The following is a 130213-nucleotide window of genomic DNA, read 5'->3' on the forward strand; positions in this document are numbered from 1 at the left end:
GTCATCGACGGGGTTCGAACCTACGCCGTCATGTAAAGGCACAACACATTTCCACCACTGTGGTAAAGGGTCACTTGCATTTCGTTTATCATATTGATTAAAGACTTTTTTTTTTCTATTAGCACCCCACATAATGTTGAACACATCCCACATTCAAATTTAATATTAAATAACTCATGCACACTACTATGCAATTACAATTTCGACCTTATTAGGTTTGAAAAAATAAAAAAAATCTAATAAATCCCAATTCACTTTTAACGTATTATTTATCTACTTTTTTCTCTTCCCAACAAATAAATGCAAGCGAAATATTGAAACTGCTGGCTTAGAACTTGAATGGAGTACAAAGAAATTAACCATACTTCTTTATGTATGTCATCACACGGCATAACCCCAATTTAATGAAATGAGAATGGTAATAAAATGGCTAAACATAACTTCTGTTATGCAATTCAACACCAGTAAATAAAAATGTTTTTTTTTCATACATCTGAAAATGCAAAGAAACTACATCAACATTCAGCCACATTTTGCCATTCTGGGCAAAGTCCTAGTGCCATTTACATTACAAGAGACCTATGATTGTTCTCCTTTCCCTTGCTGTTTTTACTCTTCGAATTCTTGTCATTAAACCTTAGCTTATTTACCTCCTCTGCCACCTTCGACACAGTTTGAGCAGCCTCATCTTCCTCTGATCTTGATTGTGACTGAGTATTAGAAGATGTGAAGAATGTCGGGTGTCGGTAGAAAATATAAGATGTATGTTGAGATGTGGGGTGGGAGAGTATTATGAGGAAGTATGTGGGATGCATCAAGATAATTTTCAATTGAAAAAGTAAATGTATGGTGTATTATAAATGTGGGGTTTATTTAACAATATGTGGGATGTAAATATAATAAGCCTTGATTAAGTAACTGGCCGGAATAGCCACATTAAACAGTGATATCTTCTACCGAAGTGTAGTTAGGTGGCGGATTGCCGGCAACAAATGTGGTGGCAATGATCAAGTGCAGAAACAAGGAAAGGTACAGATGAGAGATGAAAATTGTTTCGTCATGGTAAATTCTATAAAGGTGTTTATTGGTTGCTTGGATTGTATGCATGAATACACGTAGCTCTTGTTTATAGATATGTCGTGTGTTTGTTTGTGTCTCTCATTGCAAGTTCTTGAGATTTAAGTTTATCAGACTTTTCAAGTCGAGTTTTGGCTGCTTCTGCTCCAAAAAGGAAAGATTCTCGGATCAACATTCTTTCTTGCGTAGGCAGTGGGCTTGACGAATTATCAATTAAGTCTTTGGCATGCATGCAATTCAATTGGTATTCGAAAGTGATTTTTGTACATTATTTTTTACTTTTGCACACTTTCTCTTACTTATAGCCATTAATTTTTCTTTTGATTTGTCTAAACGAATGACTAGAAAAAAAAAAGAGTGTAAGAAAGAAAAAAGGTGTGCATAAGTCATTTCGTCAAATCTTTGTGCATGTACTTTTAATCAGTGTTTAAAATATCGATATGCAAATTTATAGAAATATCGATATTGGTCGCCTTCAACGGAAATTTGCAATTGGTAGGTATATTAACTCATTCAAATTTAGAGAAAAATTTCTCCCGAAAAAAAAAAGGTTCTAAATCTGCAATAGGTTTTGGCAAAATTTTTGTAGTAAATTGGTAAATATCATTGATATTCATTGATTTTCTTATATCTCGTCGATATAGGATGAAGTTTGCATTTCATCGCCCTTTCCATATCGATCCTTGATTTTTCAAATATTTTTCGATGACAATATCAACAATTTCGTAAATATTTTAAACATTGACTTCAATATAAGAAAACAAATTGAGCAAGTTCTCATTTTCTAAGTGTTGGCGTCCTTATGTAACGGGGTGTGTTTTAAATGACGTAAAGTTTCATGTAGAAACTCAGTGAATCACATACAGCATATAATGCGTGGAAAAATAACATACCATATATAGTTAGTGGTTTCATTTTGAGTTGACATCTCCACTCCAAAATTTAACGGTGATACCTTCGACAAGAGGCGCGTGGGCACAGTGGCGGAAGCCACATAGAGGCCAGTGATGCCCCAGGCCTACCCTGAAAATTTAGCGTGTGTACATACTTCATGCAAGATTTTACAAGCTACTGGGATTTTGCAACTCCAAATGGCTGGGTTTCGAGACTTCTTGGCGTTCCAGCATTTTTTTTTACATTTTTTTAAACTGAGAAAAAAAAAAGTTCTTATAATTTGCCTTATTTTTTACCATATTAAAACTAAGCGTTATTTTTTAACATATAAAAACCATACTCTCTTTTTTGGCTAGTCGATATAAAAAAAGGGCTATCCAGTCTAGGACAAAGTCTAATTTTAAGTCGTAGTTTTAAATTTTTGTACAGCTCTAATGTGTTAATTTTTTTTAATCAAAGCTAGTAAACAAGTTTTGTTTTTATGATATATTCATTTCAATACTAGGTTTTTCATACAAAATTTTAAGCTCCACTATTCTTGTTTGATTAAAATTTTTCATGCCAAAACAAAAAACAAAACCTTTAATTTTTCTCCCACTAATTATAGTTCAAAGGCTAATCTTTCTATGGCTTAAAGGCCTTTCCTGATCTAGTTTTCTGACTCTGCCACTGCGTAGGTATGCGGTGAATCGCCGGCCACAAATATGGGGACGATGATCATGTGGAGAAACAAGGGAAAGACGAGTGATGATAATTGGTTTCATCTGCATGGTAATACTGTTTGTTGCTTGGGTTTATTTTTGAGTTATGGTGTAATACACTTACACTTGTTTATAGTGATAGATATGTGTATGGTTGTGCCTTGTGCGTACCTTATGATCATCAAAGACTTTAAAGTCATATAGTTTTTGGCCCATAATTTGACATCACGGTCTTTTGGATTGATCACGGAGATAACGCGGTAACAGAAGTTGCCTGTTTCAACTGCCTATTGCATCGTTTGTTCAAAGTCTTGCGTAGAAATGATAGAAGACTTGCGCTAAAGAATCACTAGGAGCAGAGCAGTTTCCATACTTTTTCCTCCATCACTCACTCCATGTATCTTCTTCGTATATGTAGTGGTTCTCCTGAGGGACCTCGTCAATTCAGAGGATGTGGTTGGAGAAATAATACCGATCGAAGACTTGACTACTTTTGTTCTTGATGAAGAGACAGACTTAAGTTATTTGAGCAGGCAGGTGGCCCCTTTAGATATTTTGCTTCATCTTCTTCACATTTACATGTCTGCAGCTTCTTCATTTTTCACATGCTGCCTGGTGAAAATTTACTTAACTAGGAATTTTTGTAGAAAGTCCGAACTAATCTCATCGGATGCGGACTATTTAGTACCGAGTACAGTGATTAAGAATGCAATTGGAACACGATTCTCTTGATTTAGTTTGTGTTCAATTGGATTTAAATACAATTGATATGAAATTTGATGCAAAATATTTACTAATATCCTATTCAAATTCTATTGCTTTCTGGCCACACTGCTCCCATTTCGTTGAAGATGTTGCTTGCGTCATCTTCCAATTGGATCATTGATCTCAGAGAAGATTGTCGCAGAATATATACATTAGACGGATTCATTGCTAGCAAAACCTTGCCCAGTACTAATGCCACCGTCATTTAAGAAGGTAACCTCGTTGTCACCATTACTTCCAATGCTCTTTCGATGATGCTGCAATGCAAGCTCAAAAATTGCTTTTGAATATGCAAGCTGCTTGGGTTCTTGTTTTTCTTTGTATGAACCTGTGTGAACATGAGATCTTGAGTTTGAAAAAAAAAAATATTTATATTCTTTTGTTTTGTTTTTTTTTTCTGTTATTACGCGTCAAATTTCCTACTGGTAGTAATAATTTGATTCGATGCATTTGAGTCGGCAGTGTGGACTTGCGGGATATTTGAACTCATTGACTTGCGTTCTTGCAAGACACCCGTCAATTATGAGATCACCGCCCAAAATTAATGCGGCCTTTCTATGGCCCCAGTTATTAAATGATATATGTTTATAAATTTAACTTTATTTTTATAAATTTAATATGTGTCAAAAATTAATTAAAACCCTAAAGAGGCTACATCCATATTAGATGCAGAAGATTTGATCTAATAATTTATTCCTGTTAGATTTATTTAATGTTTTATTAAATAAATAATAATCCACCCAATTGAGAAGATGTATTATACTAATCTTTTTAGTAATATCTTTATGTGTGTTTGGTTTAGAGGAGTTTGCAGGGATGGAGTTTTTTATGAGTGTTTGGTTGAGGTTTTTTAAGAGATGTGCATATGGTGAGGGTCCAAGATTACTCGAACATTAAATGGCGGGTTTTCGATGTTGGCTGGAGAAGGGCGGTTGGAATTTGGGTGGCCGCTGGAGTGGGTGGTCAGAAATTTGGCCGCTAATATTAGCTATTCTTCTTAGGCCATATCCAACCAAAGGTCCAGAGGGTCAGAGGGCTAAAAATAGTCCTAAAACCGTCTCCAACCGAGGGTTAGGCTAGAGGGCTCGGGAATCTGAGAGGGCCCCACCGAATTTCAAAGGGCCAAAGGGTCGAAAGCGGTGGCTGGCTATTTTTCTTTTTTTTTAGTTTTCCTAATGCTGTCAATTATAACCGACATCATTAAAGAAGATTTTTTAATACTGTCGGTTATAACCGACAGTAATAGGCATTTTTTTAAATTTTATTTACTATTAGTGTTGGTTATAACCGACACAAATAGTTTGAATTTTTTTTTAATATAACGGCTAGCTGACTCAGCTAGCCGTTGGGTTTTTTTTTTTAATTTAAACATTTCTTTTCTTCTATAAATATGATGAAGTTCTTTCAATTCTTCACTTCATTTTCAATATTTCCTTCTTCAATATTTTTCAATATTTCCTTCAATATATTTCTCAATATTTCCTTCAATATATTTTCCAATATTTCCTTCATCTATAATATTTGTTTCAATTTTTCAATAATTTCCTTCAATATTTTTTCAATAATTTCCTTCATTTTTTTCCTATAACTTATATTTCACAAAATTTGTTTCATTTTTTTTTTAAATTCCATTTTTTTCATATAACTTCTATTTCACAAAATTTGTTTCATATTTTTTTTAAATTCCATTTTTTTCTATAACTTCTATTTCACAAAATTTGTTTCATTTTTTTTTTTAAATTCTATTTTTTTTTCCTATAACTTCCTAAGCCATTATACAACATTAAATTAAATTAAGTAACATGAAACAACATTAAATTAAGTTGTAGTTTTTAAATAATAAATTATGTTTGGCCCTATGGCCTTTTGGCCCTCGGTTGGAGACAGTTTTTTGTGAAATGGCTAAAATGAGCCATCTGGCCCTCGGTTGGAGACGGAGGCAATATGACCATGTACTGTTCATTAAAATATTAATATCTTGGAGAATCTTGGAGGATCAGAGGGCTAAAACGAACCCTCTGACCAACCATCGGTTGGAGATGGCCTTAGCTCCGCCACTCTCTGGAGAATTAAGTTTGAAAGATAGCATAGTTTCGTATGTGCCTTGAAGCATCCTTCATTCCATCTTTTTCTACATAGCCCCTAAACCCAATAGCTGCTATTATCCAACATTTTCTTGCTAAGGCTCTGGTTTATTTTCTGAATATAAGCTAGGTAATTTAGGGGGTAGGGAAGACTTTTGGAACGGCAAGGGTTTCTTGTGTTGTATTCAATTTTTCATGTTTCCATCTATTACGGTGGTTGTTGGTGTGAGCGCTTCCGAATTTGCATCAGTTAGGTACCGTTTGATACATAAGACGGGACGGAACAGAATGGGACGAAGCATTCCTTCCCACGTTTGGTGAGCCTAAAATGGGTGGAACGCGCTGTTCCAAGGAAGAATATTGGGTGAATTTTTGTTTCGCCTCACCCTCCTGGAACGACTCGTTCCACATCCATGAAACACAAAATTATAACATCTTCGTCTCCTTCTTCTTCCTCTTGTTTCCATCCGATGACATCTTTGCTCTCTCTCCATTCCGTCTCATCCTATCCCGTCCCATCCTATCTCGTCCCGTCCTGTCTGCATACCAAACGATATCTAATACCAGATCTAACTGTATGTGGGATTCGTGGAGTCAAATTTTATGACTTATAATCGGTGATCTCGAGACGAATAAATAAAAGTTCATCAACAACGTTACCTATATGACGACATGATGAAAAGAGAATGATTCTTCATCTAACCAAATCTCTCATTTTGGAAATCTACGACAAGTTGTTGGGATTTCGATGGAAAGGAGGCGCTTGTTTACAGCGTGTTACTCGCATAAAAACTCTAAACCAAGATAGTGACGGCACTCGTTAGAGGACAACTGGTGGATGCATTTTGATTTTATCATGATTTTATTGCCATAATAGTGAGCTCCCCCATACAACCATAAGATATTCAATTTATGAAAGCATTGAGATTTGACGCAAAAGATGTCTCAGATATGCATTGGATGAGATCCTTTTCCCAAGGACTTTGCTCACTGCTACTAGTTTAGGTGGTAGTGTCATTGAAGGCAACCTAATTGTCATTTGTGACTATTCCCTTCAATGCAACTCCGATGAAGCTGCAACACAAACTCAAGGGCATTAACAACGTCATTCATTGATGGGTGTTCATTGTAGTCAATGCCTTTTTTTGTGCATACATTTTAGCAACTAATCTAACATTAAATCTCACATTGCTTTTCTCATCAACACCTTCTTTCTTAGCATACACCCATTTCGAACCGATAGTTTTCTTGCCCTTAGGCAATTTAGCTAACTCTTAAGTCTTGTTCTTCAAGAGAGAATTCATCTTATCATCACCCATGGCATTGCACCACTTCTCATTTTCTTCACTCTCAATGGCTTCCTTAAAATTGGATGGAATCTCATCGGTGATAATATGAAGAGCAAAAGCAACGTAGTTACTATGCCGAGCTGGCTAAGTAATATGTCTATTTCCTCTGTTCTTGGCAATAGACTCTTGAGGCGAAACTTGCTATTCGTCTTGAAAAGAGCCTTCAACTTCAACATCTTCAACATCCTCATGGTCTCCCACTTCTTCACTTGTAATGGCTTCGACATCAGCTGAAATATGATTTGAAGTACTAAAGGCAACTTTCTCAAGCTCTACCTTTGGACATCTTTCACATTCTTCTCAAAGTCTCTTCACATACTTTCTTCATCAAATGTCACATCTCTGGGCACCACAACCTCTAACGTTTGGCACCACTTTAAAACCAAGAAAGATAGCCTTTTTTTTTGCTCTAGGATTAAGTTTATTTTCAGTTATATGAAAATAAGCAGGTGAACCAAAAATACGGATATAGTCATAATCTAAGGAGGTTTTTCCAATCCATACCTCCATTGGTATCTTACCCAGAACAACAGCTGAAGGTAATCGGTTGATGATGTGACATGCATAAGTAACTGCTTCTGTCCAAAATGACTTGCTCAAACCCGACTGAGACAACATACATCTAACTTTCTCAAGCAATATTCGATTCAATCTTTCTGTAACTCCTTTTTGCTATGGAGTTCCCCTAACACTGAAATGCCTCACAATTCATTCCTCTTTGCAAACTTTAAAGAAATGGTCAAATGTGTATTCACCACCATTATCCAATCTCAAAATCGTAATCTTCCTCCTAATATGGTTCTCAACTATTTTCTTCCAACCTAAGAAAATACTCAACACCTCACTCATATGCTTCATAGCGTAGACCTAAGACCTTTTAGAATAATCATCAACAAATGTCACGAACCAATGTCTACCACTCAAAGAGGGTGTCTTTGTGGAACCCCAAACATCTGAATGCACATAATCAAGAATGCCATTCGTTTGATGTACTGCACTACCAAACTTCATTCTAGTTTGCTTCCCTAAGACACAATGCTCACAAAAATCAAGCTTACAAGTCATGGCACCTTTTAGAAGACCTTGTTTCACTAGCCTTTATAGATTTTTCTCATCGGCATAGCCTAATCTCATATGTCATAGTCTAGTAGTATCTGAATCAAATGTGACCATATTTTCTAAGACTACCGTTACTTCACCTGTCATAGTGTTTCCTTGCAATAGATACAAATGACCACATCGATGAGCTTTCATCACAATAAGGGTGTCATAAGTAACTTTCAATGTCTACCCATCTAAATAAAACCTGAAGCCCTTGGATTTCTAAAGTACTCGAAAAAAAAGAAGATTTTTTTCTTCAAATTAGTACATACCGAACACCTGTCGACTCTTTAGCCATACCATCATGCAACTTCAAATGAATTGTACCAATCCCTTTTGTTGTACAAGGATTGTCATCTCCCATAAAAACGACACCGCCGTCAAACTCTTTAAATCTTAAAAACCAATCCTTGTGAGGAGTCAAATGATGAATAAAACCCGTATCCAACACCCACTTGGTAGAACAATCAAAAGATGATGAAGCGGATAAAGCAAAATTAGAAAAACCATTCTCAAGCTCAGTAACATTAGCTTCAGAACTCACTTTGCCTTTATCTTTTGTCTTCAACCTAGGGCAATCTTTCTTCCAGTGCCCCTACATTCATCCATTTCCATACTTTTTCTACCTTTAGAATTTCTTCTAGGTCGAGACTCTGATTTTTTCTTACTAGAGAAAAATTTCCTCTCCAACGATCTACCTTTAACAAATAAAGCCTCAAAGATACTATCATGATTCTTATCTCTATGCCTCATTTCATAATTCATCAAGGCATTGGACACATCTTCAAATTTCACAGTTTACCATGCATAATAGTAGTAACAAAATCCTCATAAAATTTCGACAAAGAATTCAACAATATTAAGGTCTTATCTTCATCATTAATATCCTTATTTAAATTCATCAAATCGACAATCAACTTATTAAAAGTATCAAGGTGTCTAATCATTTTTGTACCTTCTTTGTATTGGAAGAGGTAGAGTTTTTTCTTCAAGTGTAGCCGGTTCTCAGCACTCTTCGCTATATACTTATCTTCTAATTTTTGCCACAACGACTTTGTCAACGTCTCCCGCATCACAAAATACTTCTGAGTTTTTGTAAGGCACAACCGAATTGTGGAGCAAGCCCACAAATTCAATTTCTCCCAATCTAATTTCGACATAGTTTCCAGCTTATCTCCTAAAGCTACAAGTAGATTTTGTTGAGCCAACACATCCTTGACCTCACATTGCCACATCCCGAAGTTGTTCCACTTCAAACTTTGCATTTTGCACCGTAGTTCTTGCAAATCTTGAGCTGCTTTCAAAAATATTCTCATTTTGCCTATTTGACATCTTTAGCTACTAGACAGTACCGAAGAGCAACTAGTGCTCTGATACCAATTGTTGTGCTAAGATGACACTAAACCAATTGAAAACCAACTCAAGCTAACCCATAGGGAATATATCAAGTGAAATGCAAGAACAAAAATAGAAAAAACACTAAGATTTAACGAGATTTCTCAACAGTTAGTGTAATTGGAGTATGTTATCAGAGCAGTAAGAGCTCACCAGTAATCCACTATCAATCAAATAGGAGTGTTTACAAAGTGTTGACAATCTCACAACGCAAAACCCAATACACCCAATAGCTCTTACACACCAAATAAACAAATAAAGAAGAAAATAAAGAGAATAATTTCCTTTCTATACAAAGCTCAAACCTAATACACCAACTACAACTTTAATAGAGTGATTGCTAACCAAAGAGATGAGCACTTTGTTTCTTCTCTTCAAAATGAGGTTGCGGCACTCTTTTTTCGCTTCTTTGCTGCTGCTTAAACCAAAGGGCAGCAGCTGCCCTGCCATATTAAAGAACCCTAGCCACCCCGTGGCTTCAAAAGGGCTAGATAAAAGGCCCATTGATGAGCAGGTGAGATAAACTAAAGGCCCAATAGAATTTGGCAACAAATCCAACAAGATGAAGAAAATTGGTTTCGTCATGGTAAATTTTATGAAGGTGTTTATTTGTTGCTTTGGTTGTATGCATGAATACACTTAGCTCTTGTGTATGAGTAGATATGTCATGTGTGGTTGTGTGTGTGTGTCTCTCATTGCAAGTTCTCGAGATTTAAGTTTATCAGACTTTATTGACCAAAAAAAAAAAAGTTTATCAGACTTTTCTCGGATAACCACGATTAAGTCATTGGCATGCATGCAATTCAATTGGGATTCGAAAAATGAATTTTGTACATTCTTTTTCATTTTTGTACACTTTCTCTGACTTATTGCCATTGATTTTTTTTTTATTTGTTTAAATAATGATTAGAAAAAAAATGATTGCGTAAGAAAGAAAAAAAGGTGTGCATAAGTCATTTCCTCAAATCTTTATGCGTGTGTTTTAATCAGTGTTTAAAATATCGATATAGATAAAAATATAGATATGCAATTTTAGGAAATATCTATAAATATATCAATATCGGTAGTCTTCAATGGAAATTTACAATGGGTGGGTAAATCAACTCATTCATCAAAATTAGAAAAAAAATTCTCAAAAATAAAAAATAAAAAATAAATTCAAAAGCTCTAAATTTGCAATAGGTAGTGAATCAGTAAATATCGTCGATATTCATTGATTTTCCTATATCTCGTCGATACAAGGTGAAGTTTACATTTCACCTCTTTCCATATTGATCCTTGATTTTTCAAATATTTTGATGGAAATATCAACAATTTCGTAAATATTTTAAAATGTAGATATTCTGAACACTGACTTCAATATAAGAGAACAAATTGAGCGAGTTCTCCTTTTATAAGTGTTGCCGTCCTTATGTAATGGGATGTGTTTAAAGGACGTCAAGTTTCACGTCGAAACTTAGTGAATCAAATACAACATATAATACGTGGAAAAATAAAATACGATATATGGTGGTTCTCGTAAGGCACCCCGTCAATTCAGAGGATGTGGTTGGAGGATTATACCGATCGAAGACTTGACTACTTTTGTTCTTGATGAAGAGATAGACTTGAGTTATTTGAGCAGGCAGGTGGCCCCTTTAGATATTTTGCTTCATCTTCTTCACATTTACATGTCTGCAGCTTCTTCATTTTTCACATCCTGCTTGGTGAAAAATTTACTTAACTAGGAATTTTTGTACAAAGTCCGAACTAATCATATCGGATGCGGACTATTTAGTACTGAGTACAGTGATTAAGAATGCAATTGGAACATTATTCTCTTGAATTAGTTGGTGTTCATTTGGATTCAACTACAACTGATATGAAATTTGACGCAACATATTTACTAATATCCTATTCAAATTCTATTGCTTTCTGGCTGCACTGCTCCCATTTCATTGAAGATGCTGCTCGCGTCATCTTCCAATCGGATCGTTGATCTCAGAGAAGATTGTTGCAGATATACATTGGACGGATTCATTGCTAGCAAAACCTTGCTCAGTACTAACGCCACCGTCGTTTAAGAAGGTAACCTCATTGTCAGCATTACTTCCAATGCTCTTTCGATGAAGCTGCAATGCAAGCTCAAGCCCCCTCACAACCTCATTCATCGAGGGTCGTTCGATTCCTTTATCATGAATGCAACTCATAGCAATCTCAATGAACTTATTTAAGCTCTCGGGTTCAATCTTACCCTTCAAATTGCGGTCAATGATTTGATCAAGCGTCCCATCTCCATGACAACTCTTTGCCCACTCAGCTAAGTTCTTGCGCCTCGTCTCCACCGTATGCATCAGAGAGGGCCTCCCACACAATACCTCCCACAACACAACACCGAATGAGTACACATCGGACTTCTCAGTCAGCTGCCGTCGTCTGTAGTATTCAGGGTCCAAATATCCGAAACTGCCTTTCACGGCCGTGCTGATGTGGGTCTTGGACATGGTTGTCATGCCCATTTTCGACAATCCAAAATCCGAAACCTTGGCCACCCATTTCTCATCCAACAAGATGTTGGTGCTCTTTACGTCACGGTGGATGATGGTGCTCTTGGCCTCACTGTGAAGGTACTGCAACCCACGAGCCGTGCCAATACAGATCAGAAGCCGCTGCTCCCAGGAAAGAGCTGGCTTGTTAGTGTGGTAGAGATGGCTGGCGAGGGTCCCACGTGGCATGTAATCGTATACCAAGATCATCTCGTATTCATCCGTACAATATCCGATCAGAGACACCAGATGGCGGTGGCGGAGTTGGGAGAGCAGCTCGATTTCTGTCTTGAACTCGTGGACTCCCTGTGATGAGTTAGGTTTCAGGCGTTTGATGGCGACATCGGAGGTCGCCACACCGTCACCGATGCATCCTCTGTACACGGTTCCAAAGCCTCCCACTCCTATAATGAACGTGACATTGAAGTTTTCAGTGGCTGCTTTTATATCTGCAAGTGAAAAGTATGGACACAAATAAAGCGGTACAGGGGGCCCCTGGATCTTTGTTAATTTGGTCGTCCCGTTATTGGCGCTCGAGGACTTGGCTTTCCGTCGTTGCATGAAAATGAAGAATCCGAGGACAGAGATCGTGACAAGTATGCCGGAAACTAGACCGGCAGCGATGCCTAGCACACGAGCAGTTGAGGGGCTTTGTGGCTCCACTGGTTCTGATGGAGGTGGGGAGGGGTTCAGTCCGCCGAGATTGCCATTTGAGTCATTCAGTTTAAAGACTTCAAGCCCATTTAAGGTTGCATAACTGTGTAAGTCATTTAGTGCGATAGAAAGATTTGTTTTGCCATGCATGCTTTCAGGGCCAACCATTGACACAACGTAGTCTCTGTACACTGGAATCCCATATCCACCACTCCATAAGAAGATGTTGGCTCTTTCTTCAGCTGTTTGGTTGGCTATGTAAATTTGAAAGTCTCCAGATCCGTTCCGGTTGCCTCTGTCAGATTGGAACTCACAAAAATGCATCCTAACCAGGTAAGAAAACTTGGAATCTACAGGGAATTCCCAGGTGAGGTTGTACGGCCGTGCACTTGCTTCCGGTCTGCTCCCTGACCGGCCTGTTTGGTAAACTTCCAATGGTGCAGTGTACTCTCGTATTATGGAAAAGTTGAGACTAACCGAAGGGCTTTGTAGTCGACCGCTTAAACGTAAACTTAATGCATCTAAATAATTTTCCTCCTCTGCCACACCATCCCAGTTGCGGTACAATCTGAAGAACAATCCAGTGTCCGAAATTGGGTCTCCACCGATGTTCAAGCGGTAGACCATCTCTAGAGCAGTGTTGTTTTCTATTCGAAGAAACTTCTTTCCTCGAGTACCAACATAAGAAACCCCACTGGGGCTCTGGGATTCGGTGTAGTAGAGATTGCTTGGCATGTCTACAATCTCAATTCCGTTGATAAATGCGTATGCATCTGGGCTTGCCGCTCTGGTTGGAGTAAATGTGATGTTCAAGCTTTGCTCTTGATCGTCAATGTTCAAACAGAACTCTCTGTACAACGTCTCTTCCCCATACACATCTGCGATGGCCGAAGCATTGAAATTGTGGAGAAGGGTAAAGCCACCGGCTTTGACAGAAAAGAGCGCTTGGGAGCGGTTGAAGTCGGGATACGAAGCTGGATAGAAATACAAGCGGATGAACTTTTGGCCTGTGGTATTAAAGGAAAATCTGTAAGTAAATTCAAAGCGAGAAAGACGTGCCCTGGTGTAAGGAACTTGACTGGCGGAGGAGGAGGACGACAAAGGGGCTTCTCTGGTGATGGATGTGTTACCAGCTTGACGTTCTTCTGAATATATTGAGTGCCTATCTCCAGTCCAAGATCGATCGTCAAGAATTTGGGGGCCGGTATGCCCACATGCAATGGCGATCATAGACCCACATTTAATGGTGATCACATCGCCAGGAGGGTAGGCAGGCGGCGAGTCGTCTCCGGCCACAAGTACCGTGAGGATCATGTGTAGAAACATGGATGACAAGTAAGGGATGTTCTTCATGAGAGAGAGGATGACGCTCAAAAATTGCTTAGAATATTGAAGCTGCTGAGGTTCTTGTTTTTCTTTGTATGAAATGAAACTGTGTGAACAACCTGTGTGAACATGAGATTTTGAGTTTAAAAATATAAATATTTTATCTTCATTTTTTTTCTTCTGATATTACGTGTCAAATTTCCTATTGATATACGTCAAGATTTTTGACAAATATGATGGTTGTAATAATTATATTCGATCGCTTTTGAGTCGGCAGTGTGGACTTGCGGGATATTTGAACTCATTGACTTGCCTTCTTGCAAGACACCGGTCAATTACGTGAGTACTCAAAATAAATGTGGCTTGTACGTGGCTCCAATCTTTAATTCGAAAAACTCCCGGTACTATTCATTTTAACGAAAACTCACATTTTTACACTAAAAAGTTAATCTTAGTACTATTCACTTTATCCTTTATTTTGTCCTTATCAATAAACTCAAAATTTTCAAGCCCTTTTCATTAGTTTTCCTTTAATTATAATCAAATTTTGCTTTTTTTTTTTCAAAACGTCACTTACATGTAATCCTAATATATCTCTAATTATAAAAAATAAAAAAATATAAAAAAATAAAATTTCCTACTCTGACATTCTCTATCACTCTCTTCCTCTCTCCTTCAATTTCAAAAACAAAAATAAAAAAATTTCTCACACTTTGTGTGTGCCCATATGCTAGTATTTATAAATTTAACATTTTTAAATTTTATTATCATAAATTTAATATGTGTCAAATAATAATTGGGGCTATAGAGAGGCCACATTCATTTTGGAACAATATTTGACTATTCAAAGATGAACATAAACTTCTACTCAAAATTTCTCAAAATTATTTGTTATCAATTTATAGAATTCGTGTTTATAATCAAAACCGTTCATATTATAAATCACCCTATAAAGATCGATTTTGCCGAAAATCAACTAAAACTAAGGTCACCTCATCAAACTGTTTAAAAACAAATGAACTGTATTGATAAAAGTATTCCGAACTGTCTATATATTTGCTACAATAGATTGACTAAACCGATGATCTTAGTTTTAATTTTTTTTTCCAGAGAAGATCTTTACAGTGTAATTCATGATATGAATGGTTCTGATCATATGCACAAAACTCTATGATTAAAACACTGAGAGTTTTGAATAAGGGTTCCTACTCATCTTTGAGTAGCTAAGTATCCTTTTCATTTTGAGTACAAAAGATTTGATCTCGTCAATTACTCCTATAAAATTTATTTAATATATTTATTAAATAAATAATAATACACCCAATTGAGAAGTTATACTGATCTTTTTTAGTAATATCTTTATGAGTGTCTGGTTTTTATGTTTGGTTTAGAGGAGTTTGGAGGGATGGAGTTTTTTTATGAGTGTTTCGTTGAGTTATTTTTACAGATATGCACATGGTGAGGGTAAAAGATTACTTTGAAAATTGAATGGTGGGTTTTGGATGTTGGCCTGAGAAGGGCGGTTGTGGGTGGTCGGAAATTTGGCCGCTACTATTAGCTATCCTTAGCCCCGCGCCACTGTGTGGGGAATTAAGTTTGAAAGATGGCATAGTTTCATGAGTGCTTCCGAATTTGCATCAGTTACTATCAGATCTGCATCAGTTATTATCAGATCTTACTGTATGGTGGGATTCTCGTGGAGTCAAATTTTATGACTTGCAATAGGTGATCTTGAGACGAACTTATGGAAGTTCATCAACGTCGTTACCCATATGTCGAGATGATGAAAAGAGAATGATTCTTCATCTAACCAAATCTCTCACATTGAAAATTGAGGACAAGTTGTTGTGGATTTCGATGGGAGGGATGCGTGTGTTTACAGTTTGTTACTCGCATAGAAACTTAAAACTAAGACGGTGACGCCACTTGTTAGAGGACAAGTGTTGGATGCACTTTGATTTTATTGCCAACAATAGAGAAATTTTTAGTTGTGACGGGAACACGGATAGTACACCATATGTTTTTATGTAAGTTGTGAGAAATTTTATTTTTTAAGTTATTAACTTTTTAACGCACATATCCCACCATTTATATAGCGACACGTGATGTACCATTCCGTATGACGGTCACACTGAAAAATCTATCGCCACTAATAGTGTCAATACAAAAATATAAACAAAGATTCTATTAAGTATGAACCATAGTGAGCTCAATGATGCCCCCATATACAACCGTAAGATATTCAATTTATGACAGCACAATGCTTGAGATTTTACGCAAAAGATGTCTCAGATATACATTGGATGGGTTCCCTTTCCGAAGAACTTTGCTCACTACTACTAGTTTAGGCGGTAGTGTCATTGAAGAAGGCCACCTGATTGTCATTTGTGACTATTCCTTTCAAGGCAACTCTGATGAAGCTGCAACACAAACTCAAGGGTATTCACAACGTCGTTCATTGACGGCCGTTCAATTCCTTTATCATGTATGCAACTCATAGCAATATCCACGAACACATTCAAGCACTTGACTTCAATCTCACCCTTCAAATTTGGATCAATGATTTGGTCAAGTGCTCCGTCTCCATGACAAGTCCTAGCCCACTCAGCTAAGCTCATTTGCCTTGTCTCCACCGTATGCATTAGAGCGGGTCTCCCACACAAAACCTCAAACAACACAACACCGAATGAGTACACATCTGACTTCACAGTTAGCTGCTGAAGTCGGAAATATTCCGGGTCCAGATACCCGAAACTGCCTTTGACCATCGTACTCATGTGGGTCTTGGATGCGGTAGTCATTCCCATTTTTGACAAGCCGAAATCCGAAACCTTTGCCACCCATTTCTCATCCAACAAGATGTTGGTGCTCTTCACGTCACGGTGGATGATAGTGCCCTTGGTTCCACAGTGAAGGTAGTGCAGACCACGAGCCGCACCAATACAAATCAGAAGTCGTTGCGCCCAGGAAAGAGGTGGGTTGTTAGTGTGGTAGAGATGGCTGGCGAGGGTCCCACGTGCCATGTAATCGTATACCAAGATCATCTCATCTTCATCCGTACAATATCCAATCAGAGACACCAAATGGCGGTGGCGGAGTTGGGAGAGCAGCTCGATTTCTGTCTTGAACTCGTGTGCGCCTTGTGATGATTCGGGTTTCAACCGTTTGATTGCAACGGTTGTGGTCTCGCCATCACTGATGCATCCTTTGTATACGTTTCCAAATCCTCCAACTCCGATAATACACATATCGTTGAAGTTTTTGGTGGCGGATTTGATCTCTTTCAGAGACAGATACAGACATAAATCAGATGGTAAAGTTGACCTGCAGGTCATAGTTGACTTGGTCGTCCTGCAATTGGCGCCCGAGGACTTGGCTTTCCATAGTAGTCGGAAAATCAAGAATCCGAGGATAAAGATCAGGACAAGTATGCCGGCAACTTCACCAGCAACGATTTCAAACACCGTCTTCTTTGACGAATTATTTGGGGAGCTTTGCGACTCCACTGGTTTGGATGGAGCTGGGACATGGTTCGGTCCGCCGAGATTACCATTTGAATCATTCAGTTTGAAGATTTCGAGCCCATTCAATAATATTCCTTTGTTGTACTTGTCCTTCAGTGCGATAGAAAGATTTGTTTTCTTCCCCATGCTTTCAGGGCCAACCATTGACACAACGTAATCTTTGTACACAGGAATCCCACGGCCATGCCCATGGCCTCGATCACAGGTCCAGAAGAAGATGTCTGCTCTTTCTTCAACTGTTTGCTTGTCTATGTAAATTTGAAACTCTTCTCCGGGTTCTTGCCAACTACAAAAATGCAATCTAATAAGGTAAGAAAACTTGGAATCTACAGGGAAGTCCCAGGTGAGGTTGTACCCAATGTTCCAGGTTGGTTCCGATTCCGCGCTAATCGACAGGCCTGTTTGGTAAACTTGTTCTGGCGCCGCATATGCTGGTATTACGGCAAAGTCAGGTTGACTACCGAATTCTTGTAGGTGACTGCTTACACTTCTTAGCGGCTGTAAGTAATTTATCTCCACTTCCAAACCATCCCAGCGGCGGTACATGCCAGTGTCTTGAGTGAATAAGATTTGTGGTCCACCGATGTTTATTCGGTAGAGCGTCTCTAGGGCAGTGTTGTTCTCTATGCGAAACTTGTTTTCTTCGGTGCATACTTTCTTGTTGTGCCTATTGGAGCTTGGGGCAGGAGTGTAGTAAAGATTGCTCGGCATGGATACAATTTCGATTCCGTTGATAAAGGCATACGCATCTGGACTTGCTGCCATGCTTGGAGCAAATGTGATGTTCAGGCTCTTTGTGTCTTCAACGTTCAAACAGAACTCTCTGTACAAAGTGTCAACCCCATTAGCATCTGTGACTGAAGCATTGAAGTCGTGGAGAAGGGTAAAGCCACCGGCTTTGACAGAGAATAGTGCTTTGGAGCGTTCGAAGTTAGGGCCATAAGAAACCGAGCGGAAATACAACCGGACGAACTTTTGGCCGGCAGTTTTGAAGGAAAATCTGTAAGTAAATTCAGAGTGAGAAAGCCGTGCCCAGGTATAAGGCACTTTGATGAAGGAGGAGGTGGACGATGGAGGGGCTTCTCTAACAATGGATTTGCTAGCGGCTTGGGGTTCTTCTAAGGGGGAGTATATCGAGTACATATCTCCAGTCCAATATTTCTTATCTTGCATTAGGGGGCCCGTATAGCCGCATGCAACAGTGATAAAGTCGACTGGAGTGTATACAGGCGGCAAGTCGTCTTGGGCCACGAGCAAGGTAGGGATCATGAGTAGAAACAGTGGTGAGAGGTGAAGACGAGGCGAACACTGTTTTAAGGTTGTATAAACGTGTTTGCTGCTTGTAATAACGTTCTTCATGATATATATATATATATATATATATATAGAGAGAGAGAGAGAGAGAGAGAGAGAGAGAGAGAGAGAGAGATGAAATGGATGAGGGTGAGGGTGAGGGGTTGAACTAATGGCGATGGAGGATGAAGCTCGAAAATTGGTTATAATACGTAAGCTGGTTTGGTTCTTGTCCTGTTTTTCGTTATGAACTGTGTGTGAACATGAGAAATATCCTTGTTTCTCTTTTGTCATAATTAAATTTGAAGAAACTACAAAAAAATAAAAAAAGGTTTGAAGAAACTTCCTGGAAATTAATCTAAATAATTTTCTTATCTTTTATTTAACATTTTTCTTCCTCTGATAACGACGCGGTACCGATAAGTCAAGACTTTTGACAAACATAGTATTATTTCCAATTATTGATTATTTTTAAATGAAATTCCTGCATAAACTTTAGCGTACGGTACTGTTTACTTTAACGAAAACTCATATTTTTACACTAAAAAGTCAATCATGGTACTATTCACTTTACCCTATATTTTATTTTTATTATTAAAACTCAAAGTTTTCAAATCTTTTTTATTATTTTTCCTTAAACTTAATTCAAAGACGAGAAATTATTATTAGCGTTCGGGAACCGAAACAAAACTTGCGATACGATACTAGGACCACTGCTGTAATTTAATATAATATTAATTACCTTGAGTTGGATGGGTTGAAATCTTCTGCACCCAAAAGCCTCTGTGGCTCCCCTGTGGCCTCTCTCAGGATCTCTCCCACCGAACGCCGACCACCACCAAAGCATCCCACAACCATCCCTCTCGGCCTCTTGATTAAGAATCTCGCTGTATGTTTCCAGATCCCCGATACTACAAACCTACTTCACAGAGACCCGCCATATCCGTGACGGCCGCGGCTACCAGTCGGCGTTACGAGAAATCGAAGCCCTCCGCCGCCATTGATGGGGCTTTTCCCAGTATATCCTTTCGCGCTTTAATCTTTGTACAATTACAAAACCACCACTTCGAAGAAGAAGACTTTTGGTGTTGGGAGGATAATGAGGACGGTGGCGATGACCGTCCGATGCTTGGAAGCTATGTGCTATAAATTTGGAATTTGAAAGGAAAGCTGTGGTAGATAGGTTGTACGGGTGAAGATGGCAGGGAAGGGAGGAAGTAGGAGGCGCTATGGTTTCTGTGGGTTGAGTGGTAGAAGAGGGTGAGATTGAGGGCTGATGTGGTATTACCGTGCTCTTCGAAGAAAAAACTGTTTCGGCTGTTTCGTGTTATGAAATAAAGTTGTAGCGTGTTTGGTAAACTTTTTGTAAAATTACTTTTGAAGAAAAAAACAACATTATAGTGTTTGGTAAACTTTTATGTAAAACAGATGTAAAAAAAAATCGATTTTTCAAAGTTGGGTTTTGCAACTTTTTAGTTTTTTTTTTATACTAATTTTTTCAGAATCACCTTAGTATCAAATCAGATAAGAGAGATAAGAGAGCTAGATCGATTTATTTATTTATTTTTAATCTTTTTCTGAGTTAACAGTATTTATTTATTTGTTCGTGGAGGCAACTGTGGCTAGAGAGGGTTTGGCAAATACAATTGGCTTTGTTTTGTTGCATGAGTACAATAATTGTGATTGTTTTGTTGCATGCAAATCGTGAAGTATTTCGATTTGTCTGTTCAAAGTCGTCGTGGAAAAAAACAAAAGTTAACAAAGAAATGAAAGGGACTTGCGTTGATGCATCACTAGAGCAATTTCCATTCTTTTTCCTGCCACTCATATTGGATGTATATCTTCTTCTTATTATTTGCTATCGAGAAAGTGTGATGGTCATACGTCCCGAGCGATGAATAATCAACATGAATCATGATGAAGTTAGTCGCTGAAGTTGACATCTACCTAAAATTATTTGGTTGTTGAAATGAAAAAATAACAATAGATACTGTTTATAAAAAAAAAATTGACTACGATAGAAAATTTTTGAAACTACGGATGGAAAATTTTTCAAACTACGGATAGAAATTTTTTCAAACTATGGTTGCTAAAATCGAAAGACACGAACGACAGGGCTAGAATGAAAAATGTCTAAAAGCATATAATAGAAAATGTGCCCACGTAAATGTATTAGTTGCAACAGGCATAAATAGTTTTCACAAAAAGCAACTAAAAAAAACAACATAGTACATAAAAACCAATGAAGTCAAACTTTGCTTCCTATATATGGATATGCATACATAAGAAACATTCATTTATAGATCGTATTGTGTCATCAATAACATAGTTTCAATTAATTAGCCTACTACATGAAGAAAAACACAGAAAAGAGAAAGTAGAAAAGTAGAAGGCATAATAAGTAGAAAAGTAGAAAGCATAATACCTGAGCATCTGGTAGGAATAGTAAGTTTTTGAAAAAATTGTTAAACCGTCTTACAAATTTAGTTGTTAAACATTATACTATAACTAGGCCTGGCAAACAGGTCGTGTCAGTCGTGTTCGTGTCGTTTTCGTGTAACACCTGTTATCTTAACGGGTCGTGTCGTGTCACACCCATTATCTTAACGGGTCCTTAACAGGTCGTGTCACTTTACCCAACGGGTAAAGTGACCCGACCCATTATGACCCGTTATGACCCGTTAAGAAAAATATTTTTTTTTTCTTAAATTTGCACATACCACACATTGCCACATAAATATTACTTCAAAACATTAAAACACATTTGTCGTTTAAGTACTACATCTACACTCGAAAATAAGAGCCTAATAAAAAAATAATACATAGACTACTAATCTATTACAAATTTTAAATGTGCAAGGATATGCAAAATGAAACAGTTTTTGTTTTCAAGGTTGTGAAATCTTTCTCAAAAGTTTAAACCTCAATTTACAAAATCCTCGATTTACATCGATCATCATGAAATTGCATTGGAACTTTGGCTTGATCTATTGCCTTCAAGAGTTATGTTGATGATGTTTTCAGTAAGGTTTTCCACGTCATAACTATCTTCTGCATAAACTAAGCATAGAAAAACCAAACATTAAAAATCATTCAAATTATGAGAAATTTACCAAAATAATTATGAAAAAAAATAAAACAATAGTACTATACCATACTTTTATTAAGTATAAACATAAGATTTTGTGGTATCCACTAGTGTAAATATTTTAAATTGAAGATCGAATTCAATCATTGTATTCATATAAGGTCAAGGAGTGTAGTTGTAAAAACTCATCAAAATCGGAGTTAAATTAACCGTTAAATCGTGATTTTTCGTTTATAACCGTCGAAAAGTTTTGTCTCGTTACGTGCTCTCTGAATGTTTGTTTTTTGCAATTTTTGGCGTATGCGATCTCGAAATATATGCAAACATGTTTGACGGTTGGATCATTGAAACTAGTTTCGTAGAATGAGTATCCCATCAAAACAATAGATTCACTAATACTTAAGAGTTTATTCATACTTTTATTAAGTATAACATAAGATTTTGTGGTTTCCACTAGTGTAAATATTTTAAATTGAAGATCGAATTCAATCATTGTATTCATATAGGGTCAAGGAGTGTAGTTGTAAAAAATCATCAAAATCGGAGTTAAAATGACAGTTAAATCGTGATTTTTCGTTTATAACCGTCGAAATGTTTTGTCCCGTAACTTGATCTCTGAATGTTTGTTTTTTGCAATTTTTGGCGTATGCAATCTCGAAGTATATATAAACATGTTTGAGGTTGGATCATTGAAACTAGTTTCGTAGAATGAGTATCCCATCAAAACAATAGATTCACTAATACTTAATAGTTTATTCATACTTTTATTAAGTATAGTATAAGATTTTGTGGTATCCACTAGTGTAAATATTTTAAATTGAAGATCGAATTTAATCATTGTATTCATATAAGGTCAAGGAGTGTGGTTGTAAAAAAACATCAAAATCGGAGTTAAAATGACCGTTAAATCGTGATTTTTCGTTTATAACCGTCGAAAAGTTTTGTCCCGTTACTTGATATCTGAATGTTTGTTTTTTGTAATTTTTGATGTATGCGATCTTGAAGTATATACAAACATGTTTGACGGTTGGATCTTTGAAACTAGTTTCGTAGAATGAGTATCACATCAAAACAATAGATTCACTAATACGTAATAGTTTATTCATACTTTTATTAAGTATAATATAAGATTTTGTGGTTTTCACTAGTGTAAATATTTTAAATTGAAGATCGAATTCAATCATTGTATTCATATAAGGTCAAGGAGTGTAGCTGCAAAAAATCATCAAAATCAGAGTTAAAATGACCGTTAAATCGTGATTTTTCTTTTTATAACCGTCGAAAAGTTTTGTCCCGTTAATTGATCTCTGAATGTTTGTTTTTTGTAATTTTTGACGTATGCAATCTCGAAGTATATACAAACATGTTTGACAGTTTGATCTTTGAAACTAGTTTCGTAGAATGAGTATCCCATCAAAACAATAGATTCACTAATACTTAATAGTTTATTCATACTTTTATTAAGTATAACATAAGATTTTGTAGTATCCACTAGTGTAAATATTTTAAATTGAAGATCGAATTCAATCATTGTATTCATATAAGGTCAAGGAGTGTAGTTGTAAAAAATCATCAAAATCAGAGTTAAATTAACCGTTAAATCGTGATGTTTCGATTATAACCGTCGAAAAGTTTTGTCCCGTTACTTGCTCTTTGAATGTTTTTTTTTTTGCAATTTTTGGCGTATGCAATCTCGAAGTATATATAAACATGTTTGACGGTTGGATCATTGAAACTAGTTTCGTAGAATGAGTATCCCATCAAAACAATAGATTCACTAATACTTAATAATTTATTCATACTTTTATTAAGTATAATATAAGATTTTGTGGTATCCACTAGTGTAAATATTTTAAATTGAAGATCGAATTCTATCATTGTATTCATATAAGGTCAAGGAGTGTAGCTGCAAAAAATCATCAAAATCAGAGTTAAAATGACCGTTAAATCGTGATTTTTCTTTTTATAACGGTCGAAAAGTTTTGTCTCGTTAATTGATCTCTGAATGTTTGTTTTTTGTAATTTTTTTGTATGCGATCTCAAAGTATATACAAACATGTTTGACGGTTGGATCTTTGAAACTAGTTTCGTAGAATGAGTATCCCATCAAAACAATAGATTCACTAATACTTAATAGTTTATTCATACTTTTATTAAGTATGACATAAGATTTTGTGGTATCCACTAGTGTAAATATTTTAAATTGAAGATCGAATTCATTACTTGTATTCATATAGGGTCAAGGAGTGTAGTTGTAAAAAATCATCAAAATCGGAGTTAAAATAACCGTTAAATCGTGATTTTTCGTTTATAACCGTTGAAAACTTTTGTCCCATTACTTGATCTCTGAATGTTTGTTTTTTGCAATTTTTGGAGTATGCGATCTCGAAGTATATACAAACATGTTTGACGGTTGGATCATTGAAACTAGTTTTGTAGAATGAGTATTCCATCAAAACAATAGATTCACTAATACTTAAGAGTTTATTCATACTTTTATTAAGTATAACATAAGATTTTGTGGTATTCACTAGTGTAAATATTTTAAATTAAAGATCGAATTGAATCATTGTATTCATATAGGGTAAAGGAGTGTGGTTGTAAAAAATCATCAAAAGCGGAGTTAAAATGACCGTTAAATCGTGATTTTTCGTTTATAACCGTCAAAAAGTTTTGTCCCGTTACTTGCTCTCTGAATGTTTATTTTTTGCAATTTTTGGCGTATGCGATCTCGAAGTATATACAAACATGTTTGACGGTTGGATCGTTGAAATTAGTTTTGTATAATTCGTATCCCATGAAGTTCAATGGTGTGTGTGTGTGTGTATATATATTTATTTATTAAGTAGATTTAAATCTATTTATTTTGTATGTATAATTATTATAGTTTTTAGGGGTATAAAATTTAATATATATATATATATATATAATTATTATAGTTAATATTTTGGGTATAATTATTATAGTATATATAATTATTATAATTATTATAGTTAATTTAATATATATATATATATATAATTATTATAGTTTTTAGGGGTATAAAATTGTTAAATTAATATATATATATATAATTATTATAGTATTTTTTTAGGGTTATAAATTATTAAATTAATATTATGCTTATCGTGTATCGTGTTACCCACGTGTATACCCGAACAAACCCGTTATCTTAACAGGTGCTTATCGGGTTACCCGATAACGACCCGTTTCGTTATCGTGTCGACCCGAACACCTGTTAATTTCGTGTCGTGTCGTGTCGGGTTATCGGGTCGTGTCAGGAATTGCCAGGCCTAACTATAACCCAAGACAAAGATATAGTTTGTTTACAAAATTAGGGAGCTATCATGTCCATTTATGCTTCTATTTATTAATTCTAAGATGTTTTTTTAGTTGTTTTGGATCTGCATTCATTTCTTGGAAGACCACATTAAGAAGAAGCATTTTGTCAATTGATGCCTTATGGAAAATTTTCGATATTTAATCCTTCTTTTGTTTTAGCTCCGTGTTAGCCCATGGCATATTTTGCTTTGCTTTCTACTTATTCGATGTGCCATCAAATTTGAATATCTTTATGCGAAAATAATTCATGGTTGTTGCGGATTATAGCAACACTTTGTTTTGATTTGTAAACAAGCTATATATTTGTCTTGGGTTATAGTACAACGTTTAACGACTAAATTTGTAAGACTACACAACAACAACAACAACAAAGCATTTTCCCACTAAGTGGGGTCGGCTATATGAATCCTAGAACGCCATTGCGCTCGGTTTTGTGTCATGTCCTCCGTTAGATCCAAGTACTCTAAGCCTTTTCTTAGAGTCTCTTCCAAAGTTTTCCTAGGTCTTCCTCTACCCCTTCGGCCCTGAACCTCTGTCCCGTAGTCACATCTTCGAACCGGAGCGTCAGTCGGCCTTCTTTGCACATGTCCAAATCACCGGAACCGATTTTCTCTCATCTTTCCTTCAATTTCGGCTACTCCTACTTTACCTTGGATATCCTCATTCTCAATCTTATCCTTTCTCGTATGCCCACACATCCCACGAAGCATCCTCATCTCCGCTACACCCATTTTGTGTACGTGTTGATGTTTCACCGCCCAACATTTTGTGCCATACAACATCGCTAGCCTTATTGCCGTCCTATAAAATTTTCCCTTGAGCTTCAGTGGCCTACGACGGTCACACAACACGCCGGATGCACTCTTACACTTCATCCATCCAGCTCGTATTCTATGGTTGAGATCTCCATCTAATTCTCCGTTCTCTTGCAAGATAGATCCTAGGTAGCGAAAACGGTCGCTTTTGTGATCTTCGCTAGATTGCTCCGGTCATTAGTATGGATAAGTATATAAATGGATAGAGATAGGAAAGCAAACACAAGATGTACGTGGTTCACCCAGATTGGCTACGTCCACGGAATAGAAGAGTTCTCATTAATTGTGAAGGGTTTACACAAGTACATAGGTTCAAGCTCTGCTTTAGTGAGTACCAGTGAATGATTTAGTACAAATGACATTAGGAAATATTGTAGGAGAATGATCTCGTAATCACGAAACTTCTAAGTATCGGAGTGTGGTATCATCTTGACTTGCCTTATCTGTCTCATAGGTAGATGTGGCAGCTTCTCTGGAAGTACTCTTCCTCCATCCAGGGGTGGTATCTTTAACTGGTGGAGATGCACAAGGTAATGTATCAATTTCACTTGAAGCTTACTTGTAGTTTCAGGCTTGGTCCAGCGCGATACAAACCATGTAGTAGGAGTCCCCCAAGTCGCCGAGCTAGGGGATCTGCTGAAAGAGGTGACAGACAAGGTAAGCAATCAGAGCTCCGGCTGATTGTTCACCTTCTCCCCATCTTGCAGCAGCATGAAGGATAAAGAAAAGAAAAATGAGAAGAGATGATATGGGATACTTTTGCTTTTGAAGAAGTAACTTTCCACAGGCTTATTCTTGAACTGAGCTGGAGGGTTTTCTGGTTTCCTCCAGAGTATAAGGTCGACTGAAGAATTTGAGGGTCAAAACAAGTCCATCAAATCTAGAGTACGTTCGACCCTGCTGATATGGGATACTTTTGCTTTTGACAGAGTAATAGATGTATCGGCACGTGTGCTGTTACGCTTGTCTCCACATGCTTCCTTGTATCCTTCGCACTTGCCCTATCTGTTCCTCAAGCAGATGCGGTATCTTCCCTGGAAACATAAGATGTTGAAGATGAGTACTCGAGAGCAATGCCAGGTAAGTAATCAGGTAAGGGGTTCCACGCAGTCAGTTCCTGGCTGGGAGCTTGATTTCAAGTGCTGACTGATTGCTCTCTTTCTCCTTGTCTTGCAGGTAAAAACAAGGCCAAAGGAAAAGACAGGGAAAAAGCATAATATGGGATACTCTTTCTTTTAACCCTGATGATATGAGATATTCTTGCTCTAGTATAGCTTGTTTGCAGAGGTATTATCGGGGGGAAAGAAAGCTGAATATTTCGAAAGATTTCGTTGGGAGTGCCCTCTCAGATATGAGGAAGGGTTGAGCATTTTTGCAGGTCTGCCTGTCCGTTGGGGATGGAGGTCGACATATATAGGAGTCTCCCTAACAACAAGTAGTAATGCTATTCCTTTACCCTGCTTGGTCATAGCACGGTAGTGGGAGCTGCCAGCTTCACATGTTTTAACTCTGTCAGAGCACTTTGAAAAAGTGGTATGTGGTATCTGGCTCTCGAGATTCGGAGAACGATGCTTCTTCGATTTTTGAGAAAGCAATCATGCTGGGGGTCTGGCTCTCGAGATTCGGGAAGCAGTGTCTCTTCGATTTTTGAGAAAGTAGTCATGTTGGGAGTCTGGCTCTCGAGATTCGGAGGGCGGTGCCTCTTCGATTTTGGAGTAAGCAATCTTGTTGGGAGTGTTTTCTCGGATGTGAGTAAAGGTTGGGCATGTTTGCTAGTCTACCTTGCCACGAAGCACGGAGGTTGACACACAGGGACTTTCCAATTATCCAGCAGTGGTACTGTTCCTTTACCCTTGTGGGTAATAATATGGTAGCTAGACCTTCAAAATTTATGTGTCTAAACTTTGTTAGTGCTGTTTCTTTGCTATTCTTTTACCTTTCTTGGTCAGAGCGATGTAGTGGGAGCTGCAAGCTTCACGTGCTCAACTTTGGCAGAGACTTATTACAAAATAATTCAATTGCAAGCAATTTAATCGAAATTTGCAGAGGAAAAAAAAAACTCAAAATCTTAGTAAAATTAAGAACAAAATTAACTAAACACAGAACCAAAATTAATAGAAATAAATTACTGAAATTAAAACCCAAATTCCAGAAATGAAGAAAAATGGAACCCCAATATGGAAATTGAAGCTTTACCTGTAGATCGACAACAGCAAACGGAATCCAACAACAGGTACCTCAAGAGTGAAAGAGACAGAGCTGAAGATGAGTTAGACAACGACATGCATCTCACCATCGATTCGAGTTCTGGTAAGGAGTGCGACGGAGAGGAGAAGGCGAGGTGTGCGACAATCACTTTGAGACAACACTGAGCCCGCCGTTGCTATCTCGGCAGCATCTTGAACGGGAAGAATACTTCTCACCTCCACCTCCAGCAGAGCTTTCACTCTCGACCTATCACAATCAAATCAAATTCAAGTAAAAAATAAAAAATAAATAAAATGAGGAAAACTTCAGCTTCCAAATTAATTGAAAGGACTATAAAATGAATTGGGGGTCTCTGCTGCAGTGAAAAGTAAGGGTTTTACAATCTTGTGAGGATCGATGTTTAAGGAGACGGTCTGTTTGTCCCCCGGAAAACCACAAATACAATCGAATAAGCTGCCAAAAGAACATTAATAAATGAAAATTACAAAACAAAGAAATAATGAGAAAGCATAATATGCATCTCAAAATCTAATTACTTTTTAGCCCGCTGGCCATTTTTAGTTCTTGAATTTAGACAGTTAAACCATGACTCAGTACATGAATGAAGCAAGAGTGTAAAAGATAAGTGGGATAAGCTAAAACTCATCCTCGAGTCATGCATTAACTTTTAAACACGAAATACAACGAAACAAAAACTTGCACACATGAAGTCCCGCTCCCTTATGTGATAAGAATTAAAAGGCTCTCAAAAGAAAATGACAAACTATAAAAGCACTGTAAAAGTAAAATTGCAAGAAATCTAATACTCGGAGGGCAAGTACAGATAGCAGTTGAATACACTTCCAGATTGGCCCATCAACTAAAAGCTTGATCAAGTCTGGCCATTTTGTGAGAGGCCATGCTTCTGCATTGATGAACGACCCAGTCAGACTACAATTGACAAAACCGATGGCCTCGTTTGAACTTGAAAAACAAAATAAGCAAATACAATTTTGATTTGAGATACGGAAAAAAATGACAGCAACGATGGAAAAGAAGCGACGACCAAGTTTAATAATACAAAAATCATCAACCCTATAGTGAAATTCCGAGAAAATACAAACAGTAAATCCAATGACACTTAATTTGCATGGTTCAAAAGAGGAAAAAATTAGGATTAGAGTTTGACAGTTCTCACCCAAATTTGATCACAATCGAGCACTCTCACCTTCCTGCATTCAGTACAACAAGAATTTAAGAATACAACTGAAAGTAAATAAACTAACCCAATGTCAATGGAAATATAAATTGTAACTCAGGTACCAAGTGGCATTGATCCTGAGAAACGTTTGATGACTTCTATATTTGACATGGGAAAATCTCAACAGCACAGGCTTGTTAACTGAAGTCGTCAACATCGGAACAGTTCTTTCTCTGGAATTGATTTTCACAGAGGAAGAGATGCTTCTTAGAGAAATGTCTAATGTCACAAAGATGGTGACAATCACTCCTGGCAAGTGAAACGCTTGCTTGATCCCTGCTGGATGTAGCTGCCTATTAGAACAAAAGCTACACAGCTACACAATATATGCATAGTTTTTCATTGTTCTAGATTTTTTAAGTTCCTATGTATCTTCTCCTACATCTATGAATTCTAAATAATTGCAAATCATACAACGGTTGAATTCATTATGACTTAACGTTATTTATCAAATTGTAAACATCATAACATGCTCTACCTAAAGGATTATATCAACAAACAGATGGAAGTAAAAAAAAATCACAATATATGTCATGACAGAGAGACGTTTATTTGTAAGGTTACAAAACCTCAAGGTAAATTCACCGTCAATGTCAAGCAACCTCAAGCTAATTCATACGGAGCAGCAAAGATACACAAAACCCTATTCAACAGTTACATTGCTATTTGGACAATTACAAATAAACAGATGCACAAAAACCTATTATGTAGTACCTAAGTCATGACTGAGAGAGAAAACGTAATAATAACACTAATCTGGAAGGCCATCAAAGTTAGAGCAGCGAATTTAAAGTCCTATTTCATAGTGTAATGATGCCATAGATGTACAACTATGAAGTCTATTCCATAAGTCCTATTTTATGTAAACCTGAATCACGGGGGTTTAAATTTCCCAGAAAGAAGTCTCATTTGTTGACTCCAGTTAAGCTCCAAAAATATTAATCCTCCCCTCAGTACTTCAAACCACAGAAAAAGCAATGTCCAGTAATATCTCTCGCAATTTGAGCACTTGCCTAAAATTATATTCGACAATACTTTCAGCTACCTATGAGCCTATGACCCATAATTCTTTTCTCAAACAATACTACATAACATATTCTTCTAATCATGTCCAGTCACATTTAATGGATTACGCTGCATAACACAGTCCGCAGCTCCACAAAACTAGTCAAATTCTTCTACGAATAAGCAATTTGAATAAACTGCACACCTCGTCAATAAATCAAATACACAGCCAAACCAATTATACATATTTCAACCAATTCAATTTCAATCAGGGAAAAACAAATTGCTATGACGTTAATTTGAGTCAGCCTTTTTTTTCCATTTAATTGCAAAACATGATAAACCACTTAGTGGGAAAAGGCTTTGTTGTTGTTGTTGTTGTAATTGCAAAACATGATAAACAATCCTATTGCCCGAAACCCTAGTTTATACAATTAAACTGTCATCACATCCACATACATACAACATTAAGTATGCATACATGCATGCACAGAGAGAGAGACCTGAGGACTCGGTTGTCCCTCTCAACTTCACTAACTTCGGCTAAGAAGTTAAACCAACAATGAATATACAACCATAATCCACAAACAGTATTAGATTTCCCAGAAAACCTGAGCAAATATACGTACCGCATATTGAAAATAATCCAATGGTAAGGCCAAGAGCTGCAGAGAAGGCCAACAGCTTAGGTTCTGCACCCCTTCAAAATCCAAATCAAATTTTAGAACTTTCTTTCTTTCTCAGAAACCGCCAAATAAAAGTACCAATGAAACATGACTTTTTAGGAAAAAAAATTGTTGGACCATTATCATTCAATCAAACAAATATATACCTTTCTTATAAACTCATCGACTGAGAAAGGGAGCAAGCAAGCAGAGGTCGCCGGCAACAGAAAAGTCAGTTTTGATTTGAGTATTTCTGGAAAAATAAAAAAATAAAAAAAAGAGTCAGAAACCCTTAAAATCCCCCAAAACCCTAATTTATAAACTCCCAATCAAACGCAAAAATGATAGAGGAAACCCAAATAAAGGGAAATTCGAGAAATTCAACATACCATAAGACGCTTTCTGACGGCCAAATTCATCGCCGACGGAGGCGGTTGTCGACCGTCACTATACCTCCAACTCGTGCCCGCCATGTTTGAGGCTTTCAACCGTCACTACTTGGTTTGTGGGCTTCACATCGAGAGATATGGGGAGCGGAGAGAAAGGAAGAGCAGAGGAAGATGAAAGATTGTAGGTTTTCACTTTCCGAGTTGGAACAACTCTTCCGTCCAATCGATGTAATCTTCTTCGCACAGGAAGAAGATACCGATCGAAGACTTGACTTGCGTTCTTGATGCTGAGATAGGGACTTGACTTATTTATTTTAGTTTATCTTCCTCACATTTTCATGCCTACTTCATTTTTTCACATGCTACTTGGAAATCAAATTGCTTAACCAGGAATTTAATTTTGTCCGAAATCCAAATTAATCTATCTTTTATGGGCTATCTAGTAAGGTTGTAAAAGACACTATGCATAGTCGGGCGGTGGATTTGGCTCTAGCGCCTAGACGGTCAGACGGAAGTTTAGGAGGATTAGATAAATTTAAGTAAATTTATTATATATCGTATAAATAAGTGTCTATTAATACTTATAAAATATATAATTGTATTGGTATGTTAAATCACAAAATAAAATGACATATAAATAAAAATATTATAACATATTGAAAAATATGGAGAACAAGCATATAAAGAGTGTTTATTCAAGTATTCAACAAATCTCTTATAATTTATTGAATAAAAATAAAACCCAAAATGAAATTTATCGATTTTATGTTTAAGCGAGAGTCGAGACCTAGGCGCTTGCTTAGGCGGGCTAAGGGAGCATCGAGGCGGGCTAGGCAAACACCTAAGGAGGTCTAAGCGCACTTTCTCAATTTTCAAACACATAAGGAATAATTGAGGTGGTGGTCAGCTGCCGAGCGTGGTGCTGAGCGGAAATTTTTAGAAGAATGTATTTAGTATTGAGTTCAGTGATTAAGAATGCAATAGGAAGTGAGTCACTGCATATAAATTTGCATTCAATTGGGTTCAAATATATTTGATTTAAAACTGACAGAGCATATATTACAATCCCATTGATATCATAGCCTTTGCTTGTGGCCAACGCTCATCATCTTCCATTCGGGTCATCGATCTCTGAGAAGATTGTCGCGGATATACACTGAATGGATCCATTTGCAGCACAACGTCGGTCTGTAACCTCATTGTAACCCTCACTACCAATGTTCTTTTGATGAAGCTGCAGTGCAAGTTCAAGTCCCCTCACAACGTCATTCATTGGCGGCCGTTCGATCCCTCTATCACTGATGCAGCTCATGGCAATTTCAACGAATTTGTTCAAACTCTCAATTTCGATCTTACCCCTCATGCTTGGGTCAATGATTTGATCAAGTTCCCCATTGCGATGGCAATTCTTTGCCCACTCAGCCAAGTTCATTTGCCTTGTCTCCGCCGTATGAACCACAGCTGGCCTTGCACATAATACTTCCCACAACACTACGCCGAATGAGTACACGTCAGACTTCTCAGTGAGTCGTTTACATCGGTAGTATTCCGGGTCCAAATACCCAAAACTGCCTTTGACAATGGTACTGATGTGGGTCTTGGAAGCAGTGGTGATTCCAATTTTCGACAGGCCGAAATCTGAAACCTTGGCCACCCATTTCTCATCCAATAAAATGTTTGTGCTCTTCACATCGCGGTGGATGATTGTGCCCTTGGTACCACTGTGAAGGTAGTGCAACCCTCGCGCAGCGCCAATACAAATTTGAAGACGACGTTTCCAGGGGAGAGGTGGGTTGTCGCTGTTGTTGCGGTAGAGATGGTCAGCGAGAGTCCCTCGTGTTATGTAATCGTATACCAAGATCATCTCACCTTCATCAGTACAATATCCAATCAGAGACACCAAATGACGGTGGCGGAATTGTGAGAGCAGCTCGATTTCTGTCTTGAACTCGTGTTCCCCTTGTGATGATTCTGGTTTCAGTCGTTTGATTGCAACGACGGTGGCCTCACCACCACCAATGCATCCTTTATAGACGTTTCCAAAGCCTCCAGCTCCAATAATGAAGGACTCGTTGAAGTTTTGGGTGGCGGCTTTGATCTTTGCGAGTGAAAAGTAAGGACACATATAAGGCGGTAAAGTTGATTTGCGGGTCTTTGTTGACTTGGTAGATGACTTGCCTTTCCTTCGCCGCATGAAGATGAATAATCCGATGGCAGAGATCAGCACAGGTATGCCGGAAACTAGACCAGCAACTAAGCCAAGCAAATGAGGAGACATCTTATTCTTCGACCACCGTGGTGGATCAGGGTTGGGTCCCCCGAGATTTCCATTTGAGTCATTCAGTTTGAAGATTTCAAGCCCATTTAATACTCCTTTGTTGTACTCGTCATACAACGCGATAGAAAGATTTGTTTTCTTCTTCCTACTTCTGGGGCCGATTGACACAACGTAGTCCCTGTATACTGGGTTCGCATATCCGTCACTCCATCCGGGTATATTGGCCCCTTCTTCAGCTATCTGATTGGCTATGTAAATTTGAAATCCATTTGGGAAATTTTTTTTATGACAATTACAGAAGTGCAGCCTAACAAGGTAAGAGAATTTTGAATCTACAGGGAATTCCCAAGTGAGATTAAATGATGTAGGTGAACTTGTCTGGCTGGTAATCAATCCGGGTGTTTCTACGCCCCATAACCGGCTCGTTTGATAAAGTTCTTCTGGCGCAGTGTACTCTGGTATTATGGAAAAGTTGAGTTCAGCATAAGTGTTTTGGTGCGGCCTGCTCCAACTTAAACTGAAAGGCTTTAAGTAAGTGCGGTCATCTTCCGTACCGGGAATGATTGGGCTTCCACCGATGTTTATTCGGTAAACCATCTCTAGAGCTGTGTTGGTTTCTATTTGGAACTTCTTTCTTCCGGTGCCTACGTAACCAACACCACTGGCGCTTTTCGCAGGAGTGTAGTAAGGATTGCTTGGCGTGGATACAATCTCAATTCCATTGATAAACGCATACGCGTCTAGGCTTGCTTCTCTGCTTGGACTAAATGTGATGTTTAGACTCTGTTCTTCGCCAATGTTCAACCAGAACTCTCTGTACAGAAAGTTTCCGTACAGAAACTCTCGGTGCATATACTCTCTCTGTTGATACTCTCTGTTCAGAAACTCTCTGTACATAAAGTCCACCCCATTGGCATCTGCAGTGACTGAAGGGCTGAAGTCCTGGAGAAGGGTAAAGCCACCGGCTTTGACAGAAAAGAGCGCTTGGGAGCGGTCGAAGTTGGGATACGATGTTGGGATGAAATACAAGCAGATGACCTTTTGGCCCGCTGTACTGAAGGAGAATCTGTAAGTAAATCCAGAGTAAGAAAGCCGTGCCATAGTGAAAGGCTCAAAAGGGACTGATGATGTAGCTTTTCTGATGACGGATGCACTAGCTTGCTCTTCATCGAAGGGGGAATATTTTGAGTACACATCTCCAGTCCAATATCGCTTGTCGTGCAACTGGGGTTCGGTGTGGCCACATGCAACGGTGATGGAATCAGTAGGAGTGTAGACAGACGGTGAATCGTCTCCATCCACGGCCACGGGTAGAGTTACCATCATGTGTAGAAACAAGGATGACAGATAAAGAGACGTCAGACAGTATTTGATGCTTGGGACGTTCTTCATTATATATATATATATGCATATATAGCAAGATAAAGAATTTAGGGAGAGGAGATTGAATTAATGTTGATGGAGGAGGATGCCGGAAAGCTGCTTGGTTCTTGGTTCTCTGTTTTCCTCATACTTAACATGAATGGGGTACTTGTTTCTATGTTATCGTTTTTGGTTATTTTGATCTGGTTTGAGGCCTCCAAGTAAGAACAAACTTGATCCGATTTGGGTGGCTACGCACGAAAGGACTGGGATCACCTCCGGATCCCAGCCTGCAGAGCCAGCTGACCACAAGATCTCATCCTTCCATTTTTCTAACTGATAAATACTTAGTTACTGATAAATCTTTTTTTTTTTTTTTTTGGACAAACGGGAGGATAATCTGCACTGAATTTTTCTAACTATAGGGATGGGAGAAAATTTAAACTCGAAAAATAGTGGTTTGAAGATAAACGCTCTATCTACCAAGCAATCTGCCACTTCCTTGACCAATCAATTAGTTATCTTGTTATTGATCACAATCTGTTCTTTTCAATAATATTACAAAAAATGCCACGGTAATCGTAAGTCATGTTTCTAAGTTGTGTCATTTCTCATTTCCTAATTTATAACATATTGTTGATCAACATAAGTGTTTTGTAATTAATATTGTAATCCATAACTTGAACTTCGCTTTATATTGTATGGAATCCACAGATCGTAAAACCATGTATGGGGGTTAATTAGGCCTGGCAAATGGGTCGTGTATGTCGTATTCGTGTTGTTTTCGTGTAACACATGTTATCTTAATGGGTCGTGTCGTGTCACACCTGTTATCTTAACAGGTCCTTAACAGGTCGGGTCAAGTGACCCGACTCGTTATAACCCGTTAAGAAAAATATATTTTTTTCTTAAATTTGCACATACCACACATTGCCACTTAAATATTACTTCAAAATATTAAAACACATTTATCGTTTTAGTACTACATCTACACTTGAAAATAAGATTCTAATAAAAAAACAATCAAACACTACTAGTCTATTACAAAATATTAAATGTGTAAGGATATGCAAAATGAAAGAGTTTTTGTTTTCAAGGTTGTGAAGCCTTTCATTAAGTATAACATAAGATTTTGTGGTATCCACTAGTGTAAATATTTTAAATTGAAGATCGAGTTCATTCATTGTATTCATATAGGGTCAATGAGTGTAGCTATAAAAAAATCATCAAAATCAGAGTTAAATTAACCGTTAAATCATGATTTTGCGTTGACAATTGTCAAAAAGTTTTGTTCTGTTACTTGATCTTTGAATGTTTGCTTTTTGCAATTTTTGGTGTATGCGATCTCGAAGCATATACAAACAAGTTTGACGGTTGGATCGTTGAAATTAGTTTCATAGAATGCGTATCTCATCAAAACGATAGATTCACTAACACAGAGGTTTATTTATCCTTTCATTAAGTATAACATAAAATTTTGTGATATCCACTTGTGTAAATATTTTAAATTGAAGATCGAATTCATTCATTGCATTCATATAGGGTCAATGAGTGTAGCTGTAAAAAATCATCAAAATCAAAGTTAAAATAACCATTAAATCGTGATTTCTTGTTTATAACCGCAGAAAATTTTTGTCCCGTTACTTGATCTCTGAATGTTTGTTTTTAACGATTTTTGGCGTATGCGATCTCGAAGCATATACAAACAATTTTGACGGTTGGATCGTTGAAATTAGTTTCGTAGGATGCGTATCCCATCAAAATGATAGATTCACTAACACTTAGAGTTTGTTTATACTTTCATTAAACATAACATAAGTTTTTTTGGTATCCACTTGTGTAAATATTTTAAATTGAAGATCAAATTCAATCATTGTATTCATATAGGGTCAAGGAGTGTAGCTGTAAAAAAATCATCAAAATCGGAGTTAAAATAACCGTTAAATCGTGATTTTTCATTTATAGCCGTCGAAATGTTTTGTCCCGTTACTTGATCTCTGAATGTTTGTTTTTTACGATTTTTGGCGTATGCGATCTTGAAGCATATACAAACAAGTTTGACGGTTGGATCATTGAAATTAGTTTTGTAGAATACGTATTTCATCAAAATGATATATTCACTAACACTTCACAGTTTATTTATCCTTTTATTAAGTATAACATAAGATTTTGTGGTATCCACTTGTATAAATATTTTAAATTGAAGATTGAATTCACTTATTGTATTCATATAGGGTCAATGAGTGTAACTGTAAAAAATCATCAAAATTGGAGTTAAAATAACCATTAAATTGTGATTTTTCATTTATAATCGTCGAAAAGTTTTGTCTCGTTACTTGATCTCTGAATGTTTGTTGTTTATAATTTTTGGCGTATGCGATCTCGAAGCATATACAAATAATTTTGACGGTTGGATCATTGAAATTAGTTTTGTAGGATGCGTATCCCATCAAAATGATAGATTCACTAACATTTAAGAGTTTATTTATACTTTCATTAAGCATAACATAAGTTTTTATGGTATCGACTTGTGTAAATATTTTAAATTGAAGATCAAATTCAATCATTGTATTCATATAGGGTCAAGGAGTGTAGCTGTAAAAAATCATCAAAATCGGAGTTAAAATAACCGTTAAATCGTGATTTTTCGTTTATAACCGTCGAAAAGTTTTATCTTGTTACTTGATCTCTGAATGTTTGTTTTTTACGATTTTTGGCGTATCCGATCTCGAAGCATATACAAACAAGTTTGACGGTTGGATCATTGAAATTAGTTTTGTAGAATACGTATCTCATCAAAACAATATATTCACTAACACTTGAGAGTTTATTTATCCTTTTATTAAGTATAACATAAGATTTTGTGGTATCCACTTGTATAAATATTTTAAATTGAAGATCGAATTCCTTCATTGTATTCATATAGGGACAAAGAGTATAACCGTCGAAAAGTTTTGTCCTGTTACTTGATCTCTGAATGTTTGTTTTTTGCGATTTTTGGCGTATACGATCTCGAAGCATATACAAACAATTTTGACGGTTGCATCATTGAAATTAGTTTCGTAGGATGCGTATACCATCAAAATGATAGATTCACTAGCACTTAGAGTTTATTTATACTTTCATTAAGCATAACATAAGTTTTTGTGGTATCCATTAGTGTAAATATTTTAAATTGAAGATCAAATTCAATCATTGTATTCATATAGGGTCAAAGAGTGTAGCTGTAAAAAATCATCAAAATCGGAGTTAAAATAACCGTTAAATCGTGATTTTTCGTTTATAACCTTCAAAAAGTTTTGTCCCGCTTCTTGATCTCTGAATGTTTGTTTTTTACGATTTTTGGCGTATGCGATCTCTGAATTATAATTATTATAGTTTTTAGGGGTATAAAATTGTTGAATTAATATATATAATTATTATAGTAATTTTTTAGGGTTATAAAATTATAAAATTAATATTTTGCTTATCGTGTTAACCACATGTATACCCGAACCAACCCGTTATCTTTATAGGTGCTTATCGGGTTACCCGATAACGATCCGATTCGTTATCGTGTCGACCCGAACACCTGTTAATTTCGTGTCATGTCGGGTCTGGTTATCGGGTCGTGTCAGGAATTGCCAGGCCTTGGGGCGTGTCAGAGTCTGTCAACCAAACTGATCCAATCCACACGTAGAATGAGAAACGAATATTTGGCATAGGCTAAACCCTATCTTCCAGATGGCTGACTTTTTAAACAAAATAAAAGCCACATGTCCACACTTGAATCTGTCAACCAAATTGATCAAATCCACACGTAGAATGAGAGGCTGATATGTGGCATAGGGTAAAGCCTATCTTTCAGATGGCTGACCTTTCAAACAAGATCAAAGTCACACGTCCACATGCCCACACTTGAATTTGTTAACCAAACTGATCCAATCCACACGTAGAATAAGAGACTAATATGTGGCATAGGCTAAAGCCTATCTTCAAGATGGCTAACTTTTCAAACAAAATAAAAGCCACACTTCCACACTTGAATCTGTCAACCAAATTGATCAAATCCACACGTAGAATGAGAGGCTGATATGTGGCATAGGCTAAAGCCTATCTTCCAGATGGCTAACTGTTCAAACAAGATTAAAGCCATACCTCCACACCTCCACACTTGAATCTGTTAACCAAATTGATCAAATCCACACGTAGAATGAGATGCTAATCTGTGGCATATGTTAAATCCTATCTTCCAGATGGCTGACTTTTCAAACAAGATCAAAGCCACACGTCTACACTTGAATCTGTCAACCAAACTGATCCAATCCACACGGAACCCAAAGCCAGTGAGCTCCCAAAATGCCTCATGCTAGGTAGAGATGTGAATATACATATGAGGCTTATAGGATCCACACCCCTGGGCGATGTGGGATCTTACACCACACATCCCAAATCAATTTGAATTGTACTGTTTGCTTGGAGATATAATTATGTCCTTTATTTTATCAAACCCATACTTGCATAAGGAGTCAAAATCTCTTATTGATGCATTCCACGTGGCAAGAATCAAAAGGCATATACCATTTGTATTCATGTGATAATCATCCAATCCTACTACATCATCTGATGTCGCGCCTTAATGCACATCCATATTCCATCATATTCCATCATATTTTGGGGGTATAATTATTCGAGTATATTTAATATATATATATATATTATAGTTTTTAGGGGTATAAAATTGTTAAATTAATATATATAATTTTTATATTATTTTTTTAGGGTTATAAAATTATAAAATTAATATTTTGTTTATCGTGTTTCGTGTTACCCACGTGTATACCCGAACCAACCCGTTATCTTAACAGGTGCTTATCGGGTTACCCGATAACGACCCGAATTGTTATCGTGTCGACCCGAACACCTGTTAATTTCGTGTCGTGTCGTATCGGGTTATCGGGTCGTGTCAGGAATTGCCCGACCTAGGGCTAATGCATGTCCTGTGTCGGAAGGTCAAGGAAGCTAATGGCCTAATGCCATGGGAGCCGGCAATTAAAACTTCAGTGAGAAGCGATCATAACTATAACGGTCCTAAGTCCAAAAATTTCTTGTCGAATAAGTTTCAAGTTCCAACACAGTACGAAAGACCTAACGATCTAGACAATCTCAAGCAGTTCCAACCCAAAACCCAATTGTCAAATGAACCTCACACCTTTCTCAAGCTCTGTAGGCTAGTTGGTATCCACATTCCCAAAGGGCCAAATGGACCATATCAAATCAACCCAATCAAAAGCCCAATCAGATTGCAAACAACCCACATCCAAATCAAACACGGGTCAGAAATGACCCAAATTTCAAATCGGGTTAGTCTTCTCTATCTGTCTTCCCCTAAAACCCTAGACTTTTTTTTACTCTGTTGTCACAGAAAACGCAAAGTTTTCAATCTTTGAAAATCGTAAGGAACCATGATGAACGGCGGTCGGCACCAAAACAAATTCGCATGGAAGCCAAACCTCGGCGTCAAAATCAACGAAACCGAGGTCGGAGGCCGGTTCCGGCCGCTGTCGGAGATAACGGGGGTCTGCCAGCGCTGCAAGGAACAGATCGAGTGGAAGCGCCGTTACGGAAAGTACAAGACCCTGACGGAGCCCGCCAAGTGCCAACGTTGTACCAAACGCGCCGTCCGTCAGTCCCACCATAAGCTCTGTGCTGCTTGTGCTAAGGAACAGCGTGTTTGTGCGAAGTGTTGCTGTCGTGTCGAGCAAATTGTCGGAAAAGACCTTGCGGAAGTGGAGTCTGAGCAGAAGCAGCTTCAAGAGGTTTGATTTTTTTAATGTTGTTTTTGTAAAGTTTCCAGTTTTTAACTGGTTATCGATTCGAAAATTGACGGAAATTGATGGGTTTGTTTTGTTTTGTGGAAATTGTAATGCACAGGCGATCAAAAATGCAAGAGAAAGAGATAGGAGGAGTCTGTTGCGTGCGGTATGTTCTCGAATTCGAACACATTTGTTTGTTCTTGTATTGGATTGTGAATCAAAAGTTGCATAATTTCTGATCTCGGATTGTACTGTAACAGATGAATGCTGGAAAATCTACGGGTGTAGCGAAAGCTGCAAGCGAGAAAGGAGACAAAGCGGGGGACATGTTCCCGTCTGCGTCACTCGAAGAATATGCAGAGGCAAGCAGAGATGATGAGGATGACGAAGGTGATGATGGTGAAGGCGAAGAAGATGAGGCACTGGTTTGCAATTAAAAAAGGTACTGAGTAGTATTTCAGTAGCGAACATGTTGGTTTGGCCAGTTGGCCATGATCGTGTAGTGTGTTCATCCTTTGCACGCAAGTTCGAAATCGCTTGCATCTCTTTGTACTATCAGCGACAAATTGGGCAAAGATATCCTCGTTTCTTCAACACCATGAAGAAGGTCTTGAAGAAGTAAACTGATCAACGTCTTTTTTTTTTCGTGTTTCTTTCGTTGTTTTAGCGGTCCACGCATAATTTTGTACAAGTGCTTATGCACAGAAACTTTGAAATTTTGTTTCTTTTTAATTATCAATGAATTAGGTCTTGTTTAATATTATCACAGATCAAGTTGCATTGCTTTTGGGGGTTTCTTGGGTTAAAAGCAACCTGCCAATAAAGTATGCTAGGCACCTGGGGAAGATCGAAAGCTCAATAGAAAAATAAGATAGATCCAACTTCACTCTTCAAGTTAACAACTTCGAGAGTGAATGAATCTTCAAATGGTTGTTATTTCTCCGAGTTGGAAGGAAGAAGAAAGCCAATCTTACGAAATGCAGAGGGAAAGCAGTTTTAAGCTAGTCAGATGCCTTCTTGCGACGATACTATGTGCCATTCTCCTTTTCGGCTTCCATATCTTCAAATGGTTGTTACAGTCTTCATTTTCGGCTTCCATATCTCATATCCGCAATCCTTTTTCTCTTTCAACGCCAGTATCTCCCACGACCAATTTGTTATGCCTCATTCCCTGCACACGGATGTCTCTCATTTGCAGATCCAGCTGGGACTTTTGTTGCAGCAGCTGCATAATGAAAGTTCCGAATCAAAAGTACTTCTGAAATTTTCGGATCAGGTGCTTCGCATCGCCATTTCTTTAGACAAACTTGCTGATAGCATTGAAAAGAAGCATCAACCGGACAAAGATGAAGTAAGCACCGTGGATGAAGATTTCACAAATCCAGAGGAAGGTGAAGGTGAAGCTGAAGAACACGTTCCAGGTGGCACAATCTTCACTTCAGGTGAGATTCGTATTTACATTTCACCAAAACAAAACAGGCAGATTGGGAAGAAAAATTTTCTTGGGGAAGAAGCAATAACTCCATCAATTGGGTTGGCTTGTGCCCGAATGGCAACCAATTTAGACCGGTTTATGAGTTATAAGATCCACGGCACGTGCCCAGATGATTCGGAAATAGCTCAGAAGCTTTTGGTTGATCAACAGTTGAAGTTTAAATGGATCATTGGTTATCGAACGGTTCACATTTAATTTGATTAATATTTTTGTTTTATATTTATAAATTTATTAAATCTAATGGTTGAGATCGAATATGATCAAATCTAACGGTAAAAAAAATTTAATAGCCAAAATTTAAATCCAACGGCTAAATAATTAAAAAACAATTATTTAACTCAAAATTCACCAAAAAACTCTATAAATATCTATGTATTTGTTTAAACATCCACACAAAATTCACTTTTCTCCTACAATTCTTCCAATTTGTCTTAATTGTTACTGTATTAATTATGCTAATTGAGGTATTAATTGTTGTTGTATTAATTGCTTTTGTATGTGTTTTTTTTTTTGTCAAACGATAGATTTTATTATATTAGATGTTAGATTAATCACCGATGGGGTTTGAACCCACTCCGTCTTGCAAAGGCTCAATATCTTCCCACCACTGTAGTAAAGGGCCACTCACTTTTTGTATGTGCTTCATATGTATCGATTTAGTGATTTTTCAATTTTATCGGAATTTAAATATTTTTATGTTAAAATACGAGTTTTTCTCAACTACAACCTAGCTAACTTCTCCATCAACATTTGAAAGAGAAGTACCATAAGACCAATACCTAATTGTTTAGACTACTTCGAAATTTAATTGCGAATAATTTAAGAAACAACAAAACTACGTATGAATTCTCTTGACAAATTATAGCATATATAATAAGATTAATACAATTTATAAGTTCGAGTCCAAGCTTAATATATTAACACTAACGGATTAAAAACGTTGCTCAATCAATCATCACCTTCCATTGGGATCGTTGATCTCAGAGAAGACAGTCCCAGACATTCCTTTAATCGATTCATTAGTAGTAGAATTATGATCACTACTAGTCTTGCTCACCCTGCTCTTCTTCAATTCCGACGACTCGTCCCAGCTAATAAACCCTACATCGCTCCCAGTCACACTCTCAATGTCATCTCCACCGCCCATTTCATCGTTCGAATTTGAATCCCCTCCAACGCTCTGCTGAAGCTGCAGAGCAAACTCAAGCCCCCACACAACATCATTCATTGACGGCCGTTCGATCCCACTGTCATGCATGCAACTCACCGCAATCTCAACGTACTTTTTCAAACATGCATTTCCAATCTTACCCCTCAAGCTTGGATCTATGATCTGATCAAGTTTCCCATTCCGGTGACAAATTTTAGTCCACTCAGCCAAACTCATTTGCTTTTTCTCTGCCGTACGAATCAAAGCTGGCCTCGCACACAGTACTTCACACAACACTACACCAAATGAGTATACATCAGACTTATCCGTCAATTGTTGACGGCGATAATATTCAGGGTCCAAATATCCGAAACTACCCTTCACCACCGTGCTGATATGGGTCTGAGACACGTTCGTGGACCCCATTTTCGAAAGTCCAAAATCCGAAACTTTGGCCACCCATTTCTCATCCAATAAGATATTTGTGCTCTTTACGTCTCGATGAATGATTGTGTACTTCGCACCTGTGTGAAGGTAGTGCAACCCACGCGCCGCCCCGATACAAATCTGTAGCCGTTGATCCCACGGTAGAGGTGGATTATCGGTTTTGTAGAGATGGTCGCGGAGAGTCCCACGCGCCATGTAGTCGTACACCAAGATCATCTCGCCGTCGTCCATACAGTACCCAACGAGCGGCACCAGATGGACGTGGCGGAGCTGGGATAGCATGTCGATCTCCGTCTTGAACTCGTGAGCTCCCTGCGACGACTCCGATTTCAGCCGCTTGATTGCAACAGGGTGCAACCCACCATCCATGTTGACATTTCCTTTGTAGACGTGTCCGAAACCGCCGACGCCAATAATGAAAACACTGTCGAAGTTTTGGGTGGCGGCTTTGATCTCCGCCAGTGAAAAGTAGCGACACAAATCGGACGGTAAAGAAGAGCGGTGAGTCTTGGTTGACTTGGTCGTCGCAGAAGAAAATGGACCCCACTTTGTTCCTTGCCTGGAGCTTGAGTCCTTGACTTTTCTTCCTCTCCGGAAAACCAAAAATCCAAACACAGAGGCCAAAACAAACACACCTGAAACTACACCGGCGATGATCCCAAGCAGAGGAATAGATTTCTTGTCTGAAACTTTGGGGCTCTCCGGCTGAGCTATATTTGGCGGGGGAGGCGGGTCGGGGTTTGGTCCGGCGAGATTCCTATTTGAATCACTGAGCTTGAAGATCTCGAGTCCGTTCAAGATTGCATCGTTGTAATTCGTCAACCGATCTTTTGGGGTGGCTTGCAGTGCAAGAAAGAGATGAACTTTCTTTTTACTTCCGGCGCCTGCAGGCACGAAAACGACGTAGTCTTTGTACACCGGCTTCCCATAACCTTGGCTCCACGTGATTACATCCGCAAACTGCTCCGCCGCCTGATTGGCGATGAAGATTTGAAACAGCCGGTCCCTGGGCAATGTAACAGCACCTTCGAACTCACAAAAATGAAGCCGAATAAAGTAATAAAACGTAGAATCTACCGGAAACCCCCAGGTGAGATTATAGTTCTTGTTTATGGTTTTGTTCCTCCCCATCGACCGAGCGGTTCGGTAAACTTCTTCCGGAGCAGAGTACTCCGGAATTTTCGAAAAGTCGGGCTGAATACTACTGTTTTGCGGCAGAACACTAAAGTTTTTACTCAAATCGTCCAAATAGTTGTACTCCACTTGAATACCATCCCAGTTTCTGTACATTCCAGTGTCCCGATTGAACGAGAGCTGAGATCCGCCGACGTTGATCCGGTAGACCATCTCCATGGCGGTGTTATTTTTGATCGGATACGAGTTTATGCTGCCTACGGAAACAGGCCCATCTGCGCTTTGTGGTGGAGTGTAATAAAGATTGTCGGGCATGGACACGATTTCGATTCCATTGATGAAGGCGTAGGCATCTGGACTTGCTCTGCTCGGAGTGAACGTGATGTTCAAGCTCTGTTCGGATGCAATGTTGAGACAGAACTCCCTGGATACTGTCTCCGACGAGAAAGCGTCGGCGGTGACGGAGGCGTTGAAATCGCGGAGAAGGGTATAGCCGCCGGCTTCGACTGAGAAGAGGGATTTTAATCGGTCGAACTCGGCGGCGTAGGAAGTGGGGTAGAAGTACAAGCGGATGAACTTTTGGCCGCTGGTGAGCGGAAATGTGTACGTAAATTCGGAGCGAGAGAGCCGAGCTGCGGTGTAAGGCACTTGGCTGGAGGAGGAGATCGGGGTTGCTGCTTTGAATACGGATGAGCTGCCAGCTGCTTGGGAGGGGGAGAATTTTGAGTTGATATCGCCACTCCAAGTTCGTCCGTCCTGTTGGTTGACTTGGTCGCCGGAAAAGCCGCACTGTAGGGTGATGTCATCGACCGGTTTGTAGGCAGAAGGTGAGTCTCCGGCGACGTGTAGGGTTATGATTTGCAGAAACAGGGTAAGGAACAGATGAGCAAGATTGGGTTTCATGGTAAGGTGTTTGCTGCATATGGAAACGGGGGAATCTGTTGCTGCTTATTATCATAAGCTTATTAAAATTCCATTTATAATTAAACTTCTAATGACTTCTCCCGGCACTTTATAAAGGATTAAGCTTTAGAAAAACTAATGAAAAGCACTTGAAAATTTTGAGTTTTAACGATAAGGATAAAATAAAGGGTAAAGTGAAAAGTACCAGGATTGATTTTTTAGTGTAAAAACATAATTTTTCGTTAAAGTAAACAGTACCGTAAGTTTTTCCGTACCAGGATAAAATACGGGGGAATCTGTTGCTGCTTATTATCATAAGCTTATTAAAATTCCATTTATAATTAAACTTCTAATGACTTCTCCCGGCACTTTATAAAGGATTAAGCTTTAGAAAAACTAATGAAAAGTGCTTGAAAATTTTGAGTTTTAACGATAAGGATAAAATAAAGGGTAAAGTGAAAAGTACCAGGATTGATTTTTTAGTGTAAAAACATAATTTGTTAATGGTTCATTATGCCACAATTACCCTGAATTTGTTTCATTTAAATCTCTCTCTCATGGATCAAAGACTTTGAATGTGGTCTAAATTCTTAAAGATTCTCAATCAGCAACAGTAACGTTAATAGACTATACGCAAAGGTGGACTTGAAGAGTCAAAGTCTTTGTCACAAGTCTTTATGCATGGTGGGTCGTTTGCTTGTATACTTTTCCAAACAAATAGATGAACTTGTTATATATTCTTACGGATAATGCTTGGTAGAAAAGTCTCACCACTAGCAAGTTGCAAACAACCCGTCAATTGGTATCCAGCTATGAGTTAGTAAACGTCATTTTAACAAGCATGTCTCTTTTCAAATGTGACTTTTGTGGTAAGGTGATGATATTATCCCCACAGATTTTTGTTAACATTGATGCAATTGGGGATTACATGTATCATTGATTTTAAGTGCACATAAACGACTAACATATAAAAGGTTTATGTTGACTTATCGCTAGAAAAGCCACACTAAAGGGTGATGTCATCAACCGGAGTGTAGACAGAGGGTGAGTCTGCGGCCACGTGTAGGGTTATGATTAAACCTCTACTCTGAGTTGTTATGTTAGGAAAATGATCATCGCTTGATCTTTTTTCTATGAATCTTGGGGATTCCGTATCGTGATCGTTCATTGTACATCGTGCGATCAGAAATCATTTCAAAATTAAAATTTTAAAATTAAATATAAATAGTACCTAACGAAAACTGATCGCATGATGTACGATGAACGGTCACGATCACATGATTCCCACCGGATCCTTTTCCGTTATGTTATTGTTTGCATGCACAAATATTGAAAATCTAGGGCAAAACAAAAGTAGTGGGACATGAATTCATGGAGGAGTTCATCGTTGATTCATCAGGATGGAGATAATTTTTACTGTGTTCGGGAATATATGACTGGTATATCTAGTGTTATAACATAATTGGTTAAATTTTTTTTTTCAAGAGTCTAATTAATTGTATTATGACACCTGATATACTAGGTTATGTTCTTGATACTGAAAAATCTATTGGCACGATGACTTCTTAAACCACTAACTAATATAAGATCATGCGTGAAATTTTTTCTGATATCACCTTGTATTAGTGGTTCAGTACGCCACAATTATATTGAATTCGTTTCATTTAAGTCTTTTTTCGAACGAGATCAATCAAAGACTTTAAAAGGAAGGTCATCATCCAGAAAGATGTAGCGCACTCCTAACCAAACAATACCCGCCAGAGATTTAAATGTCAAATAATTGGCTGCATGTCTCTATCATCAAGAGTAAAGTTAATCCATATTATTTATCTATATTATTAAGAGAAGAGGGCTTGTCAACTTTTTGCCCCCCTTTCTTCCAATTTTGCTCTCACTTTTGAACACACAATGTTGACATGAGGAGGGCAAAATAGTAATTTTGTATCTTTTGAACTTTTCCCCTTTTCTTCCAATTTTGCCCTCACTTTTGAATACACAATGTTGATATGAGGAGGGCAAAATAGTAATTTTGTATCTTTTGAACTTTTTCCCCTTTTTTTCCTATTTTGCTCTCACTTTTGATACACAATATCTACATAAGGAGGGCAAAATAGTGATTTTATATCAAAATATTTACATAAGATAAAAAATATGCATTTAATAAGAGAAATTGTCCCTCCTTTTTTTCATACATGTAAGTGAAATCCTGATGTTTTTTTGATAGTTTGAATGAACTAAAACGGTTGTGCTTTAGGAGAATGTGGGAGGTGGTGGGTGGTTTTTCACCTTTTTCCTATTTTGCCCTCACTTTTCATACACACTATTGACAAAAAGGACGGCAAAATAGGAAAACAAAAGAGGGAAAAAAGTTGACAATGAGGCTTCTCTTAATAATAGTATAGAAAACAAAATATGCATTTATTAAGATAAATTGTTCACACACACACTTGTGCTCTCTGCTAGTAGACTTAATACAAAGGGTAGTCGACGAAATATCCAAAATCTTTGCCACAAGTCTTTATGCATAGTGATTTGCTTGTATACTTTTCCAAACAACAAGTAGAGATTGTGTTGTTAACTTGTTATATAGTCTTAAGGAAAATGCTAGGTAGAAACGTCTCACCACTAACAAGTAACAACCAACCCGTCAAATGGTATCGAGGTATGAGTTGGTATACGTCATTTTAACAAGCATGTGTCTTTACAATGTGATTTTTGAGGTAACATGATGATAGCACACACGGATTTTCGTTAGCATTGATGCATTTTGTGATTTACATGTATTATTGATTTTAAGTGCATATAGACGACTGATTCTAAGTGCACATAGACGACTAACATACCCTATTCTTATAAGGTACTTGAACAAATTAATACCTAATATACTCGACCATCCTTATATAATATAGTTTGGCTACAATAATATTAGGGGATATCCTCAATCTGTTGAGGTTTTGCGATTTAGATGTGTTATTGATTTTAAGTGCCTACAGACAACTGATTCTAAGTGCACATAGACAACTGACATATCCTCTTCTTATAAGGTACTTGAACAAATTAATACTTAATATACTCGACCATCCTTATATAATATAGTTTGGCTACAATAATATTAGGGGATATCCTCAATCAGTTGAGGTTTTGAGCTTCTGCCTAGCTAAGTTTATGTTAACATGGTGTATAGTGTATATAACCAAAAAGCACATTGTCTTCATAGAATTTATGTTCATCTATTTTGAAATGGAAGTAAAATAAAGCCAACAAGTTACAAGAAAACCCTTATTTGACTAAAATTTATGATTAAACTTCTACTAGTTAAGATCTATAAAAATTAGTGATAATTATGTGATTAATGAATGGGAGACACAATATATTGGGTGATGCTATCCATACGCACTCCATTTTACTTTTCCTTAGCCGTTAGGTTGAACGAATTGAAAAAATCAAAAGACCAAAACTAACAGAGGTCTAGGCACCACCCTGTATATTATACAACAATATGAACCATTATTTTTTAATGTGTGTTGGTACCATATTATATTGGTCCTCGTTACTTGGGCTTCTAGACATTGAGCCCATGATTTATGTAAAAGGGGAGGAGTCATTAGTCTATAAAAGGGTCTCCTCACCCTCACAATCCAGAGGTCTCATCCTCACCTACAGAAGCCACAAAGCTCACAAACAGAGAAACTCTCTCAAACTCTCTCTTTCTCTGGGGGACTCCCCCTCACACTTGTAATCCATACATACAGAGAAATACAATCAACATCAGTATGGACGTAGCCCAAACATTGGGGTGAACCACGATACATCTTTGTGTTCTTGGGCGTTTGCATGATTCACGGTCGGATTTACGTTGTTACAAGACCTTCCGGTTTTGTGCATCAACAATGTGAAACATTTTAAACCATGAATCTACTCTAAAAAACACATTAGTATAAATAATTAAACGAAAGAAGTGGAAAATAAACTTTCCATATCCATTTTGAGTAGTGTTCTGAGAGACAAATGGCCACAAATATTTTTTGTAATCTGTTGGGAGCTTGAGGTTTCCAAATTCAAATTTCAAGAGGTTGGGTTAGGCTCGCCAGATGACGTCAAGATTAGCTTTCAACGTCGTGATCATGGAGACGGTATCTCATTCGACGGGGCAAGTGGAATTTTGGACCATGATTTTGCTCCCTCGGATGGAAGGCTGCACTTGGATGCAGATGAACGAACTTGATCTGGTTTGAGGCCTCCAAGTAAGAACAAACTTGATCCGGTTTTGGTGGCTACGCACGAAAGGACTGGGATCACCTCCGGATCCCAGCCTGCAGAGCCAGCTGACCACAAGATCTCATCCTTCCATTTTTAATCCTGTAGCCATGAATAATGAAAAATTCTCATGCAAAACAAGGCAAGATGAAAATGGAAGGCTGGGATCTTGTGGTCAGCTGGCTCCGCAAGCTGGGATCCGTAGGTGATCCCAGTCCGTCGTGATAGAAATGGCCCTTCATGAATTTAGTTGTGAAGATAAAAAGCAATAAAATAAAATTGTTGAGTATGTGGTAAATTTGTTTTATAAAAGTACTTTCAACTAAAAAAATAGTGTATGATAAACTTTTGTATAAAATTGCTATAAGCATCTTAAATGACTAAAACTGATCACCATGCTTTAAAAAAAAAAAAAAAAAGGTATTTTTTAGATGATAGACTCTGCTTCTACGTTTCTATGCTTTTCACATTTGATGTTCTAAATTTTTTAATAAGCTTTTCTTTTTTGCTTTTTTAAGCATCACAACTCCAAACCAACCTGTAATCACTCCAGGCATTGGGAATCGGAGGATGTGCACCATAAGTTCGGAAATTTTCCTTGAGCATCTCCGCAGGTATGTTGTCTCCGATTTCTTTGAATAAAAATTCAGGCAACGGGGAGTTGAAGCACACCTTCGAAGCTGTCAAACTCGTTAGGAGTTTTATCGAACAAGGCTTCGAGCTCCGGTCTAATGAATTCGGCTATAAGTTCAGTGCATGTGCCAGGACGTCTGACATCTTCCGGTGTCCAACTCGTAACTTACGACATTGCTGCATAGATAACCCTCGTCATATTGGTTGTTGAATTAGAGTTTATCTCAACCAATTAATGTATTAATGAAGCATTGTAATCGTAGGTAATTTCCATTTACTAACCTAGGTATAAACCAAAGAGAAATACTTAGTTACTGATAAATCTTTTTTTTTTTTTAACAAATGGGAGAATAATCTGCACTGAATTTTTCTAACTATGGGGATGGGAGAAAATTTAAACTAGAAAAATAGTGGGTTGAAGAGAAACGCTCTATCTACCAAGCAATTTGTCACTTGCTTGACCAATCAATTAGTTATCTTGTTATTGATCACAATCTGTTTTTTCAATAATATTACAAAAAATGGCACGGTAATCGTAGGTCATGTTTCTAAGTTGTGTCATTTCTCATTTCCTAATTTATAACATATTGTTGATCAACATAAGTGTTTTGTAATTAATATTGTAATCAATAACTTGAACTTCACTTTATATTGTGTTGATGCACAAAATCAGCGAAGACTTTGGTACAACAGAAAGTGTCAGGTTTTGTGACCTTCGCTTGGTTGCTTCGGTCACTAGTGAGGATAAGTACGTAAATGAATAGAGACAGAGAAGCAAACACAGGATGTACGTGGTTCATCCAGATTGGCTACGTCCACGGAGTAGAGGAGTTCTTATTAGTAGTGAAGGGCTTACACAAGTACAAAGGATCAAGCTCTCAATTTAGTGAGTTCTTGTGAATGATTTAACACAAATGGCATTAGGCAATATTGTGGGGGAATGACCCCTATTTATAGAAAAACTTGTAGCTTTGTCACATTGACATGTGTCATGTTGTGATTGGTTCTTGATGTCGACACGTGCTGCGCTCTGATTGGCTTCTAATCTTGACACGTGTCGAGTAGTGATTGGCCTCCTGGTCGGAGGGGAACTCTTCTGGGTCCTTGACAGTATAGCGTTGGCCGGTGCTCGGTAGTTTCGGGATTGGTCAAGTATGGTACAAACAGTGCTCCCCTAAGTTCCCGAGTGAGGGAAACTCCTCGGTTGGGGACTTGCAAGATCCAATCCCTTGAGTAATCACGAAACTTCTAAGTACCGAAGTGTGGTCTGATCTTCATCTGCCCTTCTCTGGAAGTACCTTTCCTCCATCCGGGAATGGTGTATTTAGCTGATGTTGACGCACAAGGTAATGTATCAATTTCACTTGAAGCTTACTTGTAGTTTCGGGCTTGGTCAAGTGCGATACAAATCCTATAGTAGGAGTCCCCCAAGTCGCCGAGCTAGGAGATCTGCCGAAAGAGGTGACAGACAAGGTAAGCAGTCAAACTTCCAAGTAAGCAACCCAGGAGCAGAGGTTTGACTTCGGCTTCCGGTTGATTGTTCTCATTCTCCTTGTCTCTCATTCAACTGCCAGGATAAGGAGAAGCAAATGGATAAGAGATGATATGAGATACTTTTGCTTTTGAAGAAGTAACTTTCCACAGGCTTATTCTTGAACTGTGCTGGAGGGTTTTCTGGTGCCCTTCAGAGTATAAGGCCGACTCAAAAATTTGAGGGTCAAAACAAGTCCATCAAATCTAGAGTACGTTCGACCTTGATGATATGGGATACTATTGCTGTTGACGGAATAATGAATGTGGTATGGAAAGGTGTCGTGCTGTAGTGATCTGTTTCTGCCCACCGTTGAACCTTCTGCTTCAATCTTTTGCATGGCAGAAGTGGTGTGCAACCTTTGCATTTAAATGGTCCTTCAGAACATTCCTTCATAGTGACTCATTCACGCTTGGCAGCTTCAGTGTAAAGAGCCAATATCTGATCAACTGTCATGAGGTATTTGCCGGTGGAATTCGTGACCTTGACAGCAGTTGAGGATGAGTACTCGAGAGCAATGCTAAGTAAGCGACCAGGCAAAGGCTCCAGGCAGTCAGTTCCAAATTGGAGGTTTGATTTCAGGTTCCGACTGACTGCTCTCTTTCTCCTTGTCCTGCAGGTGTGGACAAGGACAAAGACAAAGACAGGGAGAAAGCATGATATGGGATACTCTTGCTTTCGACCCTGATGATATGAGATACTCTTGTTCTTGGTGTGGCTTATTTGCTGAGGTATTATCGGGGGGAAATAAAGCTGAGTATTTCGAGAGGTTATGTTGAGGGTGCCTTTTCGAATGCGAGAAAGGGTTGAGCATTTTTGCAGGTTTTCCTGTCCGTTGAGGAGGGAGGTCAATGTATATAGGGATTTCCCAATAACAAGTAGTAATGCTATTCCTTTACCCTTCTTGGTCACAGCAATGTAGTGGGAGCTGCCAGCTTCACGTGTTTTAATTTTGTCATAGCACTTTGAAAAAGTGGTATGTGGTATCTGGAAAGCTGATATTACGTGTGAAGATTACAGACAAGCTTTATCTAAGGAAATCTGGCTCTCGAAGTTCTGAGAGTTGTGCCTCTTCGGTTTTCGAACAAGCAATCCCGTCGAGGATCTGACTCTTGAGATTCGGAAAGCGGTGCTACTCCGGTTTTTGAGAAAGTAATTATGTTGGGAGTCTTTTCTCGAATGTGAGTAAAGGTTGGACGTTCTTGCCAACCTGTCTTGCCGCAAAACACGGAGGTCGACACACATAGGGACTTTCCAGTTGTCAAGCAGTGGTGCTATTCCTTTACCCTTATGGGTAATAGTAGGGTAGCTGGAACTTCGAAATTCTCGTGCCTAAACTTTGTCAGAGATCTTTGACAAAGTTATATGTGGTACCCGAGGAGTTGATGGTGCATATGGAGAGCGGTGATTGAACAGTAAGATTCACGTGCTTTCTACTTCACCAGAAATCTTCGACAGATTGCCCGTAATTTCCGCAAAGCTGAGTGTGCATGTGACAGGTGCTGACGAGGCTGAAAAAGCAGGTGCTTCTTCGATTTCTGAGATCAGCCCTCGTGGTCTCTGAGCAGCCCAGCTTTTGAGAAAGCAAACGCCTCTTCGATTTCTGAAGCTCCGTCGAGTGCAGATTTTTATAGAGGCTGGCATTAAGTTCCACAGCACACTTGAATCTTTACCAGTAGAAGCTCATTTCTTGCACTTCTAAGATCTTGATTTGTCTGACCTCTTCCTTCTTCAACACATTTGAAAATGTCTGGACCCTCCGACCGTCGTTTTGACTTGAACCTTGGAGAAGAGACAGCTACGCCTTCTCCAGACAACATATGGCGCCCATCCTTCATATCCCCTACTGGTCCTCTTACCGTTGGGGATTCTGTGATGAAGAATGATATGACCGCTGCAGTGGTGGCCAGGAACCTTCTCACTCCCAAAGATAACAGACTACTTTCCAAACGGTCTGATGAGTTGGCTGTTAAGGACTCTCTGGCTCTTAGTGTTCAGTGTGCAGATTCTGTGTCTAATATGGCCCAACGCCTATTTGCTAGAACCCGCCAAGTTGAATCATTAGCTGCTGAAGTGATGAGTCTCAAACAGGAGATTAGAGGGCTCAAGCATGAGAATAAGCAGTTGCACCGGCTCGCCCATGACTATGCTACAAACATGAAGAGGAAGCTTGACCAGATGAAGGAATCTGATGGTAAGGTTTTACTTGATCATCAGCGGTTTGTGGGTTTGTTCCAAAGGCATTTATTGCCTTCGTCCTCTAGGGTTGTACCTGGTAATGAAGCTTCAAATGATGAACCTCCAATGCCTCCTCCTTCTGGGGTTTTGTCAAGTACTGAGGCTCCGGATAACCACCCTCCGATGCTTTCTCTTTCTGGGGCTCTACCGACTGCTGAGACTTCCCCTAAGCAACCTTTGTGAAGGCTCCCTTTTGTTTGTTTATTTTGACTCATGTATATGTACATATTTGTGGCTTATCGAAAATATTAATAAATAAGCTTTGCTTCATTTCAACATATTGTGTTAAATACACCAGAGCCTTCTTCATAAAGTTCTTTGAATTTTTGCTTTTGTTGAAACCTGTATTGTTGAAGCTTTGTGAGTGAAGCATGTAGTTTGAGGTAGTGTTCCCTTAATTTCCCGAGTGAGGAAAACTTCTCGGTTGGAGACTTGAAAAATCCAAGTCACTGAGTAGTCACGAACTTTTGAGTACCAAGGCGTAGTAGCATATGGTGGGAGTCCCCCAAGTCTCTAGTCGAGGGAGTTGACGAATGAGGTGTCTTGCTAATAGTCCATGTCGTAAGTACCAAAACTTCATTCTTTTGTTTTCTAAGTGGTAGCCCCGGACTTTTTCTTCATATATTTTGTTTATGAAGGTTGCTAGGCCCGAATAAGTGGAATTGCAGAAGGTGTAACGGTTGGTAGCTGTTTTATGGAAAGCCATCTGACTACGATAGTCTTGCACATGATGACTATAGGGAGATACACACACATACTGCTATGATAGAGGGTGTAACCGTTGGTGCATTACAATCATAATGGAAGCATCACAATGATGGAAGCATCACAATGATGAAAGCATCATAATGATGAAAACACCATAATGATGAAACATCATAATGATGTTTCTTTGGTGGAATTGGTTTTCATATATAAGTGAATAAATTTTGGACTTTGAATTATTATTTGATCTATCATAATATGTTTGGGAACATATATAAGTGAATAAATAAGAAGGAAGATTTTGGGCCCTTGTGGGTGTAAAACAAAAAATGTTTAGGTTGTGTGAACAAAATTTGTTTATTTGGAGCAAGGTTTTGTGTTGAAGCTTTGTAGGTGAAGCTTTGGTGTTGAAGCTTTCTAGGTGAAGCTTTGATGGTGAAGCTTTGTAGATGAAGCTTTGTAGATGAAGCTTTCTAGGTGAAGCTTTGATGGTGAAGCTTTGATGGTGAAAGTATGTAGATGAAGCTTTCTAGGTGAAGCTTTTTTAGGTGAAGCTTTGTAGGTGAAGCTTTTTTAAGTGAAGCTTTGGGCCCTTGTGAAGCTTTGGAGGTGAAGCTTTTCGGGTGAAGCTTTTTTGGGTGAAGCTTTGTGGGTGAAGCTTTTGAGGTGAAGCTTTGTGGGTGAAGCTTTGGAGGTGAAGCTTTTCGGGTGAAGCTTTTTTGGGTGAAGCTTTGTGGGTGAAGCTTTTTAGGTGAAGCTTTGTGGGTGAAGCTTTGGAGGTGAAGCTTTGTGGGTGAAGCTTTGGAGGTGAAGCTTTTCGGGTGAAGCTTTTTTGGGTGAAGCTTTGTGGGTGAAGCTTTTTAGGTGAAGCTTTGTGGGTGAAGCTTTGGAGGTGAAGCTTTTCGGGTGAAGCTTTTTGGATGAAGCTGTTTTTTTTTTTTTTTTTTTTTTTTGGCGCTTGACACGGTCTTCATTTGCTTGTTTTGTAGTGACTGTGGAAGACGGATTGCTTTCTGATTGAGAAGGGTTCCGGCATCGCTTTGCACCATCTTCATGTGGGTAATATAGGAACTTCCTTATGTTTTGATCATGCATGTAGTGATAGAATTTGTTTCTTCTTATTGTAGATGTCAGAGCCTAGAAGTTCTAGTGATGAGGGCTCTTCTAGCTTTAGCTCTAAGTCTGAGTCTGCAATGTCGGAGTCTTCAGGGTCTTTGTTAGAGTCCGGTACTAGAGAAACATTGGATGATCTTCCCAACCGTCAAACTTTAGCTATTGCTAGTTCTTCCTCCATGGCGTTGGGTGAGGGGGTTGTTTTTGATGCCATACCCATAGTTCGCTCTGAGTTCACAGCAGACCATCTAAAGAATAACTTGTTAGATAATGAGAAGCAGGTTGAGGTGCTAAGGCAGTCATGTAATATCCCTCGTAGTGTAGGGATACGCTTAGTACATGATGAAGAATGGCCTTCTGAGCCTCCCCAGGGTCATGTTATGTTCTACACCCAGATATTACTGACTTTAGGGGTGAGACTACCTTTACATCCGTGGTTGCAAAAGATGTTATCTTTGATCGGATATGCACCTAGGCAACTCAATCCTGGTTTCTGGGATACTTTGATTGGATTTTATATCATTTGGATGGAGTGTGGGTTGTGTGAGCCTTCCTTCCATCAGTGGCGTTACTGTTACAAGATGCGCCCAGCAAAATCATGCACTGGTTATGCCGAGTGTGCATGTCGGAGTGAGAGAGAGCGTATTGTGTATGGTAAGAAAAAGGCATACTACACATGGAAAAACCGTTGGTGCTTTCTGTATAATGATTGGGAGTATGATAAGGGTGTCACGCCTGAGCGACGTGTGCTTACTCACTTCCAGACTGTAGGTTGTAACGTATCAACCGTTCGTACTATTTGCTATTTGTTGTGGTCTTTTCTTGCTTCTAACACTTTGCTTCATGTAGTGACGCGGGGCACCATCCAACTGTTTGGGCAGGAGCTATCTGACATAGAAAAGGTGTTGAGGGTGCCCAAAGAGGATAGACACTTAAGCAAGCTACGACCCTTATTTCGTCGGTACGGTTTCCAACCCTTAGTTTCCGAGAGCCAGGGACGATCGAGTAAGTTGTATCCTTCATGTAAACTTAGCTCAATTCCTTACTTTATTTGGAAAGTTGTATTTCTTATTTTGATTTTCCTTATGCAGTGGAGAAGGTAAGCAAGAAAACAGGGACTAGCACCCATAAAAGGAAAGCACCAGTGTTAGTTCCTTCGGAAGACATCCTACCGCATAAGAAAATTCATAAGTTCCGAGGGGAACCATCCGTTAGACCTAAGTCCCAAGATGAGGTCCTTAAGGGGCCTGCCTTTAGGAAGACTGGAGTCGAGGCCGTTGATAATGCTGCTGCCGTAGTTGCAGGAGAAGGGAGCCGACTGTTGCCTCATCCTCTTACTATGGAGCACACTGTCCAGGAAAGTGATCCTGGTTCCCGCCATGAGGGGAAAGGCAAGGAAAGAGCTGGCAGTGTCCCGTGGAAGGACTTGAGGGTTGCCACGCGACCAAAGGATTTTGGGGATATCAACAATTGCTTGGCAGGGCGTCGATTCGCCTTCGATGAGCTCGGAGAGCCCTTAGCTAAGGATGAATCGGATTGCGACCGGATGTTGAAGCTGTCTTCATATGCGAGTGTTACTTTGTCATTTCCTTACTTTTTCCTCTTTATTATCATTATTTAGGTAGTGATGATCATCTTGCCATGCAGGTCATGGCCGAGTATCACGACAGACTGCAAGAGGTTGAGCGGTACAAGGCAAAACTGAAGGAGAATAAGCAGCTTGTGGACGAGGCCCGAAGGAATAAGGGACTTTTGACTCAGGCTCTCCAACTGAAGGACGAAACCATGGAGAGCTTGAAAAGGCGAAATGGTGAGAACCTAAGGCTTAAGAAATTGTTTGAGGCAACTAAAAAACAGTTGGAGGTGGCTACCTTGGAAGTATCCAAGGTTAGGGGAGAATTGGATGGTGCCTTAGTTGAGATTTCTGAACTGGAGAAGAGCATTCCAACTGAAAGGGAGGCTGCTGTGCAAGAATACTTAAGTTCTTCGACCTTTCATCTTGCTATTAAACCCTACTGTGCTCAAGAAGCTCGCTTTGAAAAAAGGAAATGGATGGCCGTCCTTGATCGTTATGATGATGGGAGCATTCTTCGAAAATACCACGAAGATATAGATGAGCATCATCGAAAGGGCGAGACATTTGTCCTTGCTGTTGATCCTAGCAGCGAAGATGAGTCTGATAATGAAGGTAGTGCTGATGCACAGACTCAGCATGGTGAAGAGGATCTTGGGGATGCAGAGGATGATGGTAGGACGCGGAATGATACTGCCAGGGGTTCGGCTTCAGATGAGAATGAATAGCAGTGTCTTTACTATCTGCATGTATTCTGGATGTAGTAGTCTGATGTGTGTATAACATGTGCCCATGTTATAAGCTTGAGAGTTTTGGATTTTAGGTGTTTATGAGTGTTTGCACTATTATTAATGCATGTTTGGCTATGTATGAATAGATCTATTGTTTGGATATAAGCCATTGTTTGGTTGTTCCTTTCTTTGTATAGTCTTGTCGACACATACTTAGATTTTGTTTCGTGTTGGATATATCTGCTTTGAGGTTTCAACACTTGAGTGTTCCCTTGCTAGGAATGTAAAAGAGTGAGGGCTGAGTTGGCTAAATTACCTCTTTATTGAATTCATTGCCAAATGGCCTTCATTACATAGGATGCCGAACGGCTATAGCTCAACACTTGTACATCGTGAGTCTATTTGTAGTAGTACTTCAAGTGATCAGCGTTCCATGGATGGCCAAGGGTCTTGCCATCGGAGCTTCTAAGTGTGTAAGAGCCAGGGCGACTGATGCCAATGACTTCATACGGTCCATCCCAGTTTGGACTAAGTGTGCCTTCACTCGGGACTCTGTCGCAGAGTAATCTTTTCTTTAAGACCCAGTCTCCTATTTTGAAAGAACGAAGCTTGACCCTAGAGTCATAATAGTTGGAGATGCGCTGCTTGTAGGCGACATTCCTCAAGTGAGCTTGGTTTCTGTGTTCCTCGACTAAATCCAAGTTGAGGGTGAGTTGTTTGTCATTTTCACTTTGAATGTAGTTCTGGACTCGGAATGTTGCTTGCTCGAGCTCAACAGGGACAACCGCCTCTGTGCCAAAGGCAAGTGAGAATGGAGTTTCTCCTGTTGAAGTCCGATATGAAGTGCGATATGACCAAAGAACTTGGGGTACAAATTCTGGCCAACAGCCTTTAGCTTTGTCCAAGCTGGTTTTCAAAGTGCGCTTGATTATTTTGTTGATGGCTTCAACTTGTCCATTAGACTGGGGATGAGCTGGAGAGGCAAAGCATAAGTTGATGTTGAACTTAGAGCAGAACAACCTGAACTTCTTGTTGTCAAACTGTCGCCCATTGTCAGTGACTATCGCATTGGGAATGCCGAATCTACAAAGGATGTTCTTCCACACAAAGTCTTCTATCTTTGCCTCAGTAATGGTTGCCAAGGGTTCTACTTCGGCCCACTTTGTGAAGTAGTCCACTGCAACGACTGCGTAACAGACTTTGCCCATCCCTGCCGGCATTGGGCCGATCAAATCAAGTCCCCACTGGGCGAAGGGCCAAGGGCTGATCATAGGAGTAAGAGGCTCTGGAGGGGAATGAGGAATAGTTGCATATCGTTGACATTTGTCACATGAGCGGGATACTTTGATGGCATCCTGGTGGAGTGTTGGCCAGTAATATCCTTGGCGAAAAGTCTTGTGTGCTAGGGACCGAGATCCAGCATGATCTCCACAGACTCCCTCATGTATTTCCCGAAGGACGATTTCCGCCTCGGCAGGCGTAAGACACCTTAAGTATGGCAGGCTAAAACCTCGCTTATAGAGTTGATCATTGATGATCAGGTAGCGGGTAGACTTGTATCGAATTTGCTTAGCCTGGACTTTATCATTTGGGAGGGTGCCATGAGCAAGGAAATTATAGATCGGGGTGATCCAACTATCCCCCTGTTGTAAGTTGCATACTTCTGCGGCCATGGTGCTTGGTGTTGCCAACAGTTCGACATGAATTTTTCTTCCAATCTTGTCTTCCACAGCTGAGGCGAGGCGAGCCAGGGCGTCTGCATGACTGTTTGCCGCTCGAGGAACTTGGGTGATTTGGTAGTGGAAGTGCTTGAGCAGAAGTTGTGTTTGCGCAAGATATGCTGCCATGGAGCTGTCCTTAGCATCAAAGTTGTTGGTAACCTGGTTGACCACTAATTGGGAGTCACTGAAAATATCAATTTGTTTAACCCCGAGGTGTTTGGCCAAACGTAATCCTGCCAGAAGGGCTTCATACTCGGCCTCATTGTTTGATGCCTTGAATTTGAAACGAAGAGCATACTCCATTGCTACTTTGTCGGGCTTAGTCAAGACTAGTCCCGCTCCACAGCCCTGTTGGTTGGATGAGCCATCAACATACAGACTCCATGCTGAGGTCGTTGATTCTACCTTCTGAGCTTCCGGGGGTAATGAAGCCACTGCTTCAGGTGTAGAAGCAATGTCAACCGGATATGTGAAGTCGGCAATGAAATCTGCTACTGCTTGACCTTTTTCGGCTGGTTTTGGTTGGTAGGAGATGTCAAACTCACCCAATGCTATCGCCCATTTGATCATTCGCCCAGACGTGTCAGGACTCTGGAGTATCTGTCGAATAGGGTGATTGGTAAGCACGATGATGGCGTGTGCTTGGAAATAAGGGCGAAGTTTCCGAGCAGACATGACCAATGCTAGAGCTAATTTTTCAATGTTGGAGTATCGTGTCTCCGCATCTTGTAGGGCTTTGCTAGCGTAGTAGACAGGTCGCTCAATATTCCCATCCTTTCGAATGAGAACGGAACTTACGGCTGAAGCTGATACCGATAGGTAGATAATGAGAATGTCTCATACCTCGGGCTTGGAGAGTAGAGGGGCTTTACTCATGTACTCCTTGAGGTTTTTGAATGCCTCGGCACATTCATCAGTCCATGTAATGTACTTCCTACTTCCCTTAAGTGCTTTAAAAAAGGGAGCACATTTGTCTGTGGCCTTAGAAATGAACCTGGTTAAGGCTGCCACCTTGCCAGTAAGGCTCTGGATGTCCTTTGAAGTTACCGGTTCCTTCATGTCGAGGATTGCTTTGATCTTCTCGGGATTAGCTTCAATGCCTCGTTGGCTAATCATGAAACCTAAGAATTTGCCAGAGCCTACGCCGAAGGCACATTTGTTGGGGTTTAACCTCATTCGATACCTCTTCAAAATAGTGAAAGTTTCAGATAGGTTGGTGATGTGTTGGTCAGCATGTTTGCTCTTGACTAACATATCATCAACGTAAACTTCCATGCTCTTCCCAATCTGCTCGGCGAACATTGAGTTGACTAGTCTCTGATAAGTCGCTCCTGCATTCTTTAGGCCGAAAGGCATGACTTTATAGCAGTATAGTCCTCTGTCGGTAGTGAAGGCTGTGTGTTCTTGATCCGAAGGGTTCATGAGGATTTGGTTGTATCCTGAGTAAGCATCCATGAAGCTCAGGAGTTCACACCCGGCCGTAGAGTCTATAAGTCTGTCAATAAGAGGAAGAGGGAAGCTATCTTTCGGACACCCTTTGTTTAGGTCGGTGTAGTCAACACACATTCTCCACAAGACCTTTTGAAGCAAAAGACTTTCTTTGGTCGGATTTTTCTTAACAAGGACCACATTTGCTACCCATGTCGGGTAATTGACTTCGCGGACAAAGCCTATGCCTTTGAGTTTTTCAACTTCTGCTTTCATTGCCTCGTATCGTTCAGCGTCATAAGATCTTCGCTTCTGTCTCACCGGCTTGATCTTGGGGTCAATACTCAAACGATGACAGATGACATCGGGAGAGATGCCTGGCATGTCCTCGTATGACCAGGCGAAGACTTCAGTGTTCTCTTTCAAAAAAGATATCAATGCTAACCGAAGGGGTGGTGACAATGTGGTGCCAATCTTCACCATGCGATCTGGATAATCTCTTGAGATAGGTACCTTCTCCAACTCTTCAGCAGGTTGGGCTTGCTGGGTGAAAGAGTCATCTCGAGGATCATCGCGTTGATTGTTGCTATCAGGAAGATCCAAGTTCGCTTCATCTAGGCTGGTCTTTGTGACTTGGTCATGTACAGACAGGGTTTCCTTGGGTCCGGGCAAGTGTTGTCGCTTAACTGAAGTGTTGTAACATGATCGTGCACTAAGCTGATCTCCTCTGATGTAGCCGTTGCCATGGGGGGTTGGAAATTTCATCAACAGCATATGCGTGGATACCATAGCCTTGAGATCATTGATGCCTGTGCGCCCAAAGATGACATTGTATGCCGTTGGGCAGTCAACCACTAGGAAGTTAGTGGTAATGGTAGCCGTGTAAGGGCCTGTACCAATAGTAAAGGGTAAATGTATGCTCCCTAAGGGTTGCACGATATCACCGGAGAAGCTTATCAGATGAGAAATCGAGCGATCGAGCAAGTGTTCAGCTACACTGAGCGCCCTGAAAGCTTCGGCAAACATGATATTGACCGAAGCCCCTGTGTCTACGAGGATTCATCGAACATCAAAGTTGGCTATGTGAGCCTCCACGATCAATGGGTCGTTATGAGGGTAGATGATGCCTCTTTCTTCCTCAGGGTAGAAACATATCGGATCCCAGTTAGGTTTTTGATACTTCCCTCCCCTGATGTCTTCCACGTGAAACACTTGGTGACCAGGCCTCAGACTTCGTTCACTGTTTTTCATGGCCCTATTGGAAGATTCAGATATGGGTGTGTCGCCGCTTATGGAATATATGACATTCACCTGGCGTTGGTTACGGTTATCCCTTTGAGGGTGAAAAAGGAATTGATCAATTTTTCCTTCTCGTGCCAAAGCTTCAATACGATCACGGAGGATGATACATTTCTCGCTATCATGGCCGTTATGCTCATGGTAGCAACAAAACGTGCCCGCGTTATTCGGGGGCGTGTAATCTGGGTGCCTCGGCTTTGGTTTTGGTATCAGGTGAGCTATGCTGGGGTAAATGGCCGCGCATGTGGCATTCAAGGGCGTGTATGTCTCATACCTTGGGGTAGGGGGTATCTTGACGCGGGTTTGACCCACTGCATTGACTGCCTGGGGGCGAGCGTTATTGTGGCGATACCCTTGGTTATCGGGATAGTGTCCCTTACTCTTTTTACTGAAAGGAGAGTGGTGAGGATGGAAATCCTTCCTCTTGCCTTGAAATTGATATGTATGTTGATTCGGTGAAGCATTATGCAAGGCATGGGGAGGTGCCACTGCTGTTTGGGAAGTCGAGGTCTTCTCATTTAGGTGAGTCTGGCTTCCACCTCCCACTTGTTGATAAAGGATGGTTGTAGGGGGTTTCTCCTGATATGTCTTTGCCTCGGCGGAGGCATGGTTATAAGCCTGCGCCATCACCTCAGAGTAAGTCTTCCAAGTATTGGCATTGATCATGTATTTAAAGAAACAATCACGTAGGCCTGCCGTGAAGGCTTTGAGGGCAGTCTTGTCATCTGCCTCGGCACACCGGGAGTATTCATGGCTGAAGCGGCCAGCATACATACGTAATGACTCGTCTGGCTTCTGGCGGATAGTGTACAAGTCATCTGCAGAGTGCAAGCGATCGGTTTGGAAAATGTGTTGGGAAACAAATAGTTTCCTCAATTCCTCAAATGAGTCTACCGTCTCAGGTGTAAGACGACAATACCAATTTAGAGCTCCACCAGAGAGGGTGGAGGGGAAGAGAAGACATCGCTCTTCGTCGGTGTGCATCCGGTATGCCATGGTGGACTCAAAGAGGTTAAGGTGCTCAATCGGGTCCTCTTTTCCAGTATAAAGTTGCAAGCCAAGCTTTTGCTTTGTCTTTGCTTGAAGGGGGGTGTTGAGGATCCTCCTTGTAAGAGGGCCAGGCCTGGGTTGGTTCCAGTCAGGTATTTCAGCCTGACGTTCAGCCTTCAACTTGTTTACTTCCTCAAGAAGTTGTAGGACAAGGGGGTCCTGAGCGGAGTTATGTGTCACTGGAGCTTTCTTTCGTAAATCTCCATCTCCTCTTGGAATTAGGAAGGTTTGATCAAGGGCATGTGATTTTTCCCTGGACTCGCTGTACTGGCTTCCAGGGTATGTCTGTCGGAACACCTTTGAGTCCCCTGTACCCTCATGTCTCTCTGGGACTTGTTGCCCCTTCCCCAAATTGGTGGCCGGCTTGGGCCGTGGCAGGGGACCGAGTCTCTCAGAAATCCTTGGGTCATTAATCTTTGAGCTTATATGGATGGAATTCTCTCGACGTTGCTTCAGGAAATCCCGACAATCGCGAAAGACGGCTTTCGATCCTTCTGCCCCTTCAGTAAAGAGGTGTCTCCCTCCACTTCTCATGGTTCGGGTCGAAGCAACTGGGTTAAGAGAAGCCTCATGTTGATTATCAAGTCGAGGGGTAATCTGTTCCCTATCAGGGATATCTATGTCGAATGCATGTGACCCTCCATGTTGGAGGGCACCCAGTTGATGGTTGACTTCCACGGGGGCAACAAGCTCGCGTGTCTGAGCTTGCCTAGCTTCGTGGAGTGTCTCGAAGAGCTTCTCATATTGCTCCTGGAGGACCTCATTCCTCATTGCTATCTTGTTGTTCTGAGCTTCCAACTCATCGACTTTAGCTTGAAGAAGAACTCGTTTTCCTTCCTTCTTTCGTTGTTTCGCACTATGTGCAAGGGGGGTGTCATTCTGTGTGCTGTGGCTTCCTTCGCTTCCCATGTTGGAGAGGGATGCCTGGTCAAAAGAAAGTGTACGAATGATAGAAACCAGCTTGACACAGCTGAAGAGAGTAGGAATAAGTGTCGTTTCCCACAGACGGCGCCAAATGTTGATGCACAAAATCAGCGAAGACTTTGGTACAACAGAAAGTGTCAGGTTTTGTGACCTTCGCTTGGTTGCTTTGGTCACTAGTGAGGATAAGTACGTAAATGAATAGAGACAGAGAAGCAAACACAGGATGTACGTGGTTCATCCAGATTGGCTACGTCCACGGAGTAGAGGAGTTCTTATTAGTAGTGAAGGGCTTACACAAGTACAAAGGATCAAGCTCTCAATTTAGTGAGTTCTTGTGAATGATTTAACACAAATGGCATTAGGCAATATTGTGGGGGAATGACCCCTATTTATAGAAAAACTTGTAGCTTTGTCACATTGACATGTGTCATGTTGTGATTGGTTCTTGATGTCGACACGTGCTGCGCTCTGATTGGCTTCTAATCTTGACACGTGTCGAGTAGTGATTGGCCTCCTGGTCGGAGGGGAACTCTTCTGGGTCCTTGACAGTATAGCGTTGGCCGGTGCTCGGTAGTTTCGGGATTGGTCAAGTATGGTACAAACATATTGTATGGAATCCGCAGATCGTAAAACCATGTATGGGGGTTAATTAGGTCTAGCAAACGGGTCGTGTCTATCGTATTCGTGTTGTTTTCATGTAACACCTGTATCTTAACGGGTCGTGTCGTGTCACACCTATTATCTTAACAGGTCGGGTCACTTTACCCAACGGGTAAAATGACCCGACTCGTTATGACCCGTTAAGAAAAATATTTTTTTTTCTTAAATTTGCACATACCACACATTGCCATTTAAATATTACTTCAAAACATTAAAACACATTTATCGTTTTAGTACTACATCCACACTTGAAAATAAGATCCTAATAAAAAAACAATCAAACACTACTAGTTTATTACAAAATATTAAATGTGCAAGGATATGCAAAATGAAAGAGTTTTTGTTTTCAAGGTTGTGAAGCCTTTTATTAAGTATAGGGTAAACTGTCGGTTTACCCCCTGAACTTTCACCTCACTTTCGATTTCCCCCCTGAACTTTTCTATTGGAAAATTAAGGACTCAAACTAATTTTTTTAGCCAATTTGCCCCCTACCGTTAGTTTTTCATATATTCCATCCATATTTCCGTTAAGTGAGACCATGTGCATAACATGTGAGGATAGTTAAGTTATTTCACTCTTAAAAATGATTAAAAACTGAAAATAAATAATAATAATAAAATTTCCCTCTATTTTTTCCCGCTAATTTCTATCCTCAATTTTATTTTTACCTCTCATTCCTATGCATGAGAAATAACATATGGTGTTATTGTCTTCATAAGTAGCTAAGTTAATCTTTTTCTTGAAGCATGTACTACCATTTTTATTTTCTCTAACAAATTAATAATTTGACAAATGCTTATGGTGTTATTGTCTCCAAAGCAGTACATTAATATAAGAAACATGTCCATAAAAAAGATTAAGGTTTCTTATATTAATGCACTGCTTTGGAGACAATAGCATCATTAGCATTTGTCAAATTATTAATTTGTTAGAGAAAATAAAAATGGTAGACAATAACACCATATGTCATTTCTCATGCATAAGAATGGGAGGGAAAAATAAAATCGAGGATAGGAATTAGCGGGAAAAAATAGAGGGAAAGTTTTGCTTTTTTTTTTATTTTCAGTTTTTTAATCATTTTTAAGAGTGAAATAACTTAACTACCCTCACATGTTGTGCACATGGTCTCACTTAACGGAAATATGGATGGAATATATGAAAAATTAACGGTAGGGGGCAAATTGGCTAAAAAAAAGTTTGAGTCCTTAATTTTCCAATAGAAAAGTTCAGGGGAGAAATCGAAAGTGAGGTGAAAGTTCAGGGGATAAACCGACAGTTTACTCTTAAGTATAACATAAGATTTTGTGGTATCCACTAGTGTAAATATTTTAAATTAAAGATCGAGTTCATTCATTGTATTCATATAGGGTCAAGGAGTGTCTGTAAAAAAATCATCAAAATCAAAGTTAAATTAACCGTTAAATCATGATTTTGCGTTGACAATCATCAAAAAGTTTTGTCCTATTACTTGATCTTTGAATGTTTGTTTTTTGCAATTTTTGGCGTATGCGATCTCGAAGCATATGCAAACAAGTTTGACGGTTGGATCGTTGAAATTAGTTTCATAGAATGCGTATCTCATCAAAACGATAGATTCACTAACACAGAGTTTTATTTATCATTTCATTAAGTATAACATAAGATTTTGTGATATCCATTTGTGTAAATATTTTAAATTGAAGATCGAATTCATTCATTGCATTCATATAGGGTCAATGAATGTAGCTGTAAAAAATCATCAAAATCAAAGTTAAAATAACCATTAAATCGTGATTTCTTGTTTATAACCGTCGAAAATTTTTGTCCCGTTACTTGATCTTTGAATGTTTGTTTTTTACGATTTTTGGCGTATGCGATCTTGAAGCATATACAAACAATTTTGACGGTTGGATAGTTGAAATTAGTTTCGTAGGATGCGTCTCCCGTCAAAATGATAGATTCACTAGCACTTAGAGTTTGTTTATACTTTCATTAAACATAACATAAGTTTTTTTGGTATCCACTTGTGTAAATATTTTAAATTGAAGATCAAATTCAATCATTGTATTTGTTGATGCACAAAATCAGCGAAGACTTTGGTACAACAGAAAGTGTCAGGTTTTGTGACCTTCGCTTGGTTGCTTCGGTCACTAGTGAGGATAAGTACGTAAATGAATAGAGACAGAGAAGCAAACACAGGATGTACGTGGTTCACCCAGATTGGCTACGTCCACGGAGTAGAGGAGTTCTCATTAATTGTGAAGGGTTTACACAAATACATAGGTTCAAGCTCTGGTTTAGTGAGTTCTAGTGAATAGTTTAGTACAAAATGACATTAGAGATTGTTGTGGGAGAATGATCCCTATTTATAGAAGAGAGTTTCTAGTTTTGTTCTAATATTGACACATGTCGTGTTGTGATTGGCTTCTGATGTTGACACGTGTCGTGCCGTGATTGGCTTCTGATGTCGACACGTGTCGCATTGTGATTGGCCTTCTGGTTGAAGGGAAACTCTTCTGGGTCCTTGACGGTATAACGTTGACCGGTGCTCAGTAGTTTCGGGATTAGTCAAGTATGGTACAAACAGTATTCATATAGGGTCAAGGAGTGTAGTTGTAAAAAAATCATCAAAATCGGAGTTAAAATAACCGTTAAATCGTGATTTTTCATTTATAGCCGTCGAAATATTTTGTCCCGTTACTTGATCTCTGAATGTTTGTTTTTTATGATTTTTGGCGTATGCGATCTCGAAGCATATACAAACAAGTTTGACGGTTGGATCATTGAAATTAGTTTTGTAGAATACGTATTTCATCAAAACGATATATTCAGTAACACTTAAGAGTTTATTTATCCTTTTCTTAAGTATAACATAAGATTTTGTGGTATCCACTTGTATAAATATTTTAAATTGAATATCGAATTCACTTATTGTATTCATATAGGGTCAATGAGTGTAACTGTAAAAAATCATCAAAATTGGAGTTAAAATAACCATTAAATCGTGATTTTTCATTTATAATCGTCGAAAAATTTTGTTTCGTTACTTGATCTCTGAATGTTTGTTTTTTCCGATTTTTGGCGTATGCGATCTCGAAGCATATACAAACAATTTTGATGGTTAGATAGTTGAAATTAGTTTCGTATGATGCGTATCCCATCAAAATGATAGATTCACTAACATTTAAGAGTTTATTTATACTTCATTAAGCATAACATAAGTTTTTGTGGTATCCACTTGTGTAAATATTTTAAATTGAAGATCAAATTCAATAATTGTATTCATATAGGGTCAAGGAGTGTAGCTGTAAAAAATCATTAAAATCAGAGTTAAAATAACCGTTAAAGATTTTTCGTTTATAAACGTCGAAAAGTTTTGTCTTGTTACTTGATCTCTGAATGTTTGTTTTTTACGATTTTTGGTGTATCTGATCTCGAAGCATATACAAACAAGTTTGACGGTTGGATCATTGAAATTAGTTTTGTAGAATACGTATCTCATCAAAACAATATATTCACTAACACTTGAGAGTTTATTTATCCTTTTATTAAGTATAACATAAGATTTTGTGGTATCCACTTGTATAAATATTTTAAATTGAAGATCGAATTCCTTCATTGTATTCATATAGGGACAAGGAGTGTAGCTGTAAAAAATCATCAAAATCGGAGTTAAAATAACCGTTAGATCGTAATTTTTTGTTTACTGTCAAAAAGTTTTGTCTTATTACTTGATCTCTGAATGTTTGTTTTTTGCGATTTTTGGCGTATACGATCTCGATGCATATACAAACAATTTTGACGGTTGCATCGTTGAAATTAGTTTCATATGATGCGTATACCATCAGAGTTAAAATAACCGTTAAATCGTGATTTTTCGTTTATAACCTTCGAAAAGTTTTGTCCCGCTTATTGATCTCTGAATGTTTGTTTTTTACGATTGCGATCTCTGAATTATAATTATTATAGTTTTTAGGGGTATAAAATTGTTGAATTAATATATATAATATTATAGTATTTTTTTTAGGGTCATAAAATTATAAAATTAATATTTTGCTTATCGTGTTAACCACATGTATACCCGAACCAACCCGTTATCTTAACATGTGTTTATCGGGTTACCCGATAACGACCCAATTCGTTATCGTGTCGACCCGAACACCTGTTAATTTCGTGTCATGTCGGGTCTGGTTATCGGGTCGTGTAAGGAATTGCCAGGCCTTGGGGCGTGTCAGAATCTGTCAACCAAACTGATCCAATCCACACGTAGAATGAGAAACTAATATTTGGCATAAGCTAAACCCCATCTTCCAGATGGCTGACTTTTCAAACAAAATAAAAGCCACACGTCCACACTTGAATCTGTCAACCAAATTGATCAAATCCACACGTAGAATGAGAGGCTGATCTGTAGCATAGGGTAAAGCCTATCTTTCAGGTGGCTAACATTTCAAACAAGATCAAAGTCACGCGTCCACATGTCCATACTTGAATCTGTTAACCAAACTGATCCAATCCACATGTAGAATAAGAGACTAATATGTGGCATAGGCTAAAGCCCATCTTCAAGATGGCTGACTTTTCAAACAAAATAAAAGCCACACTTCCACACTTGAATCTGTCAACCAAATTGATGAAATCCACACGTAGAATGAGAGGCTGATATGTGGCATAGGCTAAAGCCTATCTTCCAAATGGCTGACTTTTCAAACAAGATTAAAGCCATACGTCCATACCTCCACAATTGAATCTGTTAACCAAATTGATTAAATCCACACGTAGAACGAGAGGCTAATCTGTGGCATATGCTAAATCCTATCTTCCAGATGACTGACTTTTCAAACAAGATCAAAGCCACACGTCTACACTTGAATCTGTCAACCAAACTGATCCAATCCACACGGAACCCGAAGCCAGTGAGCTCCCAAAATGTCTCGTGCTAGGTAGAGATGTGAATATACATATGAGGCTTACATGATCCACATCCTTGGGCGATGTGGGATCTTACACCACACATCCCAAATAAATTTGAATTGTTAGTTTGCTTGGAGATATAATTATGTCCTTTATTTTATCAAACCCATACTTGCATAAGGAGTCAAAATCTCCTACTGATGCATTCCACGTGGCAAGAATCAAAAGGCATATACCACTTGTATTCATGTGATAATCATCCCATCCTACTACATCATCTGATGTCGCGCCTTAATGCACATCCATATTCCATCATATTTTGGGGGTATAATTATTCGAGTATATTTAATATATATATATATATATATATATATATATATATATATACACACACTATAGTTTTTAGGGGTATACAATTGTTAAATTAATATATATTATTTTTATATTATTTTTTTAGGGTTATAAAATTATAAAATTAATATTCTGTTTATCGTGTTTCGTGTTACTCACATGTATATCCGAACCAACCCGTTATCTTAACAGATGCTTATCGTGTTACCCGATAACGACCCGATTCGTTATCGTGTCGACCCGAATACCTGTTAATTTCGTGTCGTGTCGTGTCGGGTTATCGGGTCGTGTCGTGTCGGGTTATCGGGTCGTGTCAGGAATTGCCAGACCTAAGGCTAATGCATGCCCTGTGTCGGAAGGTCAAGGAAGCTAATGGCCTAATGCCATGGGAGCCGGCAATTAAAACTTCAGTGAGAAGCGATCATAACTATAACGGTCCTAAGTCCAAAAATTTCTTGTCGAATAAGTTTCAAGTTCCAACACAGTACGAAAGACCTAACGATCTAGAGTCTAGACAATCTCAAGCAGTTCCAACCCAAAACCCAATTGTCAAATGAACCTCGCACCTTTCTCAAGCTCTGTAGGCTAGTTGGTATCCACATTCCCAAAGGGCCAAATGGACCATATCAAATCAACCCAATCAAAAGCCCAATCAGATTGCAAACAACCCACATCCAAATCAAACACGGGTCAGAAATGACCCAAATTTCAAATCGGGTTAGTCTTCTCTGTCTGTCTTCCCCTAAAACCCTAGACTTATTTTTACTCTGTTGTCACAGAAAACGCAAAAGTTTTCAATCTTTGAAAATCGTAAGGAACCATGATGAACGGCGGTCGGCACCAAAACAAATTCGCATGGAAGCCAAACCTCGGCGTCAAAATCAACGAAACCGAGGTCGGAGGCCGGTTCCGGCCGCTGTCGGAGATAACGGGGGTCTGCCAGCGCTGCAAGGAACAGATCGAGTGGAAGCGCCGTTACGGAAAGTACAAGACCCTGACGGAGCCCGCCAAGTGCCAACGTTGTACCAAACGTGCCGTCCGTCAGTCCCACCATAAGCTCTGTGCTGCTTGTGCTAAGGAACAGCGTGTTTGTGCGAAGTGTTGCTGTCGTGTCGAGCAAATTGTCGGAAAAGACCTTGCGGAAGTGGAGTCTGAGCAGAAGAAGCTTCAAGAGGTTTGATTTTTTAATGTTGTTTTTGTAAAGTTTCCAGTTTTTAACTGGTTTTCGATTCGAAAATTGACGGAAATTGATGGGTTTGTTTTGTTTTGTGGAAATTGTAATGCACAGGCGATCAAAAATGCAAGAGAAAGAGATAGGAGGAGTCTGTTGCGTGCGGTATGTTCTCGAATTCGAACACATTTGTTTGTTCTTGTATTCGATTGTGAATCAAAAGTTGCATAATTTGTGATCTCGGATTGTACTGTAACAGATGAATGCTGGAAAATCTACGGGTGTAGCGAAAGCTGCAAGCGAGAAAGGAGACAAAGCGGGGGACCTGTTCCCGTCTGCGTCACTCGAAGAATATGCAGAGGCAAGCAGAGATGATGAGGATGACGAAGGTGATGATGGTGAAGGCGAAGAAGATGAGGCACTGGTTTGCTATTAAAAGAGGTACGGAGTAGTATTTCAGTAGCGAACATGTTGGTTTGGCCAGTTGGCTATGATCGTGTAGTGTGTCTATCCTATGCACGCAAGTTCGAAATCGCTTGCATCTCTTTGTACTATCAGCGACAAATTGGGCAAACATATCCTCGTTTCTTCAACACCATGAAGAAGGTCTTGAAGAAGTAAACTGATCAACGTCTTTTTTTTCGTGTTTCTTTCGTTGTTTTAGCGGTCCACGCATAATTTTGTACAAGTGCTTATGCACAGAAACTTTGAAATTTTGTTTGTTTTTAATTATCAATGAAGTAGGTCTTGTTTAATATTATCACAGATCAAGTTGCATTGCTTTTGGGGGTTTCTTGGGTTAAAAGCAACCTGCCAATAAAGTATGCTAGGCACCTGGGGAAGATCGAAAGCTCAATAGAAAAATAAGATAGATCCAACTTCACTCTTCAAGTCAACAACTTCGAGAGTGAATGAATCTTCAAATGGTTGTTATTTCTCCGAGTTGGAAGGAAGAAGAAAGCCAATCTTACGAAATGCAGAGGGAAAGCAGTTCTAAGCCAGTCAGATGCCTTCTTGCGACGATGCTATGTGCCATTCTCCTTGTCAGCCCCGTTACAGTCTTCATTTTCGGCTTCCATATCTCATATCCGCAATCCTTTTTCTCTTTCAACGCCAGTATCTCCCACGACCAATTTGTTATGCCTCACTCCCTGCACACGGATGTCTCTCATTTGCAGATCCAGCTGGGACTTTTGTTGCAGCAGCTGCATAATGAAAGTTCCGAATCAAAAGTACTTCTGAAATTTTCGGATCAGGTGCTTCGCATCGCCATTTCTTTAGACAAACTTGCTGATAGCATTGAAAAGAAGCATCAACCGGACAAAGATGAAGTAAGCACCGTGGATGAAGATTTCACAAATCCAGAGGAAGGTGAAGGTGAAGCTGAAGAACAGGTTCCAGGTGGCACAATCTTCACTTCAGGTGAGATTCGTATTTACATTTCACCAAAACAAAACAGGCAGATTGGGAAGAAAAATTTTCTTGGGGTAGAAGCAATAACTCCATCAATTGGGTTGGCTTGTGCCCGAATGGCAACCAATTTAGACCGGTTTATGAGTTATAAGATCCACGGCACATGCCCAGATGATTCGGAAATAGCTCAGAAGCTTTTAGTTCATGGATGTGATCCATTGCCAAGAAGAAGATGCTTCACAAAATCACCGCCACATTCCACCAAGCCACTTCCTATAAACTTCTCCCTTTGGACTCAACCTAGCAATGCTAACATCTTATGGAACAGTTACAAGTGCAAAGACTACTCTTGCCTTGTTTCGAAAGAAACCAAGGACCGAAGAGGCTTCTTCAAATGCTCGGACTGTTTTAACCTTTCAAAACAAGCGTGGAACACACCAACAAACAAGTCTGAATCGGCAGAGATCACCATCGATGAAGTTCTAAGCTTAAAGCCGGGGGAGATAAGAATTGGCCTAGATTTTAGCCCGACCACAGGAACATTTGCTGCTATCATGAGGGAAAAGAACGTTACCATTGCATCAAGTACCTTAAACTTAGGGGCTCCTTTCAATGAGGTCATCGCCTTAAGAGGCCTTCTTCCTCTTTACACATCAATCGGTTCGAGGCTACCTTTCTTCGACAACACCCTCGACATTATCCATTCCACTTTGTTCTTGGATGGCTGGATTGGAGCTGAACTCCTTCAGTTTGTATTGTTTGATTGGGACCGCGTCCTTCGGCCGAAGGGTCTTCTTTGGATAGACAGGTTCTTCTGTCACAAGGAAGACATGAAGTTGTATTTGGACGAGTTTAAGAGGTTAGGCTACAAGCCATTGCTATGGAGGGTAGTGCCCAAGACTGATAAGCTTGGAGATGAGCTCTTCTTCTCAGCTGTTTTGGAGAAGCCAATCAGAGGTTAATAATCGTCGTTAACGAGTAAATTCCAGAGGTTAATAACCGTTGTTAACGAGTAAATTTCTCACTATCTTTGTGTTTGAATGAATCCCGTGATATTTTAACGAGTAATACGTCGTTAGCAGCAGGGATTAAGCATTCTATTGTACATTGTAAGGTTTGCAATTACATTGATATTTTAAAGAGAACAATATATAGCAACATGAAATTATTATACAACTTGTATTAATAATACATTTTGAAGTACTTAGAGCCAACGGAAGACTTGACACAAAACCGAGCGCAGTGACACTTAGCACAAAACCGAGCGCAGTGACGTTCTAAGATTTCTACAGCCGAATCCCCTTAGTGGGATAAAACTTTGTTGTTGCATTAACAAGTTGAAATTCCCCGCTCAGAGTGAAGGTACACTTGCTATAGAACAAAAAATTCAAATGAGTTCAATTAAATTTTTAAAGAACGATATCAAAACTATGTAGCAGAAAAATTCTTGAACGAATTCGGAGGACCTTTCCAAAAGTATGCATATTGGGATATATTGGGATCAAACTGCCCAATCGAAATTAACAAAACAGGCTTCACTGTCCACAATCTCTAGCATTCCTCGAAATGTTCGGTACCAGTTTGTTTCATTACCAAATTTTCTGTCGCTGCACAGTTGCTCCATGGCAAGAAGAAAAAGTTGTGGATGGAAGAGGAATGACAACACCTATTCATCTTTTGCGCACAAGCGCTCTGAAAGTAAAGGAAACAACAAAAAGGAAATCAGTTAACAATTTTGGGTATTCGCAAGTCCAATGCTTTTTGCTTGAGAAGTTGAACAGCAGGAATTTAAAATTTCTGCATGTATAGATTTCGAGATAGGTCACCAAAAGTAGATTGAACCTAGAAGTTGGGTAAACATTACGTGATGGAAACACAGAGAAGAGGACCCAAAATATAGGTAAGAGTTCGTACTCAGATATTCATAAGCCAATATCATCGAGGTGCCCCAGGCGGACATACTGAAAAATCTTGGACCTAGCCCTCTGTAGAAACCTTGCCAGCCATCTTCTCTGATCAAGTTCTTAACAACTTCTCTTGCAGTGGGTCTCTTATCGTGTCCCATTGTCTACAATACAGCGACATAATTATTTTAAACACAAATTTGTTGATGACTTGGTCAAATGAAGATGAGCAAGCTGCAAGCCAGCAAAGTAACCAGATACATTAACTGTTTATATGAATACCTGCAGTCGTGTCTTGATGGTATCCAATGGGGTTGTTATGCAGGATGCTGTTGCACCTGCAATAATTCCACCAGCAGCTTGAACCAACACTATTTTCCCCACGCTTGGAACAGCCTCTTCAGAACCAGTTCCGCGGCCTATGAAACTGCTTCATAAACCAGGATAATGTAACACTGAGATATTTTTTCAGGCAATAAAGATAAACTGTTGACAAAAGGGTATTTGATTCACCTAAACTCCTTCGCCTTATAACTTCATCTAAGAGGAACAAACTTCATTTACCTAATTATAGATATTCATTGGCTTGATGGACTTTAGAATTGCTAACCAACCTAACAACCGACAAAGTCGCAGTACTGATGATTATGTCCAACAATTCATTACTTCTTAACATAACTATCATGTTCCACTAACACACTCAAACCAGAGACCACCTAAAACGAACAATAAAAAGATACACCTCCAAACTTTTCATGCCCTTGTAAAATGATAAATAGAATGTTCAACAGAAAATCTTTAGTTATGTATGGCCAACATTCATTTGAAAGATATAAAATTTACTGATTAACGAATTATCAATTAGTTGACCTAGGTTAAGAATAAAAAAAACCTAGAGTTAATGGACAACAAATTACCAATTCTCACCTCCAGATTAAGCGCTGGCTTGAACCATAACTAGCCCACCATACGGCGCTAGATGGAGAGTAAGTCATAACAGAAAGTCCAAACCCTCTATAAAGTCCTCGTATGCCATCCAACTTTATAACCTTACGAGCAACATCCATCCCCCCGGTGTACTTTGCATGGCCCGAGTACCCTTGCACCATCAACCTTTGACTAATCTAAACAAAACCCATTACTCAAAATTAGCATCTCAAACCCCTAAGTACAAAAGTACTCAAATGAAACTGATAGATCCTATAAAGTTATTTACCACATCAATGGGAACAAAGACAGCCTGAGAGAAAAGCGAGGCAGTCATTCCAGCTACTCCATTAGCCAAAGCTGCCTCTGTAGCCTCAGATAAGTTGAAGGGTTGAACCATCTTGAAAGCAGCCACCTTGGTGGCCTCTAAAGCGGTGAGAAATATAATCCGGGCAGGAACTGCACCGGTGATCACAGTGCCAAATCCTCGGTATAAACCACGAATACCATCTGCTTTCCAAATGCCTTTGGCCATAGACAATGCATCTCCCTCTAGAGCATCTTTGGAAGCAACTTGTAGCCGGGTTTTCACCACGGATACTGGGTACAGTGCCACTGTGACCCCTGTAAACAAGCCAGCTCCAACCACATAAAATTTAGTCTTATCAAGCCTGCATAAAATTCAATACACCACAAAGTTCACTCATTTGAACACCCAACCAATATATAAATCACAGGTTTCGGATTTCGTTTCGAACTCTTCAATTAATCAAAGAATTCATAGCATCATCAAAACTCAATGGAGCACAAAATTCACTCATTTGAGCACTGGACCAGTATATGGGTTTCCAATTTCCTATCGAATTCATTGATCAATTGAAGATTTTGTAGCATTAATGTCAATGAATTCACACCCAGAAATATCTACAAAACGCAAAAACAAAGCGATAACAAATGGGATTTTCTCAATTAATGCACAAAAATAAAAATTGATCGAATAAAGAACATACTTGTCCCAATTAATCTCGGTGTTGCCAATGGAGGCCGCCATGGAGGTCGCTCGAAATCGAAGAGAAGGAGGAGGAAGCCGGCGACTCGGGATTCAAGAACGCATCTTGTTTCCGAATCCGAAAAATCCCCCAAGAATCTGGGAAACGGGTACGAAGTTTGATTGAAACGATTAGCGCGTGGAAATGTAAGGAGTTTTCTTCTCGAATTTGGGATTTGGGAGAACTTTGATTGCTTGGCGGAGGAGGAATTGGAGAAAACTCAACCGGCCGAGTCTTGTTCTGCTTACGGCGGCGGCTCAGCGCGGGTCAGGAGGTTGTTTTTGCTTTGCAGGGTGGTGTGTGGCGTGCTTCTCCCAAAATTCATAAAATTAACAACACATTAATTACTTATTCATTTAATTAATTCCAGCAGAAAAATCATTTAATAATTATTTTACCAACTGACAACTAACCATTCAGTCTCCACTAATCTTCTTCTCTAACAAACTATTTAAAATGATACTGATAGTGGTTTAAAAATAATATCTTTTATTAAAAAAATATATATATTTGAAGCATCTAGTAATACTCGAAGTGCCATGATATCAGTATTTTTTATGTTTTTTAAGCTATTATTTAAGATTTTGACACAAGAAATCATTGTCTTGTCGCTATTTATTTTGCTAATCTTGCCCAAGGTTCTAAAAAACGCTAGGCGCTAGTCGGACGGCGGGCTAGCGCCTAGCGCCTAGGCGGCTAGGCGGCCTAGGCGGATTTAGGTAAATTTCTTGTATATCTTGCAAATAAATGCATATTGACACCTAAAAAAAAAACTATACTTATATGGATAATAAAATAATGATAAAATGCAAATTAGGTACACTATTTCCATAAGTATTGGATGAACTTGTAGTAAATCCATCATTTGCAAATTAGATACACCATTTCCATAAGTATACCACCATGAAACCAAAAAAGAAAAAAGCATGCAATTAATAAAAAATAAAAAATAAAAAAACCTCCTAGGACCGCCTAGGACCGCCTAGGGCCGCCTAGGACCGCCTAGCCCGCCTAACCCGCCTAGCCGCCCAGCCCGCCTAGACCGCCTAGGCGCCGCCTAGCCCGCCTAGGCGGCCGCCTAGGCCCAACCCGATTTTTCCTCCCGATTTGCCCAAAAACGCCTCGGTTGCTAGGCGCCCAGCGCCTAGGCGGCCACCTAGGCCGTTTTTTAGAACACTGCTCTCGCCTTGTTTTATCCAATCTTCTTGTGAAGACGAAACTTCCTGCCATGAATAGCCTTCAAAACCATTGTCATTCTCTTATGCATTGAACTTCATTAAAATTTATGTTTTATAAATCTATTAAAATCTTTCAAAATCTCAATTGAATACAACTTTAAAAACTTAATTCCGTTTAGTCCGGGTCGGCGATAAATTTCGTCCGGGCCGGGATTGCTATTATAATTGAACAACCAGATAGCCCAGTTGGGTAGATTATATTTGGTCTCATCCCGTTCCGTCCTTTTGAAATTAGATTGTAATAAGTTGGTGAAATAGCAAATTATTGGCTTTTTTTTTCTTTTTTTTTATTGAACAAATTACTGGGCTTTAACTTAATTAGCGAACCCCATGCATGCACATGGTCGCCCGTTTGATTTGAATGGATGGTTCTGAAAAGTGAAAACACGTACACAATACGTTTATTTTTTAGAGTTATGTTTTGTAAAAAATTAACCGTTGAGAATATAAATCTCACATTAGAAAAATATATATATATATTTTTTATATATTTATAAGTAGTTAAGTCACTCTTCGTATAGTTAATTAATTTTGCGGTGAATCTCAATTTTCTTTGTGATATTATAATAGGATCTATTACGTGTGAAGTTTAAACCCACATGTGCTTTATGTCACTTGATATACATGGTTCATGTGTTATACTTTAAAATTGTCAAAATAAAAAAATGGGTTTTTTTAACTTTAATCCTTCAAGAATATTGAAATTTAAAATAAACCTGGTGTTAGATTACATATTGATTATAATCCCTTGATGTGTTCTTAATATCTCCCATTAAATATTTAAATTTATAAATATACAAATTTTAATTTATTTTTGACCAAAAAAGAATTTATTAATTTATTAATTTTATTTAACATTCTTCAAATTTGAAAGACTCAATTAATGTACCTAAATGTTAGTATCAAAATGTATTATATTGAACTAATGTATTTAAATGTTAGTACTTAAATATATGTGCCGAAATATACCACCGAAGTGTAGAATATTAGATTAATGTACCTAAATATGTGTACCAAAATGTATTATATTGAATTAATGTATCTAAATGTTTGTATCAAAATATGTGTACCTAAATATATGCACTGAAATCTATTAAAATGAATTTAATGTACCTATATGAATAAGACAAAGTACATCGAAATATATTGTATAACAAAAATTAGTTTATCTAAATGTTTACAACAAAATAAAATTAATACATTAAAAATTAGGAAGAAAAAGAGAAACAATTAAAAAAATTAAAATATAATTAATAAATGAGGTTATTAATGTATAAAGGGACTAAATTTAGATTTTGAAATTCATGGTTTTAATCTAAAAGTCATCTTTGTCAAGAATTAAAATGAAGTTTTCTATAAAAAGAATATAATAAAATGAAACGAATTTTATGTTTCAGAGAGTAAAATAACGACTTTTGAGTTATAAATGCAAAGTACAACACAATCAAATTTCCAGAGACGTAACTATTTTTTTTTTAGTAAACGATATTATTTATACTAAGGAGATGGGAAAGTGGGCTAAGCCTCACAATGGGATAATGTGGTTCAAATTCGTCTTGGTAAGTCTTTTAATAACTGTAAAAGGTTGCACAAGAGAGAAAGTATATGCCTAACTATATTGTTTGACTACTAGCTCGTTTGGCAAGTACTTTTAAACGACTGAAAACGTTTTTAAATAAAATGTTTTTTGAACCAAATCTTAGTAAAAATGCAAGTTAATTCTAAAAACAGCAAGAAGGACATAACATTTACTTTTAGCATAAAGCACTTCAAGTGCTTTAAGAACCCAAAAATATTTTCTCTAAAAATGTTTTTAGTGTCGTAGGCATAATTTACTGAACAATTATGGAGGCTATAGAGAGAGGAAATGTGCGGCAATAGTAGAGAAAAGAGAGAGATGTAATTATGAGGTGTGTGTTATTACTCCCCATTATGCCTTTATTTATAGTAGTAAGGAAGGTTAATTCCTTACCCTTTTAGGATTACAACTCTTAATAGTTAATCAACTCCTAATAGGAATATAAGATACATTCCCATATCTACTAGGATTTATACAATCACATTCCTAATCTAATAGGACTGCAACACTCCCCCTTGAGTGTGTAAATACTCAAGTAAATGTCGCATTAGGTCTTCAGTGATGAAGTATGTACAGTTGATGAAGTCGCATAATGAGCGAATGCAAGTCTCAAATCAATGGAAGAATGCATAAAAAGTAAAACTCACAAAACATCGCTATGGTAAAACCCAAGGTGGGAGAAAACCCATAGACTAAGAAGAAAAGTGAGAAGTTGCATTAAGTCAAAACTATACGTCTTTTGGATGCAAGTAGAAGAGCTCACAAGGGTACAATCAGCCCAGGATGGGTGCCTCGTTAAAACCTAGTTAGGTAACAAAAACCCAATGGGAAAATGCTCCTAATCGTAGGGAAAAATAGTACATTAAGATCAAGTGAGTATACTTCTAGATACTCCCCCTACGTTTGACATAACTTCCAAATGAAAACTACAAGCATTGCATATGAATAGTTAGGCATACCAATTCCTTGGACAAGCTTTTGGAAGGTTGACTTCGGCACGTCATGTAGAGGCCGGCAAGGTTGTCTGGGATCGGCTTGCATGACTTCAATCTCCTAATGCTTTGTTGATGTAGATGTAGACGCAATATGTCTTAGCGTTGACTTTGTTGATGTATCATGACTTGGTCGGGTTGATACATACGGCATAATCTTCATGGATCGTCGTCGGGACTCAACGATGGATGAAAACAGCAAGTACTTCGAATATGCTCAACAAGAACTCCTAACCATGTCTCACTTGTGGCATAGTGAAGTAAGGTAAGTCTTGGAACGATTCAAAGATTTTGCAACTAAGGTCATATCGTGGACCTCCAAGATATTGCGATATCTCTAACGATAAAGACATAACCATTCGGGGATTTTACCTTGTGCAGGTTTGATAAGTAACATGTGTCAACATAACAATAAGGCAAGCATCATTCTGAGGATTAGGGGGGTTGGATCCGTTCAAGATGCGTTGGGATTTGCCCTCGTAATACCTTCAGGGCACGTCTTTAATACCAATTTAGTGGTTGCGTGTAGGCGTGGTGCTGCATCTTTACCAAGATCAACAACGAAAGAGATGTCATGTCTAAATACAATGAGCTAAGTATAACGAAGCGCAAAGTTAAACTTTAGATATGGAATTTCGGATTTTATAACCTCTTCAAGGGTCTCATTTGCATATAACGTATGGACGATCAAAGATATACTCAAAGGTGACACCTTCAGGGTGTAGTTCGACTGGTAGACCAAAATACCGTCAGAACAATGCTTTAACTTCAGGTCAAGGCATAAACGAGTTTTCCCAAGATCATTCATCTCAAATTTCGTCTTCAGGTGCGACGCAGTTTTCTCAAGCTCTTCTGGAGTCTTAGTGAGATTCTTGTTAACGACACAAAATATAACTCTAGCAATTCGGAATAAGACTTCATAGTTTAACACGCAAGGGCATAATTCATCCCTAACTGATTAAATAATCACTTAGACGGGTATACCACATCCGTCGGATTGTAAGTGAACGCCTCAAACAAGTTAAGAGGGTGTTCCGTGGTTTTGGAACTATTTGAACCAGTCCATGTAATTCTTTGGGAACTTACATGTCAATCTCCGTATCTATATCCCCATGGAGAAAACACTAACCACATTTTATCATGCTGTTATCAATCTCAGGATGTTTGAGAAAAACCTTGCGCCGTAAGGCGTGCATCATATTGCACTATTTCATTCATCTCATAACGCTTCTTTTCCCACTTGTAACATAATAGGGTTACCTTGGGCAGTGTAGGAACGTCAGGTCTAAAACACACTTTGGTAAGGAATTTGACCTGGAGTGTAATTTCGTTTGTCCAATCAGTTCTACGTTGTCACTTAATCAACGGAACACGGTTCGATATCGTCGCTTTTCATTTATATCAGTAACTACCATATAAGTGAAAGCATCATCGATGGTAATCTCATTTCAATTCCATTTTGCTCATCCAAACTAGTATACTGGATCGAGTTTATATTCATTGTTGTGTCATGTCTTCATCTTCTAGGGAAGTGAATCCCACGAACTAAGTAATATGTCGTGCTCCAGGCCAAGACAGATTGATTAGCTATCCACTGGTGTACCAGACTGTCCAACAGGGGCAGGGCAGCACACCCTCCAAGGATGTTGACTCGACTTCCGTTAAGTACGTCTATCCTTGCAGGCATGTTTGCTGCTGGTATATGATCTCGTCACTTTAGCTAGATCAGAGGAATGAGACTGGAGCAACATTCTGAAAGCTAGAATTCATCGCACTTGCTTATCACACTTGTGCAGTATGGGGATCGAGATGAAACATAGTGGGTAACATCCAAGCAAATTTACGTCGTTATACAGGAACATTAATGTTCTTATCTTCCCCTAACGACGTGAAGACTGTCTCATTGAAGTGACAACCCACAAATAAACGGTAAAGAGATCGCGTGCAAGGGCTTGAAGAAAGCTAGTGTGAAAGAGAATCATAATCGACAAAGATTCACATCCTTTGTTGAGGACCCATATTGGTACGTTATGGCAGCGCAACTTGGCACATGGAATGCACACCCAAATGCGTAAATCCAAAAATCGTTAGGTTCGTACCCAGTAACCAACTATAACGTCATATAGGTTGGGTGGCAATTGGCCTCAAGGAAGACCAACATAACTGCGTACAAGATTGCATAGCCCTAGGCAAAAACCAAAAACTTGGTATGTTTACCAAAATCTGGGCGATCATTTAAATTGCACTTTATGATCGCTAGGCGGGGCTATTTAGGGTGAATATGGAAATTCGATTTTCAATTATAAACCTAAAATACATGCAATACTTTATCGAAAACCGTCGATATAAACTCTCCAGCATTATCCAGTCTCACGGGCTTTAAGGGATAAGTAGGGTGGTGAGCCCTTAATCGGTCATGAGGTTTAGCAGCAATGTGTGTGGACAAACATATGACCAGTTTGTCGATTCATCAACCAAAACCATAAGTATTTATATGGTCCACATTTTGGTTGGATTAGTCCACATATAGTCCCTTGAATCTAATGTGAAAAGAGAGTCGTGTCGTATCTTTACAAGGAATGGTATAGAAATCAATTTCCCAAATGAGCAGGCTTTGGCAAAGTGTGCTTGTAGGCATAAGATCCTTACTTTGGGTAAGGAGATGCATTGTAACATCATTATTCGACCTAAGTGTCTCAAAAGGTAATGCCAAAGCAAGTAAACTGCTCAATCACTAGGCTTCAGGCCGGCCACATATGGTGTATTCCTAGTTAGGAGACAACCCATTAGCCCCAAATCAAAGCTTCAAGCTCATTTTTAGAGGTGGTGCAAAGATATTTCACTCTATTTTCTTCAGTTGTTTCATTGATAATCATTGTTCTCTCGAATATCCTTAAAAACTCAACAACATGGAGAATTTAGGGTCCCTTAAATGGTAATTCAGTACCATTCATACAACAAGGAGTGTGCCAATGCTCTTAATCAGGTTGGATAAACCTGAAGTCGTTGTTAGAGATGTGATTTAGGTGTAAAGTTAGTGTGCGTAGTACGCTTTCATCCAGACAACTAACTTTCCCACATTCCTACCTAATCATGTGTTTAATTGAATCGGTCACATGTATTAAGAAACATGATTCAATTAACTCATATTCGAGGACAATATCATTAAGATTATCCATAAGTAAAACATACACCAAACTTGAATCCAAGAACATAGAAAAATGTTCACAAAGTAAATGGTTTACTCAGGGGATTCGGCCAACAAGGTCATCCATGTCAAAATTCTTCTCTTCCAACGATGTTTGGTGGAGCAAAATTAGTCTCACATATTGACTACTATAATGGTACTCCTCAACAACATTGGTATGGATACGAACAGGTGCATAACCAATGATCTATTCCATCGAAACGGAAGTAAATTCTGCAGGGTTAAGGCTTGGGAATATTATCCCTTTATTCTTAAAGTTTTAGGTCTTAGGTGTCAAGGATCACACTTCAGGCATGATGCCACACCGTAGCAGGCCCTGATTCTACCATATGTTTGTGGTAGTAATCAAATCCGAGAATTTGGTAAACTTTCGCTTTCTACACTTCTGCTTCAGGAGTGAGTTAGAAACAAGGAATGACGAGAAAAGTATTATCCAGTCAAAATTCGATCGGATTTATAAACTTCATAATTGTACTCATTCATGGACGCAATCATGGTATGTTTCAGGCAATGTCTTTCATGATTAGACAGTCTGTAGGAGCGAGCCAAAGAGCCATGGAATCCTCGTTTAAGAGGTACTTCCGTTTGTAATCCTTTAGGCATAAGTCTTCGAATAAAGATAATGACGGAGGCTTATTCAGCTCTTCCTTGCCATTGTTGGCTTCAATGGTTTCTCAGCTTCTTGATAGTCAAGTGAAGATTCAAGTCTTGTATCCCACATAAAGTGGTTTCTATAAGAAACGTCCAAATCAGGAAATCGAACTTGTGACGGTTCGACAATCCATTGAATTGGAGGAAACAAGATTGTGATTAGTGCTATGGGAAGGAATCATCCATAAGCATCAAAGTTAGAACATTCGAGTTCTAAGACATGGTTTTCATGAAAAACATCGGGTTTTCATGGTGCATTGTTTTATGAAAACTTTCGGGTTTCAAATGCACTAAATTTGAAACTACAGGTTCAATTTAGTTTATGAACATTTAGTTCATAAAAGAGAGGTTCCTGCAAGAACACATAATGCAATATGCTGATTTAAGTGTAGTGGATTTGAGGTTCTTCAAGAACTCAAGTGCGAGAGCTTCGTTACTACGAAAGTATGTCAACGGTTCAAAGTATAAAAGTAAAGGAAAACTAATGAAAATGGCTTGAAAAGTTTTAGTTTTAATAAAAAAAACCATGTTATAAGTTTTGTTTAATGATTAGTACAAAGCTCATATTAAAGCAGTCCAACTAAAAATGGCCCAACTATAATAAATCATGATTTGTCAGTTTTACCCCTAACTTTTTTAGGTTGAGTTCCAGATTTTCGTCGTTAACAGAGTTCATCGTTGTTTTGCAGACCTTCTTCTTTTTCTTTGAAACAAAAATATAGATCATCATGCTATTTAATTTATATTTTGTATTATTTCGTTGAAATGTGATCGTCGTTATTATTCAGTGTATTTGAGGTAATGTTTTTCAAATTTTCCTCGTCAGTGGAGTTCATCGTTTGTTTCTATAGAAAATAAATTTGAGATCTGCATGTTATTCAATATTAACGATGGGTCACTGTTTCTGGAATGTAAAAATAAATTATTTCTGGATTTTAAGTAACATTATTTCTGAAATCTAAGTTACTGTTTCTGGAATCTAAGTTACTGTTTATGTAATCTAAGTCACTGTTTCTGGATTCAAATGAAATAGACACACTGTTTCTTAAATGTAAGTTAGAAAATAAATAGTGAAATTTACTGTATCTGGATTCAAATCAAAATAAGCACATTGTTTCTTAAATATAATCAACTGATGCATGAAAGAAAAGAAATAGTCTTTTTGGAATCTAAGTCACTGTTTCTGGAATTTAAATCACTGTTTCTAGATTTTGATTTTTTTTTCTTTCCAGATATAGTGTTTGTTTGTGCACAGACAAAACAAACATTGTATCTGATTTTTTTTTTCCAGAAATAGTGTTATGAAAGTTGAACGCCATGGTTGAAGTCACTTTTCTCTCTCTTTCTCGTCTGCTTTTTCTATTTTCTTTTTCTTTTCCAGATTTTGTAATTGAGGAAGGTGGTTCTATCACAGGTAGAGATATATTTTTCTTTCTAGTTTATGGAGAAATGGGTGCAAGGAATTGGAATTTTTGGTTTTTTCCAGTTCCATGGAAAATGGATTCAGTTTGAGTGTCCTCCTCGATTCAATTGCACAGCTCTTTTCTTGTTCGTTTCTTTTTAATTGTACTTTTGGAGATTGGATTCAATAATTTGGGATTTTTTTTTCTTCTCAAAGTCTGGTTATTCTCCAAATCTGAATCTAATTTGGACAAGGAAATTCAAAAACTGATATATGCACCAAGAATGAAGGAAGAAAAACCTAGAAAATGAAACGCTGATCGACGCTCTTCTTGGAGCTGACGTGAGTTTTCTCCTTCGTGAGAACAAACAAGTTTCAGACATGAGCCTCCTTGTTGGGGTAATTTTGGAAACTTATTTTTGTTTCTGTTAGGCTCTATAATTCAGCCCATATAGAATTGGAGGCCTTTATCCTTATGATTAATTTTAAGGTGCTTTTGGTTAAAGAAAACTATATGGTGGTTTTTTATTAAAATAGTCTTGGTCTAAGCCCTTTTCATTAAAACTCCCTAAAAATAAATGATTGAATCATTAATGTCCAAAAGTGATCTTCAGGTCAATAATTTTGGATTCATTATCAGATTAATGGATTGCAAGTCACTTTTAATTAATTCAATAGATTAAGACCAAACGGGATTGATCGTAGAAGCAAAAATAATATTAAAATAATATCATGGGTCGAAAATATCATAGTCCAAAAGAGGGCTGGGTGTTGTGAGCAAAAGAAGGGGCTAGTGTTGGGTATGACTGCAAACGTAGCCTACATATTGATCTTCAGGCCACGGGCCAATTTTTGAAGCCCAGCAACAAGTGCTGGCGTAATTGGGGCCAAGGGGGGCACGGGTTAGGGCCCAGCGAAAGCTAGCCTATGGGTTCGCATAGGGATCCCAGCCGCATGGGTTGGTGACTTGCGATGTGGGTTGGGGCTGACACAAAGCCCAGCAAGCATGACAGCTTGCTGGCGTGGGCCGCAGGGACCAAGCCCAGTCATGTGGGCTGGCACCGAAGTAAGCAAGCTTCAGGCCTGGGTGCGCGCGGGTCAGGAGCCCAGCAACATAAGGCTTGCTGGTTATGGGTTAATGGCTGCAGGCTAAGGTGCAGTTAGGCTCAGGGCTTAAGGCCCATGAAAAATTTACCCCAGGCCGAGGCCTGGTTGTGACGTGCATAGTGATAGTGCGGGTGTGCCACACCATGTCCAGTTTCCCCTTTCTTTTTTTTTTCAAAATCCCTATGGGTTTAGGAAACCCTAAATCTGCTTCTAATTTATTTTATATACATTGACTCACAAATTCCACATAACAAATATAATTGCATAATGCATGAAGCAAATATATATATTGATATTGACAAATATATGAACATATACAATATATATATATATATATATATATATATATATCAGAAAGAAAATATAAACATAGGGGGTTCATGCTTCATGGTCGTTTCAAATATCTTACTTTATTTTAAGTGTACCTGATTGGCAGAAAACGATAAAAGCCTTTGAATTTGTAGAAGATTCTTCTTAGAAAGCCAAAATTTCATCTCCAATGCGTTAGTTATATCACGTTCAACACAGAAAAATTAAATTGAATCAATAGCATGTAGATCAATTCAATAAAATAATAAATTAATCATAAAAAGAATGATTAAAATGTAATTGTCACATCCCGGCCCGGGACGGACCACTTCCCAGGCCCGCTCTATCACTGTAGCACGATATTGTCCGCTTTGGGCCCCGACCACGCCCTCATAGTTTTGTTTCTGGGAACTCACGAGCAACTTCCCAGTGGGTCACCCATCATGGGAGTGCTATGGCCACCTTCTTGCTTAACTTCGAAGTTCCGACTGAACCCGAAGCTAGTGAGCTCCCAAAAGGCCTCGTGCTAGGTAGGGATGAGAATATACATTTAAGGATCACTCCCCTGGGCGATGTGGGATGTTACAATACACCCATCTTAGGGGCCCGACGTTCTCGTCGGCACACTTCCGGCCAGGGATTGGCTCTGATACCATTTGTCACATCCAGGCCCGGGGTGGACCACTTCCCAGGCCCGTTCCACCACCGTAACATGATATTGTCCGCTTTGGGCCCCGACCACACCCTCACGGTTTTGTTTCTGGGAACTCACGAGCAACTTCCCATTGGGTCACCCATCATGGGAGTGTTATGGCCACCTTCTCGCTTAACTTCAGAGTTCCGACGGAACCCGAAGCCAGTGAGCTCCCAAAAGGTCTCGTGCTAGGTAGGGATGAAAATATACATTTAAGGATCATTTTTTTGGGCGATGTGGGATGTTACAGTAATACTCCCCTAATTGAAGATCAAACTCTCTTTAGCGCAGCGTCAAGAGCGTGCTGATAACGTGTTGTAGGTATAATTTACTAAACAATTATGGAGGCCATAGAGAGAGGAAATGTGCGGCAATAGTATAGAGAAGAGAGCGATGTGTAATTGTGATGTGTGTGTTATTCCACCCCATTGTGCTTTTTATTTAAGGAAAACTAATGAAAAAGGTTTCGAAACTTTGAATCTTAACCAAAAACCAGGTAATAAGTTTATTTAATGGTTAGGACAAAACCCAACATCAAACCAGCCCATTAAGATTAGCCCAAGGAATGAGTTTCCAGTTTTACCCCTAACAGAAAATCTTTTCCCATTTGATCCTCTCTCCGTTTCTCAGTCTTTCCACATAATCCCTATTTGTCGATCTCCCTTCTCAATCTCTCTGCCTAATCTTGATCTTTCCTTAGCACATAAACAATTCCTCCACTTTTGTAATCGGATTGATCTTTCTACCTTTCTCTCGATCTCTCCACATCTCTGTTTTCATTTTCCATTCCATTCGAATTTCACCATTTTTTCGAATCACCATATTAGGAGCCTTTGAGGATGAAGGAAGAGAGAAAAAAGCAAGCGAGAGAGACGGAGATGGCCGAAGAGGAAGAGACCAACGAGTTCTACCTAAGACAATGGCAAGTTCGGCCACAAGTTCCTAGAGTTCGAGTTTCAACCCGACGGCGTAGCTTCGCGACGCCAACAATTCCAACTACAAGAACGACACCATCATTCGCAAGGAGGTCTACGATATGGAAGCAAACTTGGTTGATCTTGAAGTTAAAGATGAGCCCAGTTATCAAAAGGGGAAGCACATCTTTTTATTATTATAAAATATAAATATGAAATTGTAAAGAGGTTGCCAGTAGAGGAAGCTAGCTTTCTACTTATCATAAACCACATCTTTTTAATATTATAAAGCACATCTTTTTAACGAAAACCCATATGGAGATGGTCCACACTTGAAACTAATTATCATTTATTCTTTTGAGAAAAACAAGTTGAAAAGTATGAGTTTATTTTGGTGAGTGCTATGACAAACTATAAACAAGGTTTTGCTGATGCTATTATAATTAATAATTAATTATATACTGAGTCTACCCAAGCCATCTTGGAAGTATGTGGAAATTTGTATTCGAATCGCTAGTTAGGTATCTGATCATGTCTTTGTCAGTTTTGAAAATAGTATAGTATTCATATTCAGTTTTAGAAGTTAGCGTTCAGTTTCCAAAATAGTTAGCATTCGATTTAAGAAATAGTGATATTATCAATATTTAGTTTCATAAATAGTGTAGTATCCGTGTTCAGTTTCATAAATAGTGTAATACCATGTTCAATTTCATAAATAATATAGTATTCGTGTTCAGTTTCATAAATAGTATAGTACCCGTGTTCAGTTTCATAAATAGTGTAGTACCGACACTGTTTCTTGAATTATAGTAAAATAACTCATACTTTTTCTGAAACTAAACCAAAATAACGCACATTATTTTTGGAAGGGAACAAAATAAACACTATTTTTGAAACTACAGTAAAATAACTAACACTATTTCTGGAAGTAAACCAAAATAACTCATACTATTTCTAGAATTACAACAAAATAACCACACTATTTTTGAAACTGAACAAAAATAATTCACACTATTTCTGAAACTACAGTAAAATAATCAAACTATTTCTAAAACTGAACCAAAATAATTCACACTATTTGTGGAACTACACCAAAATAATCACACTATTTCTGAAACTGACCCAAAATAATCCATATTATTGCTGAAACTACAGTAAATAACTCGTACTATTTCTGAAACTGAACGAAAATAACTCACACTATTTCTGAAACTACAACAAAATAACTCACATTATTTCTAAAAATTGAACCAAAATAACCCACACTATTTCTAAAAGGTAACAAAATAAACACTATTTCTAAAACCACAACAAAATAACCAATACTATTTATGAAAGTGAACCAAAATAACTCAAGGAAAACTAATGAAAAGAGCTTTAATACTTTGAATTTTAACCAAAAATCATGTAAGAATTTTATTTAATGGTTAGTACAAAATCCAATATCAAGCCAGCCCATTAAGACTAGCCCAAAAACTGTAATATATCGAGCTTCCAATTCTACCTTTGACGTTAAGTCTTGTCCGTTGGTCCGTTTCGCTTCAAATGGGGAGAGAGAGAGAGAGAGAGAGAGAGAGAGAGAGAGAGAGAGAGAGAGAGAGAAGGTTTATAGATTCAGGTCTTTTCGTTGTTGGGGCTTTTCGTCCGTCTTCTCAAATCTCCGCAAAAGCCCCCGAAGAGATCTCTCGCAATATAAGTGTTTCCAGCATTTGATAAATGTATTTGAATATGCAACTTGATTTGGTGTATTTTAGAAATTAGAGTTTATAAGTTTGGGAAATGTTGATTAGTGGATGTAATTTCTCATCCCTTCCCCTTTTTCGTTCCATATACATATATTTTTCAAAGTTGCTAGAGGATTTGGTTGTATCCAAAACGAAATGCAGCTTTTTCTCACACGCACTTTGATTAAAAAATTAGCACAAAGAAAACGCAAATCGCCATCGTATCTAAAAATCAAGAAGCCCCCGCATTCCACATAATGGTCTCTCACAAATGCAGACCACCCATGATGGAAGAACAAACCAACATTCTATTGAATCAATTCAACACTCCACGCACTGCCGCCAAGGTCGAACAACGAAACTAACCCAGATGTTCTGCCTTCCATGTGTCTCATGAATCTTCCTGGGATTTTCAGTCTTTCGGAGCTCAAATCAACAAAATAAACCCTTCATAAAGAAATCCATACCTAATCACAAATATAAATATAAACCACAACCCAGTCCATCAATTCATCCGTAAATGAACAAACAAAAAAAACCATGAAATTTTCAAAAACTTTTAGGAAACTACCATCTAACAAATATAATGACACGAGATTTAATTAAATAAATAATAAAGTCTGTAGCAAAGAGACAAAGATCTGACCGAACCTGAAACAAGCAGACGAGATCGACTGTGAGATTCAGGGATTGTTTCTCTCGCCAAATCACGGCAAATCGAGCGAGGTGGGAGACCGCGACGGCGAGTGAGGTGTTTAGAGCAGGGTGGGATTTAATTAAGTAACTGAAATATTTGCTTTTTGGTGTTCGCTTGAAATGTTGTACAGTTTTTTTAACGGGATCGTCTGACGGAATGGGGTTTCTGTGAGGGGCAAGGGCTGGAAAGAAAAATATTCCGTTTTGGGCTTTTAATTCAGCCCATGTAATTTTAATGTTTGTGGGACCTCATATAGATTAGTTGTGTCCTTATGATTAAATATAAAGTACTTTTGGTTAAATAATAATATATGATGGTTTTTGGTTAAATTAAACTTCACTCAAGCCCTTTTCATTAAAGCTCCCTTTTATTTATAGTAGTAGGGAATATTAATTCCTTACCATTTTAGGATTACAACTCTTAATAGGTAATCAACTCCTAATAGGAATATAATATATATTCTCATATCTACTAGAATTTACACAATCACATTCCTAATCTAATAGAACTGCAACATTTAATGCAATTTAAAAATACTCTAAAAATGCTTTTAATCATTTAAAAGCATTTGCCTAATGAACCGTACGTCACGCCATTAACTTACAAATATATGTTGAAAACTGGATTTTAGAGATTGCCAATTGGCATCCACGTGTTTGACCAATACCATGCACATTTTATACGCAAGAAAATTAGGACAAGGACTAGATCTGTATCCTCGGAAAAGGGTTTATAAATCTTTGGACTTGACTTTAACCTCCTAACTTATTAACCACAGAAAGATTTCATTTCATTAAACCATAAAATAAGAAGAGATATTCATCAATTTAGCCCTTGAACTTGTAAGAATTGGCCGATTTCCCCCTTTAACTTTAATTTTGGTCAATTTCCCCCATAAACTCTCATAATTAGTCAATTTGCACCCTACTGTTAATTTTTTTAATTTTCCATCTATTCTTTCATTAAGAAGGTATCCGCATGACTGCCTTTGAAGGGCAAAAAAGTCAATTTGCACCCTATTGTCATCTTCCGTTAAGTAGGTTTCCCTACACCTTACCAAAGGTAGACGAGGCAGAAGGAGGAGGCGACGGGGTGTGGGCAGCTGCAAATTGCAAAAGCAGCATATCAAATGGATTGGGCTGCAAACAACGGAGGAGGGAGGCGTTGGCAGCAGTCACGGGCTCGGCTTGGAGAAAAGGAAGAAGAAGAGGAAGTTCGAAGAAAATGAAGATATACAGTGTAGGGAAAATGACTTTTTTGCTCTTTAAAGGCAATCATGCGGATACCTACTAAACGGAATAATAGATGGAAAATTAAAAAAAATAACAATAGGGTGCAAATTGACTAATTATGAGAGTTGGGGGGGGGAATTGGCCAAAATTAAAGTTGAGGGGGGAAATTGGCCAATCCTTACAAGTTCATAGGATAAATTGATGAATACCTCAAATAAGAATGCATGAATTGCCACTTAGTACTACAGTCTAGTGGTATTCCTCTTCACTTATAAGTGAAAGGTCTTAGGTTCGATTCTCTCTAAAGGCGAGTTTAAACCACATTATTGCTAACTCATTATGAGGTTAAAATCTCCCCCTCCCCTTTAGTGTAGATAATATCATTTATGTTATGGGTGGGCAGTGGGGGAACCAAAATTATATGTAAGGGAGAGCCTTTCATATGTATATTGAGGAAAAAAAGTTCTAAATTCATAGCATGAGCAAGTGAAGTAATCTTCGCAAAACTGAAAGAAAGTCCTTTTAAAATTAATAGAGAGAACCGAGAGAAATGTATAAAACCATACGACTAAGTGGGAGGTAGAGAGGAGGGTAAAACGCACTAAAAATTTTAAAATATAGAAAAAAGTATGAAAAAAATCCGTTTGATAGAAAAATGAAGGTTTGCAAATAATAGTTTATTGTATTGCTTTATAAATAACATTAAAGTCTATTTTAAACTTGATTCCTAAAACTCTCCATTTTGCTTGTCACGTAGTAGTAGGGTATAGTGATATTTATCTTTACTTGTAAGCGAGAGGTCTTAGGTTTGGTTCTCGCCAAAAGCGAATTTGAACCATGTTATTATTGTTAGCCTAGTGTAAGGTGTAACCTACTCTTTCACCACCTTAATTCAATTGATATCGTTTATTCAAAAAAAAAAAAAAAAACCTCTTTGCTTTGCAACCATAAAGAAAACAACAAAACTGTTAATTTTTTTTTTCTTCTACAAATGCAAGCTTGGGGCGCCTAAATATTAGTGCTAAATATTATTTTACACTGTAGCCAGATGGGCTCAGAAGCACCATGGTCCCTTAGACCATCTCCAATGGTGACCTAAAACCTAAAAATATTTAGCCCAAAAAATTTAGGTTTTAGTCCAGAAATAGATTTTCTACTCTAACCCTTCTGGCATAAAATTTTAGCCCCAGATTATCAAAGAATGAATTAAGGCTATTTTTTTAAATTAACTTTTAATATATATATATAGACTATCCTAAATTAATTTTATGAATATTTTAACCTAAAAATATTTAAATTCCGATAAATTTTGAAAAATCACTAAATCAATACATGAAAATCATGATAAACCACATAAACTTAATACCAACGACATTTAATAAACCACATAAACTTTAAAAAAAAAACAATTAATAAACCACATAAACTTAATACAATCGAAAACTCATAGACTACATAAACTTAATAATGATATCCATCATCTTGACTTGGTGATGGACTTGGGTGATAGTCTTGAGATGAATCATCATCTTGAAATATACTCCACAAATTAATGAGTGGGAGACTTGCACTAAACCATATAATGAGTCTGTCATAATTAATATCAAACTCAATATTTTAAATTTAAAATCTCTCACTTACAAGTGCAAAAAATTATCACAGCACCATAACACTAAATGACCAGAAAAGGGAATTAATGATCTATTTCCAATTGAAATATGAAATTTGGCAACAACTAAAAAAAATTGAAATATAAAAAATTAAGCTCCAAACGAGCATGATAACTACTAGAAGTCTAGAAGCTGCCAATTTCATTTTTGGTCTGCTTAGACTCTGATAGGAGATGCCAAATTGTCAATTACCAATTGCCAAACCTTTGATTTTGAGATGAATCATCATCTTGAAATATACTCCACAAATTAATGAGTGGGAGACTTGCACTAAACCATATAATGAGTATGTCATAATTAATATCAAACTCAATATTTTCAAAAATTAAATTTAAAATCGTTCACTTACAAATGCAAAAAATTATCACAGCACCATAACACTAAATGACCAGAAAAGGGAATTAATGATCTATTTCCAATTGAAATATGAAATTTGGCAACAACTAAAAAAAATTGAAATATAAAAAATTAAGCTCCAAACGAGCATGATAACTACTAGAAGTCTAGAAGCTGCCAATTTCATTTTTGGTCTGCTTAGACTCTGATAGGAGATGCCAAATTGCCAAACCTTTGATCTTGATTTGTGAACATCACAACTGTCAAGCATTTATTTACTTTGAAACAGTCAATTAATATTTTTTAACCCATTTTACAAATTAAATCTTACCATAAAAAAACTCCACAAATTAATAATTATTTCCTTTGAAGAACTCATCTTTTATAATACGATATTTTTATTATCTCTAGTGTATGACATACACTGATAAATGCACGACTAGATATGCGGCTAACGATTCAACAATAAAAAATCTAATCGTAAAAAATTATAATGTATACTAGACACTGATGAGTACTAAAAAAACATCCTTATAATATTTTTATTGTAGAGTATACATATATTTCTCTGCACCCAAAATCTTTTGTGGTCTCTTTGTGACCTATTTTATTGAGCGACATATATCCTTTTGAACTCAATTTATCTTTAGTTTTTAACTTTTTGTTGAGGATTAAATGAATGGACATGTGTCACTCAATGAAATTGGCCACAGAGGATTTTGGGTACACAAGATTTGAACTCGTTAATTCATTGTATCTTTTTTCTGCCATTGTACGAATTAACCATAATAATTTAATTAGGGTATTTCTATTCACACAATTTTTTTTACATTCCATATCCCCTATTAGTTTATATTCTTTAATCATCTTCAATTAATTCGAACTGATAGTCGATAATTGAAAAATATAAATAAAAAATAAAAAATAAGTATGTAAATAACATCACCCTTCAATTGAAGAACACACCAGCTGGTCTCAATTTTTAAAAAGAAAAAAAAATTATTTAATACAATCACCATTTTTAAAGTCGAAAAACTTCCGACTTTTAATAAAATTAGTTAATTAAAAATTGGCTACATCTATTTGACAAAAGAAAAGGAAATTAGTACATTTAACTGACTTGCAGACTTGGAAAGTGCGCAGTAGCACACGCTACCGCGTTCTCCCCACTCTCTTTCCACACTTTTTTTCTCTGTTTTTCTTGGTCGAATACATTTTCTCTGTGTTCAGACGAAGGCTGGTGCCACCACCTCTGACAAAAAAGTATGAAACTTTGCGGCACCCAAGAAAAATTAGAGCATAAACATTCCGACCAGAACAAAATCTAATTGCCAGAAATGGGGTTTCTGTTCCTGCCCATGATTCGATCAGTCCCACAATTCATCAGTTTCGCCACCTTTCTTGTCTTTGTGCTTTCTTGCACCACCAGCTTCATTGCAACAGGTATATATGCTCAGGCTCGATCAATATTTGCAAAGTTTGAATCTTTTTTACTCTTTTTTACTTGGTAATTTGTAATTTCTTCAAAGTTTGAATCTTTAATTTTCTTGGCCCAACGTGTGTTATTTCTTCAATGTTTGTGAGGTTTTGGCTTTTGGGTTTTGGCTTCTACAAGCGAGGGAATGAGGTTTTATTTTTGTTTATTTTTTAATGTTTCAAAACTTTTAATCTTCTTGGTTTTGGTTTTATCTGATGTTGATGCAGATGGGTTTTCATGGAAAAATTGTATTTCGTTATGAAGTTCTTGTGTTTCGAATGAATTCGAATTTTTTGAATTTTAACAGACGAAGTTGTGGCAAACAAGGCTCTGCAATTATTGTTTGACATAGTTTTTGATTGATTCAAATCATCACATTGTTGATTGTTTTGTTTGTTTATTGCCAGAAGCGTATGATCCACTCGACCCGAACGGAAATATCACCATCAAATGGGATATCTTAAGCTGGACTCCTGATGGCTATGTTGTAAGTATTATTTGAGAACTGTTTGCTTTTGTCACTAGTTGCACGGAATGCGTAAAATGGTTGCGTTCGAAGAAATATTAAGTTAATACCGAAACATGAATATGATTTCCGAGGAATAACAAGAGCTGCTTGTCGAAGTTCTTCAAGCATCGATCGGTTGCCTAACACTGAACACCATCTTTATGTCATGCTTCCATTTGGTTTAGTAAAACAGAGCTCTATTAGTTGTTGACAGCAACATTAAACATGGATTCGTTTTACCTTTCCCTGAAGCATGGTAGAGTTGAGTGAATATCTAATTAGTGTTCTCTTTGAATACACAGGCTGCTGTTACACTTTTTAACTTCCAAAAGTATCGGCACATTCAGGCACCGGGATGGTCGCTAGGGTGGACATGGGCAAAGAAGGAGGTTATATGGAACATGGTGGGAGGACAAGCCACAGAGCAAGGGGATTGTTCAAGATTCAAAACAACACTCCCCCATTGCTGTAAGAAGACTCCTACAGTTGTTGATCTATTGCCCGGAACTCCTTACAATCAACAATACACAAATTGTTGCAAAGGAGGGGTACTTAGTTCATGGGTGCAAGATCCAGAAAAGGCTGTAGGTTCTTTTCAAATAAGCGTTGGTCAAGCAGGAACCACAAACAAGACCGTCAGACTGCCTAAAAACTTCACCCTGAACACACCCGGTCCTGGGTATACTTGTGCTCGCGCCAAAGTAGTCAAACCAACTAAATTTATCAGTCCGGATAAAAGGAGAGTCACTCAAGCTATGAGTAAGTGTTATGAATCTTTTTAAACATAAATGTTTGCGCTAATAAGTTTGTCAGTCATTCTTACCCCTTGTTCGTGACAGTGACATGGAATGTGACGTGCACATATTCGCAAATACTGGCTCAGAAAACTCCTACATGTTGTGTCTCGCTCTCATCGTTCTACAACGACACTATAGTGCCCTGCCCAAATTGCTCATGCGGTTGCCAGAGAAACGCAACTCATCCAGGAAGCTGTGTAGAGTGAGCTCTCTTCTGAAATCAGCTTCTTTTAACTTCTTTTAACTCAAGCTTTTTCATTAAGACATTTATATTCTCTGTGAATATGCAGACCAGATTCCCCCTACTTGGCTTCAGTTGTCTCAGCCTCCAACAAGAATAGCTACACGCCTCTAGTTAGATGCACTGCGCACATGTGCCCAATCCGAGTTCACTGGCATGTCAAGGTAAACTACAAACAATACTGGCGAGTGAAGGTTACAGTTACAAACTTCAATTACAGGATGAATTATTCCGATTGGAACATGGTTGTCCAACACCCAAACTTTGACAATCTGACCCAGATTTTCAGCTACAACTACAAGTCGATAACTCCTTATGCGACAATAAGTAAGTTAATCCTGACTTCTTGTTACTTTTCATATGTTCTTCAGTTCTTTTCTAACATGATTTGGCTAGAACTTGTAGTGTTTTATGATTTTCTAAAAGAACTGCATATGTTATTCTTCCTCATTGTAAGTTGCGAATCTCTGATCTGGCTTTCTTTCAAACAGATGATACTGGCATGTTATGGGGAATTAAGTTCTACAATGATATTCTGATGCAAGCTGGGCCTCTTGGTAATGTACAGTCAGAGCTGCTTTTCCAAAAGGATGAAGCAACTTTCACATTTGATAAGGGTTGGGCGTTCCCTCGAAGGGTCTATTTCAACGGTGATAACTGTGTGATGCCACCTCCAGATGCCTATCCATGGTTGCCAAATTCTGGTTTCCGGCAGTATGTCTCTCTGCTCACTCTAATCATGACTTGTCTATCGACCATTGCAGTCATGCATGCTTATGCTTAATCTGAGCTCGAAAATGTTCCGATCAATGATTTTCAAAAGGTATAGTTAAGATAGGAATATATGGAAGCCACTCAATGTTCTGATGCGTCATGATCAGCATTCCGGCATGAAATTAGATAGAGTCAAATGTGCTGCTGATGTTCATTTTTTGTATTACTGTAAAGGGTAGGTTGCTTCTGGCTATTGTGTTGTATGACTGTTCATGTAGCCAGACCCTCTTGCTTGTAGAGTTACCAGATTATGTAGTCATGATGGTAAATCCGAAACAAGCAATAAAATCTGATCAGAGTTTTATCTGTTCTTACTGTTTACTTAATATATCATATGATCGCGTTGTTCAATCAAATTGTGGCAGTTCTGCATTAAATTAAAGATTTCATTTGCCAATCATGTACTTATTTATATGAACAGAGAAATTCATATACCAGAATCGTCCAGTCTCTCTTCACAAGATACATGCAAATAAGTTAAATTTGCTTCTTCAAAGAATACTTGAAGTATCTGTGCTCCAATTCTCTGTGCAAAATATCCTTCATACCTTAGCTTCAAAATTTTAGGGCGTCGATCACGATTGTGGAAGCTACGGAACTAACTCATTAGATAGCTATAAACAAGAAAAAGAACGACGAAATCAAAGCTGAGAAGGAAAGTAGAATTTTCTGGGCAGAATTGGGAAGAAACGGGTAGACGTCAGGTGGAGGAAACTGGCACTCGTCGCCATTGAAGTAAACTTTGCGAGGAAATGCCCACCCCTCCCTCAAAGTGAAGGTGTTCTTGTCCTTTTGAAGCAGCATCTCCGACTGAACGAACCCAAATTCCCCGGCTTGCACTAATCGGTCATTGAAGAATTTCATGCCGTAAAACATTCCAGTGTCATCTGCATATAACGTAGCAGCTATGTTAGCCTACATATGACTACGAGAATATAACGTGGAAGAGGAAATCGATTTGAACTCACTTATGGAGCTGTAAGCAATGAGAGGCTTGTAATCAAAGCTGAAAACTTGTGTGACATTGTTGAAATTAGGATGCTGCATAACCAGAGTCCAATGCGTGTAGTTCATCTGATAGTTGAAGTTTGTAATCGACACCTTCACGCGCCAGTACTCCTTGTAATTCAGCATCACATGCCAGTGCACTCTCACCGGACACATGTGGCGTGTGCACTGCAGTAGCGGCAGCCCATTGCCTTTCCGCTTAGCGTCATCTTCAACCACGCTAAGCATTTTGGAATCACTTCTGCAACACAATCAAAATTATGACCATGTGATTTATGTATATATGTTTGCACAGATTGTGCAATATATGGTGGACTTACTGGATGCAATTTCTCTTGTCCTGGCAACCACAAGTGCAAGAGGGGCAATGAACGATTGTGGAATTGTAAAAGGACGAGAGAGAGACACAACAGCTTGGGTATTTTCTGGCCTGAAGTTGTGAATATGAGCAGGTCACATTCCATGTCACTGCACAAAATCGGATAACCATTACGCATTTGACATGTCACATGCTAATCAAAACGAACCAATAATCTAAAAATGTTCGAAATAAATTGAATCATGTGACACGGAGGAACTTACTCAAAGCTTGAGTCCTGCGGCGTCCGGCAGATGTCAAAAAAATTGTGGGAGGCACAATCCTTGCCTTGCCACAAGTGTACCCTGTTCCAGGGCCTAGCAGAGTGAAGTTCCTAGGAAGTCTCACTGTACGGTTTGTAGTGCCGGCTGATCCAACACTGAGCTGGAAGGATGAGACAGCGGTCGAGGGGTCTTGGCCCCACGCGGACAACACGCCACCCTTGCAGCAATTTGTGAATTGCTGATTGTAAGGAACACCAGGAAGCAAGTCCACAAAGGTGGGGGTTTTCTTGCAACAATGAGGTACGTTCCCTTTGAACCGGGAGCAGTCACCTTGCTCCGTGGCTTCAGCTCCCACCGCCGCCCATATCACTTCTCTTCTGGCCCAGGTCCACCCTAATGTCCACCCCTGGCTCATGATGTGCCGGTACATTTGGAAGTTGTTCACAGTAACAGCCGCCTGAAACATACAATTCATTCAATAGAGGCAGAATCGATCATTCATACATTTGGTATGTACCCTCTAAGTCTTTCAAGAACAATCTTCTTAGATAAATGACGAAGGTGAAATTCGTACAACTAACGTCATCGAGTAACGTAAATGGAATACGTCAGAAATCAAGTTTAGTACAGGAAAAAAGTGATACTCACCACATAACCATCTGGTGTCCAAGACATGATATCCCATTTTACAGTTATGTTTCCATTCGGATCCAACGGATCATATGCAGCTGCATCAAATCAGAAAACATCAGATAAGTGATTATTTTTCTTTCTTCAATCCAATGCGTAGTAGTCTAAAGGAGTTAAAGAGTTTTACCAGCACATGAAAAGATAGCAAGAAAGAAGAGAACTGATACCAAAGTTCTCATCTCCCCGGTCCGAAACCCTAATCTTTAACTTTCCGGTGATAGAGTTTGGATCGTAAGCTTAAGCAATGAGCAGGAGCTTTTTAGTAGCCAATGGAAGTGTGTGTATTTAAGAAAGATAGAGATCGTGCAAAGGACTATTTCGTTAGCTTTGTAAACAGATGGATTACCTAATGGTTGTTGCATACTTAAAAGTTATAATTGCATGTTCAATTCTGATCTCTTAGTCTTTCTCATCTGAAGACTTCCGTTGAGCTTTCCATGTCGTAAATTAACTGCTAATAATACCTAGCTAGCTAGGCATTTGAAACATATTTGCAGCGAACACAACATCTCAACGGTCCTCCACTGCAGCTGATGATTAGGTTTGTAGCTAAGTGATTAAAAATAATGGGAGCTATACAACCCAAATTCTGGCTTGACTCATGATTAAAAGTATTAACCATTAACCCTGAATGTGAAATCTTGTGTTCAATTTTTCCCCTTCACTAGTATCATCTTTTATAAAAGAAAAAGAAATTTAGCAAGCCAAAAGTGTTGTAATTGTTCTATTGTTATATAATTATTCTACAAAACAAGTTATTTCTGCATGGCAACCTAATAATAGTTTTAGCATGTGCACACTTGCTTTTGAGTAGGCATAAGAGTCCCTTGCTAATAGAAATAAAGACTACTCAACTCAAGTGCTTGCAATTTAAAGGCTTGAGTTGGCTTGGAAAAGGATTGATAGCTAATTAACTATTGAGAATTAGTTCTTGGAAAGGTCGAATGCGTAAACATCAACTGGTTTTTATGTGTAAAAGTGTAATATTTATTGCATGGGGTCATAAAGCTGAATTGCTAATTTATAAGCACAAACAAAAGCGGCAAAGTTTCAACCAAATGTGTTTATCAAAGGGTTTGACAAAATAACTTAAAAAGTAATTGCCAATAACAGAAGTAATTTTCAGTGATTTTTGAACAAACAAGAAGAACACTTCTAACGTGCTTCTAATAAAAACGTTTATAAGCAAAAATGTTTCCTCGTATATAGAAGGGAACATTTCTGCTTATAAACGTTTTAATTAGAAGCATGATAGAGGTGTTAATCTCTAAACTTACACAAAACGGTTAGAAAGAATCAAGACCCATTTTATCTAACCAAACCATTCTAGTATTCATAAGGAGTCTATTTCCATTTTTTTTTGTCAAATAGTAAATTTTGTTAGATTAGTCATCGATGGGGTTTGAACCCACACCGTCATGCAAGGAATCAACACTTTTTCACCATTGTAGTTAAGGGCCACTTGCGTCTATTTTTTTTTTTTTTTGGTCAAACGATAGATTTTGTTAAATTAGTCACCGACGGAGTTTGAACTCATGTTTTCATATAAAAACTCAATATTTTTCCACCACTCTAGTAAATGATCACTTGCTCGTCTATTTCATATTTTGGATATGTTAGATTGGTTTGACGCCATGGAACATTCTAGTGATAAGGTCAAAGTCTAAAATTGTCAACCCCGAATGCAAAATGCTATTTCCTATTGGGTCGTTTAAGAAAATCCAGAGGCTAAGCCGCTGGTTTTAGGTGGTCAAAAGTTTATTGCTGCCCACAGTAAGTAGCTCATAATTTTCCATTCTTCCATATATACCAATCCACGTAACACTATTTATACCTGGCCATAGAAATCCAAACGCAACAGTAAAAAGCAAGAAGCAGAAAGAAAGCAAAGCAAATTACTTTCCTCTCACAAATCTTGTTAGAGAAAATCAAAGTACTAATTAAGAGAAGGAGAATTTCTGGATTTCAGATGGGGCGTTGGGTTAGGCCTGAGGTGAGCAAGCTTTGGCTTTTATTAATTTGGTTACTCTTTTCAATAGCAGGTAGGCTAGTTGATTGCAACAACATATGTCCCACCTTTGATCTTGAGTTCAGATCTCTTCCTCGCAAATAGTCGAGAATAAAGTTTTCAAATTAATTTGGTTACTTTTTATTCGAATCTCTTCGTTTTTGTCTGTTGATGGGAAAAAAACGATAGCACGAAAATACTTTCTGAAGGTCCTTTAGTTTTCTCAACAAAACAATCCAATTAAGCAAATAATTAATCCCAATTTTTATTTGACATATCTTTAGGTGTACCCGTTAATGGCTGCAATGACATTTGTGACAAGCTTGTGCGCATTTCAGCTTACAAGGAACATGTTCCTCAACCCTGAAGTCAGGTACAAATTAATATACATATACATATACATATATATATATATATATATATATATATATTTATAATTTAAAGGTCTAAGTTTATAAACGTGTTAATTAGTTATTTTATTTGCAGAATCAACAAAGCTCACCGTCGAATGGCGGTGCTTGAAAACGAAGAAGAGGGAGAGAAGTACGCCGAGCACGGCCTCCGGAAGTTCCTCCGCACACGGCCACCGGAGATCATGCCTACCATCAACCACTTCTTCTCTCAAGAAAAATGATATCGGACATGTTCGTGAAAGTTTACTTGTGAGCGCAGGGGGGGGTTTATTTTTTAAGAGTTTTATAGCAACTTCTTCATGTCAGTTTATACTATTTTGCTTTGGGCCAGTTTTTTTGGACAAGGATTGTCTACCCTCCTATTTTTGGTGCCCTTCCATGCTCTCCTGTTTGTGTGGTCACGGTTAAGCCACGTCAACATTTTATATTACTATTTACTTTTATCTTATTATCTCTATAAAAAAATAATATAAAATATTAACGTGGCTTAACCGTGACCACACAAAACAGGAGGGAAAGGCACCAAAAATAGGAGGGTAGACAATCCTTGTCCAGTTTTTTTTATCATGTTTTGTGAAATTCCACAGCAGTCATTCATGTTTCCCCATTTTGTATAAACAATAATTTAATGATGAGCCTGTCATTCATCGTATTAAAACAATCAATCGTTATTTTTTGTTTTTGGATGCTATTTTACACCTTTTAAGTTTGGTGTGATTTTCTAAATAGGCCATGAAATTTTAATTTTCTCATACGTCACAGGTGTTGAAATTGTTTTAATATGTGTTTTCGGTTTGATTAATTGTATGCTTATTCATTGAATTGATTATCTGGTGAGTTTGAGACCTTTGTATATTCTAACATGTAAGACACATTTGCACCATATTAACAAAAAAATTAATTTAATGGATGATTAGATGTCCAAAGAGACAAAAATATAAATGGATAAAAAAATAAAACTTCATGATGCAAAAATAAAATAAAATAAAATAAATAAAACCTCATGACCCATTTTCAAATTGTCTCAAATCCGAAGAGTGTAAAATGCAGTTAGGCCAATTACGGAGAAACCATTTTAACACGCAGGCAATGAACTTCAAACATTTCCAAACAGGAGAATCGTTGGCAAAAAAGAAAATGAAAAATATTATGACAAATGATATTGGGAAATACATGCCAAACTGTTTGGGCTTGTTGGATCATAGAAAAAAAACAATTTGTTGTTTAGGATCGGCCCATGTGAGACCATGAATATATATATATATTTTAAGATTAAAGCTTTGAATTTTTTATTTTTGATGCAACAATATAACTTACACTAAAAATTAGGTGAACAGATTGTTATGTCATTTACGATCAAACTTAAGAATTCTCACTTAAAAATAAAAAGAAATACCACTACACATAATATATTAAGTAGCATTAAAATGAGATTGGGAATGAGAAATTACTTCCTTTTTTTTATATTTGAAAATCAAACTTGTGAACAATTGTAATTAATGTCGGAAAATGAGATGGGAAAACAAAACCTATGAGGAATGGAGAGTTTGTGTAACATCTCACATCGTCCAGGGGAGTGGATCATCTATGCCTTATATGTATATTCTCATGTCTACCTAACACGAGGCCTTTTGGGAGCTCACTAGTTTCGGGTTCCGTAAGAACTCCGAAGTTACGCGAGTTCGCGGGAGAGCAATCCCAGGATGGGTGACCTGGGAAGTTCTCATGTGAGTTCCCAGAAACAAAACCTTGAGGGTGTGGTGGGGGCCCAAAGCGGACAATATCGTGTTACAGTGGAGTCGAGCTGGGGATGTGATGGGGGCCCGGGCCGGGATGTGACAATTTGGTATCAGAGTCAATCTCTAGCCGAAAGTGTGCCGACGAGGATGTCGAGCCCCTAAGGAGGGTGAATTGTAACATCCCACATCGCCTAGGGGAGTGGATCCTTTATGCCTTATATGTATATTCTCATCTCTACCTAATACGAGACCTTTTGGAAAGGGAACTCACTAGTTTCGGGTTCCATAGAAACTCTGAAGTTAAGCAAGTTCGCGTGAGAGCAATCCCAGGATGGGTGACTCACTGGGAAGTTCTCATGTGAGTTCCCAAAATCAAAACCTTGAGGGCGTGGTGGGGGCCCGGGCTGGGATGCGACAATTTGGTATCAGAGCCAATCTCTAGCCGAAAGTGTGCCGACGAGGATGTCGATCCCCTAAGGAGGGTGAATTGTAACATCCCACATCGCCTAGGGGAGTGGATCATCTATGCCTTATATGTATATTCTCATCTCTACCTAATACTAGGCCTTTTGGAAATGGAGCTCACTAGCTTCGGGTTCCGTAAGAACTCTGAAGTTAAGCGAGTTCGCGTGAGAGCAATCCCATGATGGGTGACTCACTGGGAAGTTCTCGTGTGAGTTCCCAGAGACAAAACCGTGAGGGTGTGGTGGGGGCCCAAAACGGACAATATCGTGTTGTGGTGGAGTTGAGCCTGAGATGTGGTGGGGGTCTGGGCCGGGATGTGACAGTTTGCATTTCCCCGTCTTCTCCCGTCATTTATTGTGCACTTTTAACATTAATTATATTATTTTAGGACAATATTTATCCTTATTAAATATTGAAAACTCAATTGTGTCCATAAGAACTCTTCATACTCAACTTTTCTGTTTCAATTTTATCCCTAATAAGAAATAAAAATAAAAATTTATCTATAAATCTAATATTTACTTTCTTATTTCTCTTGAATTTCTTTCCACATATCAAAAGCACAATGTTGGTGACAAAAAGGGATAGGAGAGTCTTAACGGGAGCTGATTTTCACACATCGTTTTTAATCTCTCATACACTTCATTTTTAATTTCTAACCATTAGATTAAATAAATCAAATTGACACAACGAATATAATTTTGTGTCACTCCACCTGAAACAAATTGAAACAACACGTGAATTAAATGTCGCTCCACAAATTCTTTCCACATACATGTTTAATCTTTTGGTTCTTCGGGGTATAGATGAAATTAGATTGGATATCTCTGTATTCAAGCCTCAAGAAAGGAATGAAAAACTTTTGTCCATTTTGAAGATTAAAAAAAAAAAAAAAAAAAAAGAATTATTCATTAGGGAAATTTGTCCCTTCCAACTATTTGAAATGATAAGATTAGACGGGATAAATTTTATTCACATGTAATAAACTCAAAATGAAAAATTATTTACTCCTTAACGCTTAATTTTTTGTGAAAAATCATTGTGTGATAGAGATTGACCTAACTTAAATTTTTTTTTTGTTGAAAACGTTATGAGCTATTGCTCCTTTAACGTTAACTTTATGTGTTAACAAGTCAATCAATTAGTTAATTGGTGGGTACCAATCATAATTGAGTGCTTGAACTTTACATGCAAGTGTGGGCAGCTACTCTCCCTTAGACCAATGTAGATCCTCCCCTTCCCTAAAAGTACTAATTGCGTTGAAATTTTGATAAAGATAAAGTCATTATTCTTAAACTATAACAATCATTAAACTAAAACGCAAAAATTGCATAAATCAAAACTACATGGACAAAGTGAAAATCATAAATTGACCCCTTAAATACATTAGTCAAAAGACTCTCTAACTTTGTTAGATCAAAGTTATAAGATTTAAGATCGATAGAAGTGATCCTTAATTTTGTCCACCTTCAATTATTTTGGTCGTTTCGTGAAAGTTTTTGTTAAATAAGGACCAAAATGACAAAACACTCTCAATTTAATAATCAATAGGCCAAAATAATTTGACAAAAATTAAAGGTATTTTTGCTATTTTATCCTCTATTTAATGAAAATTTTTCACGAAATGACCAAAATAATTGATGGTGAACAAATTCATGAATCACTTTTATCGATTTCAATTCTTAAGGATAAAAAGGAGGAGTTATCCCAATCTCAGAGACTATTTTGGCTAAAAAAGCTTATTCTAAAATGGGAGAGATTTTTTAGTGTACTAGGAACAAGGGGTGGTACGCAACATATTATTATACAATTGGAGGAAAGTTTTTTTTTCAAGTGTTCCTCTAAGGGTATAGTGACATATACATAGTGTCTGTTCCGTATCTCGGGCACACTGAAATGGATTTGTATATTATATATAAGTTGAACATATATGGGAATATGGTCAATGCGGATGGATATACCGTCATGGAGTTTTTTTCTTTTCCTTATCCTAATTGTTCATAATAGCATTCAAGTAAATAATTATATTTCTTGTTTCTTTCTCATCAGTGCTTAGCCACCAGTCAATCTTTTTCACTTGGCAGTGAAGGTCCAAGGTTAATGAAAGTTCCGTTACGGTGCGAGTGATTTAACCTTTTCCTCTACGTCTCCATCCATGTTGTGAATGATGTGATTGGTTTTGTTTGGGTTTAGCATTTATATCCGTAACCATAAGAACTCCTCGTCAGTTTAATTTGCGTCCAAAAGTCTGCGGACTTAGTTTTCTCAGCCAAAACTGAGAAACCCAAGTTTGGTCGTCAAAACCCAACAACAACAATTTCCCTTCATCTTTTTTGGGTTGCAATATGAAGACTCGGCAGAACTTCGTTTTGTTACTCACGGTTGTCGCAGCGGTTTTTAGCGTCGCCAAAGCTTGCTCCAACGGACAGTGCAAGGTTCGTGCCTCTTTTTTCATGTGTGTGTATCTAAATTATGATTTTTTGTGACTGGGAAAAGGAAGAGTGATATTTATTTTGCTTTCAAATGTGTAGCTTTTGGACGAATGCTCAATGGATGCCGATTGTGAAGCCGGGCTTTACTGCGGATGTTGCCCACAAGGCTTCTCAGGCTCTAGATGTATAAGATCAGCCATTACAGATCAATTCAAGCTATTGGTACGTGACCTACCTACCCCTCTCCCTCTAGAAATTTTGAAAGCTTAACGTTTCTTGTAACACATTCAAGATTTTGATTTGTCCATGTTTTAAAGATTTAGAAATTTTAAAAATAAAACCACTCGAGACCGCTTGAGCAGTTCTTGAGGCCTCTTGAGCAATACTCGAACCCCCATTGAGTATAATCGACGCCCTCGAGTAGTTAAAATTCTAAAAATGGAGAAAATTTTGAGATAAAAAGCTTGAACATCAATATTTCGCCTCTCTCTCTTACACATACATAGAGACACGGACATGCGCATATGTTGTGAAGTTTCCAACTTTACATGAACTGACCATGGAGAGGGAAAAGGGCAGATTATTGGGGGGAGAGGGGTCCACAATGACATATTGACTCCGTGGAATCTAAGCATGACTTTTGGTTTGCCGGCTCCTTCGGCTGTCACAACCAATGAACAGAAGTTTAGAGTTTTCTATGCCCTTGGTTGGGCTTAAGGAGAGTGGTTTGTGTAGGCCCATTGAGGCCCAATACTGGCAGAGGACTTTGCTTACTCATCTATGTCAATTTGGGGTAAAAGATTAGTTGTGTTTTTTTTTTATTATCACAGAACAATTCTCTACCTTTCAACAAGTATGCGTTTTTGACAACCCACAATGCCTTTGCAATTGAGGGAGAGCCATCTCACACTGGAATTCCTCGCGTTACCTTCAACAATCAAGAAGATACTGTTACTCAACAACTAAATGTATGGCATCCTTCAATCATATACACGCATGCCCCTTGCCTCTTCAATTTTGTTCGAAAGTTGTTATTAGCACTCAGGAACAGATCATCATGCACTCATGAAAGTGCAATTTCTCCATGATGGTGTTACGGAAGACGAGTGCATAATGACTTTTTAGAGTGCTAATATGTAGGGTTTAGTCATATATCTCGTTTAATCCTTGACATTTTGCAGAATGGAGTTCGAGCCTTGATGCTCGATACATATGATTTTAAGGACGATGTGTGGTTGTGCCATTCTTTTAATGGGCAATGCCACGACTTTACTGCATTTGTAAGCAATACCATCTGCCCAACTTCGTTTTCTTCTTGTTTATATATTCTTTGAGACTAAGAAATTTGCACACAAAGTGTATTTTGCCTCAACATTACTTCCCAAATATACAGGAACCAGCTATAGATACTCTGAAGGAAGTTGAAGCATTTTTATCAGCCAACCCATCAGAAATTGTGACATTGATATTGGAGGACTATGTGGAAGCTCCAAATGGATTGACAAACGTCTTCAACGCTTCCGGGTTGAAGAACTATTGGTTTCCGGTGACAAGCATGCCCAAAACTGGCCAGGACTGGCCACTAGTTAGTGACATGGTTGCCAATAACCAGAGGCTACTTGTGTTTACTTCAAAAAGTGAGAAGGAACAATCCGAAGGAATCGCCTACCAGTGGAACTACATGGTTGAAAACCAATGTAAGAAGCAACAACCCAGCTATATTTCTTTTTTTAATATTATCATATGATTTGCCGTAGAGGTCGCACTTGGTGCGATGGCAAGTGCCTTCGCCCATGAGCGGTAGGTCTCGGGTTCGAGACTTGGGAGCAGCCTCTCCATAAAATGGGGGTAAGGCTAGCCGACATTCACCTCTCTCAGACCTTGCGTAAAGCGGGAGCCTTGTGCATTGGGTACGACCTTTATCATATGATTTGCCGTCTATTACTAAATTGCCTGGAGCTGGATCCATCGACAATCATATGGCATTACCTACTAGTGGTAATGTTATCTGCATTATTGATAAACTATCGATACTTTGAGTACACAATTGTCGATATGAATCCCGCTACCTTTGTAAGGGGCATGTATGAATGAATGTCTTACCTTACAACACCGAACTTTGCAGATGGGGATGATGGAATGAAGGAAGGAAGTTGTTCAAATAGAGGAGAATCATCACCTCTTGATGACAAAACTAAATCTTTAGTTTTGGTGAATTATTTTGCTTCTATTCCCTTTAAGCTAGAAAGTTGCGAAAATAACTCTGGGAATCTGATTAACATGCTTTACACTTGTCATGGTGCTGCTGCCAACCGATGGGCTAACTTTGTTGCTGTTGATTTTTACAAGGCACGCCCTTTCTTCCCCTGCTTAATAACCACTGAAAAGTCAGATTTAATGTATACTAAAAAATAAAAATAATCAAATTTAATTTCTGTAACTTTTGAAATTTTATTTATTTATACGTGCTTGGGTTGTGATGCAGAGGAGTGAAGGGGGAGGATCGTTTCAAGCTTTGGACAATCTCAATGGGGAGCTCTTGTGTGGATGTAACGATGTACATGCATGTGTGGTAAGCTAAGAAATTTTGGTTCGAACACCAAAATAATTTTTGCATTTTTAGCAAAGTATCTTCATAAAAATATATATTGGTTTTTTATAAACAATTTATGTGCTTGATTGCAGCCAGGATCACCTCCAGGGTCTTGCCAGCCATAGGAGACACAATACAAATTCATGTAATGAAGCTTAAATCTTTTAAGAGAACTGTGGGAATTTCGATGAATCGGCATACAGTTTGTAATTGATTTATCTTTAGAAAAAAAAAATATTTATATTGAAAATCGTTGTCGTTTCATTCTTAATGGATGAAAGATATGTTGTCACTTAAAAAATGGCAGTTCAACTTGTCAATCTTGTGAGCCTCGATAACTCGATCTTCTCCCACGAACTGTTTGTGCTAATGAATTAGTCCGATAAAAAATGAAATCTATCCACTTATCCAATTTGAGCACCTCTATAGGATAGACTTGATGTTATAAAAACATGGTCATAAATAGTGTATGTCATATAGCTAAGCATTGGTGCATTGCCCTTAAGGATGCACGATCCAAGTGGATCGGATAAGGTGGCTTCTCCGCATTCTAAAAATGTTTGCAACTCCAGATCAACATTACTTATTTTTTAACGATATGGCAATATACCTGTTCGGACGAAGATTTTATCAAAGAGGGCTCCTCAGCTCTCAGCACAGCTCCCAAAGGATTGGCACTTTGAATATTTAGTTGGGCTCTTACTTGCTAATGTACTACAAGAAGAGGATTGAGTTAGTTTTGAAATGTGCCTTTCTAGGGCCTTAGGTGTAAGCCTTGAGGCTTGCAATCAAAACTAATTGAGTGCTAGGCGTGCCACTGCTATCTCAATATAGCAGATGTAGAACAAGTGTATTTAGTCGATTGCTTGCGCCCCAAGTTACTCAGACTTCTTGTTATCAAGGGATTGTCGTGGACGAGTTAAGTCCACATTAAGTTCTTTTTCTTGCCTTGTAACCAAGGACTTTCAGTTCATAGGATGTACTATGTAGCCCAACCTCTTATAAGCCTATGCAAAGTCCCTTCTCCCATCAATGTGGGATTCATTCTTAACATGCCCGCTCACGGACAACACAACAGGGTGACGTAGAACACATGTGACCGTTTAGCTTCACATGTGAGATAATCTGCTCTGATACCACGAAGAAAGTTGAGATTCCACCATAAAACCAATTGACAATATAGAAAATAGCCAAACCTCTTATAAACTCATGCAAGGTCCCTTCTCCCATCAATGTGAAATATATTCTCAACATGGAACCCTATATATTAATAAAATAAATATTTGACACGTCCATTAAAAATGCAAAAGATTTTAACATATATATTGTCACTTAGTATTACGGTCTAGTGGTATCTCTTTTCATTTGTCAGTGAGAGGTATTAGGTTTGATTTTTGCCAAAGACGAATTTTAACCACATTATTACAAATCCATTGTGAGGCTAAGCCCACTTCCCATCCCTTTAGTATAGATAATATTATTTGTTAAAATAAAAATATGTATATTCAATCTGCCAAATCAGCAATCAAATAAAATTTTAAAATATTATATTTGACAACTCCTGTGGAGATGCTTTAAAAGACTAATGGCTGGTAGATTCGGTCAAATTCATGACTCGTAAGTGTGACCAATGGATGCATAATCTGATGAATGTGACCAAGGGATCCGAAGTTAAAAAAATCATAACCTGATGAATCCAGAGTCAAACAATGGATGCATTCCCAGTAGTTTAATTAGAATCGAGTAGCTAATATTATGTACCAAATTAATTCTCAAGGATCTCTCAATTGGTGTGGAGCATGTGAGTTGGTAGGTTAGGAGGCATCAAACACATGCCAGCAATATTGAGCAAAGGAATAAAAATATTTATGTCATTAGGTTCAATTATACAATAGGAATAATAGAGGACATCATATCTACTTGTGATTACCTACTTTGATATTACATCCACCAGCAACATGCTTCGATGTTGCTTTTGTGCCAGAATAATGGGCTTCATGTCATTGGTGTATCATCACATGAATGAAACAATAGAAAAATATTTTTTTCTTTTTAAATTCACATTTAATGGGCATGTTGTGATTAGTTTAATACTATACTAAATTACTAATCGTATTTTATATCATTTTGACTATTGTGTTCGGGGAGTACTCTTGTCGTCAACGCACTACTCAATAGCTGCCAAAGTTTTATATATCTATTTTGACGGAAATATCAAAGGAACATTAGCATCTATATATATATATATATATATATATATATATATATATATATATATATATATATCGATGAATATTTTGAGAAGCTATTTTGTTAAGGAAAATTAACGAAAAATTCAATAAAAATTTAGTTTTAATGGAAAAAATGACAAATAAAGGTGTAGTTAATAGTAACATGAAAAGGTAAAAATGTGGTTTTTCGTTAAAAGTGAACTGGAGTGTTTTGTTAAAAGTTTAAAACTCCCATTTTGTTATATGAAACAAGATATTTTATAAAACATAAGTAGTTTGTATACCATCATATCTCATCATATACCATATTAATTAGTGAGTATTGGTGATTTTTAATTATGAGTGAATCTTATATGTATGAGTATTTAAGGATGGTGTTATCTGTACACTCTATGTTTTTAGTTGTCAAATTAAATGAATTTAAAATAATCAAAAGACAAAAATTATAAGGTGTGTAGACGGTAACTGACACACCCCGACCCGAATTAGGGCATGCTAGCCGTCACGTGAGGGTGACGTAGCCATGTGCATGGTGCAGAAGCTATAATGATAATAGAAAATACGAATAAATGAAAACTAACTCATAAGAGTACTAATTAAGACAAGTACCAGAATATGTGTGAATACACAATCAGAGCGTAAGTAGCCTAAGTTCAGTCCATAAAACAAGTACTAATTAAACGACACCCAAAGATGCCCTACATTTGTGATAGTCTGTCAGAACCTCCAATCAATCATCGTGAGCCACCAACGAACAAGCTTATCTAAAACTTGGAGGGGCGCAAAATAGAAAGTGTGAGTGGGCAAAAACAAAGCTTTTCAAAACCATTTCATTTATCAATTCCGCTAACGCCTCGCTGTAAAACATGTATAATTTTCCCAGAAATGGAATATAAATAAATAAATATATATATATATGAGCCTCGAGTATTCGATCAATTAATATGGGCCTGGCCTGGAAATTAGCTAACAAAGCTTCCTCTTTATCTTCCAATCCTAACCTCACTCCAGTGGACCTCAAATCTGTAAGAAGAGGAACATGACAAGCATAAATGGCATTAAGCCTAACTGGAGTATTCCTACTAAGTGCATCTGCTACCACATTCGCACGACCAGGGTGATACTCAATCATGCAATCATAATCACTTAGTAATTATATCCATCTTCGATGATGAAGATTAAGATCCATCTGAGTAAAAAGATACCAAAGACTCTTATAATCTGTGAAGATCTTACATTTCTCACCATAAAGATAATGTCTCCAAATCTTTAAAGTAAAGATGATCGCCGCTAGTTCAAGATCATGAGTAGGATAATTCATCTCATAAGGCTTCAATTGGCGTGACGCGTAAGCAATCACCTTACCATGCTACATCAACACACATCCCAACCCATTCAAGGAAGCGTCATTGTAGACTTCAAAATCACCACTATCGTCAGGAAGCGTCAAAACAGGTGCATGAGTGAGACAATACTTTAACGGCTGAAAACTTTGCCCATAATTATCATCTTATTCAAACTTAACATCCTTCTTGGTTAACCTTGTCAAAGGCAATGCAATGACTGAAAAGTCTTTAACAAACCACCTGTAATAGTCTGCTAAGCCAAGAATACTTTGTACCTCAGTGACGGTTCGTGGTTGTTCCCAATTCTCCACAGCTGCTATCTTTTGAGGATCTACTCGAATACCTTGAGCTAATATAACATGTCCCAAAAATGCAACTTGATCTAACCAGAATTGGCATTTGCTAAACCTAGCATATAACTGGTGTTCCCTCAAACTTTTCAACACCAATTTAAGATGTCTAACATGCTCTGCTCTAGACTTAGAGTATACCAGAATATCATCAATGAAGACAATGACAAACCTATCCAAATATGGCAGGAATACTCGATTCATTAAATCCATAAAAGTTGCTGGTGCATTAGTTAACCCGAATGGCATCACAAAAAACTCATAATGACGATATCGAGTCCTGAAAGCTGTTTTAGGGACATCTTCACTTTTAATCTTCAACTTGTAGTAACCAGACCTCAAGTCAATCTTAGAGAACACACAGACACCTCGGAGTTGATCAAACAAATCATCTATACGTGGCAACGGATAACGGTTCTTAATTGTTACCCGATTCAATTGCCTGTAATCAATGCATAGCCTCAAAGTTTCGTCTTTCTTCCTCACAAATAAAACTGGAGCTCCCCAAGGTGAAGTACTAGGTTGAATAAATCCCTTATAACCAATTCTTACAACTGAGTCTTTAATTCCCTCAACTCAGCAAGAGCCATTCGATAAAGAGTCAAAGATATAGGATTCGTACTTGGAAGCAGATCAATAGTGAACTCCACATCTCTGTCTGACGACAATCCAGGTAAATCATCTAGAAATACGTCAGGAAAATGTATGACTACTCGTACATCCTCTACACTACTAGGAGCATCATCATTCAACACCACATGAGTCAAATATCCTTGACAACACTTCGACAACAATCTTTTGGCTTTCATGATAGAAATAACATCATGCCTCACCCCGCTAGGCTCTCTTATAAATGTAACTTCGGGTAATCCAGGACGATGGAATGTAACTGTCTTTCCATAGCAATCTATCTTGGCACGATTGTAGTGTAACCAATCAGTGCCCAAAATCACATCAAAATCAACAATGTCTAACAGAATGAGGTTAGCTGGCATAACAATATCCTCCACCATCACTGGACATCCTGGATATACCCAATCAACATAAAATCTCTCCCCTCTAGGCATAGAAAACTCTAAATCATATCCTAGAGGTGTAGGATAAGGTTGCGTCACTTAAGAAAATGTATAAGAAACAACATAATGCGTAGCACCACAATCAATTAATATTTTAGCAAAATGACCAAGAATGTTCAACGTACCCATAATTAAATCAAGATTGTTCTGAGCATCCTGCAGTGTCATATTGTGGATACGTCCCTGAGCCTGCTGTCGTCTACCACGACCTCTATTAGCATGAATACCTCATCCTTGTCTTGGCTGACCAGATTGCCTCGAAGATCCCGCACTGCTAGCAACAATCTCTACCTGCTGGGGCTGTCCCCCCTGGTACCACTAGGATCCACCTGCTAAATGTGGCTGATATGGCATAGAACCTCTCGGATACTGTGGGTAGCCACCTTGATAAAAAGGGTCATGCGAATACTAATACTGCCCTATAACATAAGGAGCGGCATCTTGATAATGATAAACACCACAACGACCAGTCTGGGCATAACCACTAGGTCCTGAAGCTTGCTGGATTGGCGCAGGTGGTGGTAATGAAGGTTGTTGGGGCCTCTGCTGATTCTGAGGGCAATGTGCATCCCTATGCCCTATCTGTCCATAAGTATAGCATCCATTGTTACCTCTTCTACACTCCCCAAAATGCCTTACACATGCGGCATAAAAGAGCACCTGAACCACCAAAATCCCTCTGCCTCTGAAATCTAGGGCATCCAGAAAATCTACCACCTCTCCTCTGTACATTAGAGCTCAAACCTCCACTAGAAGAGTTGGAACTGACACCACTTCTCTTAAAACTCTGAGTTTTACGAGGCCCTTGAGAAGATTGACCTTTGCCTTTATCATCATTTCTTTGATTTCCATATTTTTCTTCCTCATTCTCACTCTCACTGGGCATAATTTATGAATCTTCAATTCGCTAGTAAAACCTCATAAAACTCCTAGTAAGTGGCACAAGGAGTCGATGTCGCTATAGAACGCCATTTATTTTTAGTGCCTAACCTGAAACGACGAAGCATCTCAACCGGATTCACAGCAACCTCCGGATCATATCGAGACAAATTAGTGAACCTCCTGTAATACTCATTTGCTGTCATCTTTCCTTGTCTCAGATGCGTAAATTCTTGTTTCTTGCGATCTATATACGCTGGAGGAACGAATCTTTTATGAAACAACTGCTTAAACATTTCCCAATCAGCTGCTACCTCTGATGGTATCTGATAAGACTCATGTCCCCACCAAGATGCAGGCTGCTATCCTAAAAATCAGGTAGTCGTCTCAACCCATCTATTAGGAGGAAGGCTCCCTTAACTCTGCATCACAAGAAAAGTCTTCTCGACATGATTAAGCCACTTCTCCTCTCCCTCATGTCCTTCATTACCCATCAAATAATTCAAGTTCAGATTATACATAGTCTCAAGATGTGTCATTTGAGGAGGACGGAGCGAAGACTGAATAACATTAGCTATAGTTTCCCCTAACTGAGCAATATAAAGGAAACTAGGCTCAGCTGAGTAACGTGGCTCTCTACGAGGCGGCATAGTTCTGACAGAAGACATCACAATGATTAGAATATTCACGAACTATACAGGACTGCTAAACCTAGGCTCTGATACCAAACTGACACACCTCGACCCGAATCAGGGCATGCTAGCCGTCACGTGAGGGTGACGTAGCCATGTGCACAGTGCAGAAGCAATAATGATAATAAAGAATACGAATAAATGAAAACTAACTCATAAGAGTACTAATTAAGACAAGTACCAGAATATGTGTGAATACACAATCAGAGCGTAAGTAGCCTAAGTTCAGTCCATAAAACAAGCACTAATTAAACGACACCCAAAGATGCCCTACATTTGTGATAGTTTGTTAGAACCTCCAATCAGTACTCGTGTGCCACCAACGAACAAGCTTATCTAAAACCTGAATAAACGTTATTTAAAGTACATAGACAAAACTAGTTAATAACTTATCACACTTTCTGTTTTGCGCCCCTCCAGGTTTTAGAGTATATATATATATATATATATATATATATATATATGCGAAATAACTGAATAAACGTTATTTAAAGTACATAGACAAAACTAGTTAATAACTTCTCATACATTGCTCAAATTGGATGTTTGAATATACCAACATGATCTACACAACCTCACGAACATCCTCATATTTTTAGAAAAAATTTTCGACGTCCCACACGCCGGCAAGTGCACGGCAACAGGCAAGGCCATGCGCAGGGAATCCTTAACCGCCGTTAGGAATATTTTGTCCAAATTACTTGACGCCATTACCTTCCGTTAGGAATATTCCGTCAACTTGACGGAATATTCTTCGTCTCTGACCTTGGGTTGCTGGAGTCAGCGCCGGTCGCCGCTACGTTCACCAGGAACTGGGAAAACACAAAAACCTTCATATCTCATCCAATTCTTAACCAAAATCAGTAAAACTTGCACCAATTTGAAGTTTAGGACGAGTAGAACACAACCATACCTGTTTTGGGACCTAAAATCCATGGAAATTTTCCGGGGAACCTTCGATAATCCAGCCAAACTTCAAATGCATCGATCTCGACTTCCCAACGTCCAAATCATGTCATTTTTCTTTTCCGAGCTTCGTGGAGAGGTCCCTAAGCTCCCTATAAGCTTGAAATCCTCTAAAGATCATGCATTTACGACTGCATGAACAGTACTCTAATCGGAGATCTTTGGTTCTCGGGTTTTCCGAGCTTCCACGTCCAACCAAAGTTATGGTTGTGATCCAAAGCTTGCAAGGAATTTAAACCTGGTCTCCAAAAGGTCGATATGTGAAGAAAAGTTTTAGTTTGGTGTTTGTCCGTACATTTGTAGGGAAAAACTGAAAAATCCGAGAGAGAGAGAGTCAACGGAAGAAAGAGAGAAAGGGTATGGGTGTTTTTGTGTGTGTGGTCCTAGTTGGTCACAAACCAAACAAAAACTAAGTCCTTTTTAGTTCCCTTAGTTCTAAAAGCTTAGGAAAATAATGGATGGATCCAAAACCTAAGTACACAATACACACAACACACACAACACACTTTAACGTCCAAGGGTATTTTAGTAACTTCCACGTTCGATACCAATAATATTACAAAATTCCGGGACGGGCTGTCACAGTAACTAACATGTTGCATACTATATATAATTAATATTATTAGAGAGTGGTACAAATGTGGTATGAAAAATATGGTAAGAGTAGTATTTTTAAAGTAAAAAATGTTTGTTTGTTTTTGTGATTGAACGATGAACCGATGGTTGGATATTGTATTTTTTTTTTTTGGACGGTGTGTGGGATGATGAATATTGATCGATCGATCACTAGTAGCTGAGTGTCTGGTACTTGTCAATATTAAATATTCCACAAAGGTACCAAGGACGATTAAGATACACCCACGAGGGGGTAACATGCAAATGAAATTGGGCATATCGTTTGATCCATAGTTGATAATTCCATTGTTGTTTGTTAATGCACAAAACTACACTACAAGACTAGACCACCCCTGTATGTGTGTGGAGAACCCCACCACAAGCTTCATCCTTGCTCGCTCGTATTGGCCAAGCAGCCCCCCGATCACGTGGTTTTGGTACCTATGCCCATATGTCATAAGCTTACCTAATCTGGATTACTGGACTCAACTCACCCAAGCACCTCAAGCTCAATGCATGCATGACGAGCGAGTCAACCTCGTAATCTGTTGTATAATCTCTTCACGCGCAGGACTCATCAAATTCGTCACTCATGCTAAACGATGAGTGTTGTAGACAAAAAAAAAATACAGAACTCTCTCTCCAACGCAAGAGAGTACGTACACTACTATTCTAGATGGAGATGAGATCATGAACACACAAACACACATTCAAGCAACATAAATAATATAACTTGATAATACAATAGTGGGAGGGAATGAAAGAAACAACAGCAAAGACAAGCAATTATGCGTCAATACAAATTGCAATTGGGGACCCTTTCACACATGGGGTGGGGGTGCTCCCCTTCTGCTGTGGAGCCAACCTAGCTACCTTATGTTTTATCAGAATCTTTCCAAAATTGTTGCTTGGAACCACATACGTACTTATTGGTTATTGCCTCCAAGCTTTTCATCAGTTTCATAATAATCTGTCCAACTTATAATATAACTCTAATTATATAGATATAGATATATATATATATATTATCAATTGTTAGTTTCTTAATTATATATTCTCAAAACTAAAAGCTGGTATACCTAGATGTGTAATATAGTTATAAATTGGAAGATTGTTTGTCTAGGGCAGAGAGAGCACGTAAAAATTAAAGAGAAGAGACGCATCGCAAGCACGAGTTTGCATGGAGTACAATAATATAGAGGAGGATTATCTCTCTTCCTATTTCAATCTATTTTTTTCCCCTCTTCTCACATATTATTTTATGTCTTATTGTCTTTATAAAAAAAAATCAATATAAGATGTTGATGTGCAAAACCGTGACCTTTCAAATAAGAAGAGAATGAATAGAAGAGAAATTAGGAAATAAGAAAATCCTCTTCCCAATAATATTGGGGTTTGGGGTTCTTTTGTATTTTATCTGAAATAATGTAGCAAGGCCTCTATTATTGGCATTAAGTAGCCGAAAGTATATTAGAGTAAGATAGGACAGGAAACCCTAGTTATGCAGACGGACGTACGTACGTCCATGCCCACTGTTGGAATCCATTGTCTCGCATCTGACAGATGGAGAGAAGAAAATCAGTTTAAATAGAATTACTTCAATCTAACTAACATCGAAATATTTTGTAATAAAATTTCACATTTGACAGATTGAGCAGATAATCAAGTAAGGATAATATCGATGTTGTTGGAGCAGACTCTCAACCCGTCTATCTGAATTGGCCGTAGACCACGCGTGACCTGGCCTCTTATCTGCAGGACCGACTGCCTCTAGCAACTACCAACTAACTATCTGGACACAGTTTTTTCATAAAAAAGGTAAGACGATGTTAAATATGTAACAAAAAAATGTATAACCTTTCATTTTTGTATTAACACTTAACACCTAGTAGTTAACGATGGAAATTGTTTAAGTAAATATTCATGCCATTTATATTACATAGAATCCATGACCGCACGATAGTGGGTTCCAAATATATTTAGGAACAATTGAAACTTATTGTGAATGAAAAATAATCAAGTTTTGTTAGGTGGTATTGCTTCTGGGGGAAAGACACGTGTTGTAATCCCAATAGAGCATAATTTGCTTTTTGTCTAATCACTCACTCACTCAGCATAAAGGACAAAGAAACAATAATTGAATTCAACTAGTCACTTCTGCATTATGTGTGTATATGTATACACAGAGGATAGTGTTTTTTTACATAATTTTTTTATATATACACGTTTTTGTAGAGTTTATTTTGAAATGTGTTTTAATGATTAAGATCATTTATTTTTAGGAAAACTAATAAAAAAGGTTTGAAAACTTTGAGTTTTAATGATAAGGACAAAATAAAGATTAAAGTGAATAGTACCAGGTTTGACTTTTTAATGTAAAAATGTGGTTTTTCATTAAAGTGAACAGTACCGTGGGCTTTTCGTTAAAACTCCCAAATATTTTTTGGAACGTTGTTTATAGATTATTTTTGCAAAAAGTTAGACAAATTCAAAATTATTAAGATATTCATTTGTAGTGAATAAAATAGAAAAATACGGTTTTACAAAAAAATCCTAAACACTTAATCTAACGGTTATATGGTTTCAAATTTGAATGATATTTGATAAACATGATCTTTGAGTGAAGACATAAAAGATAGGTAATTCAAAATGTTAAAATACATTACAAAGCAAGCTTTGCAAAAATATGTGTAAAAAGTTATGTAAGAAGGTGATACTACATATCTGTCTCTATATACATGCATGTTTATATATGGTAATATTTCTAACCTAAGACATATTAGAGGATTTTTTTGATTTGATATGTTATTTCCTTAACTGAAAATTGTAGGAACTAAAACTAGTTTAAGATGTACTATTTTCTTAAGGAGAGATAAAGGAAAATTGTATTGTAACGTCTATGAATAAATCTTCACGGGATCCGATAAATGAAAAGACAATAAGATTATATATACGAAAGTATACTATAGCTACGACAATTTCTCAAACAAACAAAAAGGTGTGACTTGTACAAAGGGATTTAATGAGCTATGAGTGACTAACAAATCATGATGGTTAAATGGTTGATGACTACTTGTGTCAGCAACGTAGTCTAATGACCATCATGTGTTTTTCTTAGGATTTTTTGTTCACTTGGCTTGCTAGCATCTTTCTTAAGTTTATCACTTGTAAAATTTTATTCTGTCGGTGAAGTTTTTGTTTTAAAAAAAAAAAACTACATATTGGTTATGGTCTCCTCACATCTTTACCTACCGTCAGTATGCCGGGGTGACAATTGCAAGGTCAAAGAAAATTGTTATTATCCCCAGTAGGTAAGAAGTAAAGAAGCATAGAAAAGTGTGGGTGAAACAGGTGACAGATTGCAAAAAGAGACAGAAGCAAATGGGGAAAAATATCAGAAAGCTAGGTCAGGAAGAAGGGGGGGGGGGTTGGGAGAGAGATTGAGAAGCAAAATAAGAAATCAATCAATTCAGCGAATAAAACAGGTGCACTTGGATAGACCTACCACACGTGCACACGATCATTTTATGGGAATGGGGAGTGGGTTTGTGGTTTGGATAAAGACGTCAAGAAACTACAAAACAAACAAAGAAACAGACATCTTTAGTACTAGTTTGATATTGATGTGCTTTTATAAAAAATAAGTATAAAAAAAGTTGAATTTAAAAAAGTGTTTGATAAACATTTAAAAACAACTTATTTTCAAAATTTTTGGTGAAAAAAAAAACTAAAAACATGAAGCAGCAAAAATAAGATTATTCTCATATAACAGTAGAAACAATTTTTTATTTTAAAGCATAACAATATCAAACCAGTGTGTACTACTTCTGCACAAATGATTTTAACTTCATATTTTTTAATTTTTATGTTTTTGTTTAATAATTGTTGTGTTTATTTATTTTTCAAGTTCAGAGTTTGGGAACTGAGCTGAGATTTGTGAGTCTCAAGACGTTTCTCTGTGGCATCAGCATGTAGTTGTCACTTGAAATTTTTTACACCGATTGTTTCAGTTTACTGTCATAAAAAGAAAGTTTGGCCAAAATATTGATTTTTAGGGTTTTCAATTTTTTTTTCCCGCACTTCATGTTGATTTCACTTAATCTTTCTCATTAATTTGTATCATGCATTCCACATATAATGGAGAGATCATGTTGCGTCACACGAAAACAATCTTTCAACAAAGGGTGATCAACCTAAAGCTTTGAACATTATAATTCATATCCAGCGAACCAAATATGTTAGTAGATAGGCCATTTCAAGCATATAAAATCTTAAGGTGTATTTAATTGGAATTTTAGAAGAGCTTTAATTTTATGAATTTGAATGGATTCCATATATGTCATTTGAATTTTGAGTAAATTCTTTCAAAGTAACAAGAAGCGTGTTGAATTTGTTAAAGCCTAAACTATACTATGAAATATATGTAAATCCATCAAAATTATATACTTTTGAAAGAACCCTCAACCTTTTAAAACCAAAACATGATTGAATACACCTAGATCAAGACTGAATACACTGTATGTACTTTTATTTTTTCTTTTAAAATTCTTACTAAATATCCCTAAATTTTATAAATACATTCAAATTTTTTATTGAATGTGTTGAATTTTTAAACTATTTTTTTCTTTAATACATATTTTTACATAAAGGAAGGGGAAGTTCGGATAAGCCATACAATGGGCAGCCTAATTTGGTATCGAATTCGCCATCCACGAGAATCGAACATAAAACATCTCACTTCCAAATGAAGATGAATAACATCAGACTGTAATACTGAGTGGCAGAAAATTCTTTAATATTCCAATTGAATACACCGTTTTGGATTTAGTTCCAATATAATCAATTTTTCTAAATATTTTCTATATAAAGATTACATCTCATGCAAATGTCTATTATGCGTGCGTATATAAGTAATATGGAGGTGTGGTCAGTTCGATTCACAAACTAGATTTGATCGACTTGGGCCCAAGCTTTTGTTCGGAAAATTCTTTGCTAAGGTACGATTTCAGCTATTGATATTAGTAGTTTAAATGTCTACATATTCTTTGTATTGTGATTTTCTCACACAATCATTGTCCTTTTTAATAACCCAAAATTACCTTAGGCAGTTGACTATCAAATCGCCTTGTGAAAGACAAAATAATCCAAAATTACCTTCACTTGTTCAAACAAAAGTTAATTTCTATTAAACGAACAAATACATAATCTTATTTAAAATTATAAAGAAACAAGAAATGAGAGTTTACGTCCACCAAAAGAAGACTTCATTAACACGCCCGTACGAGAGGTTAGTTGAATAAAATCAGGGGCGGGGCTGCATAGGAATCCGGGTGGTCCTAGAGCCGTTCGACGTTGGGAAATACGATGATTAAGATCTTTCATGGACTCTTGAAATGTCTGGTCATGAACCTTTTTGTATCCATCAAGTAGTTGATGAAATGCATGTTTGACATATCTTGATGGCACCTAGTAGGATGCGTCAACATTCTTCAATAGAATGAGTCAGTATCACTCGACATGAGGTCTAGACTAACTTAGAAACGTTACTCAACATAATTCTATAGGCCCTATCGACAAACTTGACAAATGTCAACATGCGAGCATCATGGCTTGGCGGATGACGAAACGCCCAAGTTATACAACTAAAGAGGTTTGTTTCAACATTAGGATCCCTGAGGTTAATTTTTAGCTCCATTTCTAATAAAACATGACTTTAGGGGCTTTTCTTTTTAGAAAAAACGAAAATCTAAACTATATGGTAAGAGAGATTCAAATTTATTCACGAGGACTACCACACTATCATGGCCATTCACATCCTACATCTGCCTAACGTTCTGCTTTTGAATTAAAACAAATTAAGTTATTAATTAGAACTTAATTAGTATCATGATGAATTGTGTGCGTACACACAGCTCTCCATCCACCCCTGCGTTGTATGAGATCAATAATTTAGAGGAAATAATTGGTTGGGTACCCATCTCTGCCGCTCTGTCATGAAAAAAGTAGAAGAGAACAAACTAGAGGCCCTCGTGCAACTGGAGGGTAGACATTCTTCCATCTCTCTCTTTTCTGCCACCTGTAGCGGCCAGCCATATGGCCCCTCATGTTCTCTGATGAAATTGAGGTTTCGCCATAAAATCAATTGATAATATGAGAAGTAGCTCAAAATTATATAAGCATATAGCAAACATTGTCCCTCACCAAGATGGGACAACTCTCAACACACCATGCACGTGTGGTGGATTTTCAAGCCTACATGTGGATAACAACTGAGTAACGCGTGAGCACGTGTGGCCCTTGGGCTTTCACACGAGACAACCTGGTCTGATATCATGATGAAATTAGGGTTCCACTATAAAACCAATTAACAATATGAAGAGTAACTCAAAACCATATAAGCACATAACAAAATTTGTCCCTCACGAATATGGGACAACTCTCAACATCCTTCCCCCTCCCTCCCTCTCTCTCATAATATAACCTTTTGGCAGCCTACCAGTACCGTATGTGTTCTGTCTGCAATTCCATGCAACGTTTTTTTTTTAAACCACATCGCTTTCTCTTATTCTCCCCTTAGTTTCCTCTCCTCCTCTTCTTCTTCTTCTTCTTCTTATTATTATTTTAGCTTTGGCCTTTATTTTCCTGGATTTTAGCTTGTTCTAATCAATCTGTTTTATGCATTTCATGTCGGCATGCAATCGTCTACCTAATCATGCTATCTTATAACAAATTACTTTGGAATTGGATAACAAGTTGGAGAATTAAAGGATGTCTATATGTATATGCCATTTGTCACCTGCCAAACAAGACACTCGTGTGTACTAGAAACTCCAAGGAGTTTCAACATCTTTTTCAATTTTTGAAATCTAGCAATTCTCAAATTGGATCAAGTACATCAAAGATAAAAGTATCTATTCAATGAACTGTATCAGAAAATGATCTTATATATTTTGGATCATATAACACGTTATGATGTATTTGTATTAGAATATGAAATGTACATAAAATGATGAACCAAAACAATATCTTATAGTTTTCACAAGCATAAAAGTACATGAAGATCACATATAACATTACTGTTGTCGTAGTAACTCTCATTATCCTACAACAAAACGATTACCGACTATCTTTAATTTGAAAACTAAGTTAAGATTGGTAAAACCCCTTTTGTGTCTAATCTCTTTCCAAGGATCTCAATATGTATCCCCCACCTTTGTTCAAGTCACCATCCAATCCACCTTATTTTCCACTCAAAGACAAGCCATCAGCTTCAAACCAAAGTCAAGAAACAAAATGAGAGTAGAAGAGATAAGCGAATTACAGGACGAACCATGTCTCATTAGATTCATGTAACATGTTGATGAGACTGATGATCATCGACACCTACTGTACGGCCTGCCCCCGAAGATAATATGTGGTGAATGTTAATTAATTATGAATTATGAATTCATGATGACGATCATCACGACAAACCCTAGTTACACACTTTAACTATTTTTGTCACTATTTGCGCAAGGAATCACAAGAGAAATAATAGATGTTTAGTAGGCCTTTTAGTCAAAATAATCTCTGAGATTGACATAATTCCTCATTTTAGTTTCTAACAATGAAAATCAATAGAAGTGCTTCCTAAGTTTGTCCACCGTAAATAATTTTTGTCCTTCCGTGAAAACTCTGTAATTATCCTCGTAGAGGAGTTAGTTTGACAAAAATACCCTTCAAAAAGTGGTCATGGGTTTATTCACTTGACAATTTAACAAATATTTTGACAAATTTTTCACAAGAGGACCAAAATGATTTATAGTGGACAAACTTCGGGACTAGTTCTATCAATTTTTATTGTCAAGGAATAAAGTAAGGAGTTGTGTCTATCTCAGGAACCACTTTGGAGAAAAAGCCTAATTAGTATTGAAACAAAACAATCATGTTCTCTTAGTCACCTAGTGACTAAGGATACATGGTCACTCACCGTTGAATTGGAAACATTAATAGCACATTGATTTAATCTACACCCTTAATATCATACCCAACAATAAGTGATCATACATTTCTTCTATTGAAACACATTAGAGAAATGCTAAGGAAAATCTCTCAAAGTGAAATTTTTATGGATTTTCTATCACCTCACAGTTTAATGTCAATTCTCGTGTTAACATTATAAACATTGTGTAAAAAACATGAAGTAACAGAAAGTCTATAAAAAGTCTCACTTTTGAGAGAGTCGCCTTAGCATGTCTCAACAAATTATTCATAAAAAACAAGTTAAAGGAAATTAATGGAAAATTTCTATAACTAGCTAGGTATAGTTATTTCTCAACAAATTATTCATAAAAACAAGTAGAAAGATGTTATTGGAAAACTTCTATTACTAGCTAGGTCTAGTTAGCACTCTAGGGTTTATGGTTGTATTTGTGATCAAACTTCTCTTTCATACATTTGACATTTGAAGTTTATGTTTCAATATATTGATTTATTGAGGAGTGCTTTTAGTTCACTCAGGATCCTCGTTAGATTCTCTTTATGAGAATTCCAGGAATCCTTCAATCATATCCGTTTATCGTATATTATGCGGTCAGTTTTCGTTAGATACTGTTTATATTCAATTTTAAATAAAAAAATTTATAATAATTTCTGACCATACGATGTACTATAATCGGATGTGATTTAAAGATTTTCGAAATTCTCACAAAGAAAATCCGACGAAGATCCTCACTCCTCCTAGTTTTCTTTTACCTTTTAGTCCTACCCTAGTGAGAACACGTAAAGGCAAATACTTCATCATACTTCAAAGTCTGATTCCAACTTTAATAGCAAAGGACAATCTTCTTCTCACTAACCAATGTACCATCTACGGTACTAGATCTTGCAAGATAATTAATGGCTACCATTAAATATTTTAAAGAACACTCGCATGTATCGTTATCCATCGACCAAAAGATAAGGAAAAAGGATTGCTCGTAATGCATATAATCTGCAGATTCTGTACTGTAAATTATGATTGAAAACAATGTTACAATGTACGGATCGATGTTCTTGTGCTCAGTCTGCATATGCTTCTTAACCTGATTGTTAATGGTGAAGATTCCCTACTATAATGACGGCATTTAAACATAGCTAACGATGGTGGGTGGGATGTTAAATGTTTGTGGCTTACTCCGGGTACTGTTCACTTTAACGAAAAATCATAATTTTACATTAAAAAATCAATTATGGTACTATTCACTTTACCTTTTATTTTGTCATTATCGTTAAAACTCAAAGTTTTTATTTTATTTTTTATATCTATCACTGAAGTAAGAAGGTGAATGCTTTCATTATATGATAACGATAATTTAGACACAATGAATACTCATACTGTCATACTCTGAATGTATCACAAATTTAGATAAATATTAGCTCGGCTAATGATTCAGATTCAAAATCTAACTCTCAGTCAGAGTTAGGGAATATGTTAATTCATACTTATGGATGAGGCAAGATTTATGGTATTTTGAGATTATGTGGAACTCTATTTATATTTCCCTTGAAGGTGTTTGAGATTAAAAGTCCAAAAGTCGAGAGTGGGGTGTGGGAATTTACAGCCCACAGCTTCAAACTAGAACAAGGGGCAGTCCAAGTTTCAAACTAGCAGTTAGAAAGGAACCAAAAGAATACATGCACTCACACACACACACTCTCTCTCTCTTATTCACATGGTAACCAAGCTCCTGTGTCTTCTTCTCGTTTTTGCAATTCCATTGCCAGATCTTGTTGACGAACATGTGAAAGGGATTCACTTTTCTTTTAGGCCCTAGAGGGTGGTGTGCATGTGCCTTTCAAACTTACTACAGCAGTAAATTTTCCACAGCATCCTTCCTCCAAAGTCTAAACTAGTTTATTAATACGATAGTTAAAAACTTTTTAACTTTTCACTTTTGAGCAAATCAATTTTTATTCAATTGCTTTGGCTTTGGAAATTCAAATCTTGTTGGGTCGTGAGATAAGATAAGTTAAAAGTTTTGGAAAAGTGATTTTTTATTTTTTTAACACACAATATTTTAAAAAGAAAACTAATGAAAAGGGTTTGAAAACTTTGAGTTTTAATGATAAGGACAAAATAAAGGGTAAAGTGAATAGTACCAGGATTGACTTTTTAGTGTAAAAATGTGGTTTTTCGTTAAAGTGATCAGTACCGGGTGCTTTTCATTAAAGTTATCTATTTTAAATTGTTTTAATTTATAGGAGTGGATTCATATTTGACGATAAATAAGCGGACACACAATTTTAGTCAACTTTCGATTGACTTAACTTTTGTTGCCTAGAGAAATGTAAAGGAGAGTTGACTCTCTGTCACCTTACAATTTAATGTTAATTTTCGTACAAAGATTATAAAATATTATGCAAAAAACATGAGGTAGTAGAGAATTCATAGAAAGATCAACTTTTAAAAGAACCTCATTTAGCATTTATCGTGTTGTCAAATAATCGTACCATAAAATCTCAACTTTCTACATGATATATGCACTTGAAGAACAATTCAAAAATAAATAAAAATAACAGAACTCGAAATTGTAGAATATTTATTAATCAAAATACTTGTTGTGCATAATGAAATACATAAATAAATACAAGAATATCAATGGTACTAACTTGATTACAGAAGGTAGAGGCTAGCGTAATAGTTATGTCCTTCGAACAGTATTTACGTCCCACTCTTGTGCTTGTGGTTCAACAACGTCTGCTCGATCAGGATTCAACTACCTAATTCTACAACCTGCACTGGATTCTAGAATTCTAGCGAATTTGCTTTGTGTGTTTACTCTCTGGAAATTTCGTACGGAAGAAAGGAGGAAGAAAAGATATATCTGGAATGGAACTGAGGACTCCAGTTATTTAGGCTCTTTCATACCTCTTCAAATACCTTTTGGATGTATCTGAAGCTATACAACTCTTCCAAAGAGTTGTGTCTATTAATCAAAACGTTTTAAATTAATTTTAATTAAAAACTTAATTAAAAAATTAAA

At 37.9% G+C, this 130213-nt stretch overlaps 11 protein-coding genes and 2 long non-coding RNA genes across 27 annotated transcripts; 6 read left to right on the top strand and 7 right to left on the bottom strand.

The window, feature by feature from the left end:
* Window positions 1–2150: 2150 nt before the first annotated feature.
* Window positions 2151–3467, top strand: LOC126610322 (uncharacterized). Its single transcript, XR_007618471.1, has 2 exons — window positions 2151–2742; window positions 3091–3467. It is a non-coding gene; the product is annotated as an uncharacterized LOC126610322 (long non-coding RNA).
* Window positions 3373–13969, bottom strand: LOC126610303 (receptor-like protein kinase FERONIA). Of its 2 annotated transcripts, XM_050278325.1 has the most exons (2): window positions 11434–13969; window positions 3373–3650 (listed from the first exon to the last, which is right to left on the bottom strand). In XM_050278325.1, exons 1-2 carry the CDS (start codon window positions 13896–13898, stop codon window positions 3590–3592), a joined length of 2526 nt encoding a protein of 841 aa, XP_050134282.1. In that variant the 5' UTR covers window positions 13899–13969; the 3' UTR covers window positions 3373–3589. The 2 variants fall into 2 exon arrangements, with proteins under 2 accessions (XP_050134282.1, XP_050134281.1); XM_050278324.1 differs by lacking the exon at window positions 3373–3650 and having other exon boundaries at window positions 10706–13969.
* A 2064-nt stretch (window positions 13970–16033) lies between these two features.
* Window positions 16034–18740, bottom strand: LOC126610307 (receptor-like protein kinase FERONIA). The gene has a single exon (XM_050278329.1). The coding sequence runs from the start codon at window positions 18662–18664 to the stop codon at window positions 16253–16255; it is 2412 nt and encodes an 803-aa protein (XP_050134286.1). The 5' UTR covers window positions 18665–18740; the 3' UTR covers window positions 16034–16252.
* Window positions 18741–21567: 2827 nt separating this feature from the next.
* LOC126610319 (uncharacterized) lies at window positions 21568–31838 on the bottom strand. Of its 5 annotated transcripts, none has more exons than XR_007618465.1 (8): window positions 31441–31836; window positions 31219–31304; window positions 31016–31086; window positions 29444–29657; window positions 29319–29352; window positions 28522–29045; window positions 28130–28387; window positions 21568–21739 (listed from the first exon to the last, which is right to left on the bottom strand). It is a non-coding gene; the product is annotated as an uncharacterized LOC126610319 (long non-coding RNA). The 5 variants fall into 5 exon arrangements; XR_007618464.1 differs by having other exon boundaries at window positions 21568–21748; XR_007618466.1 differs by lacking the exon at window positions 21568–21739 and having other exon boundaries at window positions 24883–28387; window positions 28522–28594; window positions 28963–29045; window positions 31441–31832.
* A 590-nt stretch (window positions 31839–32428) lies between these two features.
* On the bottom strand, window positions 32429–35554 carry LOC126610304 (receptor-like protein kinase FERONIA). Its single transcript, XM_050278326.1, has one exon. The coding sequence runs from the start codon at window positions 35108–35110 to the stop codon at window positions 32546–32548; it is 2565 nt and encodes an 854-aa protein (XP_050134283.1). The 5' UTR covers window positions 35111–35554; the 3' UTR covers window positions 32429–32545.
* A 4900-nt stretch (window positions 35555–40454) lies between these two features.
* LOC126610316 (uncharacterized) lies at window positions 40455–73042 on the top strand. Of its 5 annotated transcripts, none has more exons than XM_050278365.1 (4): window positions 40456–40878; window positions 40994–41041; window positions 41136–41274; window positions 72672–73042. In XM_050278365.1, the coding sequence occupies exons 1-4, from the start codon at window positions 40525–40527 to the stop codon at window positions 72716–72718; spliced, it is 588 nt and encodes a 195-aa protein (XP_050134322.1). In that variant the 5' UTR covers window positions 40456–40524; the 3' UTR covers window positions 72719–73042. The 5 variants fall into 5 exon arrangements, with proteins under 5 accessions (XP_050134326.1, XP_050134322.1, XP_050134325.1 ...); XM_050278368.1 differs by having other exon boundaries at window positions 40457–40878; window positions 41136–41336; window positions 72764–73042; XM_050278369.1 differs by lacking the exons at window positions 40994–41041; window positions 41136–41274 and adding an exon at window positions 72400–72447 and having other exon boundaries at window positions 40455–40878; window positions 72542–73042.
* LOC126610302 (receptor-like protein kinase FERONIA) lies at window positions 43217–46114 on the bottom strand. The gene has a single exon (XM_050278323.1). It carries the CDS (start codon window positions 46002–46004, stop codon window positions 43326–43328), a length of 2679 nt encoding a protein of 892 aa, XP_050134280.1. The 5' UTR covers window positions 46005–46114; the 3' UTR covers window positions 43217–43325.
* A 144-nt stretch (window positions 73043–73186) lies between the features above and the next one.
* On the top strand, window positions 73187–74871 carry LOC126610309 (probable methyltransferase At1g29790). Its single transcript, XM_050278330.1, has one exon. It carries the CDS (start codon window positions 73194–73196, stop codon window positions 74655–74657), a length of 1464 nt encoding a protein of 487 aa, XP_050134287.1. The 5' UTR covers window positions 73187–73193; the 3' UTR covers window positions 74658–74871.
* LOC126610315 (uncharacterized) lies at window positions 74846–77938 on the bottom strand. Of its 3 annotated transcripts, XR_007618462.1 has the most exons (7): window positions 77537–77938; window positions 76816–77197; window positions 76527–76723; window positions 75882–76029; window positions 75610–75763; window positions 75162–75387; window positions 74846–75066 (listed from the first exon to the last, which is right to left on the bottom strand). XR_007618462.1 is itself a non-coding variant. In XM_050278363.1 (6 exons), the coding sequence occupies exons 1-6, from the start codon at window positions 77575–77577 to the stop codon at window positions 75362–75364; spliced, it is 945 nt and encodes a 314-aa protein (XP_050134320.1). In that variant the 5' UTR covers window positions 77578–77938; the 3' UTR covers window positions 75072–75361. The 3 variants fall into 3 exon arrangements, 2 of the variants coding, with proteins under 2 accessions (XP_050134320.1, XP_050134319.1); XM_050278363.1 differs by lacking the exon at window positions 74846–75066 and having other exon boundaries at window positions 75072–75387; window positions 75882–76026; XM_050278362.1 differs by lacking the exon at window positions 74846–75066 and having other exon boundaries at window positions 75072–75387.
* An 18537-nt stretch (window positions 77939–96475) lies between these two features.
* On the top strand, window positions 96476–99431 carry LOC126611232 (COBRA-like protein 1). Of its 2 annotated transcripts, none has more exons than XM_050279431.1 (6): window positions 96476–96771; window positions 97216–97292; window positions 97616–98072; window positions 98153–98312; window positions 98401–98678; window positions 98843–99431. In XM_050279431.1, the coding sequence occupies exons 1-6, from the start codon at window positions 96666–96668 to the stop codon at window positions 99133–99135; spliced, it is 1371 nt and encodes a 456-aa protein (XP_050135388.1). In that variant the 5' UTR covers window positions 96476–96665; the 3' UTR covers window positions 99136–99431. The 2 variants fall into 2 exon arrangements, with proteins under 2 accessions (XP_050135388.1, XP_050135387.1); XM_050279430.1 differs by having other exon boundaries at window positions 96478–96771; window positions 97213–97292.
* Window positions 99432–99468: 37 nt separating this feature from the next.
* Window positions 99469–101700, bottom strand: LOC126611233 (COBRA-like protein 4). Of its 2 annotated transcripts, none has more exons than XM_050279433.1 (6): window positions 101533–101700; window positions 101364–101443; window positions 100716–101172; window positions 100454–100601; window positions 100094–100371; window positions 99469–100012 (listed from the first exon to the last, which is right to left on the bottom strand). In XM_050279433.1, exons 1-6 carry the CDS (start codon window positions 101582–101584, stop codon window positions 99732–99734), a joined length of 1296 nt encoding a protein of 431 aa, XP_050135390.1. In that variant the 5' UTR covers window positions 101585–101700; the 3' UTR covers window positions 99469–99731. The 2 variants fall into 2 exon arrangements, with proteins under 2 accessions (XP_050135390.1, XP_050135389.1); XM_050279432.1 differs by having other exon boundaries at window positions 100094–100374.
* Window positions 101701–103236: 1536 nt separating this feature from the next.
* LOC126611236 (uncharacterized) lies at window positions 103237–104487 on the top strand. Its single transcript, XM_050279436.1, has 4 exons — window positions 103237–103398; window positions 103698–103786; window positions 103900–104156; window positions 104382–104487. Exons 1-3 carry the CDS (start codon window positions 103375–103377, stop codon window positions 104045–104047), a joined length of 261 nt encoding a protein of 86 aa, XP_050135393.1. The 5' UTR covers window positions 103237–103374; the 3' UTR covers window positions 104048–104156; window positions 104382–104487.
* Window positions 104488–108248: 3761 nt separating this feature from the next.
* On the top strand, window positions 108249–111247 carry LOC126611234 (PI-PLC X domain-containing protein At5g67130-like). 2 transcript variants are annotated; one of them, XM_050279434.1, is made up of 8 exons: window positions 108250–108465; window positions 108562–108684; window positions 109293–109430; window positions 109644–109742; window positions 109856–110159; window positions 110588–110811; window positions 110948–111034; window positions 111148–111247. In XM_050279434.1, the coding sequence occupies exons 1-8, from the start codon at window positions 108376–108378 to the stop codon at window positions 111178–111180; spliced, it is 1098 nt and encodes a 365-aa protein (XP_050135391.1). In that variant the 5' UTR covers window positions 108250–108375; the 3' UTR covers window positions 111181–111247. The 2 variants fall into 2 exon arrangements, with proteins under 2 accessions (XP_050135392.1, XP_050135391.1); XM_050279435.1 differs by lacking the exon at window positions 109293–109430 and having other exon boundaries at window positions 108249–108465.
* The last annotated feature ends 18966 nt before the right edge of the window (window positions 111248–130213 follow it).

This window comes from Malus sylvestris, chromosome 17, assembly GCF_916048215.2.
Source record: "Malus sylvestris chromosome 17, drMalSylv7.2, whole genome shotgun sequence".
Classification (NCBI taxonomy): domain Eukaryota; kingdom Viridiplantae; phylum Streptophyta; class Magnoliopsida; order Rosales; family Rosaceae; genus Malus; species Malus sylvestris.

Excerpts from the sequence above, each read along its gene's own strand:
- LOC126610315 (XM_050278362.1), bottom strand. The coding sequence starts at position 77,577 with ATGGCGGCCTCCATTGGCAACACCGAGATTAATTGGGACAA. Across the intron at positions 77,198-77,536 it reads ACCGAGATTAATTGGGACAA|GCTTGATAAGACTAAATTTT; the intron begins GTATGTTCTTTA and ends AATTTTATGCAG. Across the intron at positions 75,764-75,881 it reads CCATCAAGACACGACTGCAG|ACAATGGGACACGATAAGAG; the intron begins GTATTCATATAA and ends GCTGTATTGTAG.
- LOC126611236 (XM_050279436.1), top strand. The coding sequence starts at position 103,375 with ATGGGGCGTTGGGTTAGGCCTGAG. Across the intron at positions 103,399-103,697 it reads GGCGTTGGGTTAGGCCTGAG|GTGTACCCGTTAATGGCTGC; the intron begins GTGAGCAAGCTT and ends ACATATCTTTAG. Across the intron at positions 103,787-103,899 it reads TTCCTCAACCCTGAAGTCAG|AATCAACAAAGCTCACCGTC; the intron begins GTACAAATTAAT and ends TTTTATTTGCAG.
- LOC126611233 (XM_050279432.1), bottom strand. The coding sequence starts at position 101,584 with ATGAGAACTTTGGTATCAGTTCTCTTCTTTCTTGCTATCTTTTCATGT. Across the intron at positions 101,444-101,532 it reads TGCTATCTTTTCATGTGCTG|CTGCATATGATCCGTTGGAT; the intron begins GTAAAACTCTTT and ends GATTTGATGCAG. Across the intron at positions 100,602-100,715 it reads CCGCAGGACTCAAGCTTTGA|TGACATGGAATGTGACCTGC; the intron begins GTAAGTTCCTCC and ends GATTTTGTGCAG.
- LOC126611234 (XM_050279434.1), top strand. The coding sequence starts at position 108,376 with ATGAAGACTCGGCAGAACTTCGTTTTGTTACTCACGGTTGTCGCAGCG. Across the intron at positions 108,466-108,561 it reads GCTCCAACGGACAGTGCAAG|CTTTTGGACGAATGCTCAAT; the intron begins GTTCGTGCCTCT and ends TCAAATGTGTAG. Across the intron at positions 108,685-109,292 it reads CAGATCAATTCAAGCTATTG|AACAATTCTCTACCTTTCAA; the intron begins GTACGTGACCTA and ends TTATTATCACAG.
- LOC126610309 (XM_050278330.1), top strand. The coding sequence starts at position 73,194 with ATGAATCTTCAAATGGTTGTTATTTCTCCGAGTTGGAAGGAAGAAGAA.
- LOC126610302 (XM_050278323.1), bottom strand. The coding sequence starts at position 46,004 with ATGAAACCCAATCTTGCTCATCTGTTCCTTACCCTGTTTCTGCAAATC.
- LOC126610303 (XM_050278324.1), bottom strand. The coding sequence starts at position 13,898 with ATGAAGAACATCCCTTACTTGTCATCCATGTTTCTACACATGATCCTC.
- LOC126610304 (XM_050278326.1), bottom strand. The coding sequence starts at position 35,110 with ATGAAGAACGTCCCAAGCATCAAATACTGTCTGACGTCTCTTTATCTG.
- LOC126610307 (XM_050278329.1), bottom strand. The coding sequence starts at position 18,664 with ATGATCCCTACCTTGCTCGTGGCCCAAGACGACTTGCCGCCTGTATAC.
- LOC126611232 (XM_050279430.1), top strand. The coding sequence starts at position 96,666 with ATGGGGTTTCTGTTCCTGCCCATGATTCGATCAGTCCCACAATTCATC. Across the intron at positions 98,073-98,152 it reads GAGAGTCACTCAAGCTATGA|TGACATGGAATGTGACGTGC; the intron begins GTAAGTGTTATG and ends TGTTCGTGACAG. Across the intron at positions 98,313-98,400 it reads CATCCAGGAAGCTGTGTAGA|ACCAGATTCCCCCTACTTGG; the intron begins GTGAGCTCTCTT and ends GTGAATATGCAG.
- LOC126610316 (XM_050278365.1), top strand. The coding sequence starts at position 40,525 with ATGATGAACGGCGGTCGGCACCAAAACAAATTCGCATGGAAGCCAAAC. Across the intron at positions 40,879-40,993 it reads AGCAGAAGCAGCTTCAAGAG|GCGATCAAAAATGCAAGAGA; the intron begins GTTTGATTTTTT and ends TGTAATGCACAG. Across the intron at positions 41,042-41,135 it reads GGAGGAGTCTGTTGCGTGCG|ATGAATGCTGGAAAATCTAC; the intron begins GTATGTTCTCGA and ends GTACTGTAACAG.